We start from the raw sequence: 144,179 nt of genomic DNA, 5'->3' as shown, positions 1-144,179 counted from the left end.
GTAGAGGCAACTCACAAACAAGGACGTTAATATAAAAACACAGACGTATAAACTTAGGGGCAAACACTGAGGCAACTCTAAATGCAATCTCCGCATTGAAGACAACATAAGGGTGAGTTCTCAACGGGTCAAATGACCAATGAGCAAACGCTGGTTCAAGGCATGGCGACTTTGGGCGACACAGTCTGGGAAAGCATCAATCACCACACGTTTTTACAAGTGGAAACCAAGGCAGTAACCCTCAGTGATGACCGACGAAGAAATAACATTTGGCTACCACTGTTCAGCTGCCTTTTCCAAATACAATGCCGTGCTTATTTCTCCGGCTTCCTACAATCTTTCATGTTTCAGTTATACACATTTCAATCCAAGTGTTTCAGTTGCCATAACAACTTCATAAATTTGTTCTCAAATGTCCTTTTTAATTACATCATTTTTTTTTAAAAGCTGGATGGGTCGGGACAGTGCCTCAATTTATTCCATTCACACCTGGCTCTTGAGGAGTGGGGGTATTTTGTTCCTTTAACGATAAGAAGCTCAAACATCTGAAAATAATGTCACTATTTCTCTCTATCCATAGGTAAAGAAGATGTTTTTTTTAAAAATCTGTTTGCATGTGGCCTTATCATCAAATTTTTAAAACCCAGGCGACAATGCCCAGAAATCATCTCCTGGTTCGTGAAGTACGGAGATTGCTAACGCTGCCCAGTCATGTACAGACGGGCCTTGTGCACGGAGCAGCCGCTTTATTTCCAGATATCAATTATTTATACTGTCAAACAGGTTTTTGATAGAATCCTAGTGGTTTTAACTGGCTTCTAGTGACTATTACTACCTAATATCTTTAAAATATTATTCACCTTACTATGGAAAAATTAAACCATGACATGTAACAGTATGTAACAGTTTCAACAGCATGCATTAATTTTTTAATACTTAGCAATATTTTCAGATTTCATTCCAATAAAAAATAAGGCACAGTAACCCTGGCATCATTAAACAAATGACTTTTGCCAACATCAACAACCAGACAATGGAAAACAGGACTCTACCAACAAACGGAGAGCGGGTGTCAAAAAATTCAAGCTGGGATTTTTGCATATGTAGTGAAACTGAAGGCACTTCCCAGAAGGTATTGAAATGCACAGATAAGGATACAAAAGGCCCTGAAGTGGTTTTGAGGGTCACAATTTGCTATTACACACAGCAGAAGGAAACATGTGAAAGTCCACTTGAGTGAACTTTAGAATGCTCAAGTATAAAAATCGAGGGCAATGGACAAATTAGGGCAAGCAACAACTCTAGAGTTTTATTTTTAACTGTACCATCAGTTTGTTAGAATAGAAATATATACATATGTATGTACGTAAATATATATATGTATTTAAAATTAGGGGAATAAGGTAGAGGGGAACATGTTGTTTATAACCCCATCTGCCAAAAATTAAAACACAGGGCGAATGGTATATAACTAAGTACCAGCAAAAAGTAAATATTGGCTATATTTAAGGAAAGAGGTAAAAAACAGATGTTATATAAAAATTTAGACCTTTAACTTCAAAAAATACTACACATCACTAGTTCTCTGCCACTGGAAAAAAAAAAAACTTTAATTATGTAAAGAGTGAAGAGAAGGTGAGACTCTTTACCTTTGAATACTAAATTAGGAAGCAGCCGCATCAAAGGCAGGCTTGATCCGTTCTGCCTGAAAAATTAATAGGCTTGACAAGTCCTTTACAATATCTTCTAGAATTGCAAAAAAAGAGGTTCTAGTGACACCCACAGTCCCAGAAACAAAATGCAGCTGTGAAGGAGGACTTGGGGTTGGGGGAGGGCTTTTTTGTTTGTTTGGGGGTGTGTGTTTGTTTTTCTTTTATCACAATGGATAAAGCCTTCAGCCCTGACTCTACAGAGGATCTACACCACGACTTCCTCCCAGCTTCTTCTCCCTCTTCTTCCTCTCTCCACCGCCCATCACCAGTCACCTGACAGAGAAGGCCTGTGGCTACAACAGGGCCTGGCTGGAGGGCCTGGCCACCCCAACCCTGTGGTTTCAAAGGGCAGGGAGTTGAAAGGAGGGGATAACTGTTAGAGGGCCAGGGATGCTGAGGAGAGACATCAATTCGGCATTCCTCAGTGGCTTCAGATCTTCACACTTGTTTTCTTTTCCCCTCTTCGCTCTTGGAAGGGTGAGGCGGGAACCAGCACTTCAAAGGCGAAACTTCTTGGAAGGACTTGTTTCCTAGCTCTGCTCTTCCCATCAGTGTGATTAACACCAAAGGTTGTTATTAAATGATAAAAACAAAATTATCTCTCTTAAAGAAAACCACTTTTCAGCTCCTGAGTTGCTTGCTGATGAAGATGTTGGTGTTAGGGAGGGTGGGGAGGGTGACAGCACAAAGGCCTTGCCGTAGCTCTGCTCCTTTCAGAAAAATGTAAGGCACGCTTCTGCAAAGTGGGGCACATTAGACCCTCATCCTCATCTTTTGTCCACCAGCTCTCTGCACCCAAATCCTGCCACAGGGAGCTGAGAGGGGCCAGAGCTCCAACAGGAAGGGGAGGGACGGAAAAAGGTCGCCAATTCAATAGTAGGAAGCCACCAAAGGGGCAGGATAAGGCAGGCACACAGACTGGGCTCAGTGTCTGGCTGGGACTGAGAGGAAACATGGAGGTTCAAGGCAAATGCCTCCCAATGAAACAAACTTGGCTCACATTACTGCGCGATGCTGATAAAGAAACCAGCCGAAGATGGCTATTTAAAGATGAGGGAAAGCAGAGCTGCTAATTCACTTAACAACAAATGCTAATTGCTCAAAACCAAGCAGCTAAGTTTCAAGGATGCCTAAGAGGCCTGAGAATATGTTTCAAGAATGACTAAGAATGTAATTTATAGCACAAAGTGCAATATTATCTTTGAAAAATAAAAGATTTTCAGGATCAGGATCAACTTGGAACTTAATCTTTTTTTTTTAAGGGTTTAATTTTTCCCTCAACACTCCCAATTAGGTCAGAATTTAAATAATATTACAATTTAACGATAAGCCATTTATTTCACTGCCTTTTTAAAAGAAAAGATGAAAGAGACCCATGTACCTTAATCCTAAAGAGCTCAAAATCTGAATTTAAAAGAATAAAACATTACTAAACAATTACAGAGAAAGTCAAGAAGGGTTTCTGAAAGAGCTATCAAAAGACAATATTTGTATAGAATTTGAGCATTAGCAGCTAGCCTGACACAGCAAAACCATTGTATTTTCCACTAGTTTTGTTTTGCTATATACAGCTGTGTTTTCACAGATGCAAAGCCATGTGTCTCCACCAAAAGGTCTAGCCTTCCCTTCAGATGTGAGTGCAGATCAAAGGTTCAAACGCAGAAATACAAGATCCTTTTCCCTTTGGAACATGTTTTTATTTTTCTGCAGTGGCTGCAAACCAGAATTTCCATCTGCTGTCCTTCTGCAGTATACAGGTTAACCTTAGCAGTGGGGCTCAGGGCACTGTTATCTCAGCTAAGAAGTGCACAGATGAAGCACGTCTGCATGTATGCTCCAAACAGCTCCCCAACATGTTCACCCAGCTGCGAGAAAACTGAACAAGGCAGTAACAGAACCCATTTCAATTGACATATAGAAATTAATTTTTAAATTCATCTGAAACATCAGATTATAAATTTAAGATGGGGTTTTGCTTTTATACAAGCACCCTGATAAAGATAATATCAACTGTGATTTCCTGCCTATCCCTTCTCTCTCCTATCCCCAGTAGAATGGGACATTTTGCATTTGAATCCCCATTTTTGGAAAATCCTCTAATAGAAAATGATTTGATTAAAAATTTCATTAATCTTTTTTTTTAAGATTTTATTTATTTATTCATGACACACACACACACACACACACACACACACACACACAGAGGCAGAGACATAGGCAGAGGAAGAAGCAGGCTCCATGCAGGGAGCCCAATATGGGACTCGATCCCCGGTCTCCAGGATCAGGCTCTGGGTTGAAGGCAGGCGCTAAACCGCCAAGCCGCCAGGGCTGCCCCCAAAATTTCATTAATCTTAAGTGGTGTTTTGTTTCATCACAAGTTAGGAACCTATAATTTTGAATGGATTCTCTTTTTTCTTTTTTTACCATTTTAAAAAAAAGGCTTCATACTCAACATGGGGCTTGAACTCACAACCCTGAGATCAAGAGTTGCACGCTTTACTGACTGAGCCAGCTGGGCACCCCTTGAATGGAAATATTTTTATACATTTCTGTTACCTACTATTTTTAAATAACTTCTTTCCCCTCAGTTTCCATTCCTTTTACTGCACCTATCCTCAGAATGACTGAAGAGAGATATGTTTCCCTGTTTCCTACTCTGAAAATGGATTTACTGCCATGTAAACATCTGCTTAGGAGAATACAGTAAAAATAAAGCACTGAAAAGGTGGGAGGCTTTGAAGTTATTTTCGGCAGGTTTTTAAGGTCAGTAAATAGAGAGAGAACAAGAGACAGAGAGGCAGGCACATCTACCTATTTGTAGAAGAGCAAGAGAGGTTAGAGGGATGAATGGATGGATGGAGATGACAGATACAAAGCTTTGGCTAGTCCCTAGAGAGATTCTACAAAAACCCAAAGTGGAAAGTGTCAGGGATTGGTCCCAACGCTAATGTGTGATTGCCATCTAGTGGTCCGCCTAGAACTGCACCCTGGTCTAGCTACACTTGGAAAAGTCATCCAATGACCCCCATTTCTCCACTCCATTTTGGCTCATTTCAGTACTCAAAACCCTCCTGCCGGATATATGAAGCTTTTCTCCCCTATTTTCCAAATAAACCAAAAATACAAACAGCCTCAGAAAACAAGATCAATGATGATCCCAAAGGTTGGGGTGAGTCTCCCAGAAGCAAAGTATATCACAGGTGTCCCCATTAAGGGCTGCTCCAAGCCATGTGGAGAAACTTAAAGAGTTTCTAGATAAAGAGTTGTTGTGACCACACCTGAAGGAGCAGGTTAAATAAACAGGGAGCCCTACAATCTACACCTGCCCACTCTCTGGTGTTAAATCTTTAGGCGGGTGGGGGTGGGGCATAGATAATTAGCTCTGGCTGGGCATCACTATTCCTTTGCAGGTACTGAGAGAGAACAAGACGTGGATAGTCTGTTATAGCTGAAAAGTACATATTCCAACTCTCATTTTCCAGCTTAAGTGACTAGAAAGGTGAAGGACCCTCCCCAGGTGACCTGGAGAGACAAAGACTCATTTCATCATTTCCTCCTGCTCCGAGAAGGGGTCACTGAAAGGAGGGTGAACAGTTCACATGAGAATGAGCAAGGGAGGGTACCTACGTTCTTCACATACAGTGCTGCAGAGTCCTAGGCCAGGGTACATGGTAACTCAGAGGGCTTATATAGTCAAAAGCAGCCCCAGCACACTAGGGTCTTGTGCAGTGGTAAGTGAGGCTGACTTTCCTTGGATCACCTGGTCTCACTCCTTCTTTCCCTTTTCACTTTAATAACAATAATAAAGTTACATCACACTATGCCCACACCTGTTCTAAGTTCTTTCAATTTTATCTCACCGAATCCTCACAAAAATTCTCTGAGGTAGGTACTATCATCCCCATTTCATAGAAAAGGCAACTGGACTAGAGAAGTGAAGCCAGTTCACTATAGTGGCAATGCTGGGATGAAGTATAGGAGTCTGGATCCAGACTGTGCCACCTCCACAAAAGCACCTTTCCCCTCTGTATGAAAACATGGACACTTAAAGAGTTTAACAGTTAAAGAAGGTGTTTAGGGACTATCAGGATTAGCCCTTGGATATGCAGGGTAGTAAGCATTCTCCAGCAATGGACTGTGGGCAAGAATATAATGTCAGAGCATCAGTCTGACTATAATACAGGGCTACAATATTTGTCTGCCTCAGAGTAGGTTGCTAAAAATGCAATGAGATCATCTGTGTGGATATGCTCCGTAAAGAGTCAAGCCCAGGGGTACTTGGGTGGGTCAGTCGGTTAAGCATCTGCCTTCCTCTCAGGTCATGATCCTGGGGTCCTGGGATGGAGCCTGCACTGGGCTCTGTGCTCAGCAGGGAGTCTCCTTCTTCCTCTCCCCAACCCCTACTCATGCTCTTTCTCAAATACATAAAACCTTAAAAAGAAAAATTCAAGTCTACTGGAACAGAAGTGGTATTCGTTTTCATCATGTGAGACCATCCCTGTTGCCTGACACCCAGAGAGGGCCACATCACACACTGACAACAGGCACCAGAAGCAAGGCCAACAGTTTCCATGCTTCAAATACTTAAAGTTCCGTGGAGCACCAACCCACAATGTGTCATTTACTGGGATGAGAGGAACCCCCCTCCCCATATTATGCCATAGCCCAAGAGACAAACCGGATTTAGAAAGCTTGAATTATGAATAATAATGAGAAATAACTGCTGATATTAATCCTCCTAAAACAAACACAGTGGTTAGTATTGCAAGCATACCTCGAAGCACTTCTCCAGCCATCTGAGGCAGTATCCTACAGTACATGTGTGCAGTGGCCCATGAGGGAAGAAAGATGCCCAGAACTGACTGACCCACACGCTTGTCCCACCCACCAGAGGCCACTGTCCTGGCTTCTGTGAGTCACATTTTGTGTGCAGACACCTAAAAGAACATAGCTGTACTGACAGTAACAAAATGCAACACTGTAGAACCTACCATACTCTTCTAAGTTTTTCCCCCCACCCTACTTTATTGAGATATAATTGACATATAATATTGTGTAAATTTAAGATATACAACATAATGATTTGATATACATATACATTGCAAAATAATTACAGTAAGGTTAACACAGCCATCACTTCACACAATTACCATTTTTGTGTGCATGTAGTAAGAACATTTAAGATCTATTTACTTCGGTCTGGCAGGAAGAGGGGTTCTCAAGATAAATGGGTCACTGCATGGAAAGAATGGGCTTTGGAGTGGGTCTGGGCCAGAATTCTGGTTCTACCAAGCATCACCATGTGACCATTGCAAAGATCCTTAACCCTCTGGGTCTTGTGCTCATCAAATATGAAACAGGAGTCACAACACCTGTTCTAATCAGAGTTAAATGAGATGATGTACTCACAGAGTTCTGTGCCAACCTTGGAGGGAGGCTCAGTATATATTTACTGAATGACAGAAAGAAAGGAGGGGATCACCAAAGGATGATGGTGGGGAGCATCGCCATGGGAATTCCACTGTAAGTGTATGGCATTGTCCCCATTTCCCCCATGCATGCTAAATGCACAGGTTAAAGTTTCAGAACACAGGTTCTGGAGTTGGGCAGACCTAGGTACACAGGTGCAGTTTTTTGTTGTTCTTGTTTTTTTACCTGTTCTCTCAGTAACCTTGGCCAAATTTCTTAACTTTATTTTTTATTTATTTATTTTTATTTCTTAACTTTAGTAAACATATTTCCTAATCTATAAAATGGGGCTGATAACAGGACCAAGCTTATAGGACTGTTTGTTTATTTTAAGATTTTATTTATCATGAGAGACACACACAGAGAGAGAAGCAGAGTCACAGGCAGAGGGAGAAGCAGGCCCTGTGCAGGAAGCCCGATGTAGGACCCGATCCTGGGACTCCAGGATCACACCCTGAGCCGAAGGCAGGCGCCAAACCGCTGAGCCACCCATGGATCCCTATAGGACGGTTTTGGAGCATAAAAGTAGATAACACAGTGAGCAGTCTGAAATATGTGTGGCAGAGCAAAGTTTGAAGAGATTAACCACTGGGTTTGACCCCACAAGATTAATATCAGCACTGTTATTTCTCATTATAGACATTTAAGTTTTGTTAAAATACTTAGTTTTAAAATTGTGAGTTGTTTCAATGTGGCTCACTCTGGGCTTTGAGGTCAGAGGCTCTGTGTGCTCTGCCCACTTTTACTTTCACAAATTATTCTGAGATGATTTCTTTGGAGACCTTGACAGTAATCAAGACTATGATGACAGGGAAGCAGGCTAATATAATGCATAAGAAACAACTTGAGACCTGATGACCTGGGCTGAACACGGCCACCCCTCCACATGTGGGCCTCAGTGCACTTGAGTGGAGGCCCCAAGACCCAAGCCCCTGCCCACCCTTCCTCTTCATGTCCCTGGCTCAGTCCTGTATATGTGGTGCCTATGCCAACGTGTACATCTAAGCTCGGTGTTTGTCAGCCCAAACATCCTTTAGCTATCCCTCAGCTCTGGTGTGTAAATACTACAGTGGCATTGTCTGCCCACCAGGACAGACCCAGGAAGAAGCTAATGGATTTCCCATCTAACGATGACATTTCCCAGCCTCTCTTGTGTCTGGGTATATTCATGAGACAAAGTTCTGGTGGATGGGGTATGGTCAGGATAAGCAGAAGTATGGAGCAGAAGTAAAAGGAAGATCCTGCACATCTTCCAGGTCAGGTTCCTGTGTCATGGACCAGAGCAGAGCAGCCTTCTTAGGTAGTAAGATGCTGAGGGAGGAAGAGCCAAAAGATAAAAGGAACCTGGGCCTTCACAGAGCCATCACAGTTTCTACCACCTACGTTACCTTAAAGTGAGAGAGAAATTATCTTAGATAATGCACTGTATTTGGGGGCCTTTTGGTTACATTATCCAAACCTGTACCCTGACTTATATACAAGTTACTCTATATGTTTGAATGAAATGGGCACCTAGCCTACTGTGCCTAGCTATCACTAAAATCAGTCTAAATTTGATCAGGAGAAAGAACAAGTAAACCAAAACTACACTATTGGTCCACTAGGACATCTGGAGTACTATGCGATTCCAAGTATAAGGCAAGGTTAATAAAAACTAGCATGGAGGAAAAAATAATTTAAAAAAAACAGAACAAACAGAAAGCAAAGGAGAAAATAATAAGCTTCTTATGTGGTAGTTTAGTTTTATTTTTTTAAAGCTATTTACTTATTTGAGAGAGAGAGGTACAAGAGCACAAATGGGGGAGGGGCAGAGGAAGAGGGAGAAGCAGACTCCCCACTGAGCAGGGAGCCCAACACAGAGCTCAATTCCAGGACCCCAAGATCATGACCGAAGCCAAAGTCAGATGCTTAACCAATTGAGCTACCCAGGAGCCCCTTATGTAGTAGTTTAAATTTTCAGATAGATGCACATGATTAAGGAGACATTTTAAAGTGAAACATCATTATTTCATTTCATCATCATAAGAATGGTGCCATTACTGTGAGATAAAAAAACTGAGGCACAGATACTTCCCTGGAATTACAACTAACTTTAATTTTATTTTTAAAGATTTTATTTATTCATGAGAGACAGAGAGACAGAGAGAGAGACAGAGAGAGAGAGAGAGAGAGACAGGCAGAGGGAGAAGCAGGCTCCATGCAGGAAGCCTGACATGAGACTCGATCCCAGGTCTCCAGGATCACGCCCTGGACCAAAGGTGGTGCTAAACCGCTGAGCCACGGGGTGGGGGGGGCTGCCCCAACAACTAACTTTATTTTAAACTTTGTGAGAGAGAGAAAGCACAGGTGCATGTGAAGGAGGGCAGCATAGAGGGAAAAGGAGAAAGAAAATCTCAAGCAGGCTCCACACCCAGTGCTGAGCCTGATGTGGGGCTTAAACTCACAACCCTGACGCCATGACCTGAGCTGAAATCAAGAATTGGATGCCTAACTGACTGAGCCACGCAGGCTCCCCACAACTGAGTAACTTTAAGACTAAGATCCTAGGTGCTCCCTCCCAAAGGTTTTTTGTTTTTGTTTTTGTTTTTGTTTTTTTGGCCAGCCATCTTTGTCCCTAGGTTATCTGCCTCATGACAAAGACTCCTCTGTGACCTATTACTTAACTATAATCTTAAAAAAAAAAAAAAACAAAACAAAACAAAACACATTACCATACTCCCATTCTGAAATCTACAGGTGCTCCTACTTGCCTAGAAAGCAATGCTTAAAATCATTAGCCTATAAGTCTAGGCTCTCCACACTCTGACCCAAACACAACTTTCCAATCTCATATCTCACCAGTCCCCACACAAACTGTTGCCTTCAACTGACTTGTCTTCTCAACACACTGCATAACTTCCTGCCTCCCCAGTATCACATCCCTTCTACCATGCATGTTCAAAGCCTATTCATGGTGGAAATATTCTTTAATTGCCACTTGTTCATCATTTTTAGGTCATATCTCCCTGAGTTCATGACTGCAACTACTCCCACATTGGCCAACATAGCCCTTTCCACTTGGGAGAGTGGTACCCATCGTCTTGATTTGACTGATTTCTTAGGAGAAACGACTTTCAGGGGCATCCTCACATCTAGGGCCCAGCTAAGAACCTGACCATTCTTGCACAAAGGCCCCTGAATGGCTTTACTACAAGTGTGACCATGACACCATTGAGCAGGGTGAATAGTACTGCTGGCATGTACACTGCCCCTTCTTACCTCAGCTGCCCAAGCCTACTCCAAACCCTGCATCCACAGGTCACATAGCCAGGCTTGAGAGAGGGTGAATTGCAGGGTCTGTGTTATCCTTTTCCAGGAATATATGCATTTTTATAAAGGACTTTCTTCTCCTTTGGGTAGAAAGTCTTGCTCAGAATCCCTAACAGGTCTTACAGACAGGCCAGTCAGGGTGCCTGAGTGCTAGAAACGGAACATTCATTCAGTCCCATATGAACATTTATTCGTTATCATCCGCCCCAAGATCCACCCCACCTCTTGAGGAATTGCGTCATCCTACCCACAACTGACTGTCTTCTGGAATTAACATCAAGATGCCCAACTCTTCGAGAGCCAAAGGGTGGATCCATTTTAGACCAATCAAACACGTCATCCCCACAGTTAACATTTTGAATAGAGTTAAAGATTGAACATGCTGGCAGCACATCCATTCTGATGGCTGAGGTGGGACAAGACGAAGGAGTCATGCTGATGCCAAGATGCTTAGGGTTGCCTTCCAACTGATTTTGTAAGTGTGTCCATATCCTTCCAATAAATTCCTTTTTGCTTAAAAAAGCCAAATTTGGTATCTCTTGCTTAAGACTGCTTTTGCCTTGGGGCACCTGGGTTGCTCAATTGGTTAAGCGTCTGCCTTTTCCTCAGCTCAGGTCATGATTCCAGGGTCCTAGGATTGAGCCCTACATTAGGGGGGGCAAGGAGGTCCCTGCTCAACAGGAAGGCTGCTTATCCCTCTTCCTCTTGCAATCTCTCTCTCAAATACATTTTTAAAAAACTTATAAAAAAGTAATTTTTGGGATCCCTGGGTGGCGCAGCGGTTTGGCGCCTGCCTTTGGCCCAGGGCGCGATCCTGGAGACCTGGGATCGAATCCCACGTCGGGCTCCCTGCAATGGAGCCTGCTTCTCCCTCTGCCTGTGTCTCTGCCTCTCTCTCTCTCTCTGTGTGTGTGACTATCATGAATAAATAAATAAAATCTTTAAAAAAAAAAAAAGCAATTTTTGTTTTCTTCGTCTGGCTGGCTCAGTAGGTAGAGCACGTGACTCTAACTCTGGGTGCTGAGCTCAAGCTCCACATCAGATGTGGAGCTTTACTTTAAAAAAATTTTTTTTGTTGTTGCCTTAAAAGAGCCCACTTCAGTATCTGTTGCTTAACCAAGAATCTTAACTGATAGAAGGCCACAAACTAGAATTCCATTAAATCCAAAAAATACTTATTCTTTTTGTAGCACACTCAGCACCAAGACAGGTGCTGGCTTTCTAACAGGTACAAGGACTAGCCCTATCCTTGAAGAGACTTAACCTAATATAGGAGACATAATAGAGCACAAAAAACAATAAACATGAGTAAAGCTATAGGGATGCAGAGGAAGAGTGTCCTTTAGCAGGGTGAGTGTGAGTGACTGCTAAGATGTCATGAGACGAAGGTGATATATGATTAGGATTTCACCAGGTAGAATATGGGAAGAGGAGCACTATAGGGAGAAGGAAGTGCCTGAGCAACGCAAGGAAATGGGCAAGAGCCAGGGTTGGGGAATCCTAACATTAAGAGGCTTTTTATTTATTTTTTTATTTTTCATTCATGAGAGACACAGAGAGAGAGAGAGGCAGAAACACAGGCAGAGGGAGAAGCAGGCTCCATGCAGGGAGCCCGATGCGGGACTGGACCCCGGGGCCCCAGGATCATGCCCTGGGCCGAAGGCAGGTGCTAAACCACTGAGCCACCCAGGGATGCCCCATTAAGAGTTTTAACGTGACTGGTGGGTCAGGTACATGGTGTTGGAAAATGATTCTGGAAAGGTAGTTTCAAGTCATAGTATAAAGGCTACTGTATGGCCACGTAAGGTCTCCATTCTTTAGTGTTAGGAGCTACTCAACTTTTATAGAGTAGAGCAATGAGATTTGTATTCAGAGACTTCATTTTGGAAAACAGACAGGAGGGAGGAGAGACCAGGCAAGAGGATATAGTGATGAGCTGGGAGAGCAGCAAGGATGGAATGGCCAGGAGCCATGGTAGAAATATGCAGAATCTAAGGAGTTGGATGGAATCAATGAGATTTCAGCCACGAAACATGGAGTGGTGCAATGACCAGAACAACACACCAAACACAGAGGCTTCCCTGCTTACCTCACTACTCAAAAGAAGACATCTACCTTTGGCCAAACCAAGACTCAACTTTATCTCTGAATGAGAATTAGCAATACAGTTCCTGGTTCCTGAGCAGTGAGACTAAAAGAGGGTAAAGCTTGTTTCCAACACTGTTCTTTACTATGTCCCCTCTAGAAAAATATTTTTCTCATGAAGAATCATAGAATATTTAATATGTAAGTTCTAGATCAATGTTTCAAATTTTCCCCCACTCCTCACCCCCTTTTAACAGCAAATAAATAAGATTTGCCAAAGAAACCATGACATTGCAAAGGTATAGCTCACTGATATCTACTGAACTGTTACACGTGTTTAGCTTTTTTACCTTCATTACATCATTTTTAAGGGTCTTTGTATTCTTCACAGAACTGCACTACTTGGACTATCATATGAAAAATGGGTGCCAATTACAGTATTTTAGTTAAAACTGGTCGCTGTGCATCATTGTCTTATGCTAGAAGAGAGCTGGCACCAGCAACAAAGGGTTGCTATTAATAGTACAACACAGGACACAAGCAGAAAACTTGAGTGAAATTATGTTTTTTAAAACCCAGTGTTTAGTGCCCAGAAAAGGGACAGACTGTGCAGCATCTGTGCTGGGGGGATATGGAACTAATAAATCATTGCCGTTTTTATTACACATAGGCAGAATATCATAGTACAGCCAAAGCCAAACATTTGCTGTCCGAGAAAAATGATTTACATCCCAGGGCTTTTTTTTTCCCCCAATTTGAGAGTTTACCCATTTATGCATCCAAAAACGATTTTTATCAATTTAACTGTCCTATAATCTTTAACAGTTTTTTATTTGGGAAGGGTTAAACTTATGAATGAAATGTTAATATAAACATATATGTACACCCTTATGTTCAAACATAAAACATATTCATCTCAAAGTCTGATTTGCAGATGTAAAGCCATGTAACATGTAATTGGGATTAAAAATGATATTTTGATGCATATAAAAAAACTACTAGTTTATTAAAAAAAAAAACGACTAGTGAAGCTAGATGCTAACTTTCTATTATCAGTCCAAGAAAGTGGTGAGAAAAGCATATATATATCTTTTTGCTGAATTAATTTTATCAGATAATCAAGGCAAGTTTATAAAAGACCTTAAACATTGATGAAGGTCCAATATCCTTCTTCAGTAAATAACAATCTTAGGACAATTTCTTAGGTTTCAGGCACATTTGGCCATCCTATCTGCTCTGGAATACATTAGTGTAATAAAAAGGGGCTTCTAAATAGTAATGCAGGCAGTTCCACTAATCACATTATCATCATAATGTATTGACAGTGAGAGAAGTCACAGAAAACAAGGGCTGACAGGAAAACTGTTTCAGAATTCAAAGAACAATAGGCCATTTATTTTGGCATTCCATAATCATTTTACCTATATACTCTTTTAAAAAATGGTAATATTTAGGAAGCAGAGCCCTAGAAGGGCTAACACATATTAGGAGCCTTCTGAACAGTCAATGGTGTTCAAATTTTTGTCCTAGGACTTGAAAAGTTAAAGGCATGGTCCTGCCAATTGTGAGATGCCCTCTCCAACACAGACCACCCACAACTACGGATTTTCCATCTGGTGAACAAAACAGACAGCTCCCTAATTATTTTTAAAAAGGATTTTTCTCCCTAACATACTTTCTTTATTTGTCTGTGACCTGGAACTTAATGGAAAACCTGCTACATGCCAACTTCTTTTCTTATAATGAAACATCCTATTTTATTGTTTTAACTGGGGCTTTTCAAAGGCTCTAAGATAAAAATTATTACCCCCAGAACTAATGCTCCAAACCACCAAGACAATTCCAATGAACAACTGTTTTCTCTGAACAGAGAATTTCCTGTTTAAATATTAACCACTAAAGTTTTCTCTCAAAACTAACATGATGAAAATAGGAGGGAAATTATTTTCAATCATTTTTAACTGGGCATCCATACTGCTAGTGTCAAAATCTATGGCTTTTCCAATGAGATGGCCACCTCTGCCAAAAGCATGCTCAGAAATGCCAACTGTAATTAAAATCTGGCACCTGTCTTGGGCACCAAATTTGCTTCTAATATCTCCATGTTGAAATGTGTCTCAGCTTTGAGAGAACGTAAGATGCTTTTTGCCCTCTGCCCTTCGGAAAAACACTCGAGTGAAAAAATTGACGGCTGTTATCCCGAAAATTACATTTTTTACATCTTAACTATCCTACATCTTCTCTGCTTTCTTTCCCTGAATCTGTTTGTTTAATTAGTCCCAAGAGAATCAGCATACATTCCCTTCACACATTTCATTTTTAAAAACCTCAGGAAGAATAGGCAGTAAAATAAGTTCTTCCTAGCATGAAGTTGTGTTGGGGGTGGGGGGTGACAACATGTAACATGGATAGATTTCATAGATAAATGTTAGATACTATGGAATTGGGAAGCTATAGATGGGGGTGGGGTGCTTTTCTAAGTAGGCTGTTTAGACACTAGAGCAATAAATCTTGATTTGATGCATGTTGTCCTCTTTGCTGTCTATAAGCTTGTGTCCCAACTACTGTTTTGTTGAGCTGGGGCTCTCAAAATCTTAGTAAGGTTTTTGTTCTTCAAATAATATACCATTTCCCAAGACGGAATTCCTTTCTCTCTTAAAAGTCTTTCACATGCTTGACACCTGGCCCAACTGAAAGTGAAGACAGAGTCATCTTTGGGCCCAGCTATCAAACTGGAAGGGTAAATCTGTAGCACAGCTTGACCCCAACAAGCTCCATGACAAAAGATCAGAGTGGGAGACCAGGCTCACTGGAGAGGAAGTTCCTAGGCAGGGCCCCGATCCACCTTGCCCACTGTCTTACCCCAGGACCTAGAACAGTGCCTCTCACAGAAGGGGTACTCGATCAATGCCTGCGGAAAGAACAGCAGGCAGATCCAGTATGAATGTGCCTTTGTAAAGAACACCTTATATTAATACAGGGCCATCCTGGCTTCAATGGTAAAAGGAGCCTGATGATTATAAATTGTTGTGAATGTGGGAAGATAACTTCTGAGGCTCGTTAAAGGGTGCAGACATGCAGATGTTCTGACCTTTGAACTTGCCAGCCTCCCTCTTCAGAAGCATTGTCAGCAACATCACTTACCCCTGGCCACCCAGAGCTTCTAGAACACATCGCTCTTCATAAGAAATTAAAAAGGGGTAAAGGAATGTGACGGAATGTTTAAGGTACAAATATATTTTACTACTAAATATACAGAAAGTGTAAAAAAGTAGTACCTAATTATGACAGAGTTCTGCTAAAATAAATTCACCAAGAATTTGCTTTTTTGGAGCTTAAAATGCACTTTTCCCCATGGAAAAGATGTTACAAATGATGGTTAGGGTCTCAGGAGAGCCCACAGAAACCCATTCAACCCCACAATGTCCCAAAGTGCTGGTTTAACTATACCCAAATAATTATGTAACAGAGTATTCATGGGACAAGAATCTGAGTTTAAACTAAGGAGCTCCACAACCACAGGAAAAATACGCAGGACACTGCTCGTAGCTTGTGGGTGCCCCACACACCCAAAAGAAAGCCATCTCCCTGGACTAAAGATTCCTCAAATGCAGCATTTTCCAAAGTTTTTTTTACTACAACCCACAGGAAGAAATGTATTTTATACTGAGCCCAGAAACATCCCCAACACACACCCCACACATATTAAAAGAAACAACAGTTTTATAAAACAAAATTTAACATGTAATGTACTGACTAGAAAAATGACTCTTATAATTCATTTTTAATTATAATTCAAATTAATTTCCAGCTCACTTCCTGGGAGCCAAATGATCCAAAATGAGATACAAAGGGGTAGTGAGTGATGGCCGCTCATGTGTGATTCTTCAACTTTCTATAGCATATGACTAAATTTTAATGTGATTATGAATAAAAAATATAAAAGTGAGACAATTTTCTGCATATGTGTCAGAGATACATGGGACCAGTACTGGGACCAGTACTCCCTTGGTTCAGGCTCTAACCTGTTGAATCAACTTTCTTTTCCCTTCTCTATCTTGTCAAAGATACAGATGTTGGCAGAAAACCTGAGGCTATAGATACAGATACTAGGTAACAGAGACTACAAATCATGCTGATGAAAAGCCTGATGATCTGTAAACTTAAATGTTTTTTGTTATTCAGAACACATGGATATAATTTAATCAATGTTTGAGCTTTCAGCACCAGAGCTATGCGCAAACATTGCTGGGAGTAGGAATGTCATTACTACCCACTAGGTGCTATCTCAGAAATCAGACAGAAGCACAGTATCCCAAGCCTTCTAGCTCCTTCACATAGACCTGTTTTTTTCTCTCCAGAGAAAAGTCAAAGATTCTGGGTGAAGGGATGACTCTGGGAAATCCAGAGACAAGCAAGTACCTGAGAGGAACCTCACAAGCCCAGGGCCAAAGTCCTTGTGAAGGCCACGCCCAATGAACACTTGAGTTCAATAGATTAGAAAGGGGCCAATATTCTGGTTTTCATGCTGGTGGTAGACTCAAGGAACCCGCTATGATCACTGCCAAGCTCTCCCATGCCTGCTTTGGCTAATAATGACTGCATATTCCCATCCTCACAAGAGACATACATTAGCCAAAGATGCAGTACTGAAGGGTCAGAATGCCAATGGGATGAGGCCTTTGCCCCTCTCCAGTGAGTGTGGGCTTCTCAACCAAATCTACCTACAGTCAAAGATCATAAAATCAGGATGTTTCCCAACAATCTCTCAGAATCTTGCACTGTACCCAAGAACTTAGGACCCTTCTAAGAGTTCTTCCTGGGGAAGTCACCTCTGATCTGTCTTCTATGGGTTTTCATTAACACAGGTATGCATTTTTTTACATTGTCACATTTTATTTAAAAATTCCATTCAGGGGCACCTGGCTGGCTCAGTGAATAGAGCATGCAACTCTTGATCCCAAGGTCATAAGTTTGAGCCCCATATTGGACACAGAGTTTACTTTAAAAAATTTAAAAACAGAATCTTCGAAAAATAAAAAAAATTAAAAGGTTTTAATTTGAATTGACATCTCATAAAAGGAAAATGCACCAATCTCATAAACTCATAACTCCACTGAGTTCACCTTGGGCTTTTTATTTCTGTACTTTCATCCGTTCTTCTGTTGTAAGATTATTTAAATAAATAAAGTGATTTTTAAATTGGTATAATAAATAAAGGTATAATAAATAAATAATTATTTATTTATAATAAATAAATAAATAATAAATACCAATAAAGGTATTGGCAGCATATAGTGCCAATACAATATAGCTTTGGTTAATTTGGATTTCTACTTTATCCATTTACAATTCATTTTGACCTAGGTTATAAATGATTACAATTATATTTTTGAAAGATTTTAAAGTAATTTCTATATCCAACATGGGGCTCGAACTTACAACCTCAACATGAAGACTTGTACACTCTACTGACTGTGCCAGCTAGGTGACCTTCATATTTTAAAATCAGCAAAAAGCATACTATATCAATTGGGGTTGTTGTATCAACTACAGATAATGCATGATTCTATGTTTGCACTGCTGATTGGAAAAAAGACTCCCAGCAGGACTGAAAGCAAGAATTTTCATAAGAAACTCCACAAAAATTATATATATTTCACATTTGTGATTTGCCAATACAGTTCATAAAACCAAACAATATAAGCTCTATGTTAGAAAAACAATAAACGTGAAACAAGGGTAATACTAGGCACTGATTTTTTTTTTTTTTTGGCAAGTCCTCCCATAAAGGAAATGTATTTTTAGGAAATGTATCAGTGAGTAGTTTGGTTTTGCACCTCCTATCATATATTCGTACACATACACGTGTGTATTTATATACATAACGGGGCACACACATACATATTGCCAGAATAGTAAAAATCCTACAGTCCTTAAGATAAAATAGCAGGGGGCTCTGTCTATTAAGTTATTAGTTCCAGGCCTTCACTTTCTAATCAACAACTTCAAGGCTACTTTCATCACTTGTCAGCTTCAAACCCACACTCAATTTTTCCTTTCAGATGATGTTGCATCCGTAATGTAGCAGTTTCTGACATACTGCAGCGCGCTGTTAGGAATATTTCTTCAGAAACACAGAAGAATAAACACAGAATATTTCCACAGAAGGTGGAAAGGCAGAAAACCTGAATTTTTTTCACATGTCAACTACTCAATAGAACACTATGGAAAAACCCTCATTTTTACACTTATAATATTTTCCACTCCCCTTTGCAATAATCCCAACTATTTAAAGCAAGCAGATATGGATTTAAATAAGACACAAAAAGATATGTTACAAACAAAAAATATCTTCAGTTTAACATGGTGGAGATTGTGAAACATTAACAACAATATTTTCTGTCAATTAGTATACAAAAGCCATAGCTAAATATATTTGGTTCCAAACTAAAGTATTTTTTTTTTTTTTACAGATTTTATTGATTTGACAGAGGGAGAGCACAAGCAGGGGAGCAGGAGAGGGAGAAACAGACTCCATACTGAGCAGTAAGCCCAACGCGGGGCTCCATCCCAGGACCCTGAGATCATGACCTGAACCAAAGGCAGAGGCTGAGCTGACTGAGCCAGACTAAATGATTTGTAAAACCCATAATGAAGGGCGCTGGGCTCCCTGCTCGGCAGGGAGTCTGCTTCACTCTCTCCCTCTGCCTCCCCTCCTGCTTGTGCTCTCTCTCTCTCTCACTGTCTCTCTCAAATAAATAAAATCTTTAAAAAATATACATTGGGGCAGCCCGGTGGCTCAGCGGTTTAGCGCCTGCCTTCATCCCAGGGCATGACCCTGGAGACCCCAGATCGAGTCCCACGTCGGGCTCCCTGCATGGAGCCTGCTTCTCCCTCCGCCTGTGCCTCTGCCTCTCTCTCTGTCTATTCTCATGAATAAATAATAAAATCTTTAAAAAATAAAAAATAAAAAATATACATTAAAAAAATAAAACCCATAATGAGATAAGCAAAAACACTGAACAGCTAAGTATGCAACTGTCCAGTCTATTAAACTGCCTCATATGCAAAAAAAATTGTTTTGAGCTTTGAGCTCATGATTTAAAAAAAGCCGGGGGACGGGGGGAGTTTAAAAAAATAAAATTTTAAAAGCCACCAAAAGTAAAAGAATCAAATTTAAAAAAAAATTTTTTTAAGTAATCTCTACACTCAATGTGGGGCTTGAACTCTTAACCCTGAGATCAAGAGTCACATGCTCCACCAAACTAAGCCAGCCAGGTGCCTGGAAACAATTTTATAAGTATAAAAAGTTAGATTAAAATGAGATCCTTCTGTTTAATTAAACTCTACACTACTTAGAGAATATGCATTTTCAACTACACATAGAGCAATCACATACCTAGAATTTTCCCAGATAATTTCAATTTCAAATATTTTGTCCCAATATCCACTTCCACAAATGTACTCATGTGCTCAATGAGTACACCAATTTGTATTTCTAAAAATACAGTCACCTTGTGTAGGCAAAAAGGATAGGTTTTATATTTTATTTTATTTTTGTTTTTGGTTTCGTGTGTTATATAAAAATGCATTTAAATAATTGCTAAACCACTAGAGCACTCCTTTAAGAATTAATACAAACGCTTATGTTCTAGAACTGATTGGATTTAGCCAAGTAGTTGCTATTATGGTTGCCCATATTTATGAAACAATGTATGATTAAGGCTTAGAACCATTTCTGTACTTTCGAGGCTTGCACCCCAAAGAGTAACGGAATTTACAAATAACAATACATATGTATGGGCACTAAATAAAATACTATGTATACAGAATGACCGACCACAAGCCCTGGCTTGTGTGATGGTCTTGGCTGACTCCTGATGTCCCAGTGTCAGTATTAATAGCATCCCTTTCACTCTCAAAACTGTCCATATTTGGATGATAAATTCGAAGGCTATACTGTTCATTAACGTGAAGACTGGTAGATTGCTGGTTTTGTTTCTTTATTTTTAAAGATTTTATTTATTTATTCATGAGAGACATAGAGAGAGAGAGAAAGAGAGAGAGAGAAAGAGAGAAAGAGAGAGAGAGAGAGAGAGAGAGAGAGAGAGAGGCAGAGACACAGGCAGAGGGAGAAGCAGGCTCCATGCAGGGAGCCTGACATGGGACTCAATCCCGGAACTCTGGGATCACATTCTGAGCCAAAGGCAGACTTTCAACCGCTGAGCCACCCAGGTGTCCCTCTTTTTTTTTTTTTTTTTAAACCTCTGAACCTTTTATTGGCCTCCTGCTCCTCAAAGGGTACGCTGTTTCTGCTGCCTCAACACCTCAGAATTTTGGTGTCTTTGGTCTCAGGGACCACCTTGCCATCCACGATCTTGCAGGTGGTGGTCTTCTGGATGGTCTGCAAGGAGTTGCTGTTGTCCAGGGCATCAGTAAGACTGAAGTCCTCCCTGTCTTCCAACAGGCGACAATAAGTGACAATCTCAGCCTCCAGCTTGACCTTGACATTCAGCAGGGCCTCATACCCCTGGGCCTGGAGCTGCCCCTCTGCCCGGGTCTGGGACAGCTCTGACTCCAGGTGCAACAGGGCCCCAGTGAGCTGCTCCATCTACATTGCATAGTGGGTCTCGACCTCCCTCAGGCTGTTCTCCAAGCTGGCCTTCAGGTTTCTCATTGAGTCCAGGTTGATCTCCAAAGACTGGGCGGTATGTCTCAGCTCCGTGAGAGTCATCTCAGCTTCTTCTATCTCAGCGGTCTGGGTGGTGACCACTGTGGTGCTCTCCTCGATTTGCTGGGACCAGTACTTGTCCAGCTCCTCCCGTTCTTCTGAGCCAGTTCGTCATACTGGGCCCAGATATCTGCCATGTCTTGCTGAGGTCCTGAGATTTGGGGGTATCCAACTCCACCGTCAACCCAGAGTTGGCAATTTGGTTTTATAGACCCTTTACTTTCTCATGGTTCTTCTCCATGAAGAGCAGCTCCTCCTTGAGAGCCTCAATCTGTCTCTAGCTGCAGCCGAGTGACACTGGTGTCATCAGTGACCCTGTGGAGCCCATGGTTGTCACTCTCCACAGACTGGTGTATGGCCAGCTCTGTCTCATACTTGACTCGGAAGTCGTCAGCAGCAGGATGGGCATTGTCAATCTGCAGAATGATGCAGGCATTGTCCACAGCACTTGCAAAGATCTGAGCCCTCAGGTCCTCAATGGTCTTGAAGTAATGCCCCCAGTCTCTGACCTGGGGTCCCTTCTCCAGGTTTCCCGGATTTTCATCTCTAGTCTCTGATTATCAGCTTCCAGGCTCCTCACCCTCTCCAGGTAGGAGGCCAGGTGGTCATTCAGGTCTTGCATGGTCTCCTTCGCACCCTGGATGCCCCCTATGCCTCCCAGACCTCTGGCCATCCCCAGGCCCGAGCCCCCAGACCTCCAGCCGCTCTGGAAGCTGGTGGAGCAGGATATGGAGATCCAGGAGCCCAAGCTCCCCACACCTGCATAGATGCTGGCCGCCCTGCTGCTGATCGGCCAGACCTGGTTGCTGGGTGAATGCATGGAGCCTAGGGACCTGTAGTTGGAAGAGAAGATAGAGTGGGTGGTGAACTCGTGCTGTTCCGAGAGTAAGAGCGTGACACAGGCGGCCAGGACTCAGGCTCCGACCAGGACTTTTTTCTTTTAAAGTATGATCCATACCCAATGCAGAGCCCAATGTGGGCCTTGAACTCAAGACTTATTTAGTATTTCTGCTTGTCTAATTATAGGTTTTATTATTTTTTAAATGTATTTTTAAGGATTTATTTGATAGAGAGTGAGAGAGAGAACATGAGCAAGAGGAGAAGCAGTACTGAGCTGAGATGAAGAATCCAACACTTAACTGAGCAACCCAGACACCGCAGATTATTGGCTTTCTAACAGCATTTATCACTGTCATCTTTAAGATCTTTTAGTGGGTGATTCTTCAAAATCTGATTGATTGTGAACTATAATTTAGCCTTGGGTGAAAGGGTGAACACAAGAAACTAGGTCAGCATAGTCTTGTCAAAAGAGCCCTACCGTTGGAATGGAACCTGTGGTTGAGATCCCAACTCTGCCTCTTAGTTTGATATTGGGAGAGGTACATACCCCTCTCCTTTTTTTTTTTTTTTTTTAAAGATTTTTGTTTATTCGTGAGAGACGCAGAGAGAGAGAGAGAGAGAGAGGAAGAGGCAGAGACACAGGCAGAGGGAGAAGCAGGCTCCATGCAGGGAGCCTGACGTGGGACTCGATCCCGGTCTCCAGGATTAGGCCCTGGGCTGAAGGTAGCGCTAAACCGCTGAGCCAGCCGTGCTACCCACCCCTCTCCTTCTTGGTTCTCTGATCTAGCAATGGATAGGGTTAACTGATGTGATGCCAACCAGCACAGGCCTTCATAGTCACTGAGGGGGCTCCTATGAGTCACACCATCCTGTTCAAATCCTGGCTCTACCACTTAGGAGTGAAGTAACCTTAAGCAGAACCAGCCAGGGGCCCTAGTGTCAGCAGCTCCGAGTAAGAATTAAGCCAGAATGTGTGTTGAGATGGTAGTGTTGAGGAGAAAACTTCAAAGCAAGAGGTGCTTCCTTAGAGTTGTCTCCTACGTAAGAGGGGAAAGTCTGAGGATAGAGAAGATATAGGAAAGGGAGAAAAGTGTCAAAAACCTAGTAACATTATCTGACACTTCCATGATAGCCTTTGTCAAATGACATCCTTTCTTTCTGATCCAGAATCCTGACTCCCAGTCCACATTTTCTTCATTTTTGTCAAATTTCCTATAAGGCAGAAACAGATTATATTCCCCTACCCTCTACCACATATCTCTATTTTTTTCCCAGCTATTTCATGACATTTTTTAAAAAAGATTTTATTTACTTATTCATGAGAGACAGAGAGAGAGAGAGAGAGGCAGAAACACAGGCAGAGGGAGAAGCAGGCTCCATGTAGGGAACCCAAACTGGGTCTTGATCCCAGGTATCCAGGATCATGCCCTGGGCTGAAGGTGGCGCTAAACCACTGAGCCACCTGGGCTGCCCTATTTCATGACATTTTAAAGTTTATTTTTCAAGGGGCACCTGGTTGGCTCAGTTGGTTTAGCATCCAACTTGTGATTTCAGCCAGGTCATGATCTCAGGGTCATAAGATGAAGCCCTGCATTGGGCTCCATGCTTAGCAGGGAGTCTGCTTAAGATTCTCTTGCTGTCCCTCTGGCACTCCCTCTGCTCATGCACTTTTTCTCTAAAATAATAAACAAAATCTTTAAAATTTATTTTTCAAAAATAAAAGTGATACAAGCAGATTAAAAAAACATTCAAAACTTTAGTCTCCCCTTTCATACCCCAAGCCCTCAATCTTTCCCCAAAGATGGCTGCCATTAAAGGTTTTTCTTACATATTCTTCCTAAAAATAATTGGTATCTTCATATATATATATATATATATATATATATATATATATATATATATTTAAGATTTTATTTATTTATTCATAGAGACACACACAAACAGAGAGTAGCAGAAGGAGAAGCAGGCTCCATGCAGGGAGCCTGATGTGGGACTCGATCCTGGGTCTCCAGGATCATAACCCAGGCTGCAGGCGGCACTAAACTGCTGCACCACTGGGGCTGCCCTCTTCATATATATTTTTATTTACATAAAGATCCTAGTATATGCACACTGCTTTGTTTAGGTAATAATATATCAAGTGGCAATTTGGCTTGAGTTGAGTGGTTCAGAGGACAGCCTCTAGAATCAGAATGTTGGATTTGAATCCTACATATGACCCCCACTAGTTATGTGACACTAGGTAAATTACCCTGTGCCTCAGTTATCACATTTACAAAATAAGGTTAATAATAGTACCCATTTCATGTGATTGTTGGAAGGGTTAAATAATATATCTAAGGCAGGGGGATCCCTGGGTGGCTCAGTGGTTTAGCACCTGCCTTTGGCCCAGGGCGTGATACTGGAGTCCTGGGATCAAGTCCCACATCAGACGCCCTGCATGGAGCCTGCTTCTCCCTCTGCCTATGTCTCTGCCTCTCTCTCTCTCTCTGTCTCTCATGGATGAATGAATAAAATGTTTAAATATATATATATATATATATATATATATATATATATATATATATGGCACTTAGAGCACTACTTGCTAAATGAACATTCATTTATTGTTTTTATGGTTATTACATGCTCACATTGACACATACAAATCTACCTGGTTCTTCTCTTCATCATTTCTGGTGATCTACATTCCTTTTCGTATACTCAAGTTATTATCGGGTTATTTCTCTTCAGCTTAAAGAACTTCCTTTAGCATTTCTTATAGTGCAGATTTCCTTGTAACAAATTCTCTCAGGTTCTTCTTTTCTGTAAAGGTCTTTATTTTAGCTTCATTTTTGAAGGACAGTTTTGCCAAACACAGAATTCTGGGTTGACATTTTCTTTTTTCTTTCAGCACTTTAAACATCAATTCATTTATCTCTGGCTCTCCATTGTTCCTGATGAGAAGTTGGCTGCCATTCATATCACTGTTCCCTTATAAGTAATGCATCTTCTTCTCCTCTGGCTGCTTTCAAGACTTTATTTTCAGGGGATCCCTGGGTGGTGCAGTGGTTTAGCGCCTGCCTTTGGCCCAGGGCGCGATCCTGGAGACCCAGGATCGAATCCCACGTCGGGCTCCCGGTGCATGGAGCCTGCTTCTCCCTCTGCCTATGTCTCTGCCTCTCTCTCTCTCACTGTGTGCCTATCATAAAAAAAAAAGAAACTCAAAAAAAAGACTTTCTTTTTGGATTTCAGCAATGTGTGCGCGCACACGCGTGTGTGTGTGTGTGTGTGTGTGTGTGTGTGTGTGTGAGAGAGAGAGAGAGAGAGAGAGAGAGAGAGAGAGAGGAAAGAGATATTTATCTTGCTCAGGGTTTGTTGAGTCATCTGTAAGCTAACATATTTCAAGTTTGGGAAGTTTCTGAAAAAAAGGTGAGAAGTTTCTATTACTCCTTCAAATATTTTGTGGGCCTCTTTTCTCTTTTCTTTCCTTTTAGAACTCTAATGACATACATTAGACTGCTTGATATTGTCCCACAGATTTCTGAGGCTCTATTCATTTTTCTTCAATCTTTTTTCTCTCTGTTCATCAAATAAGTAATTACTATTGGTCTGTTTTTTAGTTCATTGACTCTTCTGATGTCTACAACCTGCTATTATGCTCATCCAGTAAGTTTTCAATTTACCTAAGGTACTTTTCAGCTCTCTTTTCATAAAATTAATTTTAACCTTTTTAAAACATATGATTCACTGGCATTTAATATATTCACAATATTATACAAGCATCACCATTATCTAGTTCAAGAACATGTTCATCAGGACACCTGGGTGGCTCAGCGGTTTGGCACCTGCCTTCGGCCCAGGGTGTGATCCTGGAGACCCCAGATCGAGTCCCACATTGGGTTCCCTGATGGAGCCTGCTTCTCTCTCTCTCTCTGTGTACCTCTCATGAATGAATAAATAAAATCTTAAAAAAAAAAATGTTCATCACCTCAAAAGGAAACCCTAACTAAACACATTAAAACAGTCATTACCTATTCCCTCCTCTCCTCTAACCCCTGGAAACCAGTACTTTTCAGCCTTTTTTTTTTTAAGATTTTATTTATTTATTCATGAGAGACAGAGAGAGAGAGAGGCAGAGACACAGACAAAAGGAGAAGCAGGCTCCCTGCGAGGATCCTGATGTGGGACTCGATCCCGGGACTCCAGGATCATGCCCCAAGCCGAAGGCAGGCACTAAACCGCTGAGCCACCCAGGGATCCCTTTTCAGCTCTTTTTAATAGTATTTATTTTTAAGGTGACGTTCTCTATCTGCTCTTTCATTGTGTATATATTTACCATTAAGACCTTGAACATACTTATGATAGATGTTTTAGCATCCTTATCTGTTGACTACAACATATGAATGATCTTGAGTTTGGCTTCAATTAAGTGCTTTTCCCCTCTTGTTTCATGTATATAGTGACTTTTTAAATTTTATTGATATAATTGATATATAATATTGTATTCATTTAAAGTATACAACATAATGATTTGATACAATGATTTTTGATAGGTCTTTGGACATAATGATTAATATGTTATATAGATTCTATATTCTGTATATTAATTTATCTGAAGGGTGATTTTTACTAACCAACTGTTCAGACAGTTGGTTTGTCTGAACACAAATACCACACTCTGTCTCCTCTGTGGTGAACAGCAGCTAAGATCTCAGTTCTTTCAGCTTCCAGCTACTGCTTTTTCACCAGTTCCACTGGAAGCTCCTCTACACACACATACAGCTTAGTGGCTGGCCAAAGATTTGTGCCATTTAATATCTAAATTTCCCCCTCCTTTACTCCTCCCTCAGCTCACCTGTGTACATACACACTCTTGCTCTCTGTCTCAAATAATAATAAAATAAATCTTTAAACAGTCACATTTGTACTGGTCAGGAGGCAAAGCCTGGAGCATCCTGATATATACACTGTTTTGCCTAGGTAGATTCTGTAGACTGTTCTCGATCTGCAAAATTGGTTCTTGAAATCTCACCTAATCTGGTTTCTTCATGGCTTCAGTTAAAGAATCATTTTTGGGATTATCAGGCGAGATCCTGAAGCTGGGCTGGTCCACGGTGAGGACATTTGTTATTTCCACAGGTGACCAAGAACCTGAATTCTGCCCTCATGTTGGGGAACTCTCCATATTATGAGCCAATGGAAGCTGGAAATGTTTCCCTACTCCCCCAGCCCCAAGGGCTCTGCCTGTCACACACACTTGCCCCAGCCTTGGAACTCAGAGTCAGCCACACAAAGAAGCAGGAACCATGCACGAGTAGCTGTATGAAAGTCAAACCTCCATATTAGCTATGATAGTTATACCATCATCATAGGCAACCTAAAAACTAACAAAAATATTCACAGTTTCACTTGTTCCACTTGCAGCATGGCCCCCTTCCCCTCCACCCTCATCCGTGAAGGCACAAAAAGAAAATAACATATCACAACAAAATAGGAAATAACTAGCCATTGTCTCTACCTTTTATAGGCAAATATTTCATGGGATTTGCCTGCAACACTAAAAGGCGCATTTGTGGTTCTGACAGCCTAAGACTAAACTATATTATAAACTGATTACTGTCCAGAGCCTAAAGCTACAGTTTACAAGCCTGTTCTGCCTTCTTTCAGGCCCTCCATGCTTATAAATGACACCTTCTAGTGTCTTAAAGTATGAGAGGCAGCTAGCTCCAAATTCTCAGGCTGCTAATGGTTTCACATAAAATGAGCTCCTACAATTTTATTACCACCCTGGTGTGAATTCACAGGTGAGGGGCCACCAGGGAAAGGATGTGGATATGTCTCTCACTCCTGGCCTCCTGACTTTTCCAAGTACAAAGAACATTTCCACTCAATATTTCAAATGGCTGCTCCAACTCCCATGCTGATTAAGCCAAATAGGCTCTACTACATTACTGAAAGAGGAGTAAGTCACTAAGTCACCTCTCTGGAGAGAGAAGGGATATGAATCTGCATCCTAACTTACACCTGTAAAGCTGATTAAGCAACCCACTGATTTTACATTTGGACTTAAATATACATCTAGTGGGTATTAGTCAATTAGAATGTTGAGAAGTAACTACTGAAAACTGTTAAATTTCACATTCTAATCAGACAAGTCAGACATAAGTTTTGTATACATGATAACATGTATATCACAATACAATGATTATTGATACTTGGAAAAGTTATGTTGGCATACAAGATTCTATAAAGTGCACAATTAAAAAAAAAATAAAGTGCACAATTCGGTACACCTCTACATTTGCATGAAGTTTTAACAATATACAAAATACCAAATAACAGCACCAATGACCTACTTTTGAAAGAATTCTAGAAGCCTTTAAAACAGGGCTGATTATCAGAAAGTACTGAAATTCACATGTTCAGCTATATATTTGTATGACTATTTTCTTACCTTTAAAAGCGACTTATGGCAGGGGCGCCTGGATGGCTCAATTGGTTGAGCAACCAACTCTTGGTTTCTGCTGGGGTTGTGGAATTGAGCCCTGCATCTGGCTCTGTGTTCAGGGCAGACGAGAGATTCTCTCCTCTCCTCTCCTCTCCTCTCCTCTCCTCTCCTCTCCTCTCCTCTCCTCTCCTCTCCTCTCCTCTCCTCTCCTCTCCTCTCCCTCTGCCCTCCCTCTGCTCATGCTCTCTCTCTCTCCAATAAACAAATAAAAATCTTTTTATTTTTTTAAAGAGAGACTTAAGGCAAGCTAAATAGATAAATGGGTAGACAGTAGGTCTAAAAATATTTACGTTATTTCTCCTGGGGGAGAAAAACAACCTAATGCCATACAAACTAAACATAATATTCCAGTTTTCAAAAGTAGTTTATAGTGACTGTTTAATGAGGGAACTTTATTTTCTCAGTATCTTTTAAAACTAGAAAAGGTAAGTTAAATTTTAAATGTAAACCATGTGAAAAACAGTTCAATATGGCAGACTCTACTTTAAAAACTTTAGAATTTCAAATTCAAATAAAACAAAAGTTCACATAAATGGCTTACATTTAAAAAGCCTTCAAAAAACAACAAAGCTGAACTTAAAGCTTACACATAAAAAGTTTTCCTTTTTAAGAGCAAAGATCATCTAAGATCATTTGTCAGAGGCTTAGAAGTGGTGAAAACTAAACTAGCTGCCAAAAATTGTTTTCTCTGTAGCACATAACACCCACTAAGTGACCTGCAGAGAAAATGTAAGCGTAATTTATTCTGCATGCTTCCGGTTTTACTTCCTGTTAAAATAATACTCATCACCATATTCAACTCTTTTTTCCTGTGTTTTATCTTAATCAAAAATAAAGGCAAAGGAAGGAACTCGGGGAGAAAAAGTGGGAGTGGCAAGAAACGGATTTCTCAGTCAGAAACTTAAGATTAACCCATGTGTTAAGAATAAATCTATTAAGGGGCACCTGGCTGCCTCAGTCGGGGCAGCATGTACCTCTTAATCTTGGGGTTGTGAACTTGAGAGCCCCATGCTGGGTGCAAAGATTACTTAAAAATAAAATCTTAAAAAAAAAAAAGAATAAACCTACTAAGAAAAAGAATAACTCTATGATAAAGTACATCGTGAATACTTTTTCCCTCTCAAAAGTGTAGGATTAAAAATTGGAATTATTACATTTACTATATTCTCAACATATTTTTGTGTACATAGTAGCTTTTGGGTCTTCCCAGATTCAAAAGCACCAGCCAAAACACAGAGCCAGAACGAATGCAGCAAACTGAAAGCATTGAGCACAGAGCCTGTGCCAGATAAGCCAGAACTATAGCAACACCAGGGCCTGCCTATTAGTCCCAAATATCTATAAGCTCTTTGTCAGGGAAGCTCTGGAATGTCATCTGTCTTGAATTACATCCACCTAGGATTATGTTCCACTGACCAATATGGACAGATTACTGGAATTTGAAAACCTCACTTTTTTGGTAATTGACATTTAAATTGTTTGAAGTTTCTCATTAAGGTCGCTTAAGAAATTAACAGCAGATGTAGGAAACTAAGTGTATAGTAATCAGAGAAATGAAGTCACCTGAAGGCTCCAAATAACTAGAAGCGTTTAAATATAGTATGTGCATTAGGAGGAAAGGATGAACTAACCTGACCATAGGCTATAATTTCATCATTTTTTTCTCTATTCCAACTAGATAACTAGATTTCCCAGCACATTTTGAATGTAATTAAAAGAAAAGAGGAAGACAAGAGGTTGGCATGACTAGGACTACAACCTAGACCATAGCACAGAGCAAAGAACTAACTTGATGGAGGCTGAGAGACAATAAACATCTCCACTGCCTCCCTGTTAACAAGATGTAAATCTGAAATCTTGGGCTGGCTTTGGAGGCCCTTTGCTACCTGGCCCCAAACCCCCTGCTCAGCTTTAGGCCCAGCTCTTCTGCCACTAGGCACCCCCCACTCCACAACAACCCCCTCCTAACTCCCCTGTTGTATCTTTGCACATGCAGTTCCCTCAGCCAGGAATGCCCTTCCCTCTCCTGCCATCCTTTCAAATCTGCTCAGAGTTTAACTTGCCTGGGAATAGTTCCCATGCCCTCTGAAAGTCACTCCTGCCTCTGCTTTATCATTTCCCATGACACATTAAGTTTACTCAACATTTACTAAGTACACACCACGGTCCACAGCACTATGCCGGCTATTCAAGGAATAAAATATAATAAGAGAATTGTCCTCTCAGGGTCTCATTCCCTGACCCAGGCATCTCAGATGACACATATATCTTACAAAAGATGTGCCAAACAAAGCACCTCCAGGTGTGTGGCATGGAAAAAACCCATGGGAAATTTTCTTTCCTTCCTCATTTTTAGGAGCTTCCTAGAACTTAGTAGAGGCATAATTCTCATCCTTTTCAGGAGAATGTATAAATGAATGTCTGAATAATAAAAAGAAATATAAGTACCTCTTACTTAAAAAGAACACCATCAATATATTCTAGAATTTCTTGTAAAGAAATGTTCTAAAACTAAATACTTTTCCCATTTACCTGCAGAATAAAATAATAATTCTTGCAAGAAAATGGTTTTGTCCTTACTAAAATAAAAGCCAAATTAAAAAAAAAAAAAAAAAAACCACAGAAAGAAAACCAAATCAAGCAGTAAGCCATATGGTCATGAAGATAAAGATAAGTTTTTTATCCCTCATTAACAATAATTCTGGAAATACTAACATTTTTACTATGCCTCAAACAGTACACCAATTAGTAATATGCACCTGTGTCAACAGTCCTGTTTCTATCTTTAAAAGTCATTTCTTCAGCCGATGCCTGGGGTCCTCATTTAGCACATTAAATGTGTGTGGTGCCTAAAAACTGCTCGTCACTGCTGGTCACTGGCTAGTTGCTAATGCTTAGTGGTTCCCACACACAACAGAACGTGGAGCCATCCAGCTGGTTTCAGAAACTTGCTTGGGTGCAGATCCACACAGGAACTGCAGAGAGACAGAAATGAGGAAACATGATGCCTTTTCCTCAAGGAGCATACAGCCCACCAGGCCTCAGATCAACAACAGAACTCTGCCCCTATCAGCCTGTGGGCTCATTCAACAAATTCCCAACAGAAAAGTCACGAGTAGGGAGGCTCTTCTACAACAGCAGTCAGTAATCCAGTGTTGGCCACATACGTTTACAGCCAAAGCCAGAAGTCCAAGTCCAAGCCTTCTAGGATACCTCACCCTAGTATATCAACCAGGGTATCTGGGGTGAGGGTGGGAAACGGTGTAGGGAGAGGGAAAAACAAAACCAGAAAAAATTTCAGAATAAGAGCAAATATTGTTTTGGATCCTGCTAAGATTCCTACACTGAACTGAAAGATTTTTTTTTTTTTTTAACACATCTAGTTGCTGAGTTGATCTGGAATCAAAAGAAAGTAGTGTGTTCCCCAGGTGAGAAATTCTGAAATAAACAGAATGTACCTGGGAGAGAAACACTAGCTGGCAGGAGATTTATACCACATGGACTCAGACAGGCTGGGATCTCCCAGTGATACCTCAATGCCAAGATAAAGCCATGTTCTGTCATTGAAATATCCCCTCAACCCACAATTCATTTACATAAACAAATAATGTAGACAAGCATGTGCGGAAGACACCCCTTTATGCTTTCAAAAACTTTCACAAAAAGGAGAATACTAAGAAATCTGAAAACAGCCCTGGACTGTGTTCAAAAACTCAAGCCAAGAAAGAACCTTCAGATTTGACATCTTAAATTAGCAGGAATGTTTAGACAAATCTATAATCTAGGAAAACATACATACACCCACACTCACACATAAAAAGTTTGCCTTTCCATCCTCTCATGTCAAGTGAATAATGAGTAATGAATTCTGTTTACTGTGACCCTATGAGGATTTTTTTCATTCAAGAATATTTAGTAAGTACCTACTATGTGTCAGGCACTATGCTGGACACAGGCATAGAGTACACATGGAATTTCCAGTTTAGTGGGTGAAACCAAACATGAGGGAAATGTACCCATTCACAGCACACTACACTGCAAGTGTAATGAAGAATAGGATGCTCTGAGGGAGGAAAATGGGGTTGTGAGAGAGGACATGCTTTACATGGTTGTCCCCCTCCCCAAGGAGGTGGCTTTTACATATTTATCTTACTTTCTTTTCGCATCCACTGTTTATTAACATTCTTATGAGCCAGGCAACATGCATTCATTGTATCTCATTTAATTTTTACCGCTCTCTGTGGTAAGTACCACAAGCTGCTTTTATAAATGACAAAACTAAAGGGAGTTGGCTAATAAGTGGCAGGGCAAGGGCTACTGCTCAGGTCTGTGTGATCTCGGGCAAGTGTCTGAACCCCTCTGACCCTCAAAGCCCATGGTCTGCCTTCCTTGCTGGAAAAAGCAAGTGAAAGCCAATGATGCTGGCATGAGCAGAACATGTGAGAAAGGTAGAAGCAGGTGAGCTACCAGGGGTAGAAAGAAAGAGACAAGACACGCCCTGGGAGGCCAAGGGAAGGAGCTCTAAGGATGCTAAGCAGAGAAGAGAAATGAACCAATCTGTATATTTAAAAGTGGTTTGGAAAAAATGCTTAAAAAAAAAAAAGGCACTAATCTCCAGAAGCAATATCCTAAATACTTCATTTCTGAAACCTGATTTTTTTTTTTTGGCTCCATACCCAGCTTGGAGCCCAACACAGGGCTTGAACTCATGACCCTGAGGTCGAGACCTGAGCTGAGATCATGAGTCAGACACTTAACCAACTGAGCCACCCAGGCACTTCCTAAATCTGTTCTTCTTTTATTCAGCAAATTTATATTGGGGACTATATGTTAGGCGCTGTTTTAGGACTGGACTATATAGCAATGGGATAAACAGAACAAGTGCCTGCTCTCATGAATATTTGGGAGGTGGGAAGTGATGGAGTGAAGATAGACAAACAGAGAAACATTGTCAGGTGGAAATGAAAACAATGGAAAAAACAACAGGTAGGGTGAGAAGAAGAGAGTGTGGAGTCTTGGTGGGGGGTAGTTGCTATGTTGTATAGGGCTGTGGGGGAAGACCTCTCTCATGGGTGACATTTGAGGAAAGATTTAAAGGAGCAAAGTCTTAGGATAGAGACAGAGCCTTGCCAAGGAGGCAATATGGTTGGATGGAGCCAACAGAGGTAGGAGTAATAAGGAACCCTAAGGCACAGACTTACTTCTTAAGTTTTATAAACTTTTCAAGGGAAAAGATCAGTATAAAAATATTTCCTGGGATCGCCTGCCTTTGGCCCAGGGCGCGATCCTGGAGACCTGGGATCGAATCCCACGTCGGGCTCCCGGTGCATGGAGCCTGCTTCTCCCTCTGCCTATGTCTCTGCCTCTCTCTCTCTCCCTCTCTCTGTGACTATCATAAATAAATAAAAAATTAAAAAAAAATATTTCCTCTGCCATATATGTGTCTTTCATTTGTCTTAAAAAGTGACAGAAAGGGATCCCTGGGTGGCGCAGCGGTTTGGCGCCTGCCAAAACTTGACCCAGGGCGCGATCCTGGAGACCCGAAATCGAATCCCACGTCGGGCTCCCGGTGCATGGACCCTGCTTCTGTCTCTGCCTCTCTTTCTCTCTCTTTCTCTCTCTGTGACTATCATAAATAAATAAAAATTTTAAAAAATTAAAAAATAAAATAAATAAAATAAAAACGGTTATGAAAAATAGTCTTCAACATCCCCAATGTGTGGTACTAATAACATTGTTTCCAAATGTTAATCAAAAAAAAAAAAAAAAGTGACAGAAAGAACCTGGCTGGCTCAGTCAGTAAAGCATGTGATTCTTGATCCCAGGGTTATGAGTTCGAGCCCACGTTAGGCATAGAGATTACCTAATTTAAAAAAAATTTTTTTTAAGTGACCAAAAACCACCTCCCCTATTTTATCACAAGTAAGGATTGTAAGGAGACAATTTACATCTCCCATTGCTAGAGCACCCTCCAGTGCCTCTGTGTGAAAATAGCATTTGGCACAGATTTTTTGTTGTTGTTCTTTTTCATTTCTTAAACTTTTGTATTTGGCCAAAAAATAAATATCATCCTTGATATGTATATCAAGGAGGACATATCTTTCTCACAAATACTATGAGATTAAATAAGAAGACAAAGCAAGTGTGCTTTTAAAGTAAGTGTGCACTACTTGTAAAGTATGCAATGTATACCTGTGTGATGATATTTTTAAATGACTATATACACTTGTAAAAGGTTCATAGAATCCCTTATTTAATTCAATTTTTTAGCAATGTAGAACTGTCAAACAGCGAACACAATCTACTACTGAACTGTGACCCTAATTTTACTAAAGGTGGAAAGAGGGCAATAAAGTAGAAAGCATTTTCTAAAATTTCCAATATTTGGGGGTGCTTGGGTGGCTCTGTTGGTTAAGCATCTGCCTTGAGCTCTGGTCATGATCCCAGGATTCTGGGATCGAGGTCCACATTTGGCTGCCTGCTCAACAGGGAGCCTGCTTCTCCCTCAGCCTCTGCTACTTCTCCCTCTCCCTGCTTGTGTGCTCTCTCCCACTCACTCTCTTTCTCAAATAAATAAATATTTTTAAAAATAAAATTCCCAATATTTGCATGTTCTGAATATTCTTTTTAAAAGTGTCCTGCAAATACTTACCAAATACTATAGTCACTCTACCTTCTCAGACTGAACATAGTGAAGGGGAGCAGGTATGTAAAACCTACCCATACTAGCATCCTATTAAAACAGAATTTTTACTTTCTCACAGAGATTGACTCTGAATCCTTTATTATGACATCAAGCGCCTCTGTCAATCTCAAAAACCTAGGAGGAAGATATTACATATGGTGTAATTCAAAAGAGAACTTGCAGAAGAGGTAAAATTTCATAGCTGTTTATAGAAACACCTAGAAGCAAGGTCAGTATGACAGCCAACACCACAGACAGAAAAGCCACCCCTGACTCACAGCTAGGGGATGGGATCTTTCTAGCCCTGGCTCTGCCAGCTGTGTGACCAGCAAGACAGTCTACACTTCCTTTACTGTGCATGGGCCTGCTGATGCCAAGGAAAATGAGCAGACGAGCCTCCAAAGGGCATCCTGCAATACAGGTATCCTTCGTTTTTCTGGAGGGTGATTTGAAAATAAGCCTCAAAAGACTTGAAATGTCCTTACTCTTGACCCAGCAGTTTCACATACAAAAATTTACTTCCAAGTACATGAGTAAGAGTAACTACAGAGATCTGAGTATAGGGACATTTTCTCTGTATTTCCTAAGACAGAAAACTTGGAAATAGTTTAAACGGATAAATGGAATTATATCATACAAATATATATGTGATAGAGTCATGGAACAATAGTGAACATCAATGCTCCCAGATTAGGTTAACATCCTAAAATTTAACCAAAGTATAAAATCAAAGGAGCTAAATAAAAAGCCACCATATACCTGACTTATAGTGGGAAAAGGAAGGGAAGAAAGGAGGGAGGGAAGGTGGGGAAAGAGAAAGGAGGGTAGGAAGGAGGGAGGGAGAGAGGGAGGTAAGGAAAGAATGAGTATCCATTCTGGAGTGCATTTATTATCTACGTCATTCAAGCGAGTTAAGTGATAAGTCATAAAACACTCAAGTAACAACATAAAATAAGTTTGTTTTAATTAGAATGGATTTAAATTCATACCCAAGTGACTGATATGAAAACATAAACATTATTTCCAATTTTTAAAATTAACTAATGAAATTCTAAACCTGTCAAGCTCATGAACGATGCATAGAGGAATAACAAAGCAAAATTTAACAACAGAACACAGCTCCAGTTGCACTCAGGGGCAGAGAGTGTATTGTTTTTGCAATTAACAACTTTTCCATCTTAAGAATATTTATCAAACCTACCAATAATCACTCCCCAAGGAGCCCAGCTTTCTTCTCCCTTCCTTCCTAAAATTTTAGCCACATGCCTCTACAGACTGCCTCATAGGGAGTCACACATAAAACAGTAGCTCCTTTAGGGCAGCCACGACAACATTCAGTTAAGGGAAACTGTGACCAAAGACTGTTCTTAGAAATTACATCAATCAGACCCTGGCTGTTATAAACCTGTAACTGGAGAAAATAAGCACTTCAGTGAAGTACAAATGCTGAGTGGTGCCAGCCACTCTGTAGATGCTATCTCACTGACCATGTATGATGATGTTCTCCACCAGGCTCATCCACAACCAAGCATATATGTTCACTTTCTAAGCCTCAAATGTAACTTCAGAAAATACTCCATCCTCTACTCACCACCATGGAGTATTTCTAGAATCATAAAGTGTATATGCCACTCAAGCATTCTAAAAAACAGGGGCACTCAGGAGGTTTCCTTGGGTGGCACAGACTTTGGTGGCCAGTTACTCAGAGGGGAGTAAAGAAAAACATATGTGGTGAAACTGTCCTCAGCTCCCCCCATGGATCCACAGGGTAAAGGGGTTGGAGGGTAATGGTTATTCAGTCAAGAATTCATTTTCAGGTCTCAGTCTTTCCTCTACTCCTTGGCCTCTTCCATAGAAACCATCTGGGTTACCCAAAGTCCTTTCTCTTGGCCTGTACCCACACAGGTGGTTCTAGTTCACATAAAATTCTATGACAGAGAAACAGTACAATCAGAGCAGAAGCCCTAACACAGCTGGAAGAGATCCACAGCAAAGGCTATGCTATTTAGACTTGGCACAGCCTTGTTTTAACAGCACTTTGCTGGGAATTTCTCCTTGCAAGGACATCTTCTCCAGGAGGTACCACCCACGCACATGTGCATCTTCCAATTCAGGCCCAGCTACCATTTTTAGTTCTTGATCACCAGCTTGGCTGTTGGCTACTAGTTTTTGCTCTGGGATACCTCATTTCCCACCAACTCCTCTGTCCAGCCTGAGGACGTGTCCCCTATTCACAGGCACTCCTGATCTGTGCACCCTCTCATGGTATTTCCTGCACCCTCAGAGTCTCCTCCCTCTTTCTCTTCCCTTCTGCCTCCAACAGAGGCATTTCTTTCTCCATTAAAACATTTGGAATACTATGTCCCATTCCATTCTTTTAGGAAGCCATTCTAAAAGGCTATAGCTCCGATCTTGAACTTCTGGTCTAGCATCTTTGATCATTTTTCACTTCATCCTTCAGCCTTTCACTTCTCTATCTCTACAGTGAATAACTATCCAGTTTTGCCTGAAATAGAGAGGCCTCTTGGAAGGCAAGACTTTCAGTGCTAAAACCAGGCCAGTCCTGGGCAAGCTGAAATCATTGGTCCCTTGCCTCCCTGGACCACTTAAAATTACTTTCTGCCTTGCAACTCAAAACAACTTTTGATTATAGCATTCCCTTTTAGCTTCTCACCATGTACCTGGGCAAGTCAATTTCTAACGATGCCAATATATATTTTCAAGTAATATTCCACATTGACCTATTAATAACAGTTCAAGTAGCAAAGTATACATATTCACTCTTATTCTGAGTTCTTTTCAAAATGATCATTTAAAAATTTCTCAGTCCTTTTTAATCCTTGCCTGCTTTTTAGCATTCATTCTGTAAACATTTCTCCCCTTTCTCACCACTTCTGTTCTTCTCTGCCCTATGGCCTCCCCCATGTATACCTCTTTTCTTCCTTTTCCATACTCCCTTTTAATTCCTTACCTCCCTTCTTTTAATGGCCTCACAGTAGTATAGAGAGACAGCAATGGTTGTCACCACAACCTTAGAAATCTTCAAAACTCAAGCAAAATCTATAAAGGGACTACTGGGACCTCTAACAGGTAACCCCAGTCAAGCTCCCTCAGCCACTTACACAACCCTGCTGCCTCTTTGCATACTGTTCCCTCCTGCTTACTCAGTCTCAGATGCTTAGTTTGTCTTTGTCCCTCTCTAAACTACCTTCACCTATTTTTTTTCCCATACCAGGCTCCTCTCTAACCTGATACTGCAAGGCAAGCGGTAGTTCCTTTGAGAATTTTACTACTAACTACTTTAGAAAAAAAGAGGATCAAGGTAAGAGGTGAAAAGAGATATAGGGATCAGAAAACTCTCATAGTTTGATAGAGGTAGTTAAAATAAACCCTAGAGGCAATTTATTATTAAAAGCTTATATTAAAAAAATATATCTAAATTTCCACCTTAAGAAGCAAGAAGAAATGGGCAAATTAAACCCAAAGTAAGCTTGACATAGGAAATAATAAAGATAGGAATATAAATCAATGTAACAGAAAACAGAAAAACAGGAAAAAACAAATAAAACTGAAAGATTTTTTTTAAGATTTTATTTATTCATGAGACACACACACACACACACACACACACAGAGAGAGACAGAGAGAGAGAGACAGGCAGAGGGAGAAGCAGGCTCCATGCAGGGAGCCCGATGCGGGACTTGATCCCAGGTCTCCAGGATCACGCCCTGGGCCAAAGGCAGGCGCTAAACTGCTGAACCACCCAGGGATCCCTGAAAGATGGTTCTTTAAGAGGATAAATAAAACTGACAATACTGTAGCCAGACCAAATGACAACGAAAGAGAAAAAAAATAGGGAGAGGGGCACGTGACTACTGATGGTACATTATGCCCATTAAAAGGTGACAGGGCCGGCAGTGGGAGTGAGGGTTAATTGAAAATGGGCTTGAGGGAATTTGGAAGATGGCAATTTGGAGGGATCTAACACTGGACTGTAGTGATGGATGCACAAGTCTATGAATTCACTAAAGATTATTCCACACTTACAAAAGATGAATTTTTTAAGTTATTATTATTTTTAAAATAAATTTTATCTATTTATTCATGAGAGACACAGAGAGAGAGAGGCAGAGACACAGGCAGAGGGAGAAACAGGCTCCACGCAGGAAGCCTGACATGGGACTCGATCACAGATCTCCAGGATCACACCCTGGGCTGAAAGCGGCGCTAAACCGCTAACCCACTGGGGCTGCCCAAAAGATGAATTTTTGATACACAAATTATACCTTATAAAGCTGTAAGAAAAAGGATAAGGCATTAACATGAACAACTCTTAAAAAAAAAAAAAAAAAAAAAAAGAACAACTCTTATGTCCCTGAATTTGACAACTTAGATGAAGAGGACAAATTCCTTGAAAGACACAAATAACCAAGAAGAACGTGGATAACCTCAGTTACCTTATATCTATTAAAGAAACTAAATTTGTAGTTTAAAATTTTTTTACAAAGAAAACTCCAGGTACAAACGTTTAAGTAAAAAAATACTGCGAATTTACACTAACCATTCCAGAAAATAGAACACTCTCCAATGAATTTTTTTTAAGATTGTATTTATGTATTTGAGAGAGACAGAGATAGCGAGAGAGAGCAGCAACAGGGAGGAGAGGGAAAAGCAGACTCCCTGCTGAGCAGGAAGCCTAAGGTGGGGGGGGGGGCAGAACCCTGAGATCAAGATCTGAGACAAAGGCAGATGCTTAACCAACTGAGCCACCTGGGTATTCCTCTCCAATGAATTCTATGTGGCCATTATTATCCCTATACCAAACCCAGACCAAAATAGTACCAAAAAACTATAGGCTAATGTTCTTTATGAGCACAGATGCAATAAACTTTAAAGATTTTATTTGTTTATTTATTTATTTGTTTCTTTATTTGACAGAGAGAGTGCAAGCACAAGCAGCCAGAGTGGCAGGCAGAGGGAAAGGGAGTAGCAGACTCCCTACTGAGCAGGGAGCCCTATATGGGGCTTGATCCCAGGACCATGGAATCAATCATGACATGAGCTGAAGGCAGATGCTTAACTGACTGAGCCAACCAGGCACCCCCAAATGCAAATAACTTCAGCAAACCGTTAGCAGATTCAATTCAACAATATATAAGAATAATACATCATGGGGTGCCTGGGTGGCTCAGTTAATAAAGCATTTGACTTTGGCTCAAGTCATGATCTCAGTGTCCTGGGATGGAGCCCCACTTTAGGCTCCTCACTCAGCATGGAGTCTGTTTTTCCCTATCCCTCTGCCCTTGCCCTTGCTCACCTGCTCTCTCTCTCTCTCAAATAAATAAATAAAATCTTTAAAAAAAATCATACATCATGATCAAGTAGAGTTTATTCCAGGAATGCAAAGTTAGCTTAACTTTAAAAATCAATCTAGGGCAGCCCCGGTGGTGCAGCGGTTTAGCGCCACCTGCAGCCCAGGGCATGATCCTGGAGACCTGGAATCGAGTCCCACGTCAGGCTTCCTGCATGGAGCTTGCTTCTCCCTCTGCCTGTGTCTCTGCCTCTCTCTTTCTCTCTCTCTCTCTCACTCTCTCTCTCTCTCTCTCTCTCTGTGTGTGTGTGTGTGTGTGTCTCTATGAATAAACAAACAAATCTTAAAAAAAAATCAATCTAATTAACATCATATTAACACACTAAAGAAGAAAAGCCACATGATCACCACAATAGATACCGAAAAAACATTTTATACATTCAAATCCATTCTTGAGGGCAGCCCGGTGGCTCAGTGGTTTAGCGCCGCCTTTAGCTCAGGGCGTGACCCTGGGGCCCCGGGATCGAGTCCCACCTCAGGCTCCCTGCATGGAGCCTGCTTCTCCCTCTGCCTGTGTCTCTGCTTCTCTCTCTCTCTCTGTGTGTGTCTCTCATGAATAAATAAATAAAATCTTTAAAAAAAGAGAAAAAATAAATCCATTCTTGATCAAAATTCTAAGCAGGGGTGACTTCAACAAAATTGCAGAGAAAGGACATTCAAAAATCCAATCCTCCATAAAAGCAAAGAAACTATTGGCAAAAATTGTCAAAATCAACATTTTTAGAACTCTAGAAATTAATCAGAGGCTTGCAGCAACCTGGGAGCATTTCTTCAAAAAACATAGAAGAATCTCGGTAAGAACAACAAACTATGTGGGTGTTGTGGTTTTTTCTTCTTCTTTCTTTTTTCTTTTTAACTTACCCACTCCTTCTCCCTGGCTCAGAGGTAGCCTGAAAACCAAAAGCCACAATCGTGGTCTTAAACCAGCAGCCTGGCAGCCACTGGAGGAAGCAGGGCAGGGTTAGAGCTCTTTTAAAGCACCATTTACAGAGAACTGACAACTATCTCACCTATCCAGTAGTCCCCTAGAAAATCCCACTTCCAAGGCTCACCCAGTTCAGAGCCTGAATCGTGGGCATAGCATTTTCCCTGAGAGCATTTGTCAAATCAGAAGCAATTATTTAATATCATCGCCACCTGAGACAGCAGATGATAGAGCAAACAACAGGGAAACTAAAAAGCTTAAAAGGAAAAGCTGGACCCAAGAATATATAATGGAGAAGGAATGGTCTCTTGAATAGTGTTGAGGTAACTGGATAGCCACATGCAGAAGAATAAAACTAGACCACTGTATTACACCATACACAAAAATTAACTCAAAATGGATTAAAAACTTGAATATAAGACCATAAACCATAAAATTCTTAGAAAACATAGATGGTAAAGTCCTTGACATCCGTCTCAGCAACCTCTTTGTGGACTGGACTTCAAAGGCAGGAAAAACAAAAGCAAAAATAAATAAATGGAACTACATCAAAGCAAAAAGCTTCAGTACAGCAAAAGGAATCATCAGGAAAATGAAAAGGCAACCTACTGAATGGGAGAAAATATCTGTAAAACATATATCCGATAGGAGGTTAATATCCAAAATATATAAAAGGAATTCATCCAACTCAACAACAACAAACAACCTGATTAAGAAATGGAGAAAGGATCTAAATAGACATTTCTCCAAAAAATACATCCAGATGGCCAACAGGCACATGAAAAGATGTTCTACATCACTAACTACTAGGGAAATGCAACTCAAAACCAAAATGAGATATCACCTAATACCTGTAAAAATAGCTATTATCAAAAAGACAAAAAATAACAAGTGTTAGAATGTAGAGAAAAGGGAACCCTCACGCACTGATGGTGGGATTATAAATTGGTACAGCCACTGGAAAACAGTATAGAGTTTCCTCAAAAAATTAATAGAACTACCATATGACTCAGCTATTCTTCTTCTGGGTATTTATCCAAAGAATAAGAAAACTTTAGTTAAAAAGATATACGCACTCCTGTTTCTTGTTATGTTCACTGCAGCATAGTTTACAATAGTCAAGATACAGAAATAAAATGTCCATCAGTAGGGTCGACCTGGTGGCTCAGCAGTCGAGCTTCTACCTTCAGCTCAGAGCATGATCCTGGAGTCCTGGGATTGAGTCCCACATCGGGCTTCCGGCATGGAGCCTGCTTCTCCCTCTGCCTATATCTGTGTCTCTCATGAATAAATAAATAAAACCTTTAAGAACAAAATGTCGGGATCCCTGGGTGGCGCAGCGGTTTGGCGCCTGCCTTTGGCCCAGGGCACGATCCTGGAGACCCGGGATCAAATCCCACGTCGGGCTCCCGGTGCATGGAGCCTGCTTCTCCCTCTGCCTGTGTCTCTGCCTCTCTCTCTCTCTCTCTGTGACTATCATAAATAAATAAATAAAAATTAAAAAAAAAAAAAGAACAAAATGTCCATCAATAGATGAATGTTATATTTATATAATGAAGTCAAACTCAGCCATGAAAGAGAATGTAATCTTGCCATCTGCAAAAACATGGATGAACATGGGTATTATGTCAAGCAAATTAGTTAGAAGGATAAAGACAAATATCATAAAATCTTACTCCTATGTGGAATCTAAAAAACAACAGAAATGAATGAATGAAACAAAAATAATCTCATAGATACAGAGAACAGACTAATGGTTATGGGTTAAGGGGGTGGAGGAGTTGACAAAATGGTGATGGACAGTAACTAGATCTATTGGTGGTGATTGCTATGTGTGTATGCAGATGTCAAGTTATAAAGCTGTATACCTAAAACATATAATTTGTTTAAAAAAGGAAACGTTGGAAAACAAAATGTCCATAAGAAGTTTTGAAAAGCTCTGACATATTCCTGGGATTCTAAAAGGCCACACACATGTGCAGAGCTATTGCCGGCAGACCCACCTTAGAAGAAATACTAAAGGAAGTTCTTCAGACTGAAAGTAAGTGATCCCAGACAGTAATTCAAACTCTTACTCACACACACACACACACACACACACACACACACACACAGAACTGTGGCAAGATAATTAAATATAAATCCATATTTCTCCTCTTTTCTTACCTAATTTAAAAGCAACTATACAGAAGAGCATTATATAATTGTGTTGTTAGGTCTATAACTTATAGAAACATAAGATATTTACTGGCAACTAGACAAAGATGAGTGAAAGCAAAGATGTATTAGGCTGAAAAAAAAAATGGCACCAGATGGTGACTCAAATAATTAGGAACAAACGAAGAGGACCAGAAATAGTAAATAAGAAGGTAACAATAACAAATACTATAAAGCGTGTGTGTATTTGCATCTCCTTCTCTAAATTTCTATTTTTTTTAAGATTTTATTTATTTATTTGACAGAGAGTACAAAATGACTGCCTATTTTAAAAATAAATAAATGACATAAAATTATATAAGTAGAACTATAACAGTGCATACTGGGTTTGCAACATATAAATACAATATGTATAAAAATAATACCATTCAGCCTGGAGTCTGCTTGAAATTCTCTCTCTCCCTCTGCCCCACTTCCCTCTCTCCTGGCATACAAGCACCCTCATGTATGTGCTCTCTCTCTCTCTCTCAAATAAATAAATAAACCTTTTTGTTAAAAAAAAAAATTAAGAAAAGAAGAGGGCACCTGGGTGGCTTAGTCAGTTAAGCATCTGACTTCAGCTCAGGTCATGATCCTGGGGTCCTGAGATTGAGTCCCATACCAGGTCCCCTGCTCAGTGGGAAATCTGCTTCTTCTCCCTTTCCCTCTGCCACTCCCACTGCTTGTATGCTCTCTCTAATAAATAAAATTTTTTTAAAAAAGAGGAAGAAAAAAAAGAAAGGAAATAGAATTATATAGAAGGAACATTTCTCTATCTTCTGGAATTAAGTTAGTATAAATCAAAAGTAGATTCTGAGGGGCAGCCCGGGTGGCTCAACGGTTTAGCACCACCTTTAGCCAAGGGCCTGATCCTGGAGACCCAGGATCGAGTCTCATGTCAGACTCCCTGCACAGAGCCTGCTTCTCCCTCTGCCTGTGTCTCTGCCTCTCTGTGTATGTGTGTGTCTCATGAATAAATAAAATCTTAAAAAAATTAAATTAAATTTAAAAATTTTTAAAAAGTAGATTCTGATAAATTAAGATGTATATAGTAATATACATACAATGGAATATTGTTGAATCACAAAAAGGAATGAAGTTCTGATACATGCTACAAAATGAATGATTCTTGAAAATATGCAAAGTGAAATAAGCCAGAAACAAAAGAACAAAAATTGTATGATTCCACTTACATGAAATATCTAGAATCAGCAAATTCAGAGAGACAGAAAGTAGATCAGGGATTACCAGGTACTGGGGGAAGGAGTTATTACTCAATGGGTTCAGAGTTTCTGTTTGGAGTGATGAACAAAATTTGGAAATAGTGGCAAGGGCTGCACAACAGTGTGAATGTGATAATGCCACTAAATTGTACACTTAGAATGGTTAAAATGACAGTTTATGTTACATATATTTTGTTTTACCACAATTCTTTAAAAAAATTGTATATGATAAGCCCTAGAGTAATCACTAATAAAAAGCCCTTTAAAAATACAAATACAATTAAATGGGGTGCCTGTGTGGCTCAGTTGCTTAAGAGTCTGCCTTCAGGTCAGGTCATGATCTCAGGATCCGGGGACTGAGCCCTGCATCAGGCACCCTGCTCCATGGGGAGCCTGCTTCTCTATCTCCCTCTGCCTACTTGCTCCCTCTGCTTGTGCTTTCTCCCTCTCTCTGTCAAATAAATAAATAAATAAAATCTGAAAAATAAAAATACAATTAAAAAATTAAAAAATTGTTAAAAATCATTAAAGAGATTTAAAATAGTAAAACATTACAAAATATTCATTTAATGCACAAAAAAGCAGTAAGAAAGGAACAGAGGAACAAAAAGGACATGTGACATACAGAAGCCAATACTCAATAAACACACCACATAAAAGGAAAACTACAGACCAATACCAGTATCTCTCATGAACATAGATGGAAAACCCTCAAGAAAATATAAGCAAATCAAATCCAACAATGTCATAAAGAGAATTATACACCATGATCAAGTAGGATTTATTCCAGGTATACAAAGCTGGTTTGACATTCAAAAATCAATTAATGTAATCTGCCACATCAACAGGCTAAACAAGGAAAATCATATGATTATATTAATTGATGCAGAAAAAGAACTTGACAAAATCCAATATCCATTCATGACAAAAAGCAAAAGCAACTTAAAATGGATTATAGACCCAAGTGTAAAACATAATACTGTGAAACTTTTAGAAGGCAATACAGGAGAAAATCTATGTGACTTTGGTTTGGCAATGAGTTCTTAAATATAACAACAAAAGCAGGGGCTCAGCCCATTAAGCATTCAGCTCAGGTATTGATCTCAGGGTCCTGCGATCTCAAGGTCCCAGCTTCAGGCTCTGTGCTCAGCAGGGAGTCTGCTTGAGGATTCTTTCCCTCTCCCCCTGTCCTCTCTCAAATAAATTAATAAATCTTTTTTTTTTAAGATGTTATTTATTTATTCATGAGAGACAGAGAGAAAGGCAAAGACATAAGCAGAGGGAGAAGCAGGCTCCCTGCAGCGAGCCCAATGTGGGACCTGATCCCAGGACCCCAGGATCACGCCCTGAGCCAAAGGCAGATGCCCAACCACTGAACCACCCAGGTGCCCCTAAATTAGTACACCTTTTTTTTTTTTTAAGATGTTATTCATTTATTCATGACAGAGAGAGGCAGAGACACAGGCAGAGGGAGAAGCAGGCTCCAGGCAAGAAGCCCGATGTGGGACCCAATCCCGGGACTCCAGGATCATGCCCTGGGTGGAAGGCAGGTGCCAAACTGCTCAGTCACCCAGGGATCCCCTAAATTAGTAAGTCTTAAAAGAAAAAAAAAAGGCAAAAGCATGGTCCATGGGGAAAACAATCAATAAGCATGATTTCATTAAAATAAAAAACTTCTAAAATAAATAATAAAAAACTTCTGTGAAAGACACTATTTAGAGAATGAAAAGACTAGTCACAGACTGGGAGAAAATATTTGCAAAACATATATCTTATAAAAGTCTTGTATTTAAAATATGCAAAAAAATCTTAAAACTTAGAAATAAGAAAACAATCCAAGAAATAGGCAGAAGATCTTAATAGCCAGCTCACCAAAGAAGATACACAGACAGCAAATAAACATCTGACAAGATGCTCAACATCATTTGACACCAAAGAACTTCAAGTAAAACAAATTAATGGTAAAACAACAACAGAGGGGCACCTGGGTGGCTCAGTCAGTTAGGCGTCAGCCTTCAGCTCAGGTCATGATCCCAGGGTCCTGGGATCCAGCCCTACATCAGGCTCCCTGCTCAGCAGGGAGTCTGATCCTCCCCCTGTTCATGCCTTCTTACTTACTCTAATAAATAAATAAAATCTTTAAAAAAAAAGAGAGAGAGAACAACAGATACCAGTACACACCTATTAGAATGACTAAACAAAAAAAAATTTTTTTAACTGCCAATACTAAATGCTGGCATAACAACAAGAACTTTCATTGATGATGGGCAGCATGCAAAATGGCACAGGCACTTTGGAACATAATTTGGGTGTTTCTCACAAAGCTAAATTTATACTTTTACACACAATCATACTCTTAGGTATGCAAAGCCTTCAGGGGATCAGGAGTGCTGTGGAAGCTACCAGCCCACAAGCATTAATGGGGCAGGTGCCCACCTTCCAATCAGCAGCACTATGCCTAAACAGCTCACTTCCCCCAAGCACTTCTCGGAGACTGTGTGCCTGCAGGGCCAGGCCAGGGACCCAGGGAGGGAGCAGACCTCCTGGGGCTCCCAGCCTGAAGACTGCTAGGGACCCAGAGGGAGTGCCCTGATTAAATCTGTGGGGATTAAAAAACCTTCCCAGAAAAAACAAATAATTAATTTCAATTAATCTGAAAACTTATGCACATAGAACACCTGCACAAGAATGTTTAGCACAGGGGAACCTGGGTGGCTCAGTGGGTGAGTGTCTGCCTTTGGCTCAGGTTGTGATCCAGGAGTCCTAGGATCGAGTCCTGCAGCAGGCTCCCTGTGGGAAGCCTGCTTCTCCCTCTGCCTATGTCTCTGTCTCTCATGAATAAACAAAATTTAAAAAAAAAGAAAAAGAGAGAGAATGTTTAGAGCAGCTTTATTGAAACTTTATAGAAGCAACTAAAATGTTCTTCAGTCAGTGAACAAATAAACAGATTAACTATGAAACATCTCTACAATGGAATATTCAGCAATAAAAGGAGTTATGAAGCCATGAAAAAGACACAGAGGAACCTTAAGGCACATTGCAAGTGAAGGAACACCATCTAAAGGGACTATATACTACATGACTCCAATTATACAACATTCTGGAAAAGGCAAAACTTTAGAGGCAGGAACATGATCAGTGCTTGCCAGGAATTCGGAGGAAGAAGGATGGATGAATAGATGAAGCACAGAGGCATTTTTAGAGAAATGAAACAATTCTGTATAGTACCGTTATGGTAGATACATGATACTATGCATTTGTAAAAATCCATAGAATTTTATAGCAAAACAAGTGAACCTTAATATATGCAATTTAAAAATTCACATGGGAGGTAAGAGACCCCAGGAAAGAATGCAGACTGTGACAAGGGAATCTACCTGTATCACAGATGTATGAAACAATCTCACTGAAGGGGACAGGACGAAATGCCACCAACCTAAGTAACTAAGGAAATGAGTGGAACTGCACATAAGTACTGTACTTTTGACAGTTTTTTTCCCATGGAGTATGATCTAACAATCCAAATACTGCTATATGTGTATGATGAAATTGGATGGTGGGAGCCAGGTTTCTTTTCTTTCCTTTTTGGTTGGAGGAAGGGATTAGGGAGGGGGAGTAGCACCAAGTTTCTAATTCCAGTAGTAAAAACTGATCAATAAGCAAAGGGGAGGAAGCTAGAATGATCCATGTGGTAATAGATTAGAACTGGAGGTAGTATGAACTCATGTTTAGCCTAATATAGATACAATGGTTACATATAGAAATATTTAGGGGTATCTGGATGGCTCAGTCTATAGAGCATGTGACTCTCGATCTCAGAGCCATGAGTTCAAGACCCACTTTGGGCTCAGAGCTTACCTTAAAAAATATGTATTTATAATAATACATGCATGGGTTGCTATTCACACATCTATTTCTTCACTCTGTCAGTGGAGAGGGGTTAAATGACACTCCTACCAAAAGCACTGCTAGGAGTGGGGAGTTATGCTCCCTCAAGTGGAGGGCCAGGTATGTACATAAATTGAGCAGTGGCTACAGAAAGCAGGGCCAGAATAAGATGAAAAGGACAGCATCAGGGACAGTACTATATCAGGGGAAATATTGGAGACTCAGAAGAGCAGCCAGGAATGGTCCCTGTCTACCAGCAATGGTGCTAATGCTCTAAAAACAGAAGGAAAAGCCACCAGAGGCAGGCACATCCACCTGAAACTTAAGCACAACCCAAGGGGTAGAGACTAAGGTATCTCTAAGCAGACCTTTCTAAGTTGGCATTTGACACCTTTACTTCTCCCATCTCTGTGTGTTCTGAAGGGGCAGAAACCTAGAGGACTTAAACCCATGGGTAGGCTCTCTGAAGCACCCAGCATGAAAGCTTGCTGCTGTGGCCTTAGTAGGATCTGTTAAGCGTGTAGAGAATGAGCCAGCATGCATGGCAAAGAGCACCGAGAGATGAGCCCCACGCTCATCTCTTAGAAGTAGGTGACTGCATGTGGTGACTGGATCTGTTATTAAACAAGCCTTAGAAGCTGGCCTGCAAGAAAAGGGGCCTGCTGGAAGGGTCTGGGTATATTGCCTCAGCAGCATCTCTGGTTCCAGGGGTGATCGCCTGAACCCAAGGGCATGTTCCAGGCTCAGGTTTAGGAATGCGGAAGGTGGGATGCACAAGATCGGGTAGGTCTCAGCTCCGGACACACTGGTGAGTCAGGAAGCATGGAGCAGGCAAATGTAAGCAGCTCTGGACCAGGAGCCATAAACTTGCTTTTGGAACCAAACTCTGCCATTCTCATCTGGGCATCACTTAGCATCTCGAAGCCTGTTTCTTCATCTTTACAAAGAAGTCTTCTGACTTCTTCACATGGTGGTCAGGAAATCAAATGAGATAACGTGTGTGCATGTAGTTGGCCAACTACCAGACCAGCGGTTCTCAAAGTGTGGTCCAAAGACACCTGGGAGTTCCCAAGATCCTTCGAGATGGTCTGAGAGGTTTCCCTCTTCCAACTAGCACCTGCCTGCACCCAGAATTCCTTTGTAAACTTCTTCCAAAGCAGTTGATGGGACCAGCTGTCCTTTATTAAACTAAGGATTTTTTCAAAAATATAAAACGATGCTTCTCTTTCACGACCTACGTTTGTGTTGACATGTTATGGGTTTATCATTTATAAATGAGTGCTTTTAAATTTTATTTTAGGGATGCCTGGGTGGCTCAGTGGCAGAGTGTCTGCGATCGGGCTCAGGGCGCGTGATCCCGGGGTCCCGGGATCAAGTCCTGCATCGGGCTCCCCGCAGGGAGCCTGCTTCTCCCTCTGCCTGTGTCTCTGCCTCTCTCTGTGTCTCTCATGAATAAACAAAATCTTTTAAAAAAATTAAATTTGTTTTAATTCCTCACACCATAAGAATTAGTAGGCAAAAGAGAAGCTCTTCGGGGTCCTCGACAATTTTCCGGCGTGTACAGGGGATCCCGAGACCAGTCCGGGAGCCTCTGTGGGGACAAACGGGTGGAGGGTGTTCTCAGCCGGCGAGCCAGCCCTCAGGGGCTGATTCCGGGACCCTTTTATAAAACAGCCGCGCGTTCGCGGTTTCCTCTTGCGGGAAAGGCTCGTTTTGTGCTTCTGGGGCTGCTAAACCGAACGTTTGTACCCATTTCCCGGGCCCGAGCAAGGACCCTCCCACAGGAAAGCACGCGCGGGAGAGGCGACCCTGAGGCGACCCTCGCGGAGCGTCGGCGACCTTGGCAGAGGTCGAGCCTGCGCGCGGGAGGCGCGCGGGGCTCCCGGCCGGCGGAGGGTGCGCTGGGGGGTGGTTCGCGACAGGTACTGGGGAGGCCGGGCCGGGCGGCGGGGGACTCGGGGACCTGCACTTACAGCCTCAGCAGCGCCGCCGCCGGCGTCCCAAGTGGCACTCTCCGCAGCAGACGCAGCGCCATCTTCCTGACGCGCGCGCCCCGCCTCATTCCTGTCCTTCCTCGTTACGCCCCGCCCCCGAGGGGCCGCCCCCACGTGGCCCCGCCCTCAACCCAGCCCCGCCCCTCCCGCAAGCCACGCCCCTGCCTGAAGCACCGCCCGGAGCCGGGGGAGGGTCCCTGCTGCCGGAAACTCCTCTGCGGTCCCGGCAGGCCCAGCAGGACCTCCGGATGGGTGGCCCTTTCTTGAGCGGTGTTTTGGGTGACTGAAACCAGTTTTCTCGGTGCTTCTGGGTTTTTTTAAGGCAACTTTTTTTCAAATTTTTTCAAATTTTCTTTTTTTCTTTTTTTTAAGATTTATTTATTTATTTATGATAGAGAGAGAGAGAGAGAGAGAGAGGCAGAGACACAGGAGGAGGGAGAAGCAGGTTCCATGCCGGGAGCCCGTCGTGGGACTCGATCCTGGGACTCCAGGGTCGCGCCCTGGGTTAAAGGCAGGCGCTGAACCGCTGAGCCACCCAGGGATCCCCCCCCCTTTTTTTTTAAGATTTATTTATTTATTTATTTATTTATGGTAGACATAGAGACAGGCCAAATTTTCTAGGGATTAGTTTCTTTTGTTGTTAAAAGTACTGCCTAGGGGATTCCTGGGTGGCTCAGCGGTTTAGCGCCTGCCTTTGGCCCAGGGCCTGATCTTGGAGTCCTGAAACTGAGGCCCACATCAGGCTCCCGGCATGGAGCCTGCTTCTCTCCCTCTGCCTGTGTCTCTGCCTCTGTGTGTGTGTGTGTCTCTCATGAATAAATAAATCTTAAAAAAAAAAAAAAAAGAACTCCCTAACAAATTTGTGAGCCTCACCATGTGCACACTTTAGCAGTTAATCCATTATGGGACATATATGCCTGTAGTAGGATCAGAACAGCTGTGGGCAACTTTTGGGGCCAGAGAAATGCTTGCTGAACACTCAAGCAGCAAACACAACTCTTCACTCTAACTCCTTGCTAGTGTTGCAGCAAATACAACTACTACTTTACAGTTGGGGGACTCCTAAGGTATTAAAACAGACTTTAGGGGATCCCTGGGTGGCGCAGCGGTTTGGCGCCTGCCTTTGGCCCAGGGCGCGATCCTGGAGACCTGGGATCGAATCCCACGTCGGGCTCCCGGTGTATGGAGCCTGCTTCTCCCTCTGCCTGTGTCTCTGCCCCCCCCTCTCTCTCTCTGTGTGTGTGTGTGACTATCATAAATAAATAAAAATTAAAAAAAAAAAAAAACCAAAATGAAGTAGAAGAGAGTAATCAAAAAATGCCTTTTAAAAAAAAATAATAATAAAACAGACTTTACTAGCTGTGTGACTTTGGGCAAGTTACTTAAGTTCTCTTTGTTTCAGTTTCCTCCTGTATAAAATGGGAATATAAATAGTACTCACCTCATAGGGCTGTTACAAGGATATGTTGAGTTAATACCTATAAAGAGCTTAAAGCCTTGCTGGCCCAGAGCAAGTGTTCAGTAGCATTCATTCTCATTATTATCATCATCATGCCAATTCCCTTCTTGAATTCCTTAGGTGGCTTCCAATGGGAAGCATTTAGAATAAAATCCAAGTTCTTCACCACAACCCTGCCTATCTCCACCTTATTTCAGGCCCACATTTTTTCCACTTTTTAAAAGTTCACTGAGCCATCTCCCACTTCAGGGCCTTCCTGCATGCTGCTCCTATCCGGAGAACACTCACAGAGGTACCTTCTCGTCCTCCAGCACACTTAGACCACCTGTCACCTGCCCAAAGAGGCCTGCACTGACTTCCCAGAGTGTCCTCCCAATATATTTCACTGCCACAGCAACCTGATGGTTTCCATCACAGCCCTCATCATGATATTTGGAGATTTGTGAATTCACTTTCTTATTGTTGCCTTTCCCTCAGGGATTCTCAAGGTGGGAGGGAACTGCTGCCCATTGATCATAGGGCTGGGCTTTGGGGATGTGTTATGACCATTAAGGGGGTAAAGACTAGTATTGTGTAGGCAGTCCCACTCCCAGAAACCAGACTAGTTCTCTGGTTTGAAAACTCCATCTATAAGAATAGACTGTGAGCTCTTGGAAAACAGGGACCTGGTGTCTCTTGTCAGTGTTGGTGCCACCAGCACCTGGGTGAGTGACTTGTAACCAGTAGGTATTTAATAAACATAAAATGAAAATGTTCCACCAGCCTCATTATAATTCCAAGAACTGCCGTATGAGTAGTTATCTTTATTAAACATGCCCTGGACCTTATGGCTTTTTAGGTAAAGTAGGACCTCCAGTGACTCATTTGCTGATCCAATTTCTTTCAGACTCTGCTTGAAGAAATTGTAGCTATGCTCTTTCTCACCAGGACTCCTGTGGTTTTGTTGAGCTTCTTCATGAGAGGACTAACTCATAGGTATTAAGAACTGTTTTCTAATATTTGTATATTTGAAAATAAAGTTTTATTAACTTCCCATATTTCTGGCTATAATAGAGAAAGGAAACCAGAGTTCCTCCTTTGAGGCTAGTCAAATCTGTTTTTATTCACAGACTCCAAAAGTAAAATAAAAGTACATGTTTGCCTCAAGAACATTTTAAAAATATGAAATTGAGCAGAGACTCATTATCCTGTTAAATTAGGCAATCCAATAGGGTAAGAACCTTGCAGAGATCTGAGAAAGAAGAATAAGGGCCAGAAACATTACCTCTGGAGCATAATAAGCTCAGGGGTAGCAATGGTGGGCACTAGAATAATGAAGCAACACTGATAATTATTGAAGCTGGGTGGCTGGTACATAGGGTGGGAGTGGGGTTGATTATATGTTCCTCACCTTTGTATATGTTGAAAAATATTCTTAACAAAAAAATTAAAACAAAAATCAGTTCAATTAATACTTAGCATAGAAAGAGCCAAAGGCAATTTTACCCAAAACCATTGAAGGTTAAGCCTCAGGGCCCCTGACTTGAATAGGCCCCTTACAAGTCCCTCCTACTGTGTGTTCACAGGTCATTTGTCTTTGTAAAAGTAAGATATTTTAACTACCATTAGTCAGGGTACTTTCTCTGTATACTGCAACTTACTTTCTCTCAAGCTTCTTTTGTGTTGGGTGGTGTTGGAGTGGCATTTTTAAAAAATGTTATGTAATTATTTAAGTAATCTCTGCACCCAACATGGGGCTTGAACTCCTGAGCTGAGATCAAGAGTCACATAGTCTACTGACTGAGCCAGCCAGATACCCCTGTGGCTGCAGCAGTTTGAGGGTCCAGTTAAGCAGAAGTTGAGCTGAGCTATATTTGGCTTAGATCTAGTAGAATGTGTTTATGTGATTTTTTAAATGCATTTTTAAAATTTATTTATTAGAGAGAGAGATAAGGAGGGGCAGGGGGAAAGAGAGAGAGGCAGACTCCCCGCTGAGCATGGAGCCCAATTCAGGGCTCCATCCTAGGACCCTGAGATCATGACCTAAACCAAAATCAAGAGTCAGCAGCTTAATCGACTGAGCCACCCAGGCACCCCTATGTGATTTTTGAAAAGATTTTATTTTTAAGTAATCTCTACACCCAACATGGGGCTTGAACTTACAATCCTGAGATCAAAAGTTGCCTGCTCTACTGACTGAGCCAGCCAGGCACCCCTGTATTTATGTGATTTGCAAGCACTTCCATGTTTAGTTATTATTATCTGTCCAGGTTTAGGATTGCTTTCTAGGAATACTACTGCCCAGTGTGCTGCCTCACCTGTGTAGACATGCAAGGCCAGAGGTCATGTTTCAATAAGAATATGTTTCTAAGGCATGTGGCCCAGAAATATGTGGGTCATAGAAGAGAAAGTTTAAAATATATGAAGCCAGAGACCATCTGTGGACCGCATTTGTAAAATTGCAAAGAGAATGTTTCGTTCTTATCTGTATCGGGTCAATGTGGAAACTCTCCTGTCTGGAATATACTCTAATGGCGTTGTAGTGGCTTTCACACTGTTGATCAGCTCAGCTGGCACCACTTCTCCCAGAATTTACTTGACTATGTAGTTCCACGTTGAGATTGTTCAGAAGAGATATTTGTATGAGAGCTAGAAGGTGGAAGTGAAGCAACAGGTCAGCATGGGGTACCAGACACTGTGGCCATATATGCATGCCTGTCGATCTGTGGGTTCTGTTGATATGGGGCTATCAATGTTAAATTCCTTCCTTTGGAGATTATTTACAGATCTCATTACTTTACATTTGTATCCACCTAGTTTTTTCAACTCAAAAATTTTAAAAGATTTTGTTTATTCATGAGAGACAGACACACAGAGAGAGGGCAGAGACATAGGCAGAGGGAAAAGAAGGCTCCCTGCAAGGAGCCTGATGTGGGACTCAATCCCAGGACTCCAGAATCATGACCTAAGACAAAGGCAGACGCTCAACCACTGAGCCACCCAGGTACCCCAACTCAAACAAATTTAAACATTGAATGATTGCTAACCTCAAGAAGCTATCTGAATTCAGAAACATGCTACAATATGGATGAACTTTGAGGACATCATGCTCAATGAAATACCTCATGCTCAATGAAATAAGCCAGACACACACACACACACACAGACACACACACACACACACACACACAGTATAATTCCACTTCTAGGAGTTTTCCAGAGTAATCAAATTCAGAGTCAGAGAATGAAGGTCGCCAGGTGCTGAGAGGAAGTGTGGATGGGGAATTACTGCTTAATGGGTATAGAATTTCAGTTCTACTAGATGAAAAAAGGTCTGGAGATGGATAGTGGTGATTGTTGCATAATAATGTGAATATATTAACCACTACTGAACTGTACACTTAAAATGGTTAAAAATGATAAATTTTAGTGTTTTGTATATTTTACCACAATAAGAAAAAAGATTTTATTTTCTCTAGACAGAGGGAGCTCGCATGTGTTTCAGGGGTGGGGGTGGAGGGATAGAGTGCAAGGAGGGGAGGGGCAGAGAGAATCTTAAGCAGGTTCCACACCCAGTGCAGGGCTCAACCCTGGGCTCAACCTCCTGATCCTGAGATCATGACCTGAGCTGAAATCAAGAGTCAGCCGCGTAACCAACTTAGTCACCCAGGCACCTCAAGAGAAAAAGATTTTAAAAAGAAAGCTATTCAGTATAGTGAAAGAGGCAGACAGGCAAATGGGAAAAATAGGTGGGTCCTGAGTCTGCAGGTGATAACAGGGAAAGGAATACAGAAGCAGAAAGAATCCTGGAATTCCCTTTGCTTGAGAGGGGCAGGACAACCCTGGGACTTTGCAGAGAATGGGACAGCCAGCTGGGACTGGCTAGTGGATCTAAAAGCGTTGGGGGAAGGTACTGCCTGGGGCCAGACTGTAAGCTTGGGGAATGCTTGAGTCTCAACCAATGTTGCCCTAAAGAATACAGGTCTCCTGAATAGAAGTGCATTACATTGTTACCGCTTGGTTTTGTTATTGTCATGAAACTCAAATAACTCTCCTTATTAATCTTAGAAATATTGGGCTTTTGTATCAGCTCAACTACACCTTTGGCAAATCGTCACACCCCAGGAGATACTGGATGAAAATAGCTAATCAGCTGATGATTTACTGCAACCATTTAAAGCTTAAATAGCCAAGCAAGGCAGTAATGATTAGGAAAATGAAGCTACATTATTCTTTTGTTATAAACACCAAAGGCTCTTTATCATAATCCATTTTTCGTTTCCTTTGGTGTCTGGCCGACATAGGTTATTTTCACCAATGTTGAGTCTCAAAGGCTGAAGGGCAATGTCACTGATTTAAGACTTCAGAATGCTGCACTTAGAAAGATATATTAGAAGTTCTGTGGAATGATTTTTCAACAGTGGCATAGATAGAACTACACTCTGAGATCATCCATCCCTCCTGCTGCTCTGATACAAAACCCTCCCAGCCTCACCTCCTGGCAGGCACTGGCTTTGATAGTGTGGTGACTATGTCTGGCTTTCTTGGAGAGAGAGGAGGAGACTCTCAAATTTAGGCCAGATGCAGAATAACTAACGACCACATTGTGGACCTTCTGAGCCGTAACTTTCTCTTTATGTACTGAGGAAGTTAAACCAGCTGACCTCTAAAATTCCTTCTGGCTCCCAAACACGGATTATACAACGAGACCCTGTACCATCCAGGCTCCAGGAGTGTGCTGCAGCTCCCTCTAGTGTCCGCAGGCCGAGGGTCCCCGCGCCGCGGCGGCCTTCCACTGCCTCCGCAGCACGTCCCCGTTTCTAAGTTACCACCTGATGACCTGATACATGATGTCCTTGCTGAATGTAAGCCCCGTAAGGGCAGAGATTTTTTCCTGTTTTGTTCACTGGTGTATCCTGCCACACACCAGATGTTTAAATCTCATTTGCTAAACTCAAAGTGTTGAATCTTTTTTTTTTTCTTAAGATTTTATTTATTTATTTATTCATGAGAGACGCAGAGAGAGAGGCAGAGACATGGGCAGAGGGAGAAGCAGGCTCCCTGTGGGGAGGACGTGGTCCTGGAGTTTCGGGTCGAATCCCATGTCAGGCTCCCCTTGAGGAGCCTGCTTCTCCCTCTGCCTCTCTGTGTGTCTCTCATGAATAAATAAATAAAATCTTTTTTTTTTTTAAAGAGAGACTCTTCACCTCTGAACCCGTTAAATACAGACACAGAGCACTTATCACTACTTCAAATTATAGTATACATTTATTTGCTTATTGCCTGCCGTTACTGTCATTTTGTTTACAGTATGTTACTTACTGTTAGGATGGAAACCCCATGAGGGTGGGAACTGAGTTTACCTTGTCTGCTACTATATTTTCAATGCCTAAAATGATACCTAACACACAGTAGATGCTGAATAAATATTTGTGGGGTCTGCTTGAGGTTCATCTCTCTCCCTCTGTCCCTCTCCCCACTCTCTTTCTTTCTCTCACTCTCTTTCTCAAATTAAATAAATAAATAAATAAATAAATAAATAAATAAATAAATAAAATCTTTAAGAAAAATTTTTTGAGGGGCACCTGGCTGGTTCAGTTGGTAGAGCATGTGATTCCTGATCTCAGGTCCTGATGTTAAGCCTCATATGGGGTGTAGAGCTTGCTTTCTTTCTTTCTTTCTTTCTTTCTTTCTTTCTTTCTTTTAAATAGATTTTATTTATGTGTGACAGAGTATGTGAGTGCAAGAGAGGGGGAGAGATAATCTGAGGCAGACTCCCTGCTGAGTGTGGACTGAGCCTGACATGGGGCTCAATCCCATGACCCTGAGAGCATGACCTGAGCTGAAACCAAGAGTCTCATGCTTAACTGACTGTACCACCCAGGCAACCCTAACAGGCATAGAGCTTTCTTTAAAAAAAATAATAAAGGGGATCCCTGGGTGGCGCAGCGGTTTAGCGCCTGCCTTTGGCCCAGGGCGTGATCCTGGAGATCCGGGATCGAATCCCACGTCGGGCTCCCGGTGCATGGAGCCTGCTTCTCCCTCTGCCTATGTCTCTGCCTCTCTCTCTCTCTCTGTGACTATCATAAATAAATAAAGATTTAAAAAAAAAAAAGATTAAAAAATTTTAATAAATCATGTGTATGTATTACTTATTCAAACCACTAAATTTGAATCATATGAACAATAAAGTGAAAAGAAACAAGAAACCACAGTCTGGCGGCGCCTGGGTGGCATAGTCCCTTGGGCCTTAGACTCTTGGTTTCAGCTCAGGTCATTATCTCAGGTCATGAGATCAAGCTCTGCTGAACTCAGAGCTGTTTAGGACTCTCCTCTCCCTCTGTGCCATACCCTCCTCTCATATAAATAAGTAAATCTAAAAAAAGAAAGGAAAGAAGCAAAGAAAGAAAGAAAGAAGGAAGAAAGGAAGGAAGGAAGGAAGGAAGGAAGGAAGGAAGGAAGGAAGGAAAGAAACCACAGTCTGACCTTCATGAAGCTGTGGATTCCTAACTGGGCCTGGCTTCCTGCACTATCTTGGTATGTGGAGAGTCAGATATTATTGCATACACTGTGGCATGCCCGTGGCCACCAAATTCTCTATTTCATATCCCATATTACATCAGAAACTCCCCAAGTCCCAGCTGCTGTGCAAATTTGAGGGCCTAGCAACTTGCACAGGTGACAGTCTTTGCAGGCTCTATGGACTTGTAATGCTGAACCATATAATGAAGGCTGGTTGGCTAAGACCCTCTGGGTTTTGTGGAATAATCTTTAATGCACCAGACAAGAAGATTGTTAACCAGCCTTATTACTGACAATTTCCTATTACCATGGTAGGCCAGGCAGATGATTTGAAGGATTATCTGGGTTCTCACAAATCCCCTGGGCCCTGACAATCTCGTTTACGAAAGAATCAAATCTGTTTATTGCTGATAATAGATGGCATGCCCTCAGGTTTGCTTGTAAGTAACATGTGCATTGCTTTTTATTTTTTCTTTTAGCAATAGGAGCCAAACTTGGATTCATCCCGGTAAACTAGGCATTTGGGACTTTATATGATCTAACTGCTCTGGGCTGTTCCTTAATCCCCATTTGCTAAACCTTTGCACCTCTGCCCATAATGGCATAACTGGCCTTGATCCAGGATGGCAAAATGGTCCATCTAATAAATTGGACTATTTATTTATAATTGTTCATATGGCTGAGATTCCCTAGTCCCTCTTGTTTTTATTTGTTGTTCTAAGATTTAAAACAAAAGGACAAAGCAAATCTTGAACTTGTTGCTATGATAAGCACAAATCCCTGAATGTTGCGAAGTCCGTTTCTTCATTCCTAGCTTATAGCTCCAGTAGCTAACACTCAGCAGGTTCTCAAAACCAGTTGTGGGATTGCCATGTTCATAAACTGACATAATTTCACTCCTCAGTTATCTAAATTTTAACAGACTACATTTGGAAACACAAAGAGAGATTAAGTCACATCTATAATTCCTTTTGATTTATAAGAAGTAAAATGCCATCTGCCAGGTTCTAAACCTGTGCATATGGTTAGTATTTAATCTTATCCATAATATCACAATGAATGTGATTATTTTTTAAAGTATCGCTGTAGAAGAAAAATTTCTAAGCATAAATTATATCTCAGTTAGCAAGACCTGCCTGACCCTTGGTCTAGCAACCATTTCCCCATGCTGCATACAAAGCGGTGAAATGGTGATTATACACCAGCCCAGACTCAGAGGTAACTCCGGGTATATGGCTCCTGCCTAGGGCATGCTTCTCTAGGGGCATATTAGGAAAGCCTGGTGAGGAAGGCAACTGGTGAGATCCCAACTCATTCCGTCCCACTCTGATTTTCTGCCTAGTGAAACAATAAAGCTACCTACTTTATTAGGTAGGTACCTATTAGGTAGGTACCTATTATAGGTACCTACTACCTACCAAAAAAGCTACCAGATTTCCAGCATTCCAACAAGCACCCTATGGAAGGTTTTCTCATCAGTTTCCTTAAAGTTAGAAAGTTCTTTCAGAATTCCTCAGGTAAAAAGTTGAATTGTTAAATATTTATTCTCTTATTTTAAAAAATCCCGGGACGCCTGGGTGGCTCAGCGGGTGAGCGTCTGCCTCCGGCTCAGGGCGTGACCCCGGGATCCAGTCCCGCATTGGACTCCTTGTGGGGAGCCTGCTTCTCCCTCGGCCTGTGTCTCTGCCTCTCTCTCTCTCTCTCTCTCTCTCTGTGTCTCCCATGAATAAATAAATAAAATCTTTTTTTAAAAAATCCCATTTGGTATTATATAGGTAATAATAATATATGTTCGCTATAAACAAATTTAAACATGAAAATAGGGGCATGGAAAGTTAACACACAAAGGTAATTGTTAATATTCTGGTATCTTCCTTATAGACATTTTGTTACACATTTTTCTGCGTAATGTGTGTATGTGTATCTCTTTTTCACTCTAAACTGACAGATATAGATACACATACTCATATATATATATTTTTTTTTAAATCAAATACATATTTGTACATTTTTTAAATCAAATACATATTTACATACATATGTAAGCTGTGAAAATGAGTCAGAATTTAGGAAATTAGTTTCTTTTAGTTCAAACTTTTTTACTCTGGCAAGCTTTGAAAAATATTTTTCACACCATTATTCTTTTATGAGAACACGGCTAGGAAATTTCTCCTATTGTCATGCAGTCCTAAACTTTAAGTTTGTCAGATCTAGTTTTTTCTTCTTCTTTTCCTTCTTTTATTTTTTTATTTTTTTTATTTCAAACCTTTTAATTTAACTTATTGACCCCAGTATTTTTGCCATATCCGTTGCTAGGATCAAATCATTATACTTTTCAAAAGCATTCCTTTAACCTGAGGTCAAACTAATGTGAAATATGAGAAAGTTATAAATAGACTGAAATCTAGAACAACCATAACCCTGATGTACTTTATCTAAATTTTTATAACTTTGAAGTGCACTGAATACAGAAAGAATGCAGAGCTTTTATTTTCCAGCCAGAGAAACCACATACAAAAAAAGAATAAAAAACTATCTCTTTCTCATTTCTGTAGTCAACCTCTTAATCCAAAAAAAGAAAGTGGGGGAGGATTCAAGTCAATCCCACAAAAATAAACTGTTGCCATTGTTTATTGAGAAAATAATTCCTGGAGATTTTTTCCCCCAAAGAACGAAAATAAAAGATCATAAAGAAAATCTCTGGCTTGGTTTATTACTTAGAGGAAAAATTTTTTTAGCATTTGTTTGTTTTATAAACACTACCAATAACAAGCTGACCCATAAAACTCCCCCCTCTGTTTTGTGTGGTGGGAAAGCAGCAGCAAGCTAAGTTTGGCCTATAGTTGGAATACGTTTTGCTGTCTTGTCCAGTTTCTTGAAGATTCCCAAGGTCCATGAACTGTGTCCTAGATGAGTAGCCCAAAGTGAGGGGTTGGGTTGGATGAATGGAGTGAGACCAGACAATAGGAGGCTTTGAAATCTAGGTAGTGGAGTTTAGATTTCACCCTCATAATGGTAGACAGAGTTGGAGATTCCAATTCTTCCACCCTCTCTGCTTCCACACCCTTCCATCGGCTCAGTGTGCATAGAGTATATATCCTTTACCCCTTGACTTTGAGCTTGACTACATGTGCACACTGAAGCTCTAGGCCTTAAGAGGCCCCACATGTTTCTGGTTTCCCTTTGCACTGTTGCCATCACTGTAAGAAGAACAGACCCTGACAGAGCACACCATAGTGTGGAGGAGAGCCCAGTGGAGCCAAGCTGCCACCTGCAGTGAGAAACGAAGCTGCCCCAGCCCAGATGGGCTGAACCTCAACAGACCAATCCTAAGTACCTGTTTGTTATATTAAGCCTCTGAGTTTAGAGTGTGCCCTGCTATGTTGCATTATTGTGGGATACAAATTAAAACACACTCTAAGCAAAAAAGAATAATAAATAATTTTTCTTTAAAATTACCACATTTATGGGACGCCTGGGTGGCTCAGTGGTTAAGCATCCAATTCTTGATTTCAGCTCAGGTCATTACGTCAGGGTTGTGGGATGGGGCCTGAGTTGGGTTCCACACTGGGTGAGGAGCCTGCTTGGGATCCTCTCCCTCTCCCTCTGCCCCTCACACTGCACACACACACACGCACTTTCTCTTTAAAATAAATAAATAAATCTTTTTAAAAAATTCAACCTTTACTGTGCTTTAGGCTGGACTGAGGTGAGGAAAAGATAGTACAGTGGTTCAGATGTTGGATGATTAGCCCATGAACGGTGTACAGGCAGTGGATACAAGAGGAACAGGAAGACTGAGAGGATTCACAAAGGGTGAAAGAAAAGGTTGAATCAGTGGGAACAGAGGCACATTTTTGCACCTAGAAGACCCCTGGGTCTTGGCAGTAATTTTTGGAGACTTTGATCTTTGAACATGACTTTAGGAAAAATGATGAGTTCACTCTGTACCATGGTAGGTTTGAAGCAACAGTGGTATAATCGAGTGGCAGTGTGGCATAGTGGAAAGAGAGCCAGCTTTGACATCCATAGAGCTGCTTGCTAATCCTGGCTTGGCTTCTTACAGAGGTGAGGTGGATATCTGTGGGTATTCAGTCTGCCCAGTGTCTTTCCTTCTGGGAACACACCTCTGCTAGTTGGTAGGGTTGTCTTCACATGACCATATTCTCTGCCACCATGATTGATCCAGATGAGGGCATGTGATCCATCAGAATCCATTTTGGGGGATGGAAATGAATGTTTAGTAAGTAAGGGATCTCCTCTTCTGATATCAGGTATGTAAGGACACTGTAAGCCTGATAGTATCATCATCTAGGCTACTTTGGGAAGAGAGATTCCTTGAGAACACATGTAACAGAGAAGGGCAGAGATGAGAAATTCAGAAAGATGGAGAGAGAGAAAGCCCTAACAATATTGTTTGAACCCTTAGATCTAATTGAGTTACTCATTAGACCTTCCAGCTATATGTATATATTTTCTAAATTAATGTTGCTTGAGTGAGTTTTTGGCTCTTGAAACCAAGAGTATTAATTCAGCAAGTATTCAAGAAATAGCAGGTAATGGGGAGACTGGCTGGCTCAGTCAGAGGAGCACATGACTCTTGATCTCAAGGTCGTGAGTTTGAGCCCCACATTGATGTAGAGATTACTTAAAAATAAAATCTTTAAGAAGAAGAAGAAATAGTAGCTAAATAACAGTTCAATAGAGAATTACCACTTAGACTTTGCCTAACTTCACATTCTGTGCGTTGCCCTGTAAATGGTTTGAAGCCAAATGGCAGCAGCAAAGGTATGAAGAAGTCATTGAAATAGATGTGGATTCATGGGCCTTTTTTTTTTTTTTTTTTTTTTTGGATTCATGGGCCTTTGAAAAGAAACATGAAAAGAGTCACACTGTGAGATATGAAGACACACTACAAAGTCATAGTAATAAAAACAATGTGGTGTTGGCAGAGGAACAGATAAATAAGGGAGTGGGGGCAGGATAAAGTGCTCAAAAACAGATCCATTTACACTTGGAAATGGATATAGGATAGTTGGTATCACAAACCTGTGGGGAAAGGATAGACTATCAGCTGGTGTTGGGGGGGAAATGGCTTACTATATACAAATATCAATAGGAGAATAATACTATATACAAAGATCAATCCTGGATAATCCAAAATCTAAATGTGAAAAGAAAAATTATAAAACCAATAGCAATAAATATCAGATAAATTTATCATCTTGAGGTTGGGAAGAACTTCTTAAATTCTAAGAGCACAGGCTGTAAAGGGAAAAAAATGGGTGGATGGGAACCCATCAAAATGAAATGGTTCTGATCAACAGAGAAGGGAGGAGATAATAACTGTAAAGTCAAAATCCAACAAGGAAGTAATATCTAGAACAGAGGTTGGCAAACCACGGCTTACAGGCCATATCTGGCCCTGCCACATTTTTGTGTAAGTTTTACTGGAACATCGCCCTCCTTGTTCACCTACACATTGTTGTGACTGCTGCATGCTTCAACAGCAGAGTCGAGCTGGTGCAGCAGAGAACATATGGCCTGCAGATCCTAAAATGCTTACTATCTGGGCCCTTTATAGTAAAATTTATTGACATCTTACCTAGAATATACAAGGAAGTTAACAAAAAGTGTCAGGAAACCAGTAGAAGAATGGGCCAAGGATATAAAAGGGAAAATATGACGTAACGCTCAACTTCACTCTTAGTCAAAGAGATGCAAATTATGAGATTCCACTTTATACTCACAGCATAGAAAAATTAGAAAGTCAGCATAGAAAAATTAGAAAATAACAATAGTTGACAAAGATGTATGGAAATGGAAATTATTGTGCTGTGAAGATTGGACTGTAGAATGTGCAGTGTTCGGGATCCCTGGGTGGCACAGCAGTTTGGTGCCTGCCTTTGGCCCAGGGCATGATCCTGGAGACCCGGGATCGAGTCCCACGTCGGGCTCCCGGTGCATGGAGCCTGCTTCTCCCTCTGCCTGTGTCTCTGCCTCTCTCTCTCTCTCTCTCTGTGTGACTATCATAAATAAATAAAATATATATATATATATATTCTAAAAAAAAAAAAAAAAGAATGTGCAGTGTTCTGCAGAGTAGCCAGACTTAGTGAAATGCCCATGTGTGAAATACCCGGCAATCCCACTCCTGGGTGCAACTTTGAGAAACCTCACTCTGGTCTGTAGGAGAATGTGCACAAGGACGTCCATCTCGGCAGTTTGTGGGAGTGGGCTGTTGGAATCTGTCTGGTAATATTCAAAGGAAGGGGCAATCAGGTGTCCTGGGTACAGCCTACAGGGAGGGGCCTATGCATTAGCCAATAGTGAACTAGAGATTTGTAGAGTTGCATGGATAGATCATTCTGTGGAGGAGAGAAAAACAGAACAGAATGAGACCCATAGATCAATACTACATATGTACATATGTGTGTGTATATATATATATGTGTGTGTGTGTGTATATATATATATATATATATATATATATATAATACATATACAAAGAACTCTATGTGTTTTTTAATGATTACGTGCATATGTACATATCCCAGGACACACACCAAATATGATAGGGGCTGGGGTAGAGTGGGCAGAGAAATAAGGTTTGGAAATTAAGAGAAAAATAAAAGGAGAGAGGGACCTTACACATACAGATGACAATAATGGAATTAGCTAAATTCTGTGTATCTGAATTACAAACGTGTGCATTCACAGCTCATCAGAGAAAGTGGCTAGCTACAAGACTGGAGTCAGATTGGGTGAGTAGATAGGACAAACGATGGCTTGAGAATTCAACAGAAAGTGTCATCACTGGAGTTCTAACATGAATGAACCTTCACAGGTAAAAATATTTACCTCTATTGGCTCTTCCATTGCAGTATATCCCATTTGTACCAGTAATCATTTTATTTCCTTGGAGCTCCAAATCCATCCTTTTTTGCCCTGCTATGTGATGCTGGGGCTGGACCCTGTAAACATTTGTCCTGCCACCTGTCACAAAAGGTAAATTTTATCTGCAGCAGGCACTCAGGGTGGGTGGGTGAGGGAAGTAGGGGAAGACACTGCAGGTGAATAGGGTTTTTTGCCCTGCTTCCAATGTCTTTGACTTTGTTCCTATAGCACAGAAACCAGCGGTGTCAGCGGGAGATCCATGGTACACACTCGCTGAGGAAGTTTTGCTGCCGCTCCCCAGCTGGCAGCTTCCCAGGATGTTTTACTTGCGTTCCAGCAGGTGATTTTCTGGTTGCTAACCATGGTCTGCAACACCCCAGCAAACTGGCATCCTGTCCAGTGGCCACAGTCACACCCTCCCCAATGCGTCCTTTATCTCAGTCTCAGCGAGTGTCTTTTGAGTTCTCTTTACTCTTCATGGTTAACTCTTTTACCAATTTAATAATTCTCTGTGCTAAAGTTTCTCTGTTCAAATTACTAGCATGGATTCTGTCTCCTGACTGGATCATCTTCACCATAAAATAGCAGACAACAACACAACACAAGGCTTTCCCCACTTCCTACTCTTCACAGTTGACCCTCACGGTCTCCTTTTCCTGTCTTAATTCATCACAGTTGAACTCTCGCAAATGAAATAGAAATTCCTAATTGCCCAAAGAGGCACCTTTTAGAGGTTTTCTCTCTTAATCACTTCTTCCAGAAAAAATTCTTCTCCCTGATATCACTACATTTCAAACCATTTCTTTGAAGCCAATATAGTTCATATTCTTGCAAGAGTAAGAATATTGGAATTGGACAAAACTACATTGAAATCTCAGCTCTGTCATTAATAAGTCACTTGATCCTGATCTTTGTGAGCCTCAATCAGCCTTCTCATCTGTAAATTGGGGACAGTAATGAAAATAACTAGTTTGCAAGAGTTTTAAAAATAAGATAATTTATGTAAAATATCAAAACCTAGAGCCTGGTAAACAGTAGATTCTCAATAAATGCTAGCTCCTATATTCTAATGGCCTTCCATCTACCCCTTAGTAGCTGTGGGTGATCCTGGATTTCTGTTTCTCTTTCTTTTTAGCATTGTTCTTGGGCAATGTTACCACACATGAGGCTTTAACTACCACCTACTATTTTCTTTTAAGATTGTATTTATTTGTTCACGAGAGACACAGAGAGAGAGGCAGAGACACAGGCAGAGGGAGAAGCAGGCTCCCTGCGGGGAGCCCAATGCTGGACTCAAACCTGGGTCTCCGGGATCATAACCTGAGCCAAAGGCAGATGCTCAACCACTGAGCCACCCAGGCATCCCAGCTACCACTTACTTATAGACTCATGACTTTAAGACTTATATTCTCTTCCTAGACCTCTCTTCTAACCCAGAGAAGGATCTGATGTTGCCTGAGTGCCTATCACACCCAGAATACCCTTGGGTACCCCACAACATTACGCAGTTTCTCACCTGTACCTCCACATGTCCTGGCCCAAACTGACTGATCAGGGACTGGTGCTCAAGCAAGAGCTGCCACCTCTAGACTGGCCATAGCAATTCTCCACCTAAATGGGAAAGCTCTATGCTGACACAGTGACACTGGAGACCCAATCAGATGTCTTTGTGGGCTCTGGGAATGTGAGACAGAGGAACTCCACATTGACAGCCAGACTGAAAGAAAGCAACAAAAAAGCCAATATGCAGATCTCTCTCGGCAATCACACCTAAGGGTAGGCAGTGGCATCAAGGAGAAGCAGAAATAGTCACAGAAGAGACAGAGATGTAGGAAGCTCTATCATACACGAGTGGAGTTCCTAGAGCCAGTAGCAAAGGACACTAGATGTTGGACTGCTGGAGTGACTGGGAGTCACTACTTGTCATGAAGAGCATTCCAAGATTCTACGGAGCCTAGACATTGAGATGATTTCCTGTCTTACTTTTTTTTTTAAAACATTTTATTTATTTATTCATAGAGACAGAGAGAGAGAGAAAGAGAGAGAGAGAGAGGCAGAGACACAGGCAGAGGGAGAAGCAGGCTCCATGCAGGAAGCCTGATGTGGGACTTGATCCCGGGTCTCTGGGATCATGCCCCGGGCTGGAGGCAGCGCTAAGCCCGCTGAGCCACCAGGGCTGCCCTCTGTCTTACTTCTTTTCGCTTCTCTCCCTCCTTCTCTCTCAGAAATACCTTTATACGATTTATTCCATTTTTAAAAATAGATTTTATTTGGGGCACCTGGGTGGCTCAGTTGCTAAGTGTCTGCCCTTGGCTCTGGTCATGATCCCAGGGTCCCGGGATCGAGCCTAAGTTGGGCTCCTTTTTCAGTGGGGAGCCTGCTTCTCTCTCTTCCTCTTCCTCTGTTCCTCTTCCCCACTTGTGCTTGCATGCTTTCTCTCTCTCTCTCCCAAATACATAAAATAAAATAAGAGATTTATTTGAGAGAGGGAGAACACAGAGGCAGAGTGAGAGGGAGAAGCAGACCCCCCACAGAGCAGAGAGCCCAGTGTCAGATTCCATCTCAGGACCCAGAGGTCATGACCTGAGCCCAAGGCAGACACTTAACCAACTTAGTCCCCTAGGCACCCCTATACGGTTTTTTCCTGATTGTTGTAGTAAGAGATGCTCATTCTCTTTGTTTCTTTACAATAAATGCTGCCACCTGAAAAAGTCCAAAAGGATCTTTGCTCCCTATAACCTCAAGGAGTTTAACTAACATCCCATCAAACCTTCAGACTCATGTAGATCCACCTACCAAACTGCCCTTTCTTGGGTAGCATACTCTTTCTTGGATGTCTGCTGTCAGCTGCATGAATGCATGTGTGTGTGCATGTGTACATACATGCTCACATACAAGCAGGGGAATAAAGGAGGAATGAACCAGGATGGGACATGATAAAGAAGCATCTGAGAAGGCTAGCCAGTGCCTTAAGACAATGCATTGCCACAGATGGCAATAGATTCATGTTTTGGTTTTCAAACATTTTTGGTTTTCAAACATGGGCATCAGAATCACCTCAATAGACTGGGGCCTTGGGCAGCTTGGGTGGCTCAGCGGTTTAGCACTGCCTTCAGCCCAGGGCCTGATCCTGGAAACCTGGGATCAAGTCCCATGTCGGGCTCCCTGCATGGAGCCTGCTTCTCCTTCTGCCTGTGTCTCTGCCAGTCTCTCTCTCTATTTCTCTCTCATGAATAAATAAAATCTTAAAAAAAAATAGACTGGGGCCTTAAGAATCTGCATTTCTAACAAGTTCTCAGGTGAGGCTGATGTTGCTGGTCTGGGAACCACACTGAGAGCCAAGAGTTTCAGGGAATGAGTGGCTAAAACAATCAAACCTCAAAGGCTTGGCATGAAGTAATGGACAGATTGAAAAAAATTTCTATGTTGTCCATCCAGATAGCAATTTCCAGAGAATAGCAGATTTTGCTGCTTCCTGTCTTGTGAAAAAAATGCCTAAAAAAAAAAAAAAAAAAAGCAAAACCTATTCCTGTCCCCTAGAGTATCCCATTGTCAACAGTGGTGGGTGGCATGGATGAGTCTTCTTCATTAAAGCTGTCATCACGGGGATCCCTGGGTGGCTCAGCGGTTTAGTGCCTTCGGCCCAGGGTGTGATCCTGGAGTCCCGGGATCGAGTCCCACATCGGGCTCCCTGCATGGAGCCTGCTTCTCCCTCTGCCTGTGTCTCTGCCTCTCTCTCTCTCTGCCTCTCATGAATAAATAAATAAATAAAATCTTAAAAAAAAAAAAGTCATAAAGCTGTCATCACACTGCCCCAGCACCCAGCCCTGACTGGGACAGTCTGAGCAGTCAGAGCAGGTTAATGGGTTAGTTGGCATCTATCTCCCTTGGAATCCCTCACTTTCAGCCAAAGCCCTCAGGTCAAAGGCATTCGGTGAGATAAAGGCATCTGTGGTCTGAATCCACATTTCAATAGAACAGAAACTCAAAATAATCAGAATCACTTTCAAGGGTGGTTAAGAGAGTCACCTCCTGAAAACAGCTATTATGTGTCCATAATCTAGGTTAAAGTCAAATTAGGCCTGAGGAAGTGATGGCTCCAGAGTTCCCTCAGAGGGATATTTTCATTTCAATTCTGTCCACACTTTAGAGCACATTTCCGTACTGAATATGGGACATTACTGATTGTCTACTGTATGAGTTTCCTAGGGCCACCAGAAAAAAAATCCCACAAACCAGGTGGCATAAAACAGCAGAAATTTGTTCTCTTGCAGTTCTGGAGGCTAAAATCGGAGAGGGAGGTGTGAGCAGGGCCAGGCCCCCACCCTCAACCCCCATCCCTTTGAGACCTGTAGGGGAGGACCCTTCCTTCTTTCCCTGCTTCTCATGGCTTCCTGGCCATCCACGGTGCTCCTTGGCTTGCAGCCACATCACTCCAGCCTCTGCTCCTCGTCACACAGCTTCCCCCTTGTGTGTCTCTCTCTTCTCTTCTGACGAGGACACTAGTCATATTGAATCAGGACCCGCCCTGCTCCAGTATGACTTCAACTTAACTAATTATCTGCAACAACCGTATTCCAAATAAAGTCACATTCTGAGGTATTGGGGGTTAGGGCTTTGACTTATTATTATTATTATTTTTTTGAGAAGATGCAATTAACCCATAACGTCTACCCAGGTCCCTCTACTCTTTTCTTCTTCCTAATCAAACTCAGATTTTCCCAAAAACATATTAGCTGACATATGTATGAGTAAAAATATCTAAGTTGAGACTGGGAAGACCTAGCCTAGATGGCATGGCTTGTCCCAACAAGCCATTCCCTGTGTACAACAAGATATGCTTGGGGTAACGCATAAATATGCTCGGATAGAGCTTATAGCAATGGGGAACCGGGGCAAAGCAACAAGCTTTTAAAAGATTGGAACATTAGAATACCATGCATAGTCATGGCTAATTATGTGCTTTTCTGTCTGTTACCCCATTAAATTGAGAAGGTTGGCTATTTATTTATTTATAATTTTTTTGAAGATTTTATTTATTTATTTGAGAGAGTGAGAGTGAGCAGAAGCAGATTCCCCGATGAGCAGGGACCCCCCCCCAATATGGGGTTTGATCCCAGGACCCTGGGATCATGACCTGAGCCAAAGGCAGATGCTTAATGCCCCTGAATATCTTATCTCTTACCATAAAGCCTAACATATAATAAGCACTCAGCTTAATAAATATTTTTAATACTAGCAAAAATATTAATTTTGCTAAATTCCTTTTCTTCTCCATTGTGAGCTGTCACCTGCCTGTACCATAGAATGAGTAAAGAAGGTTATACTACAGGAGCTGATACTAGTTTTCTCATCTTGGCACCAAAGAAATGGATACACAGTTTAAGGGTGATCAAGCTGGAATCATGTTCAGGGTTTGGCCACAGGTAGTTTAAATAAGACAAAATGGCAAATGCTGAGGCAGAAAATGCTGGATTGTTGGCAGAGTCTGTGTTTCCCTTGGACATCAAATAATAATGGACCCTGGGGATGTAGATATGGATGCAGTAGAACTCAAGTGGCCTTGCACAGGGTCAGCTAATAGGGCGATTTCAGCTCAGCTCAGGAAAGACAAGTTGGAGCAAACCCACAGAGGGTTCAGTTCAGGTACTGTCAGAGATTTAGTGACAGATTCCTTCTTACTCATGCCTGACCCACACAAAGTTGGATGAGAACTCAGGAGAGCCCCATGAACACACTTATATACTGCAAAATATGTATACCAGAAAAACTGTCAAAGATTTGGAAATGGGCAAAAAAGACTATCAGTATTCTTTCAGGGAAATGCTGGGGTGTTGTCCCCCAGACTGGCCAGGAGTACTGGATACTATAAGTGTGTGTGCACCTTTGATTGTCTTTGATTGGACTAGTTTACAACTCTGTAGAGGTGTTAGTAAACTTGTAGAAAACTAACAGCTATGCAAATGTTTCCCGTCTCTAGTGATGCCAGACTCTTGTTCATAGTGGTGCAAAATTAACTTGTCCGGTAGAGAATATACATCTCTATAAGTCTACATCTTATTTGATCTGGTTTTAACATCTTAATTAACTTAATTAATGAGTTAAATAAAATCTTTCACATGTAAGCATGTGTTTATAGAAGAGTCATGAGTTTTACTTTTCAGAATATGATTCTTCTTGAAAAATAAGAAGTATGAAGAAGAAGAAGAAAAAGAAGAAGAGGAGGAGGAGGACAAGGAGGAGGAGGAGAAGGAAGAGGAGGAAGAAGAAGGCAAGCAGCAGCTGTGTCCTGGTTCCCAATAGAGAAATGTGCTTTGATTCTTTAACAGTTGAGGAATTCTGGGTACTTCTGTTGGGTGTGGTGTGGGAAGGGAGGACAGGGAAGGAAGAAAGGGAGGAAGTTTTAATTATTCCCTAGAAGCCCTATATTCCTGTGCACATTAGACAGTCACTTAGATTATTCTTCCTCAGGAAAGTAACTGGTCACCAAAGCCCAGCCAGCACATCCTGCAGAGCCTGGCAGAAAACATAAGAAATTACAAGAGAGATACCCTATCTCCCAGTGGTGGCAAACCACTTGTCAGCACCATATCTTCTACATGGGCCATGCAGGACACTGACATGTGGCTTCCACACGTGGGAGAAGTCTATTTGGGGTGTTGTTTCAGCTACACTACACCAGGTGGCTTGGTCAGGCTCAGGACTTCCTTCTACCCAGACTCTGAGCAACTTCTAAAACTTCCCTTTGACTGAGGAACTCATCAAGTTCCATTTGAAATCAGGAGGGAATTCATGCAACGGTTCATCTTCTTGAGGACTGCTGTTTGCCTACAGACTGAGAGTTCTGGAACTTTCCTCCATGACATCTCCTGGCATCCCACCCATTGGATCTTGTTCCTTTATTGCTTATGGGGTGCTCACAGGTTACTGCAGCTTTGTCTCTGGCCCTGCCCAGTGCAGACATGGGAACAAAATCACAAACCAAAGGTAACATCTTGAACTTCAATTCAGCCAAGAGGCCACTTGCTTTATTTAGAGAATAATTGGCATGGTACCAAGGGACTCAGGATCATTGTTCTCCCTTAAACTCCTCTCCACATTCTATCTCAATGCCAGTTACCATCCAACTGCTATATTTGATTCGTGTTTTCTGCTCACCAGAAGACCAGTAAATATGGGCTCTTTAACTAGCAGGTCCCAGTCAATGGAGATTGCTTGGTCAACCTCCAACTAGTTTTTACTACAGTCCCTTGTCTTGACTGGTGGGGACCTGGGCTTACCTCCTACAACCCAAGCAATGACTCTAACCCTCAAAATGAACCACATTAGTTCCTTTATGCTATCCTCTAACAATTTCTCTCTTTTCCATAGAGGCCATGTTATGATTTTAAGAATATAAAGAACAAACTAGAATAAATAATTCTAAAATTTGTACAGAACCACAAAAAACCCAAGTAACCAAAGCAATCTTGAAAAAGAAAAACAAAATTGGAGGTATCACAATTCCAGATTTTAAGATATACTGCAAAGCTGTAGTAATCAAAATGGTATGGTACTGTCACAAAAACAGACATATAGATCAATGGAACAGAATAGAGAGCCCAGAAATAAATTCATACTTATATGGTCAGTTAATCTACAACAAAGGAGGAAAGAATATCCAATGAAGTAAAGACAGTCTCTTTAAAAAATGGTGCTGGGAAAACTGGACCGCTACATGCTAAAGAATGAAACTGGATCACTTTTTCACACCATACCCAAATATAAATTCAAAATGTTTTAAAGACCTAAATGTGATACCTGAAACCATAAAAATCCTAGAAAAGAGCACAGGCAGTAATTTCTCTGACATCAGCAATAGCAATGTTTTTCCAGATATGTAACCTAAGGCAAGGAAAACAAAACAAAAATAAACCATTGGGACTACATCAAAATGAAAAGCTTCTGCACAGCAAAGGAAATAATCAACACAACCTACCGAATGGAAGAAGATATTTACAAATGACAATACTTGATAAGGGGTTAGTATCCAAAATATATAAAGAACTTAGGCAACTTAACATCAAAACCCCACAAATAATCTAATTTAAAATGGGCAGAAGACATGAACAGATATTTCTCCAAAGAAGACATACAGATGGCCAACAGACACATGAAAAGATGCTCAGCATCACTCATCATAAGGGAAAGGCAAATAAAAACCAAAATGAGATATCACTTCACACCTATCAGAATGGCAAAAATCAAAAACGCAAGAAACAACAAGTGTTGGTGGGTGTACAGACAAAAAGGAAGACTTGCTCACCATTGGTGGGAATGCAAACTGGTACAGCCACTGTGAAAAACAATATGGAGATTCCTCAAAAAATTAAAAATAGACATATAATCCAGTAATTCCACTATTGGATATTTACTCAAGGGATATGAAAACACAAATTCAAAATGATATATTCACCCCTAGGCCTATTGCAGCATTATTTACAATAGCCAAAAATGGAAGCAACCCATGTGTCCATCAATTGATGAATAAACAAGATGTGATATAGATAAACAATGGAGTGTTACTCAGACATAAACAAGAATGAAATTTTGCCATTTGCAACAACATGGATGGATCTAGAGGGTATAATGTTAAGGGAAATAAGTCAAAGACAATACATGATCCCACTCAGATGTGGAATTTAAGAAACAAAACAAATGAACCAAGAAAAAAGATAAACCAAAAAACAGACTCTTTTAAAAAGATTTTAAGTAATCTCTACACCCAACGTGGGGCTCAAACTCACAACCCCAAGATCAGGAGTCACATGCTCTTCCAACTAAGCCAGCCAGGTGCCACCAAAAACCAGACTTTTGACTATGGAGGACAAACTGGTGGTTACCAGAGGGGAGATGGGTAAGGGATGGGTGAAACAGGTGAAGGGGACTAAAAGTACACTTCTGATGAGCACCAAGTAATGTATGGAATTGCTGACTCACTATATTATACACCGGAAACTAATGGCATGTTAACTACACTAGAATTAAAACTTAAAAATTTTGGGACGCCTGGGTAGCTCAGTGGTTGAGCATCTGTCTTTGGCTCAGGGCGTGATCCTGGGATCCAGGATCCAGTCCTACATTGGGCTCCCTGCAGGGAGCCTGCTTCTTCCTCTGCCTATGTCTCTGCCTCTCTCTCTCTCTGTGTCTCTCATGAACAAATAAATAAATCTTTTTTAAAAACCTTAATTTTTTTTAAAAAAGAAAGTAATATGTTAGTTTTTCAGGTGTGTGTGTACACAATACTTACATATTACAGAGAATTTGGCAAAATTAGGATAAATATTCCAAATGCCAAACCACTGCTTATGTGACAAGACATTGGGAGAATCAGAGGTAATTATCACTTAATATAAAATGACCTATCTCCTTTTTAGCTTTTTGCCCACTTGCTGACAGAATTTCACATATAGTTACCCATACATAACTACAGCAATCTAGAAACTCAATATTTAAATGTAAATGTTAGTCAGAAAGGATAAAAGTAGATATTACAGATTTTTCACAGCTTTGAAAATAGGCCTCATCTTCCAGTGGAAAAGAGCAATTCATAGGTACTTGGGGAGGCTTTCACCAACCACCTTAGGGTTAGTTTGGTGGGGAGTGGTCCACTCTGTTGGGACTATTCTGGGTAGCCAGGGTGTAGTAGGATGTTGGGGAATTGCTGGAACCTGGAACCTCAGTTGGGAGCATGCTCTGAGGCACTTACATACCTGGGCTTCCAGCCAAAGCCCCCAGATCAGGTGAGGGAGAGGAAAGGAGGCGTTCTATTCAAACCAGCCCTTTGGGTTTGAAGGGAAGAGACCGGAAGTTAGCCACAGCCACAGCACGAAGCATGGGTGAGCCAAGGAAGCAGCCACCTCAGTGGAGCAATGTCAGGGTACTGGGCTTCTGAGGCAAACAAGAGCAAACATCAAGACTGACAGTCAAAAAAAACAAAACAAAAACAAACAAACAAAAAGACTGACAGTCAAGTGCTGGTATCAGGTTGTTTTCAAAGGTCCATAGTAAGGGGCCGCATTTCTGTGTAGCAATGCACGGAATTAAACGATGCATCCATTAGTTGGGATCTAGTGATGCTTTCGTTAGTTTTTGTCATCACATAATGATGGTGGGTAGTTGAGTTAGGAAGCAATAGAAGTTTTTCTTCAAATCTGTTTCACCAAACAGTTCCTAAGAGGTAGCATATATCACTTTACATATTTATTAGATATTCCTGAGGTGTCATTTAATAACAGCGATGCTTTGTACTACATGCTGAATACAGTCTGCACAGTAAAACAATCTCCACAGCTGCTTTCGCAAAATCCTCATGCCAATTTTGAAACCAAATGCTATTAATTTTGTCATCTAAATAAGGATCCAAATAGGAGGCTTCAAGTAGGTAAATTAAAAATGAAGTTTTGGTTTCTGGAAAGATATGGTGCTCAGGAAGGAGAGTGTTTACAGTGATGGTCTCCTGGGTGGAGAACTCAGTGACATTTAGGACAAAGGCAGATTTTCTCCATATTCTTTACTACGGTTTGAATTGTTTACCATGCACATGGATTACCCATCCCCAAGGAAAAATTGAATTAAAATAGTGAAAATTGTAATAAATGTTCAGAATCTAAGCTGAAACTGAACTATATATCCTGTTACAGTGCTTTTTCCTAAACCTTCAAGGTAAAGGGAAACAAGCTCTGCTATTAAAAAAAAAAAAAAAAAAAAAAAAAAAAAAAAAAAAAAAGCCCTCTCTCCTTTGCCCCCTGCATCTCAATAGCTGTGTGTAATTCCTTTGAGGAGCCTAGTAAGCATGTGTGGATGTTAAAAATGCATTTAATCATTCCCCCCTCAAAGTTTGACAGAAGTGTGGCTAGGAGAGCCATCTGTTTTGTTTGAATGAGAAATGACCCAGCATTCTGATTTCAATTAGCCTCTTTGTAGCTTTATGTTTGAGCTAGTTCCATGGGTAACAGTTCAAACTAAGTGTAGAGAGGAGCTGGCCAAGTTCTGCCAGTGCTGATTTGTTTTAACAACTGTCAGTGATCATGGGACAAGTGTACAAGACAATGTTGCGGGATACACATTAAAATGCATAATTTTATGGAATCAAAACAGCACATTCTAGAACCTGAGAGCTAAACAAAATACTGAAATGGTGTCTTTACGTCATATCAAATGATTTAAATATTCAAAATCTGTATCACTTAACCTAAATTCTTAGTTTCACTCAATAAACACACACCTACTATGTGCCAAGGACTGTTATGCCCTGGGTATGAACCAAAGATGATGTAAGCGGTGGTTCCTGCCCTTCAGAAAGAAGTCTGTGTTCTATCTGGGAGGATAAGCCTGCAAAGTTAAACAATAATCTAAGTAATATTTAAGACAAGATAAGAGAGCAGTCAAATATCACCATGTAACAAATTATTAGGAGTTCAGAGGATGGGAAGAATTACTTAGGTCAAAACCTTTATACTGGGTGGGGTCTGATCAGTAGTGGTAGAGCAGGATTCTAAAGCCTGGGGCTTCTCTCTCTTTCTTTCTCTCTGTCTATCATAAATAAATAAATCTTTAAAAAAAAGGGGGGGGGATCCCTGGGTGGCCCAGCGGTTTGGCGCCTGCCTTTGGCCCAGGGTGCAATCCTGGAGTACCGGGATCGAGTCCCACGTTGGGCTCCCGGCATAAAGCCTGCTTCTCCCTCCTCCTGTGTTTCTGCCTCTCTCTCTTTCTGTGTGTATCATAAATAAATAAATAAATAAATAAATAAATAAATCTTTATAAAAATATAAAGCTTGGGGCTCTTTAGATCACTTCCCCTCAAATCTCTCTCCCTCCCCGTCTCTCTCTCTCTCACATAGCTAATGCATACATACATGGCAGGTTTACAAAGGTGGGTCTACAGCCTCCAGAATGGTTAAAGGTAACCCAAAGATGCATCACTGTGTTGGTGAAGGTCCAAAGCACCCTGGTGGCTTTAGGGAAGCCAGCCTGAATCTTGGTCCTAGTCCTCACTGCCTCCCCGGGTGTGTTTGTCAGATACGATTCCTGGGCCCCGATCCTGCACAGGTTGATTGCCCAATTTGCTGATTAGTCATGCAATGGGTCTCAAGGAAATCATTTGAATGTGGGCAGGGAAAGGGGTCGTTTTTGATGTCAGCTGGTTTGTGCAATTCCAGTAATGACTGGTTCACAATTTCCCTGCATGAAAAGCAAATGCCACCGCACTCCGGTGCTCCCATTACCATCTGGTTTCCTGATGTCCTAAAGGAAGGTCCTACAACCTCAGTTCTGCAGCTTTAGAGGTTTCTTATCATGACCCCTTTTCCTCAAGGGGTTGGCAAAGTTCTTCAAGGTCAAATAATCCAGAGCAGAGGAGTAAGAATATGTAAGGTGTCTTTGACTCCTGGTGATGGTGGCCACTGAGGATACTCTGTGGTAGGGCCGTGGTTCAGCAGCGTCTCACAGGATGGGTTCTTCTGAGTCCACAGCTCCTTCCATCCTAGCACTGCCAAAGCAGGACACAACTGAGAGTTGCAGGCAGCAACTCTCCTGTGGTCAACCCTAGCCCTACCACCTTAGTTTGCTCCTGTACCTGAAACAGTGCCAGTCAGCAGGCTGCAATGCAACTTGTCTAGCTGTAGCATTAGCCAGAGAAGAGAGCCTGATTCACTTCGACTCACTGGCCTATTATTTTCTTTGATAATAATGTTAATAAAAACATTTGGCTTATATTGAGAAAGAAAATCAGATTTGAATTCTATATATACATTCCTTGATTATAAAGTATCAGTGAAAACCAGCCTTTAAAAGTAAACACTAATCCTTCAATCATTTTTGAGTAAAATGTTATATTTTTAATTCTTTTCAGAGAAATTAATGACCTATGGCCTATTATAGTACTATCTATATATCAAAGTCAAGACCATTCATGTGGCCTAGACTGCTTTTTGCTAAAATTATCCAAAGGAAATAATAAATAGGACTTTTAGAAGTCAATGTTTTCTTCTTTATAAAATAATTCATTATTGATGAAACTACCAACTATATCAGTGGGCCAAAGAATGAAAGAGAACAGAAGATAATCAAATATGAGAACGAAGATAGAAAGTTCAAATGGGCAGGCCAAAAAAGTACAACATATTTCAAAACCTAGAGAAATGTGCAGTAACAATGATTTTTGTGTTTAGACTTCAAATTTCAGTTAAGGAGAGAACAAATTAGTAGAAGGAAACAAGTTTGACAAAGTAAAAATTTCTGAGAAAGCAAAAAAAAAATGTTCTACATATAGATTTCATTGCAGGCAGAGATGTTATGGCCACTGTCCAGGCTACAGGAGAAAAATACAAAAATGGAAAAATATTTTAATTTTAATGACATAAATTTACATATTAATGAAACACTCAAATGTCCTATCCATAGGCAGAAGGTAAGGAATGCATTAAGAGGTCATTATCCTGTTCATTAAAAACTCAAAGCAGGCCTTTATAAAGCCTTCTATAGTCAATCATTTAAAAAAATCTTTAGGACCTGTAATGCTTTAAATTTTAAAAGTCTTTTGTGACTCGTGGCATTACTTAAACTTAGCTGGTATATGTAAAAGTATGAGGGCCTGATAGCATTGATTTAAGTACTGGTTAATTTTCAAGTCACCCATCACATAGGACAAAGGCACCAGATGCCCATCTGACAATACAGCAACTTCCAAGGCTGCACAATGCACCAGCTTTGTACCTTGTATGGTATGATGAATGCAGAAAGGTCTACCCTCAGCCACTTCCCTTAAGTGCTCCATGACCTAAACAAGGCACCCTTTAGAAGCACTCCTCTCACTTGAAGCACTGTTCGTACGCCATAAAACACAAACTTCAAATGTTAAATAGCATTACTAAGACTACTTTAAATACTGTCATTGCTTCAGATTATCAAATTAGCCAAGAGTTGGGGCATTGAGAAAAACACATAAAGGTAAATTCTGAAGGGAGGAGAAAAAGCAAACTGACTCCAATCATGTGACTGCCCTGTGTCCATGGCAACTGAGGTAAGTGAGCTAGAACCATGGGAGCTGACGTCAAAGCCACAGAGAAGAGGTGTGTTCTCCAAGGCCCTCCTCACCACTTGTCTTGCTTGCTTTCCTCTTTGCTGTCTCCTTCCTCATCTCTCATCTCTCCTCCCTACTAAGTCTTTTCCTTTGATATTTTATTTTTCCAAATGCCTCACCATTATTTGTGTAAAATGTGCTTACTGTGAAGTATAGAGAAAAATTAAAGTTTTATATTAAAAAATTTTATCAAAACAGTAAGTTAACTGAGTCACTAAGCTAATTGTTCATGGAAGGAACAATAAAATTTAAGCTTAACTTTGATCAGCAAAATTAGCCTCGTTCTGAATCCAGTTTTTTTTTTAATAAAATCTTTTGTTTAGTCAACTAGCTTATCTCAACCGTACTTTAACAGTATTATACATAAAAACTACACTTTAAGAGATGCAGAAACTAAATTTAAAAGGAACTTCTCTAAAATCTCTACGTGAGAAGTTAAAAATAACTAGAGCTTCTTCAAAACCAACAGGTTCGTTTTTTTAAAAAAGAGTATCGGGGGATCCCTGGGTGGCTTAGAGCGGTTTAGCGCCTGCCTTTGGCCCAGGGCGCGATCCTGGAGTCCCGGAATCGGGTCCCGCGTCGGGCTCCTGGCATGGAGCCTGCTTCTCCCTCCTCCTGTGTCTCTGCCTCTCTCTCTCTCTATGTCTATCATAAATAAATAAATCTTTTTTAAAAAAAAGTATCAACATAAAACCGAGTAAGAGCCCAGCAATGTTACTATCTGATTGTTCTTTCATAACCAGCAAGCACCAAGCCCCTAAAATACAAGATGAATATCCTTATAGATATGAGCAAACTAATGTTTCTGAAATCATCTCAAATTTCTACTTCCACATAAATGGATTTCAATTAGTCAGATGAATGTGAAATAGTTCTTTTTCCTTTAAAGATTTTATTTGAGGGATCCCTGGGTGGCGCAGCGGTTTGGCGCCTGCCTTTGGCCCAGGGCGCGATCCTGGAGACCCGGGATCGAATCCCACATCGGGCTCCCAGTGCATGGAGCCTGCTTCTCCCTCTGCCTGTGTCTCTGCCTCTCTCTCTCTCTCTCTCTGTGTGTGCATGACTATCATAAATAAATAAAAATTTAAAAAAAAATAAAGATTTTATTTGAGAGAGCGAGCATGAGTGGGAAGGAGGGAGAAGCAGACTCCCTGCTGAGCAGGGAGCCCAACGTGGGGCTTGATCCCAAGACTCTAGGACCATGATCTGAGCTGAAGGTAGATGCTTAACTCAGCAATCTAGGCACCCTAGAAATAATTATTTCCTAACTCTTAAGAAATAAAACTGAACTCCAGATGAAGACAATATAAAGACTAGATCTGGTAGTCATTGCTAGTATATAAACAAATACTGACTTAAAAAAATAAAAAATGGGGTGCCTGGATGACTCTGTCAGTTGGGCATCCAAATCTTGATTTCAGCCTATATCATGATCTCAGAGTCATAAGACTGAGCCTGCAGGCTCTGCATTGGGCCTGAAGCCTGCTTAAGATTCTCTCTCTCTCCCTCTCCTTCTGCCCCTCACCCACCCCAGCTCATGCTCTAAAACCAAAAATAGTAAAAAAATAAAATGATTGGGACTTTTATTTAAAAAAAAAAATTAAATACTGTATTTTGAAAAACAGGTCAAAAATATAAAATCCTTAATGACAATGTAGTGAGGCCCATATTAACTACTAGACATACATTATCTGGCTAGATGTGCATGACTATAATTACTAATAGTGAAAATCTCTCAGTTTGTCACAAAGCCCAAGAGACTGGAATTTCATTTAGATAACCAAGAAAGTGTTACATTAACAAAACTCAGTAAAATCGCATAAAACAGTATAAACCATTTTAAAATAGCATTGGTACATAGATTTCTTTTATAGATTTTCCTTGAATATACATTAGGTAATGATGCAATGAAGACGTTTTTACAATATTTATTAAGATAACAAATTTATAAATTGAAAGACTCAGAGGCACATAGTTTAAAAGGCCAGTACCATGGGAATAATGAAGTCAACACAGAGAAGAAGATATGAACAGTTACAACCAATACAAGATTTTCTTAAAAGCCACAGCCCCCCAATAAACACATCATATGAATCATCCTTCAAAATTACCATGATAAAAAGTTATTTCCTTCAAAGAAAAATAATTCTTTCCACCTACCGAGCCTAGAAAATCCTATTTACAATGAACTGTCCTGCATTTCATCAGCACTGTTTCATATGGCCTCCTCTATTCTGCCATTAGCAGTATTGAAACTTTTATAGCTATTGTATTTACAAATGCACATAATATTTAAATTTGCTCTTCAACGAGAACTGAATATATACTTAATCAAATCACGATACAAATGTTTTAGTGTTGAAAACACATTTTGTGGAGACAGGTGTATGGGAAGAGGTGTACTTAGAATTATGTTGCTTCTCAAGGATTACTTAGGCCAATAAGTCTGATAAAACTCAAGGTAGTCACAAAAACAGCTCTTTGTTGATGAAGAATTTAATTTATTTCTGTTTTAACTGGACACACTGGCTCCTTCAGTCAACCTTCACCACACTGTATATTTTGGTAACAAACCAAAAGCATGCAAAGAAGCCAATTGTTCCTATAAAAAAATAAAATAAATAAATAAATACTTTTCCAAAGGAAATTTCATAATTTACACAAAACACAGATTTAAAATGATTGGTTCCTTTAGTAATAGCCACAAAACTATAAACTATTACTTACCAGGAATATACCATAGATCTATAAGTTTTTTGAAAATTATACAACTACCTTAAATCAAATTTTTTACAGAAATTGATAGAACTTTTTATACTCTAAGATTACCTAAGTATATTCTTTTCCTTATTACTTGCAAAAAAACTAAAATGAAAAGATGAATAGGATATCAATTTTCTTTTCCTATTTAATAATATTTTATCACAAAATGGAAAACCGCTATTAAAATTAATTCAAGGTATGATATAAATAGCTTAAACAGAATATCAGATTCATAGACTTAAATGGGGGCTATTTCCTAAGTATAGTTATTGGGACTTATCAATTTCTAAAGAAATACAATAAAACTAACTCAAAGTTTTTATAGTGTTAAAAATGATCTAATTAGGATCACAACAAAGTGCATCCCCACTGAATATGAGAGGTGGTGTGGTGTTGGAGGACAGAGCAGCTCTGTCATGACTGAATTATTCTTCAGACTAGTCAAATGAAATCTCCAAACCCATTTCTTATTAAAACAGAGATAATTTTATCTGTCCTATGTAAAGTAAATGAGATAATTCATGAAAAATAAATGCTTTGGTTTTCAAGTATCTCCTTCATCAGTCTAGGTTCCAGAAAATTTGAATGCTAGACAGGTGACAAATATGAGACTCAGTTAAGAAACAGTCTAATGGCCACATAGCTGGATTAGAATGCAAATTCACTTTTTCTGACTTCAAGTATGGTGCTCTTTTAAACCTTACCATGCTTAGATTTACTAAACAAATTCAGAGACATTGTTTTGCAAAAGATTATTTACTAAATTGTTAACTGCCTAATATATTTTTAAAAACTGAAAAATTTCCAGAATTACCCTGAGAAAATAAATGTAAGTGCTGATGAACACAGAAGGGGATGTACATATCTTTGTGGAAGCTTTATATCCATCGGCAGATGAATGGATAAAGAAGTGGCATATATGCACAATGGAATATTACTAAGCTGTCAAAAAGCTTTTTTGCCATTGCCATTTGCAATGACATGGATAGAAGTAGAGGGTATTGTGCTAAGTGAAGTAATCACAGAAGGACAATTATCATATGATTTCACTCATAATGTGGGATTTAAGAAACACAACAGAGGATCAGGGACGCCTGGGTGGCTCAGCAGTTGAGCATCTGCCTTTGGCTCAGGGCATGATCCCGGAGTCCTGGGATTGAGTCCCACATCGGGTTTCCTGCATGAATGTTGCTTCTCCCTCTGCCTGTGTCTCTGTCTCTCTCTCTGTGTCTCTCATGAATAAATAAATAAAATCTTAAAAAAATAATAATAAAAAAAATAAAATAAGATGAAACCAGAAAGGGAGACAAGCCATAGGAGACTTTTAACTATGGGAAACAAACTGAGGGTCTCTGGAGGGAAGAGAGGATATGGGGATAGGGTAACTGGGTGATGGGCCCTAAGGAGGCATGTAATGTAATGAGCACTGGGTGTTATACAAGACTGATGAATCACTGAACTCTATTTCTGAAACCAATAATACATTATATGTTATTTAACTGAACTTAATTTTTTTTTTAATTTTTTTAATTTTTATTTATTTATGATAGGCACACAGTGAGAGAGAGAGAGAGAGAGAGAGAGAGAGAGAGAGAGAGGCAGAGACATAGGCAGAGGGAGAAGCAGGCTCCATGCACCGGGAGCCCGACGTGGGATTCGATCCCGAGTCTCCAGGATCGCGCCCTGGGCCAAAGGCAGGCGCCAAACCGCTGCGCCACCCAGGGATCCCCACTTAACTGAATTTAAATAAAAAAAAAGTTCCAAAGTTTTCGTCATTGTCTTAAATGTAATACAAAGAAAAAGTATTAAAGGAGATTTTCTAAGTCCATTTTCTAAGTCAAAAGACTATATGTGGGACATTATTAGGGGATGTTATAAATATTACTGTACTCATTCATACATCATATGAGTCCCTGCAATTTGTCAGTCATTGTGTGTTTTAAAGGAAATAAAAATACACCTTTTGGATATTCAAAAGATCATTATTAAGGTCTGTGTAGAGGCTGGGGCTAATTTTAGAAAAGTAATGGTGAAAACATAAATGTATTTAAACAACCTTATGCTTAGCAAGAACTTCAAGATAATATTTTAAGATGAGAAAATACATTTATCACCGTATTTGGTAACCCTAAGGCTTTATTCTTAACAAAATACTCTTACTATTTCACTTTGTTCTTAATATGGGATAAATATAACATACACATGGATAGTGGCATCTTTTCTCATGTGACAGAATAATTGTTTTGTTTTGTAAAACACTGACTTCAATGACATGGTGTTAGTTAGGAGCACTGAAGTAAAATACAGATGTATCCCACGTTGGAAACATGTAAGACACTGAATGGGCTCACCACTCCCCTTTAGAGAATCTTTCCCATAAAGTGACATATACCAAAAGCTATTGGTTAAACTGGATGATTCAATTTGAGGTGGCTCCCAAATTTAGATTACAAAGGTTTACTCTGAATAAATAAAATGTGACACTAAAAACCAGAACAATAAAGATTCAGGTGATGGTTAAACTCTTATTATATCACATGCCTGGAAAAACAAGAGACATTCACTAAGATTACTACTTTTTTGCGTGTAAACAGGAATAAATTATTCTATATATGCCCTTAGGAACACACAGATACAGATGCATAAAAGCAGTAATTCATTGTCTCATAGGCTACCTCTGTTTTACAGACTATTTATTAAGATTTATAGCTGTGGACCTATCTTATTGATCACATGGCATCAAGATAAACACCTCCCACACATACACCTACCCCACTGTCTGACCAATGACCTGGAAATACAGAATCAACAGAAGAGCCTAAAGCTCATTCTGTGCTGATAGTTTAAAGGAAACTTTAAACTCTACCGAATTCTCTCAAATATTAACAAATGACTAAAAAATAGAACAGTTCTAATTTTTTTTAAATTCCCTTTTCCTTTTCAGATTCTATACTTCCTCACAGAACATGCAACACTATTTAAATACAAATTTTAGATGCACATTTTTTTTGTGAAAAAGAAAGGTCCTACAATTTTCTTTTTTTGAGTTTGATTATTCCATAAATGTTTACCAAGTAATTACTCTAAGGGCTCTAAGATGCAGAAAACTTTTATCTAGTGAACAGGTAAGACACACATAAATAACCTAAGTACCAATACTTCCCATTTAGGTACTTGGATTTTCAAGTGGAGATATAAACTTATAGTTTAAAACTTCTAGAATAAGGAGTATTCTATGATGGTGTTTTCTTGATGACATTTTTCTCAAGCTCATCTTGACTTCACCCCCTCAACTTCTACTCATATTTAAACTTTTTACCCTACTTCTGAAATGAGCTTGCAAAAGACTATATACCACTAAGAGGTTACAGGGGAAAACTTTGGGCAGGTGTGGGTCCAGGTACCCCTGGGATGGTAGGACAACGATGGTGTCTGTCTAGATTTCTTCCATTAGGTTTGGTTCCCTCACTTTTGGTTTACTGACATCCACCTCACAGCAGGGCAGATCAAACAATGCTTAGCTGCACTGAGGACTAAATACAGCAGTGCGTAGTAGCAGAAACCATCATGGATTTTATAAAAGGAAAATATTTATAAATAATTTGCCAACAAACTTATTAACTAAAACTAATCATTTTAATTCTTACCTGTAAAAAGAAAGAAGATCAAAACCATTATCATGGTATAGCCAAAGTACAGAATTGTACTTGCTGTTCCTGTGATTTGCAGTTTTGAAAAGAAATAGTGTATTGCATATATTAAGAAATAAACTGCAGTAAAGCCACTGGTAAGGAATGAACGCCACTGCCAATGATAATCCTAGATTAAAAAGAAAAAAGGAATAAGAATTACTTTTCAATTAATAGATAACATATAATAGCCTCCAAATCTAATTTTTACTATCATTTCCAATCTCTTTCCCCTACTGAACCTTGCCCATTTCCCTCCTCACTAAATATGCTAAGAACTATCCTCTACTTTTAGGGGAGCTACTTAAAGACTGGCTAAAAACCTGTGGCAAAATCTTAAATGGTTTACAAATAATGAAGAATTAGACTGTATTTTTTTTTTTAAGATTTTATTCATTGAATCATGACAGACACAGAGAGAATGGCAGAGACACAGGCAGAGGGAGAAGCAGGCTCCCTGTGGGGAGCCCAATGTGGGACTCAATCCCAGGGCCCTAGGATCTTGCCATGAGCTCAAAGCAGACACTCAACCTCTGAGCCATCAGGTGCCCCTAGACTGTACTTTAAGATGTACTCTTCCTGGGATACTTCCTTACGGGGAGCTCACTGCTCCCTGTGCCTATGTCTCTGCCTCTACCTCTCTCTGTCTCTCATGAACAAATAAAAAACTAAAATATTAAAAAAAATAAAATAAAATGTACTCTGCCCAAAGAAAAGCAATGCATAAGAGCTTACTTATGTAGTTTAAAATGAATATTACTTATCATATAGTCTGGTCAACTTTATGTTAAGAAGATTATCCTATCAAGGCCTGATGAAATCTATTTTCAGTTACTACTAACAAAATTTAAACAAGGTTGATTTTTAAAACAGTTCTTACTTTTATATAAAGTAGCTTATAGATTAACAGGAGATCTTAAAAAAAATACTTCACTCTTTTCTACCCCTTAGAATATGTGAAAAAAACAAATATGTTTACAAAGCATACCAGCATAAATGAGAAAATCTTAAGGAATCCACACATAGAAACTACTATAGCAAATAAATAAATTCAGCAAAGTTGCAGGATAAATGATTGGAATGAAAATCAGCTGTGTTGTTATATACTACCAATGAACAATCTGAAAAGAAAATTTAAAAAAGAATTCCATTTAGGGACGCCTGGGTGGCTCAGCGGTTGAGCACCTGCCTTCAGCTCAAGGTGTGATCCTGGGATACAAGATCAAGTCCCGCATCGGGCGCCCTGCGAGGAGCCTGCTTCTCCCTCTGCCTATGTCTCTGCCTCTATCTCTCATGAATAAATAAATAAAAATCTTTAAAAAAATTCCATTTACAACAGCATCCCAAAAAATCAAATCCCTAGGAACAAATTCAACCAAGGACGTGAAAGATTTACATAGCGAAAACTACAAAACATTGTTTTTTGTTTTTTTAAAAAGACAACTGAAACAAACGAAAGACACCCATGTCATGGTTGGAAGACTTAAAACTGTTAAGATGGCAATACACTCCTAAAATTCAATGCCATTCCTATCAAATTTCCAATTTTTTTGCAAAAGAAGGAAAAGCTGATCCCAAATTCACATGAAATTTTAAAGGGTCCTGAATAGCCAAAATAATCTTCACAAAAGGAGAACAAAGTTGGAGGGCTTACCCTCCCCAATTCCAGAATTTACTACAAAGCTACGGTAATCAGGGGATCCCTGGATGGCTCAGCGGTTTAGCGCCTGCCTTTGGCCCAGGGCGTGATCCTGGAGTCCCGGGATCGAGTCCCACGTCAGACTCCCAGCATGGAGCCTGCTTCTCCCTCCTCCTGTGTCTTTGCTTCTCTCTCTCTCTCTCATGAATAAATAAATCTTAAAAAAAAAAAAGCTATGGTAATCAAAACAGTGTGGTACTAGCATAAGGACAGCATATACACCACCAGAATAGAATTAAGAATCCAGATATAAATTCATACATCTATGGTCAATGGATTTTCCACATGGTTACAAAACCACCCAATGGAAAAAGACTAATAGTCCACTTTTCCACTAATGGAAAAGACTAATAGTCTCTTTTACAAATGGTACTGGAAAAACTGGATATCCACATGAAAAGGAATGAAGGTAGATTCCTAATTATCACAACCAAAAATTAACTCAAATGGATCGACTCAAATATATAAGCTAAAACTATATACTCAGAAAAAAACACATAGAGGTAAAATTTCATTACCTTAGATTTGGCAATGAATTCTTAGATATGGCAACAAAAAATAGAGAAGTCAGACTTTATCAAAATCAAAAACTTTTGCATAAAGGCCATTATTAATTAAGTAAAAAGACAACTAAAGAATGAGAGAAAATATCTGCAAATGTCTTCTCTCATTTATTTGATAAGGATCTAGTATTTAGTATTCGGAATATATATAGACTCTTACAGCTCAAAAAAAAAAAAAAAAAAGATAAACCACCCAGTTCATAAATGGGCAAAAGATTTGAATAGACATTTCTCCAAACAAGATACACAGATGGTCAACAGCACAAGAAAAGACGCTCACCATCATTAGTCACTGGGAAACGAAAATCAAAACTACAGTGAGATATCACCTCACACCTACTAAGAGATTGCTATAGTTTTGTTTTAAAAAGGAAAACAGGCTGGGTGGCGCAGCGGTTTAGCGCCTGCCTTTGGCCCAGGGCGCGGATCCTGGAGATCCGGGATCGAATCCCACGTCAGGCTCCCGGTGCATGGAGCCTGCTTCTCCCTCTGCCTATGTCTCTGCCTCTCTCTCTCTCTGTGTGACTATCATACATTAAAAAAAAAAAATTAAAAAAATATAAAAAAATAAAAAGGAAAACAGGGGATCCCTGGGTGGCGCAGCGGTTTGGCGCCTGCCTTTGGTCCAGGGCACGATCCTGGAGACCCGGGATCAAATCCCACGTCGGGCTCCCGGTGCATGGAGCCTGCTTCTCCCTCTGCCTGTGTCTCTGCCTCTCTCTCTCTCTGTGACTATCATAAATAAATAAAATTTTTTAAAAAAAAAAAAAGGAAAACAGGCTGACCCTTCTGCCCGGGTGGTGGCTGCACTTGGACTTGGGGGACACCCTCTCCCCGTATGCTTCTTTGAGGTGTTTGAGACACGTCTCAAGTCCTTTAAATTATACAGCGCACAGAAGTGGTATCAGCTGTATCTGCTCAATTCCTCTATGGAAGTTTCTGAGTTGGGATGACAATTTTTCATGCATTGGAGACCAGACCAGAAGCACTTCTGAATTAAGATCTCAGATTCCTTGAGTTGGCATTGAAGAGCCTGAAGATGAGTGAACTTGACTAGTTATGGGAGGAGGCCAAGCAGCTTAAAAACCAAATTAGGGATGTCAGAAAGGCACGTGCAGATGTAACTCTCTCTCAGATCACAAACAACATCAACCCAGTAGGAAGAATCCAGATGCACACCAAGAGAACGCTGAGGGTATTTGGCGAAAACTTATGCCATGCATTGGGGCACAGATTCCAGGCTTCTGGTCAGTGCCTCACAGGATAACAAAGTGATCATCTGGGATAGCTATGCCACAAACTAGGTCCATGCCATCCCTCTGCGTTCCTCATGGGTCATGACCTGTGCATATGCCCCTTCTGGGAACTATGTGGCCTGTGGTGGCCTGGATAACATTTGCTCCATTTACAATCTGAAAACTCGTGAAGGGAATGTATGTGTGAGCCGTGAACTGGCAGACATACAGGTTATCTGTCCTGCTGCCGCTTCCTGGATGACAATCAGATCATCACTAGCTCTGGAGACACCACTTGTGCTCTGTGGGACATTGAGACCAGCCAGCAGACAACCACATTCACTAGACACGCTGGGGATGTTATGAGCCCTTCTCTCGCTCCCAACACCAGACTGTTTGTCTCTGGTGCTTGTGATGCATCAGCCAAACTCTGGGATGTGCAAGAAGGGATGTGCCGGCAAACTTTCACTGGCCACGAGTCCAAAATCAATGCCATCTGTTTCTTTCCAAATGGCAATGCATTTGCACTGGCTTGGATGATGCCACCTGTAGGCTGTTCGACCTTCGTGCACAGCAGGAGGTCATGACTTACTCCCATGACAACATCATCTGTGGGATCACCTCAGTGTCTTTCTCCAAGAGCGGGTGCCTCTTCCTCACAGGGTACGATGACTTCAACTGCAACGTGTGGGACGCACTCAAGGCCGACAGAGCAGGTGTCTTGGCTGGGAATGACAACTGTGTCAGCTGCCTGGGGGTGACTGACGATGGGATGGCTGCGGTGATGTGGTCCTGGGATAGCTTCCTCAAGATCTGGAACTAACACTGACAGCAGGTAGACGCTGTGGCGACTGAAAGATCATTCCAACCTTGAAGCGTTACAGTGACAGCATTTCCAATCCATTCCTACTAACATGGATGCCCTGCACCCCCTCAGAACTTTAAAAGGGCAAGACCTTTTCCTTCACTTATTGCTGAAATCAAGAGCACAATTCCCAAGAAGGGAAGAACCTCTGTGCTGTAAACTCAAATTGTCTATTCCTCCTGGGACCATTGTCTTTGTGTCTTTTTTTTTTTGTCTTGGATGAATTTAAAAGGAAATACTGTAATAAATGTGCTAACCAGCAGGTAAACTTGAGTGTAATTGTGAGGCAGACACACACTTTTTTTTTTACTAGTTCATTTGAATTTTAGGTCAGTGACCCTATTTTGTGCTGTTCATGCAAAACAAGTTGAGGATTTTATCTCGTAATAGGTTCTAAATTTCAGGATTTTTGCTCAATCCTGGGACTCCAGGAACACACCCTGGGCCAAAGGCAAGTGCCAAACCACTGAGCCACCCAGGGATCCCATATTTCCTTTTTATTATTTTTTTAAGATTTTATTTATTTATTCATGAGAGATAGAGAGAGAGAGAGAGGCAGAGACATAGGCACAGGGAGAAGCAGGCCCCATGCAGGGAGCCCGATGTGGGACTTGATCCCGGGTCTCCAGGATCAGGCCTTGGGCTGAAGGCGGCGCTAAACCGCTGAGCCACCTGGGCTGCCCCATATTTCCTTTTAAAATTTTTTATTTTTTTATTTATTTTATTTTATTTTATTTTTTATTCATTCATTCATTCATTCATTCATTCATTCATTCATTCATTCATTTATTTATGATAGGCACACAGTGAGAGAGAGAGAGGCAGAGACATAGGCAGAGGGAGAAGCAGGCTCCATGCACCGGGAGCCCAACGTGGGATTCGTTCAATCTGGGTCTCCAGGATCGCGCCCTGGGCCAAAGGCAGGTGCTAAACCGCTGCGCCGCCCAGGGATCCCCCCATATTTCCTTTTTAAAATCTATTCCTGTCATTCAGTAGTTATACAGAGGAAGAGGGTCTGGTACAGCCTCTCTGAAATTGTTAATGATGTAAATTGAGTCCCTCTTTTTTTTTGTCTCGTGTCACATAATTGTTAGGCATAAACATGGCATAGAAAGGAAGATGCTAATAAGGAAAGGAACCAAGCACATGCTATGGCTGGTCTTGAATGCATGATGAATAGTAAACTCAGATTAGGCACCGTCTGCTCCCTGACTTGTCCTCCCTGCCTTCTCAGTTTAGTTCTTAATCTCGCCTTGGGTTTCCTTGTGAAGTCAGAGGGAAGTTCATAATAATAGCCTAACACTATCCTGCGCCCTGCCCCCCCCCCCCAATCAGGAACCTGTTTTCCAGAGAGGCGCCTGTCCTCTGCTTGGATAGTCAGTCAATTATTTGTGTATGAAACCATGTACAAATCAATGTTTTGAAAATAATGACCTCAAACTTTCTAAGTTAAATTTAAAAAAATTTCATCGTTTGCCATATTGGGTGGGTTTACTCTTAGAATCGCATGCTGTAGAAATACTCAAAAGCGCATATAGGACTCAATCCTTAGATGTTCTTTTTCTTTTAAGAAATAACCTCTTTACAGTTGTAACCACTGCGGCTCTGTCCACTCACTGCTGCTATTCTGTGCACAAATGTTGGGAAGCAGTGCAGCCAGAAGCGCTACATGCTTGGGCAGCGGGATTAGTTACTGTTTCTTTCTTTAAAAAAAAAAAAAAAAAAGAGTCCTGCTCCAAATGAAAATTGTTGGATTCATGGGTGGGGGTGGGGGCAGGGGATGGAGACCCTGGCCTTCCTCTATAAATTCATCATGGCCTATCTCTGCCAGCCTTTTCCATCTGAGGCAGATCATTCTCTAACACACAGACCTCCCTGGTCCTACTGGAGGCCAGTGTGTCCGGCAGCAGTGTTTGGATGGCAGTGCCATGGGCCACCTCCCTGTACCCAATCCCACTCCACAGCAGCAGTGGTGGCTTCTCTCTGTTCTGTTTCTGCAGCATGCTGTACAGAACTGTCCCGTGACATGCAGTATGTCTGGATCTGGCAGAGAAAATAAACACAAGCCCTCCTTCCTTTCCACTGACACCTCTGTAGAGCTCTCTCTGCACCCTGTGCCCTTCACTGTATTTAATTTTAAAGTCAATGTATGGCAAGGAGGCTGGATGCAAGATAGATACTATATTAAACTACTGTTATTTAAGATGTAATAAAGCAGTTTGACATGAAAAATAAATAAATAAGGAAAACAGCAAGTGTAGGCACGGATGTAGAAAAATTAGAAGAACTCTTGTACATTGTTGGCAGGAATGCAAATAGTACAGTCATTGTGAAAAAGTTTGGTGGTTCTGCAAAAAGTTAAAGAATTACCACATGACTCAGCGATTCTACTCCTTTGTATATACCCAAAAGAAAGATAAACTGGTACTCAAAACAAGTATTTGTACCTGAATGTTCATAGCAGCACTATTCACAATAGCCAAAAGATGGAAACAAGCCTAATTTCCATCAACAGATGAATAGATAAACAAATTGGGTATATCTATACAATGGAATATTATTCAGCTACAAAAAGGAACAAAGTACTGAATCTTGAAAACATTCTAAGTCAAAGAAGCCAGACACAAAGGCCATATGTTATAGGATTGCATTTATATGAAATGTTCAGAATAGGTAAATATGTAGACAGAAAGCAGACTGGTGATTGCCAGGGTCTTGGGAGGGAGAGGGGAAAGGGGAAGTAACTACTTAATGGGTATAAGGTTTTATTTAAGGGTGATGAAAATATTCTGGAATTAGAAAGGGTGGTAGTTGTACCACACTGTAAATGAATGTAGTAATAAGTCTCCTAATTGTTCACTTTAAAATGGTTAAATTTTAAATTATGTGAATTTAACCTTAATTTTGGAAAAAAAAAAAGGCATCTCAAGTTGAACAGATTCAATCTCCTGTATAGAAAATAACTATAAAATAAATGATTTAATACAATCTAGACCTTTAAAAATTAATTCTACATAAGAATGCCATCAGTTAAAAAAAAAAAGAATGCCATCAGTTTGCCATGAATATAATTCATTATAACGTAATCACTGAAATGTTTTAATGAATTTTCAATTTAGACATTTAAAAACTCAAAAAGGAAAACTCAGCATAATGTGCTATTCTCAGGAAATTAACATTTTAAATTTAAGCTCTAAATAAATATACTGAACTGAAGATACTATCTTAATCGATTCCTAATGAGAGCTACATTTGATTTAGGAATACAGGTCAATTTCTATCTTAACAAACACATATTTACAGAAATTAGTTCAATTAATATTATTCAAAGTTGCCTTATGCCAAAATTATAAACACTGTCTACAAATTAATATAAATGAGCACTGCTAATACATACCTCTGCACATAGGTGGAAATAGCAAAGAAGTATAGTTGCTTCTGAACATGTAATAACCAAAATGATAAATACCAGAAATAGGAAGCCAAACATGTAATACATCTGGTGTGACCTATAATGAACACATCAAGATTAAACTATAAACATTTTCTCTTTGACACACTAACTGACACAATCCTTTCATGTTCCCTGAACTAGGAAATGTTTGCTTTTTGCCCCAACTAATCAAAGACAACAAATTCTCATAGGTGTAGACAGTGATGGAGTACGGGTGGGGCAGGGAGAGGAAAGGATATGGCAATGTCATTGGATTTTGCCTTTTCACTCACATAGAACCTGAAACTCTTATTCAAATATGCTTAGTCTAATTGTCTACCAGCGAGGCAAATAATTTCAATAAAAAATTAATGGACAGGCAGAGACAAACTAAAAAAGGGTTCCATGTCGTACATAGTTTCTATCATGTGTGAAAGAAACAGTGAGTTGTGAAAATGCTATAAAAATCAGGAAGGAAAGATATGTTCTAATCGCTAAAAAGCTCAGATTCAGTTCTGACTTTAAGCTATTGCAAACCTTGGTACTTACTGTAACATACCAATGTGATCAACTAATAATGATATACTGCAGTGTGTATATATACCCTAATAAACTGGCTCAAAATTAGCACTATAAGTTTCTCCGTGCAAATAAGAAATCAAGAGAATGAAGGAATCCTGGGATTAGTAAGAACTCTGAAGGTCATCTACCTCCATGCTTCTCCCAATGCTAGTTTGAATCCCTTTTATCACAAGCTCAGAGTACCTTTTCTCTGAAGCAGTATAGATTACTTATTTAATAACACAGGTTTGGAGAGAGAGGTTAATTTCTGTTACATGGTAACTGTGTGACACAAATAAATTACTTAACATCCAATGCTTCACCTCTGTCTCTCTAAAATGGGGATAATACCCACCTCACAGAGGTCTGAGAATTAAGAGAATTAATAAGTACTCAATTAATAACAGCTACTGTTATCACTGTTCTTTTTCACACATGTAAAAAATAAAATTACCTTTTGGCTCTTAATATTTTTGATTATTGGGTAACAGTTTATAAGATAGTCATCCAGAGAAACAAAGAAAGCAAGCTGCTACTACATATAATGGTAATATAATATAATGGTAATGAGAATAAGAGGATTTCACCTTTAGCTTACCAGATACTATTCAAAATGAAGAAAAGCTGTATAAAGATGCAGCCGAAGGGTAAAATCCCTCCCATGATAATACCAGGCAATGGCTTTGTGTAGAAGGACTGCTCGGGAATCTGACGTGGAATCTGATTGGTTCGAACAGGGTGTTCAATGGCCTTTAATAAAAAAAAGAATGGATTCATAATTAATCTATTTTAAAAATTCTTCTCTATATTAGACTATTTGCCTTTTTCTCAGCTTTCATGCTGACACTATTGGCAATACAAGTCTACTTCAGTCATCAAGCTGAAATGTGTATTTAGAAGGAATGACCCAGACTCTATCAGTACAATATTCAGTCTGTCTGTTGGAGCAAGCCACAACTGTTTCCAGCAGTTATCCACTAACGGTTTTAGATAAAGAAATACACAGGAGATAATACAGTACTTAAAAATAATAGTTAAGACAAAAGTAGAGTTAGGTTTTCCCTTTTAATTAATACTTGTAAGAAATCAGCTGGTTCTGAAATTGTAATAGATTTTTATATGGAGATGGGCAATGCCATATTTATTAAAAAAAAAATCTCTAAAAAAAAAAATCTCAATTCTACTAAGACTTAAGAACACAAAGGCAACAATGAATGGCTATCTGAAGTTTTATGACCATAAGGTATTGATAACATTCTCCCTTTCACAATACATGACCTGGTAGAGTAAAAATAAGTGAAACTTAAAGTACTTAAAACATAGCTGAGGGGTAAAACAGGTACATATGTAGAAATTCACTTTCTTTCAAAAGCATACTTCCATAGTTTTTGTGATGATATGTCAAAAACTTAAAACTTGGTATTCTCATTGAGATTTTACTTCCATGGACTAATTATTTTACATGTAGATATGGATGCGTAAAGGTAGAGAATTGTCATGTTGTTCTTCAGTGTTTGTATTTTTAACAGGCATATTTTTAGAGTTTCAAATACCTATTTATCTATGTATTCAAAAAGTTTTAAATCTTGTCAGGTCACTATTTATAGTACATAGATTTAAAATAATAAATTAAACAAAATGCCAAAGAACTGAAAAATCTTAGGAATAGGCTGGCATGGTAGGTGTAGTGGAGACAGCGAAGCGCTGACAGTCTCTGCCAGGATATTCTAGGTCCCCTTTCCAAAGTGTATGACAGTAATACATTATATTTCTTTTAACCTTGTGGACCGGATGTTTTCAGGAAGAGCAAGGATAGTGAAGTGGGAAGGACAGTGAAGAATAAATTCTCATTTTCCTCTTATTCTGAGGGCAGAAAAGGGCAGCAGAGGTGGAGAAAGACTTGGGGGAGGGAAGGACTGAGCTTTGCTGAGAATCTTCCTTAAAATCAAGTATTAGCAGGAAAACCATATAAAATTTATTACAAAGCTCACGTTAAAAAAAATGGCTGTCACGTTATAGTCCCTTTTCCAACAGCTTTCTTCCTAACCCATACTCTTAGTTTACTATGTTAAGTAATGGAGAAATACTTAATTTGGGAGGGGGGCATAGGGTAATTGGGTGACAGGCATTAAGAAGGGCACATGATGAGATGATGGGTGTTATACTATATGTTGGCAAACTAAATTTAAATAAAAAATTTTAAAAACCTAAAAAAACCCTCCGAAACCAAATACTTAATGCTAAGGAAAAAATGCCATACTTTTTAGGTTCGAAAAAAAGTAACACAATTATTTTTAATGTTAAAAAGTCAAAGTTTTCATTAGTTTAAATTAGCATTTCATTTCCTATTTTACTTACAAAACTTTAAAATCTAAATTTACATCTGTGACTTTTTTTCTACCATACCCCAAAAATGCTATTTTAAGAATGACTCCAGTCAAACTAAAAGATCATCCATTTTCTGTGAAATCCAGACCATACAGGTAAGTATATATCTTTTAGACATCTATTTTTAAAAGATACTTTTCTATCTTTTAAGGTGGCATATGCTAACTTCCATAGCTGAAATTTATTTGAAATTTACACCTATAAACTTACATTCTTCTTAAAACCGAAGTATGCACCAATAAATGTTAAAGGCACAGATATGCAGAACCAAAGAGCCAATATGGCAACCAGTGTTCCAAAAGGAATCGCTGCTGAAGATCCTTCTCCCCAGAGAATCAGATTCATTATAAAGAAGTCAGCAAATACAATCCTGAAAAATACAATAGGCTTTTGGGTAAAACTTGAGTCAGAAGCAAATGATATAGTATCAATCATATGTAATTAATACCATAATTTCTGTGTTATATACAAAGAAAACAAAACTGCTGAGTTATGAAGTGTACGAATTTAAAACTGTCAAATTACTTTTCAGATTGGTTCTGCCTGACTTAAACTCCCACCAGCAATTTATGAAAATTACTTTTCCTTTTAACTTTTTAAAAAAATATTTTATTTATTTATTCATGAGAGAGAGAGAGAGGCAGAGACAAGGCAGAGAGAGAAGCAGGCTCCATGCAGGGAGCCTGATATGGGACCCGATCCTGGACCCCAGGATCATGCCTTGAGCCGAAGGCAGCCGCTCAACCACTGAACCACCCAGGCATCCCTGAAAGTTCCCTCTTTACAAATTTCTTCATGCTTTGGATTGTCAAGTCTGTTGTTTTAATTTGCATTTCCTGTTGATGACTACTGCTGAACATCTTGTGCTTGTTAGCTTTATAGGTATTATTTCTGTGACTTGCTGGTTACATCTATTGCTCATTTTTCATTTGGGTTGTACAACTTTCCCAAAGTTATAGATGTGAGTTATTTATATATTCTAGTTATTTAATAATTCCTTGTTAAATATTTTGTTCTCCCAGTTTATGGCTATTTATGAACCCAAACAAGTGAATGTGTGTACTAAATTTCCCTTTAGTCTTTCTTCTAGGAGTACTTTTTTATTTTATATTTTATTATTTTTTTAAAGATTTTATTTATTTTTCATGAGAGACACCAGAGAGAGAGAGAGAGAGAGAGAGAGAGAGAGAGAGAGAGGAACAGACATAGGCAGAGGGAGAAGCAGGCTCCATGCAGGAAGCCTGATGTGGGACTCGATCCTGGGTTTCCAGGATCACACCCTGGGCTGAAAGTGGCGCTAAACTGCTGAGCCACCGGGGCTGCCCTATGAATACCTTTTTAAAAAAATGGCTGTAATCATACTAAAATTGTTTCTACATTCCTCACACACAGTTTTTAATATGATCAGTCATCAATTTTTCCCTTTACTCTTTGTGTAATTTAAGACAGTCTTTCCTAGGGACACCTGGGTGGCTCAGCGGTTGAGCATCTGCCTTTGGCTCAGGGCGTGATCCCAGTCTGGTGATTGAGTCCCGCATCATGCTCCCTGCAATACAGTCTGCTTCTCTCTCTGCCTAGGTCTTTGCCCCTCCTCTGTCTCTCTCACGAATAAGTAAATAAAATCTAAAAAAAAAAAAAAAAAAAAAAAAAACGTCTTTCCTAACCTGGGATCATGATGATACTCTTTTATAATTTCTTCCAATTGTTATGCCCATTATATTTAGATTGCACCTGGAACGGATTTGTGTGTGACTGGTAAGAAGACAGTTTCTACTTTCATATAGACAATTTACCAGCATCCTCTAACACTTCCTCTGGTTTGTGATGTCACACCTAGCATGCTTCTATGAATATCTGGTCTGTTTCTATGTTTTCTGTGCTAGTAGCCACAGTACACTGCCAAACGCCTCATACATTTGGTACTCTCATCAAGTAACATGGTGAATTTGTATCTCATACTAACTTTGTAAACTTGTCACATGAATGGCGCATGTTTTGACAAGTTATTTCAGGTATGGTGAAGGTTTCCTGTGGCTAATACTCCTGTGAATAGAGTCCTCTTCCCAAACAACTACAACTACCACAAAAACATTGAATTTGCTATTGGTAGTATTCATAATCTTGGAATATTAGCTGATTCCTAGATATACTGCCAAACTTGTATTAGTTCTCCATGTTTTATAGCTGAAATTTATTGATGTTCTCTGTATGCAAATTATATCACAACTAAATTGAGATTTTTATTAATATAAGGAAGCATCTCTGTCCATTAAATTCTTTTTTTATTTTTTTATTTTTTTTTATTTATGATAGTCACACAGAGAGAGAGAGAGGCAGAGACATAGGCAGAGGGAGAAGCAGGCTCCATGCACTGGGAGCCCGACGTGGGATTCGATCCCGGGTCTCCAGGATGGCGCCCTGGGCCAAAGGCAGGCGCTAAACCGCTGCACCACTCAGGGATCCCCCCACTAAATTCTTTTAAAATATGGAAACAATGTTTAGTATTATCAAATGCCATTTGGTTGTGTCTACTGTAATAACTATATGTAGGTGTTTATTTCCATAAAATTACATGAATTTCATGTCATTAAATGGTACTTCTTTTCCTAGATGAATACCAATTCTCTCTGCGCCCTTGGGTTCTCGGTGCATTCTTGTGTGCTTTTCCTCTCCCTCCTTCCCTCCTTCTCCTTCTCTCGTTACTTCACTATCCTTCTGGTGAACACCTACTTTAAAGGGTGGAATGAAAAAGATAAATCAAAGGGTTGATAGAGATATAAAAGAACTGGCTTAGAATGTTCCTCATAATGTACTTTTCACCTCTGTCACTTATTTATTTTACAACTGGAAGTTTGTACCTCTTAATTCTCTTGACTTCTTTTGCCCATCCGCTTCCCCACCCCTCCCCTCTGGCAACCACCAATTTGTTCTGTTATTTATGAGTCTATTTCTGTTTTGTTCATTTGCTTTTAGATTTCATATATATGAAATCATATGGTATTTGTCTTTCTCTTATACCACTTTGCGTAATATTCTCTAGGTCCATCCATGTTGGCACAAATGGCAAGAGCTCATTCTTTTTTTTTTTTTTTATAGCTGAGTAATATTCCATTGTGTATGTATGTGTGTGTGTGTATATATATATATATTCATACACACACGTCTTCTTTACCCCACTTATCTATCAATGGACACTTAGGTGGCTTAAAAGCTGCAATACTTTTGATTTCTATCAAAATTTTCTTTTTTTTTTTTTTTTAATTTATTCATGACAGACACAGAAAGGGAGAGAGAGAGGCAGAGAGAGAGGCAGAGGGAGAAGCAGGCTCCATGCAGGGAGCCTGATGTGGGACTCGATCCTGGGTCTCCAGGATCCGGCCCTGGGCTGAAGGCGGCGCTAAACCGCTGAGCCACCTGGGCTGCCCTCAAAATTTTCTATCAAACATTTTTCTATCTGAGAATATTTGCTTGCCTGAACCATGTTCAAGTGAAAATTGCTTCAAAAGCTTTCAATGCAGGCTTACACAACAACATGCCAGACCAACTTACATAGTCTAAGAAACAGACTTTTAAGAAACGGAATGTAACAATTTCTCATGTCCAAAGATACTTTTTCCAGGTATGGCATGTGGTAATCACTGCACAAATATGAAATTAAATATTCAGTTTTTATCTCTTTTTAAAAAATTAAATTAATATTCTATGGTACATGGTTTAGAGACAGAGAAGATTCAAGACTTAAGAGATTGAAAATTTGGGAACTAAAATATGATAATGAAAGAAAGTTACTATTGAAATGTTCACTTACCCAGGACAAAGAAATGATGTCAATAAAACATTTGTTTTCCACTTCTCACCTCCAAAGGCTGTAGAAGAAAACAAAAGTGGGATAACACACAGACTTTTCTTCAAAGCAAACCAAATGATCATATATGTCTACATTAAACAAATTTTCAGACAGCACTAGAGGCCCATTCCTAGAAAATCACACCAGTAAATGATATGACAGTCCCTACACAAGTGATCCAGATCAGAGATGCACATCATAGGACTTCCCTGAATAAGCCCGGCTCTCAAGATGTTTGCTTCAGCATAATAAATCTACCGTCAAAGAAAGGTCATCAAAACCACTGCTTTTCTAATCTTTTTTTACTTCGAAATAAAACAAACCCTTAAGTTCTGGGCCAGTTTCAATCCATGGGACTAGGGAGAGGAAGGGCATATGGGGGATTCTCCTTTATCTTGCAGCCAGTTTCAGAATTGGTTATAAAACTAGGAACCCTCAAACCTAAGTACAACACATTTAAATTTCCACAGTAGGCCTAAATCTTTAGGATTCCCCTGGCATCACAGTTTCTGGTCCGAGGTATGGGTGGGGGTGGGGAGATCAGTGTGTCAGATCAGGTGACAAAGAAGAGTGGAAGGGTTTTGGCCACTTCACAGAATAAATTTGCTTATCAACTTTTCAAACTCCTTTGCTCCTCTCTAATTTCTTTTCCCCCACTTAAAAACTTTTTTAAAAAAAATATAGAGAGAGTAAAAAAAGTGAAAGCACTCCTCCTCTTCCGGTTTAAAAGGTGGAGATGAAACTGGCAGAGATGTGAGAACATCTTTGATTTTTTTAAAAAAAAGTTGTAATAGTTTATAAGCAAGTTTAAGTACCATTTGTCCTACAACGAAATGACAAATGATATGTATATGATTTGAATTCACAGCATTACTGATAAAGAGACTATTGTGAAATGGTTAATTCTGGGTTTAATGCAATTCCAAACAAAATTCAAATATACTTATTGAAACATTAGAAATATTCTGTAAAATGAAGTATTTTGTGACTGGGGCCACATGACAGCATGTCTCTGAATGTTCCACCTGATTAATATGCAGTTGGGAGAACTGAGGATGTAGAGGAAATAAAGAAGGCTCTGCCTGGGATGGGAGGGAGAATGAGCTGGTACTTCCAGCACAGTGAACAGCATGGGGTAAGGTCCTCAAGCAGGTGTGAAGGTACACAGCCTGACAGAGGAACTGAAAGAAAGCCAGCATAGTTGAGAAACGGAGTGTGCTGCATGGGAGGCAGGGGTCTGATCATATCATTAAAACACACATGACACCCTCAATTCCCTGTCCTTTACTAAAGGATGAAAAGAAAGAAGAAAAAAAAACTGACAAAATCCACAAAGAGTAAAACACAGACACACATACATATAGGACTTCACCTTTTCAGAAGAGCACTGTATCTGGCAAAGTCTAACATACTTCTACTTGGGGTTGAGTCTAGCCAACCTCACTTGAAGGATGCGTACATAACCCAACCATGTCTGACTTCAAACCTTACTCACATCAACCTTAGCTCTGTCTCATCTTCTCCTTTTTTTTTTTTTTGGTGGGCACTTCCCCCCCCCCGAACTTATTACTGTAGTGTAACTAACACAGTGTTGTATTAGTTTCAGGTGTACAACATATTGATTCCATAATTCTATACATTTCTCATTGTTTACCATTATATAGTCACCATCTGTTACCATACAACACGCTACATTTCCTATGCTGTACTTTTCACTTCCATGACTTATTTTATAACTGAAAATCTGTACATTTTAATCCCCTTCATCTATTTCACCCATCTTTCATCCACCTCCTCTCTAGCAAATCACATTTGTTCTCTGTATTTTTTTTTAGATTCCACATATAAATGAAATCACATATTTGTCTTTTACTGTGCAAAAGGACAATGATATTTATTTTGATGTAATTCCAAGTTTATTTTTGCTTTTGTTTCCCATGCCTGAGGAAACATATTCATAAATATGCCACTAAGGCTGATGTAAAAGGTTACTTTCCCGTTTTCTCTCTTCTAGGGGTCTAATGGTTTCAGGTCTCACATTTAGGTCTTTAATCCATTTTGAATTTATATTTGTATATGGTTTAAGAAAGTGATCTGATTTTCCCAGCACCATTTTTTAAAGACGCTCTCTTTTCCCTATTGTATACTCTTGCCCCCTTTGTCGTGGGTTAATTGACCATATGAGTTTATTTCTAGGCTTTCTATGCTGTTCCATTGGTATGTGTCTATTTTTGTGCCAGTACCACACTGTTTTAATTACTACAGTTTTGTAGTGGATCTTGAAAACTTGGATTGTGATACCTCCACAGTTTTGTTTTTTCTTCAGACCGCTTTGGCTATTCAGGGTCTTTTGGGATTCCATACAAACTTTGGGTTTATTTGTTCTAGTTCTGTGAAATATACTATAGTGTTTTGGTAAAGATCACACTGAATCAGTAGACTGCTTTGAGTAGTATGGACATTTCAATGATATTAATTCTTCTAATCCACGAGCAAGGTATATCTCCCCATTTGTGCCTTCAATTCCTTTCATTAATATCTTATAGTTTTCAGAGCACAGGTTTTGTTTTGTTTTTTTTGTTTTTTTTTTACCTCCTCCCTGTCATTTTAAATTATAGGTTACCTATGAGATCATCTCAAGAAGACTTCAGGATTCCCTGGCAAACACTGGCATTCACTGACCCTGGCAAATGTGCTAAGTCATCTAGTCATATCCCAGCCTTACCCTGTGGCCTTGATGTTTTTTTTCACTGAACTTTGTTTTACTTTTAGAAAAGCAAGAATACAAGATTACAGCTCATTATATTATAAAAGCAAATTAAATTACTTCAGGGATCTTTAGCATGCATGACCTCTTATTCAAGAGAAGGTATGACTATATATATTATTTATTTTAGTTAATAAATCAGTGATATAAATATACTTACTTCCTTTATTAGTCTACATATGTTTCTATGAGTGTAGCAAATCTAAGTTGTTCAGCCAAACCTCTTATGCCAAAACTTAAAAGTAAAAGAACAGAGGGGATGGTGGATCAGCAGCATCTAAGTTTGCTTACCTCACTATATAAATACTTTTTAATAAATAAATATAGGGATGGTCATCCACATCACAAGCTTCTTTGAAATAAAGATATATACCTATAATACATACTGTTTCAAGAAAATCACCTGCTGGCCACAAAGGCTCATGTGCAATGATTAGATTTCTGATCTGACACTCATTCAGGGTGGCTTTTACTTACACTTATAAAATCTGGCAGCAACATAGCCTGCAGGAGTGCCCAGCAGCACCCATAGGACCACAGCACAAGTCATCAATGCTCCTCTGTTGGCAGGTGACAAAAATCCCAGGCAAGCAAAAACTAAAAAAAATACGTAATTTTAAGTTATAAATTTGGTTACTATTTCCTTTGTGAAATGATAAAAGACGACCTCATTTTTTAAACAAGAAACTAAATACAATTAAATAAATTCATGAATACACTGTCTTACCATAGGGTCCACACTAAATCTTAGCAATATTTTAAGGTACTATGTCAACAGGCTCAACCTTTCCTATCATCAGGGAAGGCTGACTGGGTATTCACAAGTACTTTCAGCTCTTCTGAGATTCAAGCAGAGTTCTTTTTTTTTTTTTAACATTTAATTTTTTTTTTTGAGAGAGCTAGTGTGAGCATGAGTTGGGGGAGGGGCAAAGGGAAAGAGAGAGAATCTCAAGCAGACTCCATGTTGAGCTCAGAGTCGATGCGGGGCTCGATTCCATGACCCTGAGATCATGACCTGATTCAAAAGCAAGAGTTGGACACTTAACTGACTGAGCCACCAATCTTGAGGAACAGATTGAGATGGAGATGGGGAAGAAGACACTCAGCAATCTGGAGAAGATCCGCGAGGACTACCGAGCCCTTCGCCAGGAGAATGCTGGCCTCCTCGGGCGGGTCCGGGATGCCTGAGGAGCCCCCAGCACCTGTCTGCTCCCAGCCTGGCCTCCAGCGGGGAGTTGAGATGTTGGGGGCGATAGCCAAGGGCTTGCCCTAGCCATTCCCTCTGGTGGCTGCACAGCTCCTCCTGCTATGGCCTTGGCCCCAGACCACTGCCCACCTGACCCCCACCCTTATCTAGGGTGATCATCTAGAGCATGGAAACTCAGCTGCAGTTTATTGGAGAGGGTACCAGGGTTAAGACCTTGGATCCCAAATAAATGAGGGGCTCTGTCTGAAAAAAAAAAAAAAAATGGTGATGGTGCCCCCATCAAGTACAGCTTTTTAAAAATTAATATGAATAAAGATATTCTCACCATGAAATAGTCCCACTTTTGTTCCTTTAAAAAAATAATACCGGGTCCTCTGGGTGAAAATTACCTTATAACATTCAAAGACAAGATAAAATCTAATCAATGAGTAAAACAAGAGAAAAAAGATTTCATAGTACACACTGGCTTTCGGAACACAAATTACTGAAGGACTTGGTCACTGACTCAGGGAAATTCTGGCTTCTACCTTTACTTAGTTGGTTGGTTTTATTTGTTCTTCCTTATAATAATGCACCTGACTAATAAGAATAAACATGCTATCTGATATTTATAGAGATTCCTGGATTTAAGCTGGGATTTAGAAGTTATGGCTTTGCTCAGAAAGAAATCCAAGTGGCTTTCTAATTCTAGTAGCAAGAAAGTTCCCAGTGTTTCCCTGAGGTGTACATCAAGCACATGTCCACCCACACCTTCTGTTCAGCACCAACTGAGGGGCAAAAGGAGAAACTCATGAGTAGGAAACCAACCAGGGGAACTTTAGAAGACCTATCCAAATTTCAACCAAAATGCACACCCTCATTCTCCCCAGAACAGAGAAATGGACTGTTCTGAAGGAGAAAGTTCATATTTGAGCATTTAAGGAAAATAATCCCTAGGTTCTCTGAATCTTTCCTTCCTCATGAGTTCACTTTCTAGCAGACCCCAACAAGAACCAGATGATGACAGAAGACAACTCCCAATACAATTTTTAGGCAGGATTTTATCCTAAAGCATCCATTCTGCTCCAGCTCCTGGCTCTCTGGGGGATCTAATGCCTTCATGCTATCCTCTGGCTGTGTCTAAATCTCTGCCATGATGACTTCTCCCAACCTACCCTCTTCAGTATAATATATTTAAGAATTCTAGGTCTACCCATCACAGCTGCATCTCCTTACCTAAGTAGATAAAGATACATGTTCTAATTAATCTTCAAGTCAGTCTTCAAAGTAAGCCTAAAGGTGCAAATCAGTGGTTCTCAACCTTATTCAGGTGCCAGACACCTGGAAGTGAGAATCTTCTTTGCAAAGCATTTTATATAGTTTCATCATAAAAGTCTGGAGTAATTTTACTAACATAAAATGACTTTGGTATTACATATTTAATATGCAATCAAATATGAGAACAAACGTTCATTAAAATTATTAAAAGGTCAGTGGTTTCTGAATTCTTCCAGTAATAATTCATTTGTTATTATTCACCAGAAGGCACCAATAAAGGAACCATAAAGAAAGTAAGAGCAAAATTTAGAGAACTCTATTCATATACCTTTTTTTTTTTTTACAATTAGGAAAATTGCAGAAATACTGTATTCCCATAGAGCAGCCTTAGAACCATCCCTGTGGCTGATCAATAACTCTAAGGGGGGAGAAGGAGCTATCTGGGGGAAAAAAAAGGTTGTCCTAATTGACAAAAAAAGGTAAGTAATAACATTTCTGAAGATTTTCAGGTGGCACAAAGGAGAGGTATTTGTTGTGTAGGAAAATCTCTCCTGAACACTGCTAGAGGAAAAAAAGTCTTGCTTCCTGTATCCTTCCAAGATGAGGAAGGTCTACAAAAAGCTTCCTACCCTATTTCCTCTTTTCCTTTTTGTTTTTCTCAGTGGAGGCCAAAAACATCTTAGAATCCTTTTTTTTTTTTTTTTTTTAATTTTTTTTATTATTTATTTATGATAGTCGTACAGAGAGAGAGAGAGGCAGAGACACAGGCAGAGGGAGAAGCAGGCTCCATGCACCCGGAGCCCGACGTGGGATTCGATCCCGGGTCTCCAGGATCACGCCCTGGGCCAAAGGCAGGCGCCAAACCGCTGCGCCACCCAGGGATCCCAACATCTTAGAATCCTAATCATACGGCTCCTGGTAGGGTGGCACAGTCAACCCGTATGACCCTGGTTCCACATCATCCAGACTCAGACCCAGATGGTCTTCAGGTATCTAATCACCTCCAGTCCCAGCCCATGACAAAGGCTTGGTCTCTATGCAGTTTTAAGGGAGATATGAAGTCAGTTTTCTGGCACAGCTAACCTTGCCCCCAAGTGATGTATAGCCAAAGCACACATATTCATCAAGTAGCCTACCTACTTCACTTAGGAACATTGGTTTCATTGTTTTGTTTTGTTTTGTTTTTAAAGACTTTATCTCTTTATTTTAGAGAGAGAACACGTGAGCATGCGAGCAGAGAGAGACAGAGGGAGAGAGAAAATCTCAAGCAGACTTCATGCTGAGCCTGGAGCTGGATCCCGTGATCTGAAGATCACCAACTGAAATCAAGATCGTGATCACGTGATCATGAGCTGAAATCAAGAGTTGGATGCTTAACCAACTGAGTTGCCCAGGTGCCCTGGAAGACTGGTTTTCAAATAATTACTTAGAAAAAAGATTACTTAGAAAAAGTATTTACTTTTTAATTTTCACTTAATACTTACACAGAGTCACAAAAGTCATAATCAAGATCTGTGTCCCCGATCCTAGAAAGACTGACAGCAGCATCCCTTTTCTTGGAGGGCGGAATATATCACCATGAACCAGCTTCCAGCCAAATTCTTCTTGGGCATCCTCCTAAAATGGGAATTAAGTTGCTTAACTGACATGTATCACAGGACAGCTAGACAGTTTGTTCACTGGTGAATATGTTGATACAGAAAATTTTTTTAGGGATCCCTGGGTGGCGCAGCGGTTTGGCGCCTGCCTTTGGCCCAGGGCGCGATCCTGGAGACCCGGGATCGAATCCCATATCAGGCTCCCAGTGCATGGAGCCTGCTTCTCCCTCCGCCTGTGTCTCTGCCTCTCTCTCTCTCTGTGACTATCATAAATAAATAAAAAATTTAAAAAAAAAATTTTTTTTAAACTTACAAATGTTAGTATTTATTTCAATTCTGAAGTTTTATCAAGTTTTGGTTTTACATAGTCTTCTTGAATTGATTTTTAAATAAAGTTAATAATTTAAACTAATTTAAAAGTTACTAAGAAATTTTAAAAACATAGACAACTACAATATGATACTTACCAGTTCTAGTCAGGTTTTATGATCCAAATTAATGACTTAATTTTTACTCACACTCTATCCTTTTTCTTGTTTTTTTTAAGATTTTTAAAAAATTTATTCATGAGACACACACACACACACACACACAGAGGCAGAGACACAGGCAGGGGGAGGAGCAGGCTCCATGCAAGGAGCCTGACATGGGACTCGATCCCAGGTCTCCAGGATCACGTCCTGGACTGAAGGCAGCGCTAAACTGCTGAGCCACCCAGGCTGCCCACACTCTATCCTTTTCAATCTACATTTACTAATCTCCAAAATGAGCTAATGGTATTAGGTTTCACAGCCACTCTGCTGGGTATGGTAGAGTTAGCTACGAGCATATGAATAAGATTGCCACCAGGCCTAACTGTTCCCCTGACACAAAAACACAAGCAGCTTCACTTGGTTGTTTAATAGGCATCCTGAAGAGAATTATCCACACCTGAATGGATTCTCTCTCCTCAACTTACTCTTTCTGCAGGAACCGTCCCCACCCCTGGCCCCATCTCTGGTCACCCAGTAGTAAAAGCTCCATCTTGCCAGCTGTTCAGTTCCCAAAACCTTAGAATCCTCCTTGATTCCTTCCCTTTTTTCTATCTTGACCACAGTCCTTTAACAAATGTTCAGCAATATCTCCAAAATATTTCAGTAGAGGGGATCCCTGGGTGGCGCAGTGGTTTGGTGCCTGCCTTTGGCCCAGGGTGCGATCCTGGAGACCCGGGATCGAATCCCACGTCAGGCTCCCTGCATGGAGCCTGCTTCTCCCTCTGCCTGTGTCTCTGCCTCTCTCTCTGTGACTATCATGAATAAATTTTTAAAAATTTAAAAAAAAATCAAAATATTTCAGTAGAATCTAATACTAGTTCCAGGTTCAAGTCATCACCTCTCACCTGGCTATTCCAACATATACTACATTGACCTCTGTGTTCCTGCCCTTGCTTCTATTCAGTTACGACAACCAGTAGGGTCCTTTATTTTCTCTCCCTCTTCTACCTTCTCCTTAGTCAACCAGTCAACCAATATTCTGTCCCACCTCCTAAACACCCCCCGTGTTTATCTGTGTCTACCTCCTTTTTTCTTCCCTACCACCATTCTATCCCTGGGAGTTCCATAACTACCTTTGGATGGTTTCTATACCTCCAATGTGAGTAAAATGAGAAGCCACTGGAGGAGGACTGTGATCAGGAATAAAATGATCTGAATTATGTTGCAACAGACTCTGACCACTACAGTAAGGGAGGAAAAGGGAATGGGACCAAGAATGGAAGCAGGGTTGCCATGCCCTGTATCCCATGGCACCTCTGCACAAATTAAACAAAACAAAAAATATTAGCTCAGCAATCATTTGAAATTGCCAACTGTGAAGAATATTTTGAAATTATTATTATTTTTAAAGATTTTATTTATTCATGAGAGACACAGAGAGACAGACAGAGGCAGAGACACAGGCAGAGGGAGAGGGAGAGAAGCAGGCTCCATGCAGGGAGCCTGACATGGGACTCAATTCCTGGTCTCCAGGATCACACCCCAGGCTGAAGGTGGCGCCAAACTGCTGGGCCACCGGAGCTGCCTTTGAAATTATTATTATTACTATTTTTTAAAGATTTTATTTATTTATTCGTGAGAATGCAGAGAGAGAAGCAAGCTCCTTGCAGGGAGCCCGATGTGGGACTTGATCCCAGGACTCCAGGATCATGCCCTGAGCCGAAGGCAGACGCTCCACCACTGAGCCACCCAGGCATCCCCCTTGAAATTATTTTAATTAAATAATCAATAAAAGTAATAGAAAAGAAACTGTAGCATAGAAATGCTAAAAATCTTAGTAACATTAATATGTTCTTTTTCTAATTAGGACAGAAAAGTTATGGGGAAAAGGCTAAGAAGTCAGGGAAAAGAAAGCAATAAAATCTGGGTTTTTTGTATTCATTACAAGTCACTATGATTTTTGTGGAAATAATGATAGATATACAATGAAAAAGTATAGGAAGTAAAATATGCAACTTAAGGTGTTTTGAGAATAAATGAAGTTGGGACATTAAATAACTTTGAACATACGAAAATGCTGAAATGATAAACTTCAGTTAAAATTAATTTAAAAAAATTAAACACACAAATAAAACCTGCTTGGGAGTTAATTCCACTCAGCCTTGCTGTTTCACAAGCTGGGTGCATGCTGGGAACGGCCAATCTGAGAGCTGAAAACAGGGGACAGACCTGGAGCTATGCACCTACACCCACCCCACACAATCCACTAACACAGATGGGGCTGTGAAGAGTGCAGCTCTGAATACTGGATTGTCTTAAGTTTCTAGAGAATACCAATTCTTAAGGATCATTTCTTACTTGAAAAGGTGAATTCAGGATAACTTTTGAGAAGAAAGTTTCTGTCTAAAGCCATTTTTTCAACTTTTTCCAAAGAATAAAATAAAGACTATCCTTAACAGACCAAAGAACAGTTCAAATGTTTCCCTCACCGTGGAATCCATCTGATTATATCTGGCAATATCTTTATGCAGTGTCCGTAGCATAATCATAGCCACCATTCCAGACAAGAAGAGGACAATGACCAGGGAATTCATGATGCTGTAGAAATAAGCATGTCAGGATTAATCTGTAGTGTAATTTTCTTTTTAAAATATTTATCCAGTAACATTAAAACAGTACTGATCAAAATCAAAATTTGACCTGAAATCCAACAGATTCAAAGAACTGTGTCCTTCTAGTGGATACATAACTTTATATACTTATCATAACAATCTTATAATCCTTTGAGAACTAGAATTTTTTTGTCTGTGGTCAACATTATTAAAAAGTACTATGCCCAAATAAATGCAATACAAGCTGCCAGGATCAACAAAGATCTGTGTCCTCAAGAAATTTATGACAAATTTACTCAGTAAGTTAATGAATGTCAAAAGGCAGTCAACAAAGTAGGAAAAGGAGAGTGATGGCACTATAAAAAACTATCCAGATAAAAATTTTGAGTCATGCTTTGAAGAGAGAATAATAATAAATAGTCCTAACATGAGCAGTGGCTTCTTCATTTCAAGTAAAGTGGTCAAATGTTCTGTTTCATTCATTCTCCTCTAATCCTCAGGGACAGACTTGTGAGGCAGGTATTTCTAGATAAAGAAACGGACTCTGAATAACTCAGTGACCTGGCCTGACTCACAAACAGTGACTTAAAGCCAGGATTGAGCACATATATCTATCCAACTCAAAAGCCCAGACTTCTGGAGAACTAGAGAGGATTAAAGAATAAAGAAGATATTCAAAGGGACAAGACATAAGCACAGACTAAAGTGGATTAACTCTGTACTCTTACCTAAACCATTGAATGTGGGTATGAGGCATAGATTCCAGAATATAGTCCCATCTAGATGCCCATCTGATGTTTTTATCTTCCTACAAAGATAAAAGAAAACATAACTCTTCAAATAAGCATTCGCTGACAAAGTATATTAAGAATTTAAACGTTTCCACTCGCAGACCTTCCATTCAGTTAACAAATGTTATTTCTCATTATCACAGCTTGGATTAGTCATGAGTTTCAGACTTTAGCTCTAACTCAAGTCTTACGAAAATCAAAATGAGATTCGGTAGCAAATAAAAAATAATAAGAGTTCCTATAAGTACCTAGTTACCTGTATTTTTTTGAAGTCTTGCTTTAAATTTTAACTAGCAATAAATAAATAAATAAATAAATAAATAAATAAATAAATAAATAAATAAATTTTAACTAGCGAAAGTTTATTTTAGATATCAAAATTTAGAGCTGTACTTAATTTTTATTCTTTTTGATGCCACCTATACTTATGAAACAATAGAGTCATAACTGAGCATCTGGCAGGTGTCACCCAGAATAAGCTCTTAATACCTAGAAAGAAATATATAGTGTTTATAGCACTAGGCTTGCAAAATTACACACTACATGAGGAGAATAAATGTTGTAACTATACTTGATTGCCAAGTTAATTAAAAATAGAAGTGGAGGGTGCCTAGGTGGCACAGTCTGTTAAGCATCTGATTCTTGATTTGGGCTCAGGTTGTGATCTCAGGGCGGTGAGACTGAGCCGTGTGTTGGGCTCCACACTCAATGTGGAGTCTGCTTAAGGCTCTCTCTCCCTCTACCTGCCCTACTCCTACAGGCACACGTGGTTTCTCTCAAATAAATAATCTTAAACAAAAACAGAAGTAGAATATTGTCCAAGATTCTCATAAAGTGAACTTTTACTTTCCTTCAAAGAAACTTATCCATAAATGAAAACACTCCCTTGAATTCCCCAAAAATCTATATAAATCATCTACTATCAACTCTCCATGAAAATTTATACTAATCCAGACTTCAAAATAGTGTCGTTTTCCCAAATGCTTGTTTCCTAAATCTTTGACATTTTCAGACTATTCTCTATGCCTCTTTACCTTTTGTCTTCTATGTATCTCTTATGACTTAACATTTAATCAGGTTTAATTCTCCAATTTACTATATTTCTCATTTAAATGGAGACTTAAGTTTTGAATGTGATTATGTGGCCTGGTGCACTGACAAACTATTCCACATCAGCTCATTAAAAGCTTATCTATGTGACAAGGTTAATCATTAATATTTTTAATTAGTTTAAGTAGTATGAATTTAAAATCAATTTCTGCGTTATTCCAGAGATAAAAACAAACTCACCTGGAAGCTAACAGAGTAAGTATAGGCAATTTTGATCTCCCCAGAAGCCTTGTTACTTATATCCATGGGGGGTCCAGAGCAGTCCGGTTTATCTATATGGGTATGTTTGAAGCTGTGGGAAGAAACAATTTGGCAAGATGCTGATAAAGTACAGCTTTAAAAAATGCAGTAAAGACTAGAGGTTCTGTACATATTTTACAGTGCTACCACAGTCAAAGGCAAATTATTCATGCCACATTTAGTATTACAAATATTTACTTCATATAAATAATGTGCTTAGTTATAAATATGTGTAAGAAATTATTACTCAAAATTAGAGACAAACTTTTAAAAGCACTATACTTGAAAAGCATTTAACTATCTCTAAAAAAATGGGCAACTAGGTCAATAAAGCATCCAACTCTTGATTTTGGTTCAAGTCATGATGTCATGGTCTTGGGATCAAGCCCCACATCTGGCTCCCTGCTCAATAGGAGTCTACTTTCCTTCTTCTCCCTCTGCCCCTCCTCCATCTTGCACACACTGGTGCTCTCTAAAATAAATAAATCTTCAAAAATAAATAAATACCTTAAGAAATAAAAACAAACACTAAGGGAGTTTAAAGTAACTGCCATCTTGTAATGGTATGCATTTTTTAAAGAGAGCACAGGTGAGACAGGGAGAGAGGCAGAGAGAGAGAGGGAATCTTTTCTTTAAAATTTTATTTATTTTATTTTGAAGACTTTATTTATGGGACGCCTGGGTGGCTCAGTGGTTAAGCATTTGCCTTTGGCTCAGGGCGTAATCCTAGAGTCCTGGAATCGAGTTCCCATCCAGCTCCCTGCAGGGAGCCTACTCCCTCTGTCAGTGTCTCTGCCTCTCTCATGAATAAATAAATAAATCTTTAAATAATAATATTAATAAAGCTATTTATTTATTTAGAGGGAGAGAGCACAAGTAGGGGAGGGGCTGAATGAGAGAGAGAGAGAGACAAGAGAGAGAGAAGCAGATTCCCTGCTGAGTGGGGAGCCTGACATGGGGCTCGATCCCAGGACCCTAGGATAATGACCTGAGCCAAAGGCAGATGCTCAACCAACTGAGCCACCCAGGCATCCCAATATTTTATTTATCTTATTTTGAGAGATAGTGTGTGCACAAGTGGGATGAGGGAGAAAGGGAGAGAGAGCATCTCTAGCAGACTTGGTGCTGAGCACTGAGCCCCCCACAAAACTGGATCCCACGACCCTGAGATCACAACTTGAGCCTAAATCAAGAGTCCCAGGCTCAACCAACTGAACCACCCAGGCACCCCAGCAAGCATTTCTTTACCACCAGTGGCATGGGGGAAAAAGCTAATTAAATGACGGGTGAGGGGAAGTCATGAAAAAAACAAACAAAAAGGAATAATCAAGGGATCCCTGGGTGGCGCAGTGGTTTGGCGCTTGCCTTTGGCCCAGGGCGTGATCCTGGAGACCCGGGATCGAGTCCCACGTCGGGCTCCCGGTGCATGGAGCCTGCTTCTCCCTCTGCCTATGTCTCTGCCCCCCCCTCCCCCTGCGACTATCATAAATAAATAAAAATTAAAAAAAAAAAAAAGGAATAATCAAAATAGGATCTCATGAATAACTGACAGGTACTTTCATACTAAAAATACTGACAACTTGAAGAGATACCCTTTGAATGACCTGTCAGGCAATGGCATCTAACACTGCATGGAGATTTTAGAAACGATAGCACTCAGTTCATATGAGGGAGTGCCTGGCTGGCTCAGTCAGAAGAGCGTGCAACTCTTGATCTCAGGATTGTAAATTCGAGCCTCATGTTGGGTATAGAGATCACTTAAAAAATAAAATCTTAAAAATCTGCTCATTTGGGACTCTGATGAGAAGTCAAGTTGCAAATATTAGAGGCAATGCTTTTCCACTATTAGAAGAAATACTGTCCCAATCAGTCACGTTCTTCACTTCAAGCTGATACAGTAAAACTGGCAAAACTTCTTGATTAAAAAACAAAACAAAAACGCACTTTGGCTTGACTACTTACCATAACAAGAAAAATAAATCTGCAAAACCTATAACTCAATAGCAAATCACACTAAAGGGAGTTTTATTTTTTTATTTCTTTAAAGATTTTATTTCTTTACTTGAAAGGGGGTGGGGAAGCAGAAGAGCACAAGCATTGGAGAGGGAGAAGCAGGCTGCCCATCCAGCAGGGAACCCAATGCAGGGCTTGATCCCAGGACCCCTGAGATGATGACCTGAGCAATGGCAGACTGGGCCACCCAGGTGCTCCTAAAGGGAGTTTTAGTAAAATCAATCCTGAAATGCCAGATTATATATTAGAATACTGATTAACTGGGCCCTAAATATTTATTCTTTGGGAATAACTTCACTTTCGTTTACTTACTTTTCTATTTCTTTTCATTTTATTTTTTTAAGGAAGCTGTATGCCCAAAATGGGGCTTGAACTCATGAGCCTGAGATCAAGAGTTACATGTTCCACTGACTGAGTCAGCCATGTGCCCCCCTTTATTTTATTTTAAGTAACCTCTACACCTAATGTGAGGTTCAAACTCCCAACCTTGAGCTCAAGAGCCACATGATCTTCTGACTGAACCAGCCAAGCACCCCCACATTTGTTTACTTTTTACCTGTTTGTATAGTTACCTTTTTGGTTCAAGTTTGGCAGCCACTAATCTTGCTCCCATGGACCCAGTTTCAACAACATGATAGTATATTTTGATGTCAACATGGTTAAAGATGTAAAATGTATCTCTTTCATGGAATTCTGACTGTGGAACAGAACTTAAAGGTAGAAAACTGGCTATACAAGAGTCAAAACAAAACTTTAAAATGAGGCACAAGTAGGAATATTTGAGCTTAGACAGAGCTTTAATCCTTCCCATAAAAATTTTTCAGTTTTAAGCTTAACTCTCTATCAGCCAAAACTACGGGTAGAGTACAAATTATGCTTCTTTAATGTTTTAATTCTTACATGAAAGTAGGTACTTATTAAAAAAGAATACATCTAATATTTTCTATCTTTCCACTTATGATAAAACTAACAATAAATTTTAAAATGTTACATGTTATGAACATGCTAAATCTTACACATTTCAACACTTTTCCTCCTTAGAAGTTTTATAACTTCAGACTAAACCAAAAACTTAAATTATGCAAGTGTTTCTAGTCAACTCTCCCAAAAGCATTAGCTAATGTAACCAGTTTCATGATCAAGCTCATGCTAACTTCTACTACCAGGTAATATTAATTAAGAGATTAAATCGGATTGACCTGATTACATAAAATTTTATATCCCCAATAATTTTAATACTTTATATGTTAACATCTTCACTTTACTATCCTTTTTAAATATAAAAGAATGGCAATAAAGGCATTTAGTTTTTAAAACTATATCAAACTTGTGCAATATAATATTTTATGAACTTAAATTTGTGATACAAATTTCATGGACTTATATTGAGGTATTCCTGGCACTCCACTAATCTGCTTTTTAAAAAATATATACATTTATGAGTCTAACTTTTAAAAGAGTCAGAACATACAAAGTCCCAGCCCTTAGCACAGTGCCTACCATATAACAGACACTCTCAGTGAATACAGAACTAAATCTGAATTATTTTAGTTCTAAAATTAAATTTATACATTGTTAATCTGGTTTAAGTTTAAGATCTAAGCAGTTGTATTTTAGAACATCTGAATTGTACTCATTCAATGAATATAACAAATTCTGTCCAGGTAAAGACAGAATCCTTCTATACCAAAAAACATTTTAAAAAAGTAGCGTAGAGTTTTTCATGAACTTACATTAATAACACAGGCATCTTTCGCATGGCCTTTATCTGTAATGTAACAGCCAATAGGAAATCCAGGATTACAGAACCTCTGACCATCTTCAACGTCATAACACCATGTTACAGGCATATTATCAACAATCCTATGCTCAGAAATAAAAGTCAAGTTAGAAATCATCAAACATGATTAAGAAATACTGTCCAAAGCTGTGTTACAACTTTACAAAATTTAAATGTCTATAAATGTCTTAAGATGTCAAAACTATAATAAAAGAATTTTATTAAGATATGGTATGTATCAGAAATAGCACTATGCCAATATTGGATACACGACAGTGAAGAAAAAAACTTTACAGCTTCTTTGAAACTATAAGTGTATACAGGAAAGAGAGTTTTATAAATTAATTTACCGACTTGCTAATTTAATAATATCATTATCTAGATAAATAAGTATAGTTTACAGAATACTCAAAGCTCTAAATTAGGTGCAAAGCATGTATCTAGTTCCTTGAGAACAATTTAATGGAACAGTATAGAAGCAAATGTCCTTTATAACTAAGTAATTCAATGCAAAGAAGAAGAACATAACTGCAAAACGGGACAATAGTCAACTTAAGGGCCAGGTGAAAAAGTGAAAATTATAGTATTATCTATTAAAGCCACGTAAATCCAACTTGTGTCTAAAAGAAATGCTGCTATAAAACTAGAGAAACAAAGTTTAAAAGTTCTATAGTGGAAAAAAAGCTTTAAAAAAGGGGGATAGGGATGTCTGGGTGGCTCAGCGGTTGAGTGGCACCCTTCGGCTCAGGGCGTGATCCGGGAGACCCAGGATCGAGTCCCACATCGGGCTCCCTGCGTGCAGCCTGCTTCTCCCTCTGCCTGTGTCTCTGCCTCTCTCTCTCTCTCTCTCTGTGTGTGTGTCTCTCATGAATAAAATCTTAAAAAAAAAAAAAAGAAAATACACTTTTAAATAAATAAATAAATAAATAAATTTAAAAGGGGGATAAAAATAAAGAATAAGTAAAGAATAAGGTTCTGTAGCACTAACTACGTTAAAGTCCGAGCATGTGATCCCCTATGCCAAGGGCACACTGCAGGATACAAATCTAAAAAAATTACTAAAAATATACTAGCTATATTACAGTCATAAGACGACACTCCAGGGCATGTTTTATTTGTTAATTAATGTATGCCTTAGGAAGTAAAATTATGATTCTGTATGTATCCAAGGTGTACATTAATGACCTAATAAAACATGTCTTGTCACATTTAAATGCTATTTAATAGTACCCAATATACCAAATTTTAGAATCACCTACACTATTAAGTTCATTATTATTATAATCAGCAGGCTAGTAGTTTTCATGAAAAAGGCTTATAAAATATTAGATGCATAAAAGCAATGCTATATAAAATAAATAATTCAGGTATTTTGGAGGCTTAAACAATCAGTTAATTGCTTTAATTTTGGTAGAGAATTAAGTCCATTCAATGAATATATACTGGCAATATATTGATTATAACATCTTTATGCTATCATAGCTGAAAAAATACTACATAAAAATTATAGTGCTAGTTAGTTACAAATTGAAAAATTAAGGAGCAACTTAGGCTTTTTAAAAGCAAGCATCTTAAGCTTATCATTTATATAATGTCTTGACACAATAACCTTTTCTGGTAATAGCATTAAAAAAACCCCAAATACCTGGAAATAAATGTAAGAAAATTTAAAGAATATAATTTTCAATTACTGCCTTGCTAATAGGTTAGGGAGGGAGTAGTAGCTATTTGAACTTATAACACCAAAAATACTTAAAATTTTATTTTCATTCTGATACAGTGAAAAAGGACTCAAAGAGATAAAGACTGAATAACCAGCAATCTTCAAGTTTTTTTTTTTTTTTAATTTTTATTTATTTATGATAGGCACACAGTGAGAGAGAGAGAAGCAGAGACATAGGCAGAGGGAGAAGCAGGCTCCATGCACCGGGAGCCCGACGTGGGATTCGATCCCGGGTCTCCAGGATCGCGCCCCGGGCCAAAGGCAGGCGCCAAACCGCTGCGCCACCCAGGGATCCCGATCTTCAAGTTTTTTAGACAGACTATAGTTTAAGTTTACAACTGACATATCCATCACAAATTATTGAATCAATTTCACTACCAAATGCTTTCTAACTTTACAAACTATTTTAAATTATTTATTCTTGTTATTATATACATTTGGGCATCAAAGTAGTACCTATATTAATTGTGTCATAAATTAGTTAAAAATATTTCTAAGTACTTTACTCTGAGGAGGCTACTGAAGAAGAGGTGCTTCTATTACCTTTAGGAGCAAGCCTCTAAGCAGTAGCATTCTAAGAACAGAGAGTAGAAGAAACAGCTAAAAAAATCACCTATAGACTTGAAGAGCCATTCTTTCATTTTGTAAACAAACGAGTAACTATTAGAGTAAATAGGGGTGGATGAGGCTAACATAAAACTTTAAGAACTGAGCCTCAGATATTATTTTGAAGGCTGTTAAAGAACAATTTGAAGCAAAGAGAAAGTACCAAGGGAAATTTCAATTATTTATGAATAAGCAAACGTACTCAAGTTATACTGATTTAGCAATTAGCTAATCTTCTCACAGTAGCTTAGAAGAAAAAAGCTCTTGGCTTACTAGAAACAAAGAAATGAGGAAATTTCAAGTTCTTGTTTGCACTGAAGGCCACACGAGGAGGAAGATGACACAAATGTAATGGGCAAGTTTCCTCCTCATTCTAGGGGTGTTCTGCTATGAACACCTCTGAAACTTATTCCTAAACCTTTAGGAGACTGAACCAGATTCTACTCATCTGGTCAATCAGAATTAATCTCCCCAGTTACAGACTAGTTCATGGATGGGTAAATGACCCAAGGCTGCCCCTTCCGAGGACTTTTTTGTTCCATGTATATGGAAGGGAGGAGCGACAGAATGACAGGCTCCAATCACAGGATCTGGGCATGTCAAACTGAAATCAATGGTTCCTAATCTCCTGTGGTTTGGGCAATGAGTCAGTTTGAGATACTGATAAACATTCAGGAGAAGTACATGAAGACAGTCTTTCTGTTCAGTATCTCCACTTTTCACAAGAGGCAAAACCTGTAAATTAAGACCCCACATAGAATAGAGGCATTTGTCAGCAAAATTACCTGGAAGAATAACAATAATTATACTTGAAAAACTGGCTCTTTAGACCCCTTTTTAAATATTCAACATTTGAATTCTGTATAGTGAATCAATACTACTTTTATTTTTTTTATGTCAATACTACTTTAGAAGCAAAAATAAAATAGGTTTAAATGCTTTCTGATTTACAACACAAACTGGTAAAGATCTAGTTAATGTAACACCACATGTATAAAATAAAAAACAGATTACTCAAAATACAAGTGTTGTATTTGAAGTAGATGCTATTTATTAAACATTAGACAAAGTTTAAGTTTGTTTTCCCACCGTCTGTTTCATGGCCTCCACATATAAAATAACAGTATTTTTCTAGATGATTGATGTAGGTCCTTTTCCCAAAGTATAAATATGCTCTTGTCAACCACATATGAAAAAGAGAACTTTTAGTCTATGCAACAAAAGAAGTACCAGATATTATAGTAATCTATGCAGTTAAAAGATGATACTGTAAGCCATCAACTTTAGTAATCCTTGGCAAGTAAAGTCATACTTCATGCTATTACTAACAAAAAAAGGAAATCAACTGATTTGCTATATTTTATAGAGTTAATGAAGTAATTTATATATTCATGAAACAGAGGTGTCATCTAGAAAAGGAAAATACCAAAAGTCCAAAATCTCCATGTCTTACCAGTGATGTTGATAATTCAGTAACATGCTTTTTTTCAAGAATTCTAACTTCTGTTTGTCTTCAGCTTTCTCTGTATGATATGTTTTTGTACAGACAAGCTTGCAGGTTTCCTCCTTATTAAATGTAAACTGTATTAAAATAAAATGAAAAGCAAATTAAAAATTATCTAGGTCCTTCACACCTATCCCATGAGGAAAAATACTAGTCTCTTTAAATTACGTTAGTGCATTAATGATAATATATATTTTTAAATTTCTCATTGCACAATCACATTTAAATTTTAATCTTACTGTTTCTCTAAAAATTTAAATCAATTTTTCTTTTGTTAAGTAATAGTTTTTATTTTTATATTTATTTTTTATAATTTCAATCTACCCACCTTTTATATGTAACTGAATCCTAGAAGGGGAAAAAGACTACATGTAGAACAAAATGAAACATTAGTCTTTCTATAGTAATGTCCTCTGATGTTTTAGAAATTGTGGAGTAGAAGGCTTTCTTTTTTTTTTTTTTTAAAGTTTTTATTTATTTATGATAGTCACACAGAGAGAGAGAGAGAGAGAGAGAGAGAGAGGCAGACACACAGGCAGAGGGAGAAGCAGGCTCCATGCACCGGGAGCCCGACGTGGGACTCGATCCCGGGTCTCCAGGATCACGCCCTGGGCCAAAGGCAGGTGCTAAACTGCTGCGCCACCCAGGGATCCCTAGAAGGCTTTCTAGTAATAAGCAGACAAGTTTTCAGTGCACAGGTGCCTCCTATGTGTCAGGTAAGAGAGATGCAGCAGTGAGTAACAGACTGTGATGATACAAGAAGTCAGATTTGGATGTCTAAAAATCAGGGTAAACATAATTTTTTTTACTCACCTTTGAAAAGATTATCAATTTTCAGGATCTTATTTAATAATAAAATTGAAACAAAAAATAAGGCTTAAACAAAAATTTATAATTTAAATGTTAAAAAACTAAGGATTCCTCCAATTTCGGAGTCTATGACTTATTTCATATGTGTAAAAATGATATTCGTAACATGTAAGTTTACTTTATTAGGATCCATTTATGGCTTCATTTAAAAAATATATTTCCTAGTTTAAGACTATAATTTACTAAAATCACTCTATATCGCTCATAATTATATACCATTCAATACATTCAAACTTCATTACACATGATTAAAAAAATTTTGCCTATGTTTCACTTTTAAGTAGTCCATTGTTTTGTATATTATTAAAACACTTAAACCAGCTTCTGTGCATTAGCTGACAAATGAATGCTTCAGGTGTGGCCCATTGCTGCCACCTGTCAGCCAAGAGTTTAGTTTTGGCCTCATTGCTACTTCTGTAAATGTAGCAATGTTTGTACAATTATTTAACATTCTTAACCTTAATGAAAAAAAAGTATAGATACTAAGGAATCAGAGGGATAGGTCTCAAATTTAAATTGAGCAGAGATAGACATTACTAGTTATACCAAAACTGGCAAATCAATCCAATGCATACTGGGCTTAGGCAAGTCAGCTGTGTGTTCAACTGTGAAAGTAGTAAAACTAGAGAAGGTATTTAATCATAATAAACATTTATTAACTCATGTAATCTCCAGCAAAGGTAGTCTCCTTTGCTGGATCCTCATCTTCCTAACCTAGTAACACTGATGCCTCAAGGCTCAATCCTTAGAATCCTTCTCTCATTATCTATGTCTACTCTCCCCTGGGGAGCTCAACAATTCCTGGCTTTAAATACCATTTATTCACTGATGATGATTCTCAAATGTTTATCTGCAGGCTAAACCTCTAATCCAAATTCTAGATAGATATATTCAAGTGTTATTCCACATCTCTTAGACACCTAATTTCCCATTCCTCCCAAACCTGACCTTCCCAGAGACTGTCCCATTCTAGAAAACAGAAAGTCCACACTCTACATCCCATCCCTCAGCAAATTCACAAATTCTGTTGTGCTGGCCCCATCTTCAAAATATAACCAGTTCTGTGATTCTGACCACTTCACAAAACCTACCCATCTACCCCATGGTCTGAACTACTATCATCTCATACATATCCCAGTGATTTTGAGTGCCTAACTGGTTGCCAGTCTTCTCTCCTTGCTCTTCCATGGTCCATCCTCAACACAGCAGCCCTAGTTAATGATCGTATTAAAATCTAAGCCTACTCAAAATCCTTCTGTGCTAATCATCTTGTTCAGATATACAGACCAAAGTCTTTACAGTGGCCTATGAGTCACTATGTGATCCCATCGCTTCTTTGCCCCCATTTCCTGCTATTCTCTATCTTGCTCACTTGCTCAAGTCACGTCAACATTTTTCTGTACCTTGAGCACACCCAGACAAGCTAACATCTTAGGACCATTGCATTTGCTTTCTTCACAGAGAACATTCTCGCAGATATTCACATGGCTCATTCCTTTACTTGCTTCAGGTCTTTTGCTCAAATGTCACAGCAAGACTTTTGCTGGCCCATTTAAAAGTACCAGTTCTCCATTCACCTTCCCTGATTTATTTTTGATAGTTTTTCCATCAGCAACTGGCATACTATATATTTTAGTAATTCATTTTGTTTCCTTCTCCTCATCAAAATATAAGATCCATGAGGGTAAAGATCTTTGTCTCTGTCTCTGGTCACTGCTGCATGCCACACCTACCACAATGCCTGGCACAAACATGTTAACTGAGTAAATGAATGAGTATGACTGGTTATATTTGGGATGAGATTCTATGACCCTGAGAAATGTGGCTCCAGCTTCACATCACACACATAATCTTGAACTGCTGTTTTCCTGACCTCAATAGAAGTTCTAAATAAAAGACAGCAAAGTAGATTTGAGGTTTGGTTTTGTTTCTGGTTGTTAATATTGTTTTTACTGCAGATCTAAAATAAGGCCAAATTCTGTCAAAATAAAGGACAAAGAATACTGATCATATTGGAAAAATATGGGTCAATACATTTATGGTTGGCTTGGACAAAAATCTAATCTCCCATATTTCTGTTTACCCATGCTCTGGTCTTAAGAAATGCCTGCTCTGTCTCTTTAAGCTTGGGACTTAAAGATTTTGTTTTAGCACAAATCTTGATCCTAAAAATTTCTAGGAAATTCACAGAAAATGTGAGATGTACGCACATCTTTCTCCATTTTGAAGTACTCCTGTTCTCCTATATTACCTCAACTCCTGGTTCAAATTTAAATCTGCAAGTCACGAGGCCTGAAAAGAAACATAGCTGTCTTTCCCTGTAAATAAACATACCCTGGATGGAAGCCTACTACGGAAGTAATTTGCCTTTAAATTCTACCACAAAGGGACAATCTTCTCCAGGGGTTTGAATATTTTGCTGGCCTTCCCTGTTTATCTGCAATCTGATACAGGCTGTTTACTGCAAGAAATTCCAGCTGTCCCTCAAGTTCACGGAAGATGTTACTGATGCTCTTCTCTTCCAATCATTTCTCAAGGCAAAGGTATCACTAAACAAACAATGGGGCTGAGATACCATAGGAATATCTATAGTTGATTATATAATTTAATAAATTTGCCTGAAAATCACCCTCTGCTATGAAAGCAATGCAATAACTTCCATAGTATTCTTTCAAACTATCACACTAGGGAGTGATAAACAATTAAGATGATAGATAATTAATATGTTTGCCCTGCTCAGTAATACCCATGTCCATATACTTTGAGTTTCTTTTTCCCCCAGTAACTTCATCCCATATGCCTTCAAATCTGGCTTTGAAAAAATTTTAAATTACTGGCATCTTTAGGGTAGAAAATTTAAAACTGCAGTACTTAAGAGTACTCATGGTTGAAAACTGTAAACTTGTAAAATTATGTGGATTAAACTTGCACAGCTCTGTGTCTTTTTCCCAGCGCTTCACAAAAGAGCACAGTGCTAGAGGGAGTAAAATAGGTGGTGGGACTACTCTAGGTGTACGGATCTGCTGGACAGATGTTCAACCCAATGAAAGGGCCAAGGCAAATAAATGGCACTGTTTAGTGAGAAAGCAGAGAAGACAGCTAACCATGGGGTCTAAGTCACAGAAGATAAGGATGAGACTCTAAGAGAGGGATCAGGCTGGGTTTGAATAAACCTTGGAATTCAAGTTACAGCGATTAAAATAAATGTGTTCATGCAGACAGATGCCCACAGTAGCAAGGTAAAGGAAAAAGGCACAATGCAGAATAATATGTTAAAACATAGATAAGTAAATCTTTTTTTTTAAGATTTTATTTATTTATTCATGAGAGATACACAGAGAGAGGCAGAGGGAGAAGCAGGCTCCCAGCAGGGAGCCTAATGTAGTACTCGATCCCAGGACCCCGGGATCATGCCCTGACCCCAAGGCTGATGCTCAACTACTGAGCCACCCAGGTGTCCCTATAAATAAGTAAATCAAATTTTATTTATATATGCTTATAAGTGCATGGAAAATTTCAGGAAGGATTAAGAAAAAGGGTAATGTGAATCTAGGGGGAAGATAGTCTTTTCACTTTATATTATTCTGTACCATTTAGGCTTTTAAATGGCAATACATTGTTATTATAAACTAATTTTTCTAAAAGAGAGTGAGCATTATTCTTTGTGTAGCAGGAGAACAGATATAAAATGAACAGGGGACTGTGCAATGTGGAAGGAAAACAGGCTTAAGTGTCAACAGATTTAAAAGGCAGAACAATTCCGGGTGATGATGAAGTATATATATTGAAGAGAATATCTTATATTGTGCTTAGTTTGGTTTAACTGATGTCCTAAAAATGTACCAAGAACATTCCAAACATACTTTCAATGGTCAAAAGAGAAAGGTTAGCTTCCTTAAACCCAATGGGGGAGCCTAAGTAGTACTGTACTTGCTAAGAGACAATACGTCTAATATGGGGAGCCTTAAGGCCACTTTTCATGACTGAAGGCTAGGCTTTTTGGTCCTTCTGTAAGGTAAGGCTGGGGGTCGGACTACTATCTTTTAGGCCACCACCTTATCATTTATAATATTAGTATGTGCATTAAGACAAACTTATTCATGACATATTGTGAAGAGAGGGATCCTTCCAAGCTCTGAGTTTAAAAATCATTTCCAGAGATAAACAATAAATGAAATCCTCCTTAGCTATGAGAGTTATCTCAGGCTTTTCTGTAAGAAAAAGGAAAAGAAAAAGAAAAGAAAGAAAAAGAGGAATGAAAGAGTGAAAAGCAACTAGGTAACTTCTATATAACACTGAACACAGGGCAGCCTGGGTGGCTAAGCGGTTTAGCGCTGCCTTCAGCCCAGGGCCTGATCCTAGAGTACTGGGATCGAGTCCCACGTTGGGCTCCCTGCATGGAGCCTGCTTCTCCCTCTGCCTGTGTCTCTGCCTCTCTCTCTGTGTGTCTCTCATGAATAAATAAATAAAATCTTAAAAAAAAAAAAAAACAAAAAACACTGAATACAAACCTTATATGGTGAAGGTTCAATTCTTTCCCCGAATAATACCTGACCAAGATTTTCAGATGGGCGTTTTCCTTCTGATGCTTGGCAAAAATCAAACCTAAGGGGGAAAGAGTATTTAAGCTTTTACATATGAAAGGAAACAATGAAATATCAAACTCCTAGCCAATGCAGAGGGTAGATTAAGTATAGACCATTCCAGTAGCTCTAGAAGATGAGTAAGAAATATAGTCACATTCCAAGTCCCACGTATTATTTCCCCAAAACAAAAAACCAAACATCAGAAAACTACAGAATACTTTGATGTCTTATTATCTTTTTGAAGATGTAAATTACAGAATTTAAAAAACTGACACATTTTATTTTCATTCATTCCAACGATAAAATTATTTACATCCTTATTCTTCAAGTGAATTTTGCTAACTTATCTCGTTTTGTTATAACTTCTAATCCAAAGCTTTACTTAATAATGACATCTCAGGTAGATGTGTCAAAGTTCCCTGGGTTTCTGTCTCATCTCAGTACACTGGCCAACACATCCCAAAATGGGAAGAAGCATGTGTGAGACAGATCCTAGAAAACAGGAAATTGTGGAGAAGCCGTAATCACTCAACTGTAAGCTTCTCTGTAATTCCCTTGTATTATCAACCAGATTTTAATAAAGTTTTCTTTAAACATTACAGTCAAACTTCAGTTTTGCTATAGAAAATTAAAGGGAAGGGTAGTTCTGTGTTCATTCTGGAATGATATGGGAGTACTTGATGCACTGATTGCTACAGATTAGATTCCTAAGAGAAAGACGAATCTCGGGTAATAAAAACTGGGGCTGTAAAAGTCCTCAAGTGAAGGCTTTCTATGTATTGGATGTAAGAGATCACTGTTATTCCCAGGAAAATCCACAAAGATTTAAGGAGATACATTTACTTAACAAAATAAAAGAAACAAAAACTAGAGCACTGAGATCTCTAATAGTTACATAAATGATGGTCCATCCATTCGTGAATGCCATACTCTCTTATATTCTCCCTATTTAGGCATATGGATTCTTATAGGATAGTCTTAAGTATAATGCTTTTCTCTACAATAAACACATTTTCTCTTAAAACTCTGAGATATCACAAAAATTTAGAAACTAACCAAAATTTAGCAACTATGCTTAATACTCAATATGGCATATAGTGGTCAAAAGCATAAAGTATATTTTTGTACCATTTTTTATAATATCAAAAAATGAAAATAATCAGATGTTCATAGAGAATTAGTGAAATAAATCATACATGACTCTATACAATCTCTACAAAAAAATAATAAACAGGGGTGCCTGGGTGGCTCAGTTGGTAGAACATGCAACTCTTAATCTCAGAGTCATGAGTTCAAGCCCCATACTGGGTGAGAGCTTACTTTAAAAAAAAAAAAAAAAAGAGGGCGCACCTGGGTGGTGCAGTCTATTAAGCATCCGACTTGAATTCAGTTCAGGTCATAGTCTCAGAATTGTGGGATCAAGTCCCAAAGCTCTGTGCTTAGCAAAGTCTGCTTGGAATTCTTTCTCCCTTTCCCGCTCCCACTCCCTCTGCCCCCCACCTCATTCTTTTGCTCTCTCTCTCAAATAGATAAATCTTAAAGGAAAAAAAAAAAGGAGAGAAGAAAGAAAAAACAGCTATGAAAAAGACTGAGGTAATGGTAGCTGTGTATTAACATGGAAAGATGCACACAACAGATTCAGTAAGAAAAAGAAGGTGCAAAACTACTTTTGTTTAAAAAAAAATGCATAGATGTGGTTAGGTATATGAGAATATGCAGAGAAAAATGTGGAAGAGTAGAAAACAAAGCAACTGTTTCTGGGGATTATGTGGGACATGAGGATTTTGTTTAAAACTGTGTGGAGTTTTTTATAATTAAAAAATTAAAAGAAAACACAATGGCTTTTTGTCCACTCAGATAAAAAAGGAAATCCATTGTTTTGGTTGGTGCTTCTACTATATTGAAAAAGATGTTTCACATTTTAACCATACCTTAAATATAAAGAATACCCCTTAAGAAATGTTTTCAGGCCCTGTACATTTTTAAAATACATATGAATTTACCCATAACTGTGGAGAAAATAAATTTCTAAAAGTACAAGATTCTGATGAGTCACTTATAATTTTATATAAAAACCAAGCTGAAAAACTTACGCCGTATATTCATAAGGAAGAACAGATTCCACTGAATCAAGCCTGTTCACAAATAGTTCTATTTCAGCCTGAAAATGAAGAAACAAAGAATTAGAATTAGAATATAAACAAATGGAGATCAAAACTTAAGTCATGCTTAGAAACAAAAAATAATTTGACATGTTTGAAATGTAAAATTTTCTGATAAACATTTCTCCTGTAAATCCATTCACTGAGTGGACTTATATGCAGTTAAATTACAACAAAATGTTTTCATAGTTTCAAATTTCTCCAATATTTTTTTAAAAGATTTATATATTCATTTATGGGGGGAGGGGCAGAGGGGGAGAATCTTCAAGTAGACTTCCTGTTGAGTGCAGAGCCCCATGCAGGGCTCAATCCCACAACCCATGAGATTGTTACCTGAGCTGAAACCAAGAGTTGGAAGCTTAACCAAATAGGCCACTCAAGAGCCTCTCTCTTTTGCTGTTTTCAAGATTTATTTATTTATTAGTTATTTGAGAAAGAAAAGAGGGAGAGAGAGAGAAGTATGAGGGTTAAATGATTTAACATTTGTAAAAAATTTCAAACTGCCTAAAAACATAGGGAACACAACTTCAGTCTGGAGGCAGCATAATGCCAGACTGCTCAGGTCCTTTCAAGTCCTAAATTTACTCTTAATAAATATGTGCTTTTGGTCAAGGAGTAATTCTGAATGTGAGGAATGTATAAGGTGATAATAAAATGGGTAAGAATATAGAAACTGGTCCATACTTGGTACACAATAAGGATAATGACTTTTTAAATTTAAGTTCAATTTGCCGGGGATCCCTGGGTGTGGCTCAGGGTTTAGTGCCTGCCCTCAGCCCAGGACATGATCCTGGAGTTCTGGGATCGAGTCCCACATCGGGCTCCTTGCATGGAGCCTGCTTCTCCCTCTGTTTCTCCCTCTGGCTCTCTCTCTCTCTCAGTGTCTCTCATGAATAAATAAATAAAATATTTAAAAATAAATTCAATTCAATTTGCCAAGATACAGTATAAAACCCAATGCTCATCACATCACACGCCCTCCTTAATGCTGGTCATCCAGTTAAGGCAAATGATTAAATAAGCATAGCTACTATTATTTCAGAGAAAAGGGACATTCCTGAATCTGAATATTTACCAGTATAAGGATAACCTTGAGGGTTTCTCCCTGCTCCCGACAACAGCCTTCTGATCTACTACCTGTTTATACCTATTCGTTATTCTTCTCTTAGCTATTAGTCTAGGAGAGGGGAAGATAATAATTATCAAGCACAATTCTCATAATGACCTTATGAGCTAGGGATTACTTGCTCTACTTTAAGACAAGAATATAAATTTAAAACCTGGACTGCTAACTCAAAAAAAAGTACGGAAACTCAAGAGCTAACTACCATCACTTTTAATTTCTGCGGCTCTCAATCCTCTACTTCTCTTCCTTCTGGTCTCTTCTGACACTTTTCCACATTTACTTTTACAAGGAAGTTAGTCTATCACAGATATCACCACTAAATTACGGACCTTTTTCTATTATTTGGTGAACTAATCAAAATACATCTTGGATATTCAGTTCATTCTGGTTATTTTTGTAGCATTTTCATTCTTCCTTTAAATTCTGAGAATCTAAAAATTTAAGAATTATCCTCTCACAACATGCAAAGAAATGTAAATTACAATTAATGATATCTTTAACAAGAACAGAGCAATTTATACCATATTTATAAAATATGCTACATTTATAATACTTATTTCATTTTATTTAAATTTTGGAGTGGGGATCCCTGGGTGGCGCAGCGGTTTGGCGCCTGCCTTTGGCCCAGGGTGCGATCCTGGAGACCCGGGACTGAATCCTACATAGGGCTCCCGGTGCATGGAGCCTGCTTCTCCCTCTGCCTATGTCTCTGCCCCTCTCTCTCTCTCTCTCTGTGATTATCATAAATAAATAAAAATTTAAAAAAAATAAAATAAATTTTGGAGTTTAATTTGCCCTTTTCTTCTTTTTTAAAAAAACATTTATTTAATTGAGAGAGAGAAAGAGCACAAGCAGGGGGAGCGGCAGAAGACGACGGAGGGAGCCTCACACGGGGCTCTAACCCAGGACCCTGAGATCATGACCTGAGCCAAAGGCAGATGCCCAACCCAGGTGCCCCTATAACACTTCATTTTAAATATCAACTCTTACCTGAAACAAGGAAATTTCAGTAATATTTTAAGAATGAGATCCTTGTAGGGGCTCCTGAGCAGCTCAGTTGGTTAAGCGTCTGACTCTTGGTTTCGGCTCAGGTCATGATCTCAGGGTTGTGAGACAGAGCCCTAGAATTGGGCTCTGTGGTGGGTATGGAGTCTGCTTGAGATTCTCTCTTCCTCTCCCTCTGTACTCCCCTCCCTTTGAAACACTTTCTCTGTCTCAAAAATAAATAAAATTGCTTTAAGGAATGAGATCCTTGTTATATGGCAGTAGAGAAAATGTTAAAAATTGGAAGGAGAAAGGAAAAGAGCCTGCTCATGAGCATGTGATTTCATGAAAGGCAAAATGCTTACAGATATGACATTCATCTCTAAAAATATAAACACATGTATGGATAAAACAATTAGGAAAAATATAATCAGTTGTTGGCTCTAGTGGTCTAAATGGATATATAGGTGATCATTATACTATTCTATCAACTTTTTTTCAACTTTGAAAATAGTCACAATTAAAAGTTGGAAAAATAAAAGGCTTTAAAGTTGACAGCAGACTTTAGTCTTTCTGTGAAGCAACAGAAGCCTAAATGAAGCAGGAAGAGATAAAAATGAAAGAGTAAAATTTAGCGTGGAAAGTTCTGGACTAGTAAAGATGACTTCAAAATAAGTGTTAAACAGGAGAAAACAATATGCAATGTACGTTAAAACTGAAGTACATTCCCGAGAATAAAAAAATCCTGCTGAACAACCATGAGAAAGTCATTCACTCAACACATTTATTTAATGGCCACAATACTAGACATTGTGAGTGATATAATAATACAAATTACAGAACATTGTGAGCGATATAATAATATAAAGAAACACTTGCCTTTGAAGAATTTCTAATCCAGATGAGAAGATAAGACATACATTCAAGAAAGTAAAAGAAAAAAATGACAAAGCTATTTATAAGTTCTTGGGACAGTTACTGAATCCCAAGGGATTTTATTTTTTTAAACATTTTAAATTTTATGGTCACTTTCTACTCTGCATATCTTTACTTCCCATCCAAAAGTTAAGTACATCTCCTTTTGGAAATTTGCCTTAAATAGAGACAGCCAACTACAAAATACCACTGACATGACTAGAAAGAGCTTTATTTTTTTTTTTAAGATTTTATTTATTTATTTATTTATTCAGGAGAGACAGAGAGAGAGAGACAGAGACAGAGACAGAGACATAGGCAGAGGGAGAAGCAGGCTCCATGTAGGAAGCAGGCTCCATGTAGGGAGCACGATGTGGGACTCGATCCCAGGGTCTCCAGGATCAGGCCCTGGGCTGAAAGCGGCGCTAAACTGCTGAGCCACCCAGGCTGCCCTAGAAAGAGCTTTAAAGGTTACTCACTTCATATTCCTGCTTTCTAAGTGTCCCAAACTGAGTTATTACAAGCATGAAAAGTTGTGACAAAGTTATACTTTTTTTTTTTCTAAATACTGCTTATATTTATTTAAAAGGCAGAACATAATGCATCTGTAGGGATCCAGGTTCCACAGTTCTTAAAACACTAGCTGTAAATCCCCCGTAGGCTCATCACCCTTAGGAAGTTACAGATAAATCATAAAACAAGGCAGTAAATTTTAAAGCAAGACTTAGGGGGATCCCTGGGTGGCTCAGCGGTTTGGCAACTGCCTCCAGTCCAGGGCATGATCCTGGAGTTCTGGGATCGAGTCCCACATCGGGCTCCCTGCATGGAGACTGCTTCTCCCTCTGCCTGTGTCTCTGCCCCTCCCCCTCCCTCTCTCTCGTGTGCGCATGCTCTCTCTCTGATGAATAAATAAAATCTTTAAAAAAAAATAAAGACTTAGATAATGAAGACTAATTAAATCCCACCCTAAGAATTTTTTAATGGAAATAGTTTTATATAATTTAGAGTGTTATGGTCTCTCTTCTAAATCCTTCTCTTCCCAAATGTACAATTTTCTTTTTCTGGTCCTAACCCACCCATTATACATCTGATCCCAGCTCTGGTCACACCTGTACTTTATCACCTTAAGCCATGTGTGCCATGCCACAGGCCTGCATTGTTTTATTTCCTTTTCCTTCTTTTTGCTTTTATTCCACTTTACCTGCCATCGCATTTGTCCCAACCCACATCTACAACTGATTTTCAAGTAATATTCAGAGAAGAAATGTGAGTCTGAACAAGAACCAAAGCAAGTGGCTAGTCACAAAAGGCTCTAAAATACGAAGGCACAGCCACAGAAAAGGAAAACTGTGGACATTTCAACTCAATATTGGAGAAGTCCAGAGTGGGAAAAATTCTGAAGAAGGAGAATCTGGGGATCCCTGGGTGGCTCAGCAGTTTGGCGGCTGCCTTCGGCTCAGGGCGTGAGACTGGAGTCCCGGGATCAAGTCCTACATTGGGCTCCCTGTATGGAGCCTGCTTCTCCCTCTGCCTGTGTCTCTGCCTCTCTCTTTCTCTGTCTCTCAGGAATAAATAAATTAAAAAAAAAAAAAAAAAAGGAGAATCTTAACTCAGTCATAATAAAACAATCCCAACAGAAATGCTGGAACTCATAAATGGATGCTCATGAACTTTGAGTTATCTGACCAGCAAAACCCAGAAGTTGATCTCCTATATACTAAGGTTCTTCCTTCTATCCCCACTTCACTGAAAACTAAAATGTCAATTTTAGGTTGTATCAAAGAAAGGAATAAATACAAAATATGACTAATTAAAAATTGGCTCTACAGGTTAAAATTGCATCAATTGTAGAAGTCAATAATTAGCAGCCAGGGATCTCCAAGGTGAGGCAGAAGTGGTGGAGAGTACTCAGCATGAAATATACAGCAGTACTCCAACATGGTGAAGAGGCCAGCCTTTAGAATCGGACACTCTAGGAGCTGAATCTTTGCTTCACCACTTACTAGGTATATACACTTGAGAAGGTTACTTCATTTTATTCAGCTACATTTTCTCCATTTATAAATCACAGGACTGTTCTGAAGATTAATTAAGGCACCCACAAAGTACACAAATTGCATTCTTTGTTATTATTAGCACAGGCAATAAATAGGTTTGAAAGTTGAGAATAAGAGCAAAGAAAATATATTTCAAAAGTTTCTTCCAGAGGCACCTGGGTGGCTCAGTGGTTGAGCATCCACCTTGGGTTCAGGGTGTGATCCCGGGGTCCTGAGATCGAGTCCCATATCAGGCTCCCTGCAGGGAACCTGCTTCTCCCTCTGCCTATGTCTCTGCCTCTCTTTATGTGTCTCTCATTAATAAATAAATAAAATCTTTTTTAAAAAGTTTCCTCCAAAGCCTTTCATGAATAGTTAGTTATTTTTAATGGCAAAAGAGAAAGACTTTGTAACCTTTGAGAGCACATTTAAAGTAGCGATTATTAACTACTATACTTACTAAAAGGACACTGATTTTAAAAAGTGCAAGGAAGAATAGGAAGTAAGAGCATCAAGAACTAGGCTCTAGGCCCACAGAGCACAGACCTGTCTCTAGAATTTGTGTGTGTTTCTATGAGTGTGTCAAGGATGTGGGATATAAAGTACATGTCTGTGGCTTTGTTTCAGATGTTCAAAAATATACCTTTGGAAGGGCTTCCCTTTGTGAAGAGCCAATGGCAGCAGGAGTTTTTTATCCATATTGACCTTGCTTGCTTTCCCAACCCTAGCTCTCAGATCCAGTATTATTGAACAATCACAGCTTTAAAATAGTTTTATTCAAAAAAATTAATTTCTGAAAGCAAACTTTCTAAGCTCCATGTACTTTTCCCACAGAAAAGAAAAACAATTGTTGGAATGTGAATTTATCATAGTCAAAGTCATTCCAACGCCAAATTTCCTATTTGAAACATTATCAGTAACCCACATACACTGATTAGTTTCCAGAAGCTAAGAATCAATCTCTTATTCCAGAGGAATTCTGATAATGTGAAACTAAATACCAATAAATATATATCAATTATATCAAAAAGTTCATATGTAATTATGTTTTTTAGATATTTCAAGATCTTCAAACTGTATCTATGGTTAAATTAAAACAAGTAAAATATACACCTGCACAAAGCAAAATTTATAATTGTTTTCTTATATTTTATTTATATTCCATATTTATAGGCAACTGCTCCCAAAGTAACAGACACACAATTTATTAAACATTTCTAAACATAACTACCTAGAAAAAATATTTAAAAGTATGATTCTGGGGACGCCTGGGTGGCTCAAGGGTTGAGCATCTGCCTTCGGCTCAGGGCGTGATCCCGATTTCGGGATCAAGTTCCGATTGGGCTCCCTGGGAGGAGCCTGCTTCTCTCTCTGCCTAGGTCTCTTCTCTGCTCTCTCTGTCTCTCATGAATAAATGAATAAAATCTTTAAAAAAAAAAAGTATGATTCTGATAAAACTGTCACTATAACAGATGACATGATACTATACTTAAAACCTTAAGGACTCCACCAAAAAACTATTAGAATAACTGAATTCAGTAAATAGGATGCAATATACAAAAATCTGTTATGCTTCTGTTCACTAAAATGAAGTAGCAACAAAGAGAAACTAAAAAAACAATGCCATTTACAATTACACCCAAAAGAATAAAATACCTAGAGGTAAACTTAACCAAGGAGGTGAAAGACCTGTACTCTGAAAACTATAGAGCACTGATGAAAGAAACTGAAGATGACACAAATGGAAAGATATATCATGCTCATGATTGAAAGAATATCGTTAAAATGTTCACACTATCCAAAGCAATCTACTGATTCGATGCAATCCTTATCAAAATACTTATAGTATTTTTCACAGAACTAGAACAAATAGACCTAAAATTCTATGGAACCACAAAAGACTCTGAAAAACCAAAACAAAACTAGAGGATTCAACAATCCCAGATTTCAAGATATACTACAAAGCCATAGTAATCAAAACAGTATGACCCTGGCACAAAAAAAAAAAACAGACACACAGATCAATGCAATAGGACAGAGACCCCAGAAATAAATCCACACCATTCATTATATGGTCAATGAACCTACGGCAAAGGAGGCAGGAATTTACAATGGGGAAAAGACAGCCTCTTCAAAAAATGGTGCTTGGAAGACTGGATCACTTTTTTACACCCTACACAAAAAGAAACTCGAAATAGATTAAAGATCTAAATGTGAGAACTGAAACCACAAAACTCCTATAAGAAAACATAGCCAGGGGATCCCTGGGTGGCGCAGCGGTTTGGCGCCTGCCTTTGGCCCAGGGCGCGATCCTGGAGACCCGGGATCGAATCCCACATCGGGCTCCCGGTGCATGGAGCCTGCTTCTCCCTCTGCCTATGTCTCTGCCTCTCTCTCTCTCTCTGTGACTATCATAAAAATTAAAAACAAAAACAAAAACAAAAACACAGCCAATAATCTCTTTGACATCAGCCTTAGCAACATAGTTATGGATAGTCTTCCGCAGGCAAGGGCAACAAAAGCAAAAATAAACTATTGGGACTACACCAAACTACAAGCTTTTGCACAGCAAAGGAAACCATCAACAAAATGAAAAGAAAACCTACTGAATGGGAGAAGATATATACGATAAAGGGTTAATATCCAAAGTATACAAAGAACTCGTACAATGTAACATTAAAAAACAAAATTAAATTTAAAAATGGGCAAAGGACCTGAATAGACATTTTTCCAAAGACATCCAGATGGCCAACAAGCACATGAAAAGATACCCAACATCACTCATCAGCAGGGAAATGAAATCAAAACCACAATGAGATGTCACCTCACACCTGTCAGAATGGCTAAAATGAAAAAGACAAGAAACAGCATGTGTTGGCAAGGATGTGGAGAAAATGGAATCCTTGTGCACTGTTGGTGGGACTATAAACTGGTGCAGCCACTTTGGAAAACAGGATAGAGGTTCTTCAAAAAATTAAAAATAGAAATACCATACAACCCAGTAATTTCACTGCTGCGCATTTATCCAAAGAAAACAAAAATGCTAATTTGAACATATATATGCACCCTATGTTTGTTTACTATAGCATTATTTACAATAGCCAACATATGGAAACAACCTAAGTGCCCACTGATAGAAGGATAAGGAAAGTGTGATAGACACACACAAAAATATTACTCAGCCATAAAAAATAGAATAAGATCTTGCCATTTGCAACAACATGGACAAACCCTGAGGGTATTATGCTAAGTAAAATAAGTTGGGCAGAGAAAGACAAATATTGTATTTCATTCATTCACATGTGTAATCTAAAAAGCAAAGCAACAACAAAAAAAGCAGAAAACAGATCCATAATACAAAGAACAAACTGGTGGTTGCCAGAGGGGAAGAGGATGTGATGTTGGGCAAAATGGATGAAGGAAGGAACAGGCTTCCAGTTATGGAATGAAAAAATCACAGGGATGAGAAGTACAGCATAGGAATATAGTCAATGGTATTATAATAGAGTTGTATGACAGTTTAGGGTGTCCAATACTAGTTGCATACTTAAAACTAATGTAACATTGTGTGTCAACTACAATTTAAAGAAAAAGTATGATTCTAACTAAATTTCCTTTTATCAAAAAACTGTAAATTAATTCATTTAAACATTTTTTTTTAACACAAGGGGGTATATTCAGCTATTTTTCCTTACTGGACAGGAAAGAAAATCTTTCATCTAAGAACACAATCTATATATCAAACAGTAAAGAAGTGGCAGATGTTTTGGAGAGTTTAGTTATTAGGTCTGAATTCATGTTGACAAGCTGACAATTAACTGAAAGTTAAATGCAGCAACAGTGAACTGCTCACTAATCAGCTATTAGCCATCAGAATGCTACTCAGCACACTGAGGACCAATCTAAAGTAAAACAACACGCAGCAGCTAACTGAAATGATTGAAACTTTTATGAAGTAGATTAGACTGCACATTTTACTCTGTAAAGATCTATTAACTTCTGATCAGGGCTTTATTTTATTTATTGCAGTCAATACATTGTCCCTTAATTTTAAGAAAGTAAAATGAATTCTAGAGGGAAAAAATACCATAGTTCAATTCTTTTATTACTATGGTTTCAAAAACTAACAACACAAAACAAATAAAAGAAAAAAATTAAATGAGAAACCTTAATAGCAATGAAAGTAATACAACGTTAATGTTTTCCATATTGTCACATAGCTATTAAAATAAATAAGAATTATAAAATATTCTGGAGACACAGCAAATCATTTAGCTAAAGGCATTATAAAGCAAACCTATTTTTTTTTTCAAATCTACCATTTTTGAAAGAAACCTGGCAATATCAAATAGAGCTATAAAATTGCTTCTTGGCTTTGCCCTAGTAATTTTTTATTTGGGAATATGTAAGTAATTTCTACTGAATATATTCTAGCAACATTATTTATAACAGAAGAAACTGGAACCAATCTCAGTGCCCTATAGGCAAGAAATGGTTAAGCAAACCACAGTACAGTAATAGAATAAAATACTATATGGCCAATAAAAACCAGTAAGAATGTGCACTAGGTTGATATTCAAATGTATATACACGTAGTAAGTCTAAAAAAAAAAAGGGAACCCACAGAACATAGTCATAGTATTTATGAAGGCTCATAAAGATCATACATCAGAAGCTAGAGCAATATAAGTAGAATTTTATGTTCACTGGACTATTTCTCTGCCATAAACATAAAATGAACATAAAATAATTTTGAGAGGAGAAAATGACCAAACCCTCAAGATTCTTTTGACTGTCTCTCAACAATATATACATAATGTACTAAACGTGGGACAGTGTACAAGTAATGACTACACTACAAAAATTACAAATGCTGAAAATATACCTGTTTCATCTTTATACTTGAAAACGTTTTATAATATCACAACCAATAAATATTGTGCTTTTTCTCTAAAAAATGCAAATCACTTTTCAAAGGGAACAGATAGTAAGCAAATATGATCATCCCTATTCTACAGATGGAAAAACTGATGGAAACAGTATCAGCGTCCTACACAATTCATCCAACTCTTGATTTCCTATCCTTAACAGCATCTTTTGGAAAGAATTTTTCCCATTCACATTTTACTTTTCATTATTTATTTTTTTCATTATTTTAAAATAATTTCCTTTAACTTTTCTGAACAGTATATACATGACTGTCCTTCTTAAATATGAAATATATGAGAAAAAATTGTTAATACACTGACTGAAGTAATAAACATTTGAACTATTTACTGTTTTTCTCCTCTGAGAGACAAGGATATATATATATATATATATATATCATATACATATATCATATGTATATCATATATCATATATAAGATATATATATATTTTAAAGATTTTTATCTATTTATTCATGAGAGACACAGAGAGAGGCAGAGACACAGGCAGAGAAAGAAGCAGGCTCCGTGCAGGGAGCCTGATGCGGAACTCCATCCCGGGACCCCAGGATCATGCCCTGAGCCAAAGGCAGATGCTCAACCGCTGAGCCAGCCAGGCATCCCAAGAAGATATATTAAAATCTACTTCAAATTCTCTATCACAGTCAAATTGCAGGAAAAAAAGGTTACAGGTATATCTTTCTATTCTTCTAAGAGCTGTTTCCATTGACTAAGATGTGAGAGCAGCTGGCAACAAAGATGAAACCCAAATATTTAAGAAAAAAAATTTTTTTTGCCTTGCCTGTTTTATCCCTATAATTTTGAAAATTAAAAATCCCAAAGGGGGGATCCCTGGGTGGCGCAGTGGTTTAGCGCCTGCCTTTGGCCCAGGGCGCGATCCTGGAGACCGGGGATTGAATCCCTCATCGGGCTCCCAGTGCATGGAGCCTGCTTCTCCCTCTGCCTGTGTCTCTGCCTCTCTCTCTCTCTCTCTCTCTCTCTCTCTCTCTCTCTGTGTGACTATCATAAATAAATAAAAATTAAAAAAAAAATCCCAAAGGGCTCCCCCAAATTATCCAAAAGTTAACTTAAAAGTAGCTACTTAGGGGATCCCTTAGGGGATCCGTGGGTGGCTCCGCGGTTTAGTGCCCGCCTTTGGCCCAGGGCGCGATCCTGGAGTCCAGGGATCGGGCTCCCAGTGCATGGAGCCTGCTTCTCCCTCCTCCTGTGTCTCTGCCTTTCTCTCTCTCTCTCTCTCTGTGTCTATCATAAATCAATCAATCAACCTTAAAAAAAAAAAGCAGCTACTTAAAGAAGGACTGTTGAGAAACCAAAAATCATCTAAGAGGCAGGCCACCTGTAAATTTCACTCAGACTGATTTTCCAAAGTCCATCTCAAATGTCACTTCCTCTCTGCAGCTTTCCCCTAAGACTCCAATCCACAGATGTTTCCTCATTTGTGTTTTAAGGCACTTTGGACATACATCTTTTATAACATATCAGATTTCAATATCTGTTCATAAACTTATATCCTTTACTCTGAGGTCCCTAGAAGACAGGGATGTATTTATTTATTTATTTATTTATTTATTTATTTATTTATTTATTTATTTATTGTCTCTAAGGCACTCGGAATACAATACAGGATTGCTGTTAGATTTAAATTTAAAGACCAAACACTAGTTTTTAAAGGCTGGCTACTAAAATATTTAACAGAAAAAGCAGTGTGCTTTCAAGACTAACTCTCTTTTCTATTTGCAAGCACTATATTCTTTCAGTCAGAACTCTCAAAGAGTGAAAGCTTCTTGCTGCAGGGTATGAAAGTTAACAGTTTGAGAGTGGTAACTGTCAACTTGAGTAAAACCTAAAGAACCTTAGACATTTTTAGAGATCCAAGATTTTTTTATTTTTTTAAAAGATTTTATTTATTTATTCATGAGAGGGACCAAGGCAGAGACACAGGTAGGAGGAGAAGCAGGCTCCCTGAGGGGATCAACTCCCAAGACCCTGAGATCGTGCCCTAAGCCAAAGGCAGACGCTCAACCACTGAGCCACACACAGGTGCCCAAGACTGAAGATTTTAAAGCAAACTGTAAAATGCTATGAAAAATTTAATAGCTTATTTAATGCCCTAAAAGAAGCTTAAAATTCATAGCCACAGTAAAGCTAGCAGTAATAAAATAAACACGTCTTTAAAAATAAAATCAAACTTAATAAATAAACCTACTTACAGACTGTAAAAGTTTGCCGAACGATTATTTGAATTATTAAAGTTATTACTGGTTTCAAAGAGATCCTCATGCCCCAACGGTGTTAGCAACTTAAAACTATTATGTCTACCGTCATGCTCTATAGCAAATAACGTAAAATCAAGTTACTAATATGCCTCTTCACTAGCAGTTAAGCTGAAAACCTTGAGTGTAAAGGTCGTAAGAGATCAAAGTTTTCAGGATCTGTCCTAGGAATAATACGCGTTTCTCCCGTTTACCTGCTTTTCAGTGTTTAAAACAACGTCAGAGAAACTAAGTGCTGGGATCTTTTACAATTTCTGCAGGCTAAAAAATATTTTAAGTTAAGAGTTAGAAATGAACAGTCTCCACTATTACAGCAACTTTTTATTGATGCAGTTTACGCGGTTCTGGGTGTTAAGAGTTCACAAAAAAAGGAACACACGGCTAAGTGTGAAGTCAAAACACCGAAGTCCTAGAAAGAAAACAAGCTCTCAGAACCAACCAGGAGTTCCAAGAAAGTAGGAAAAAAAAAAAAATCTCGGGAAGCAATGAAATTTTTTAAAAAGTAACTGGAAGACCCAGTCGTCCACTTTCTTGGAGTGCGTGACCCAGGGCGGTGAGCCAACACTCCCCCGTGGACTGCGTGCGGACCCGCAGGCACCCAACGCCAACCGAGGGCCATCCATACACACAGCCCCTGTTGGCAGGCAAACGGGCTACAGCTGCTCGTGCTGCCTGGACCTTTAGACCCGAGGCGAGCCTGAGGCCCACTGAGCCCCGCAGAATCTACCCCTAAAAGGCCATTCCAGAACCTCCGACCTGCCGCCGTGCGGACCCAAGCACTTCCCGGGGACACCCGACCCATCCCAGCTACGCCCCCTTCCCCTCGGACCGCAGCTCTCCGGCTAAGGGGAGGCTGCCCTTCGGTCAGAGCACTCAGGGTCCGCCAGGCCTCACTCACCTTACACTCGTCACTCTTTTTGTCTTCTTCGCAGAAGTTGACTGGAGCCAGGCCGGGCAGGTAGAAGGCGGCGCCCGGACGTGGGCCTGGGGCCGCCCTCAGGAGCAGCAACAGCAGCACCAGCCCCGGCCACCGAGGCGGAGACAACACCAGCAGCCTCGCGCTCATGACGGCTGTTTCCGGAAAAGGGCAGCCGAGCCGAGGGGGTGAAGAGGGAAGGAGGGACGGGGAGCCTCGGAGACGACCACAAGATCGCGGGAGCTGAAGGGGGACCGCCCCGCCACGGACAGTTCCGGTTGCGCTAGGAGACGCCGCGGGTCCCGCAACAGAAACCGAACCGGAGCTCGACAGAGCATGCGCAACGCCGCCTGCACATGCTCCGTGAGAGGGGCCGCAAGCGCCGGGAGGAGTTTCCGGGACGGAGCCTGGAGGAAATCCACTTTCCAGGTTTTCCAGCAGGCTGACGAGGGGGTTGCTGGTTTCCGCGTTCTCGGCTCGCCTTCCAGATTCAGATCTGGAGCTGCCCGGCGGCGTCCAGGAGGGCACCACCTGTCGCGCTGGCGTCCCCGGCTCGCTGCTTCGGTTCAATCTCCCATAGCAATTACGAGGTTTCCTCGCCACACCTCTCCTGGCACGTCAACCCTTGTTATAGAGTTGGTGCTCCAGAAAATGCTTGCTGATGGAGGCGGCCTTGGTGGCGGGAAGAAGTTCGGGAAACACCTGTTTGGGAGCAGGATGAGGAAATAGATGAGAAAAACTAGCCAAAAAGTCTCATATAGTTTTGAGTGTCCAGCTCCATGCCGTGAGCCATTTTTGCCTGGGACAGTAATTGTACAGAATAAACAAGATCTCTTTAAAGATGAGTGGAAATGAGGTGGGGGAAAAATCAGGAGTAGGCAAACAAAAGGTAGTGTTGATGTTTCTTTGCAAAAGAAGATGGGCAAGAGTTAAGTGAGGATAGTCGTTCTAGTGAAATAGCAATCTGGTATTGATGAAGTTTTGGAATTATAGGTGAGGTCCGGAGCTGACGACCAAGAAAGAATTCTTGAGACGCCTTTGGTGCAAAATCGTGGTTTTATTAAAGCACGGGGACAGGACCCATGGGCAGGAAAAGCTGCTGCCCGGGGGCCTATGAGGGGTGGTTGATTATATACCTGAAAGTTGTGAGGGGTTTGAGGATACTGTGCTGAAATAAACCTCAGGTTTTCCAGATGCATTTAACCTTTTAGAGAACAATGAAGGGGCGTGACTGCCCGCAGCCAATCAGCTACTTATTGAGGCTGAGACCTCAGAGATCTGGGGGTTCAAGGAAGTCCCCGGGTTCCTTTCCTCCAAACCCCGCCGCCTCTCGAGCCCCCGAAACTCAGCATCACCAAAAACCCGGAGAAGTGGAGTCTTCCTCAATAAATGGTCCCCGGACTCCAGTCCCAAACCTGTCTGACCAGAGTGCGGACGGCGCATGCGCAAGGGTCCACAGGCGGCTCCTCCCCAACTCCTACCCCTGCGACCTCCTCCCGGCTTCCGCCTCCGCAGATCAGACACGTCACCCCTCGCTGCCGGGCCCGGTGGTAGGACAGGGGGCGGGGCTCGGCCGCAGGGAGGAGCGGAGCGCTTACTTCCGGATCCGGCCTCTCCCGGAAACGCCATCCCCGGGGTTCCCTTGGTTACCGTGCTGCGGTGCCCGGGGCGTGGCTCGGGGAGATCGCCCCACCTCCTCGTCCGGGCCACAAAATGGAGTCTCTGGTTGGAGGGGGTCTTTCCTGTGGGCTCTGTCATGCAGAAACCCTGGTGGGGATTCCAGTTCCAAACTAGGAAGATACGAAGTTTTCCTTACATCCTCCCTTTGTGACGCTCCCTTTCTCCAAGGACTAGCTCAGGCCCGGCTGTGAAAGTTGAGGGATGTGATTTTGTCCTTTCCTCCGAGGCAGATAGCATTTGATGACTCCTGTTTTAGTCTCTTAATAATCTGGCATTCAGTTTTTCCACTCCTCTTTGCCAAAGTAATTTAGACAGCTGTTTTTCTGCGTTTCCCACGGCTTCTATGTGTTTCCTCGCAAATAAAACTACAGGATGCTTAGTTAAATTTTAACCAGATTAATAATAAACAAATTTTTTAGTGCATGTGCATCCCAGATATTCCCTGGGTCGTGCATGCATTTTACCTGGCAACCCGATGTCTACATCAAGTTGCGGGAAGGGCCGCTGTAGTCCGCCAGCTGTATGCTTGGCAACTAATGGGCTTTCAGGAATTTCTAGAAGATAAAAATCACCTCATTGTCCTTTACCTTCTGATATGAAAATATGATAGTCCAAGAGACAAAAAGTGAGTAATCCATGGTCCCCTTCCCCAGTCTAAATACTGCAAGTAGGAAACCAAACTGTCCCTGAACAATAGGCTATAAAGGCAAGTTCAGAGACGACGTATAAGAAATGTTAAGTTTTTGTTTTTTTTTTTTTTTTTTGAAATGTTAAGTTTTAAGGTGAAAGAATGGTTCCCAGGACATTGGGATTTATTAGCTAAAATAGGAGTCGCAACCGGAAGGATTATTTAGCCAGCAGAACCTAGGAGAATGAAATCCGCAGAGGCAAACACCACCAAGGGAGAACTCCGAGAAGACAATGATGGCCTGGCTCAAAGCCTCCGCGCCTGCAACATGGCTGGTGTGTCTCTGTTAATACAGAATAACATATTCTAATCATGTAGCTAGTGCTACTTTAAATTTATGCCCAGCAACCAATTTACAAGCTTACAAGCT

At 39.7% G+C, this 144,179-nt stretch overlaps 2 protein-coding genes and 2 pseudogenes across 11 annotated transcripts in view; 1 reads left to right on the top strand and 3 right to left on the bottom strand.

Moving 5' to 3' along the window:
* The window catches only part of CLYBL (citramalyl-CoA lyase), a 293,861-nt gene extending 242,792 nt beyond the window's left edge, over nucleotides 1–51,069 (bottom strand). For 6 of the 9 annotated variants that reach the window (XR_012002038.1, XR_012002036.1, XR_012002037.1 and 3 more), the window contains exon 1: nucleotides 50,901–51,024. Coding sequence is in view for 4 of the 9 variants with exons in the window: in XM_026003691.2 (XP_025859476.1) it covers nucleotides 50,901–50,989 (89 nt within the window). In the remaining 5 variants the exon portion in view is untranslated. Of the gene's footprint in view, nucleotides 1–50,900 lie in introns of all 9 variants that reach the window. The other 3 variants (XM_026003693.2, XM_026003690.2, XM_072760939.1) reach the window with 3 other exon arrangements.
* Nucleotides 20,805–23,961, bottom strand: LOC112923737 (keratin, type I cytoskeletal 18 pseudogene; annotated as a pseudogene).
* Nucleotides 51,070–81,812: 30,743 nt separating the features above from the next.
* Nucleotides 81,813–143,003, bottom strand: TM9SF2 (transmembrane 9 superfamily member 2). 2 transcript variants are annotated; one of them, XM_026003689.2, is made up of 18 exons: nucleotides 142,923–143,003; nucleotides 141,424–142,143; nucleotides 128,174–128,241; nucleotides 126,006–126,099; nucleotides 120,574–120,701; nucleotides 116,745–116,874; nucleotides 115,584–115,708; nucleotides 112,939–113,050; nucleotides 111,586–111,665; nucleotides 110,735–110,843; nucleotides 107,659–107,791; nucleotides 104,188–104,307; nucleotides 100,905–100,962; nucleotides 97,307–97,466; nucleotides 95,307–95,458; nucleotides 94,112–94,223; nucleotides 86,311–86,482; nucleotides 81,813–82,502 (listed from the first exon to the last, which is right to left on the bottom strand). In XM_026003689.2, the coding sequence occupies exons 2-18, from the start codon at nucleotides 141,589–141,591 to the stop codon at nucleotides 82,435–82,437; spliced, it is 1,989 nt and encodes a 662-aa protein (XP_025859474.1). In that variant the 5' UTR covers nucleotides 141,592–142,143; nucleotides 142,923–143,003; the 3' UTR covers nucleotides 81,813–82,434. The 2 variants fall into 2 exon arrangements, with proteins under 2 accessions (XP_025859474.1, XP_072617037.1); XM_072760936.1 differs by lacking the exon at nucleotides 142,923–143,003 and adding an exon at nucleotides 142,578–142,916.
* LOC112923802 (guanine nucleotide-binding protein G(I)/G(S)/G(T) subunit beta-1 pseudogene) lies at nucleotides 89,894–90,672 on the top strand (annotated as a pseudogene).
* Nucleotides 143,004–144,179: the final 1,176 nt, after the last annotated feature.

The sequence above is a fragment of the Vulpes vulpes genome, chromosome 6 (assembly GCF_048418805.1).
Source record: "Vulpes vulpes isolate BD-2025 chromosome 6, VulVul3, whole genome shotgun sequence".
NCBI lineage: Eukaryota > Metazoa > Chordata > Mammalia > Carnivora > Canidae > Vulpes > Vulpes vulpes.
Note: the sequence above shows the minus strand (reverse complement) of the source record. Positions and strands in the feature narration are given on the sequence as shown.

What these genes read in the sequence shown, in the direction of transcription:
- TM9SF2 (XM_026003689.2), bottom strand. Translation starts at nt 141,591, where the DNA reads ATGAGCGCGAGGCTGCTGGTGTTGTCTCCGCCTCGGTGGCCGGGGCTG. An exon ending in TGCTGCCAGATTTTATAAGT is followed by an intron (nt 100,963 to 104,187) that starts GTAAGTAAAAGC and finishes TTTCTTCTACAG; the next exon opens with CCTTTGGAGGTGAGAAGTGG. An exon ending in ACATCATTTCTTTGTCCTGG is followed by an intron (nt 97,467 to 100,904) that starts GTAAGTGAACAT and finishes TGTATTTTTCAG; the next exon opens with GATTGTATTTGCTGACTTCT.